The sequence below is a fragment of the Tetrao urogallus genome (genome assembly GCF_951394365.1).
Source record: "Tetrao urogallus genome assembly, chromosome: 1".
Lineage (NCBI taxonomy): Eukaryota > Metazoa > Chordata > Aves > Galliformes > Phasianidae > Tetrao > Tetrao urogallus.
The window spans coordinates 42,111,843-42,256,021 of NC_136813.1; the positions used below are offsets into that span (position 1 = coordinate 42,111,843).

Sequence of the window (144,179 nt, forward strand, 5' to 3'; positions counted from 1 at the left end):
GTCCCAATCTGCTGACTACAGAATGCTGGAGAGAAATTCTCAGTATTTTTCTTGTTTCTGATATATTTTCCCTAAGCAGCTACTCTCAGCCTTTGTTACCGGTCACTGGTTAGATGGACTGCTGCTGCTGTGTTAGTGGCTCTACTTCTATGAAGTTATTTTCACAGACGTTTTTTGGTCTGGAACTGCTCCTCAAAATTTCACTAGGCATGGAGGTTACCATCCGTGCTCTGACCTTATTGTAACACATCCTTTGTGAAGCTCAGACTGGATTACTGCAATTAATTCTTTACTGGCTTGCCTGAAAGGCAGGTCCAGCCTGCAGCTATTACAGAATAAAGCAACAGGCTTATTATCAGAAAAGAGCAGATGGGATCTGCAGGCTTTTCTGCTTCTTTGTTCTCTGCATTGGGAGCCTATCAACAACTATACTGATTCATAAATTTCTACTCCAGTAGGCCATGTAAGTAGCCAAAATCAGCACCTTTTCTGCTACTGCAGTTTCTCAGGTCCAGGAAATAACAGGTTTGATGGGTATTCGAAGATGTAAGACTGGAGGTAAAACACATTTTATCAGTAACTTTAAAAAAAAATAAATGGAATCATAAAGTCTTTATTGGGTTTGTAAAGAGTGTATGTGTTCTCAGCTGGCCAGCCTAATCAGCTAGTATTGGGACACTGAGTAGAGCTTGTTAACAATTTTTTTAGTAACGTTAATATTGGGAGGAAAATAATTTGCTAAGGAAAAGCAAACAGGTCAAATATTTCAATCATGTTCTAACCCTCTTGCCAGAAGACCAGTATGCCAGCACAGACGTTATAGAGGACTTAAAAGCACACGTTTATCCACCAACACCATGTGCAAAGATATTACACATACATTTGACATACAGCAACAAAAGCAATTCAGTGAAATGGATGGTTAACCTCCACTCAGCCAGGAAATACCTGGAAAAAAGACACTGTCTCACACAGCAATTATGAGCATAGTAGCAGAAGCATGAACAAGTTTGAACTCTTGCAGGATAGAGATGAGATTCGAAGCTGTCCTACTCAAAGAAGAGGGGTGAGATGTAGTGATCCTTATTCTGCTTGTAATCAACTTGTTTGAGCTGCCTGAAAAGTTTGGCCCAAGACTAAGGCATTGCACTCAGCACTCAGCTTTTCCTCCTCTGACCACTGCCCCAACAAGTGTCTGTGTGCAGCATTTGTGTTGGCAGCATAAACAGAAGCAGGTAGTCAACAATTTGCTATCCGTAGCAGTGAAAACTGGATTATGCTACCAACATGGATGATACATGGCAGAATTGGGGCCAGCAGTTTTTTACATTCAACATTTTTCCACTTCTCTCTTCCAAGTGGATGGAGGAGACCAAACAAAATTTTTGGATTTAGCACTATCGGGATCAATCTAGGTTATGCTAGAGGCTATGTTTATTCTCTTCGGTGGTAAAATAAAAATCAGTACGTCAGTGCTTTGTTCTCTGCTTTATCTTTACAGCCACTCTTGTAGTACAAGCTGTTATCCTTACACTGTGATAGCGTAAGTGCTTAAAAGATTAACAAGTAATAGTGCTGTGGTCCTGTGCATATGCAGAAGAAAGTTTCCCCTCAAAGACTACGAACAAAAGAGAGAAAACAGAGAACTGGTTGATTTGTTTATGCTTTGAGTAGAGAACCTGTACCTCCTGACATATGAAACCTGTGATGCTGCAGGCGGCAGTGGCTGCTATCGCTACAGCTCTGTCCAGGATTGGTGTACCCAGCAGTTGGGTAGCAGCCAATTGACCCCAACAGCTACCAGCAGTGGCTGACCTGGCAATTCACATACATCAGAGCTGTAGGAAACTTCATGGCAGCAACTTCAGGGCAACCTCTGTCTTCTCCTGATTAAATGAACCCAAGGGGCAGTCCTGGGTGTGAAATGGTTGTGTTGCCCACACAGTGGTTGGGTATGATGCTGAACCTCTTTCCACCTGCTTGCTGAGGAGAAGGGATGCATGAGTAATTTCTTCCACTGGAAGAAATTACTTGTTCCTAGACAAGGAATGATAAGGAAGGGTAGCAAACTGATTTACGTTATCTGGGCTATGTTAAAGGACCTTTCAATGAGGGAAGAGGAAGGGAGGAGCATTTTTCATCTCATGGGTTCTCCTCCACTTAACAATTTTGTTATGTTTTTGTTATGCTTGGTAATTCATGACAGTAAGAGAGGTAACGGCCTCAAGTTGTGCCAGGAGAGCTTCAGGTTGGATATTAGGAAGAATTTCTTCTCAGAAAGAGTGATGAGGCACTGGAACAGCCTGCACAGAGAAGTGGTGGTCTCACCGTCCCTGGAGGTGTTCAAGAAATGTGGAGATGTGGCACTGAAGGACATGGTGTATTGGTCATGGTAGTCGTGGACTAGACAATATTAGTGGTAAAAGTCTTCCAACAATTTTGTGTGGTTTTCTACTGTTTGTGGTTCTGTCTCCCTTCATCACCAACACAACTTAAAAAAATCATAGAACCATAGAATTATTTGTGTTGGAAAAGACTTCTAAGGTTATCAACTCCAGCCATTAACCCAGCACTGCCACATCTGCTGCTCAACCACACCCTTAAGCACCACACCTACATGTCTTTTAAATACTTCCAGGGATGGGGACCCAACTACTTCCCTGGGCAGCCTGTCCCAATGCTTCACAGCCCCTTTTTGTAATATCCAGCCTAGAGCTCACTCTGGAGCAACCTGAGGCCGTTTCTTCTTGTCCCATTGCCTGCAGCTTCGGAGAAGAGACCCCCCACCTCCTCGAGGCAGTTGCAGAGAGAGATGCGGTCTCCCTTGAGCCTCCTTCAATAAGTAAATAGCCCCAGCTCCCTCAGCTCTTGTCACGACACTTGTTCTGAAAACACGCTGCTGTGAATCAGAAGACCCGAAACATCAGCAAGTCTGGTAGCCACAAACGTCTGCCTGCATCCGTTCGTTTCGAGCCCGACGACAGAGCCTCCCGCTGCGCCTCTCGTTTCCAATCACACCGCAATCTGCATAATTACCGCCTCGACACCTACGGGCTCACATCATTCGGCGTCCCGCCGCGGCCCCGAGCCGAGAGGCCAGGCGGCGGCCCCGGCTTTGTTCCCTCCCCGCTTCGGCTGCCGAGTGGGAGGGAACCGGGCCCGCCCGCGCCTTGCCCGCCGCTGTCGGGAGGCGCAGCAGCGGCGGAGCGGAGCGGGCGGCGGAGCGCAGCGCAGGGTCCCGACTCTCGTTCCCGGCGCTCCCTCCCCAGCGCCCGCGGGCCCGGGCGCTGCCCTGCGGCGGCGCGGCGAAGGGCCGGCAGGATGGAGGCCGCCTTGCTGAAACCGGCGATGATGGCGGAGGTGAAGGGGAGCGGCGCCGGCGCGGCCGTGAGCGCCGAGCTGGAGGTGAAGAAGCTGCAGGAGCTGGTGCGCAAGCTGGAGAAGCAAAACGAACAGCTCCGCAGCCGTGCCGCCGCCGCCCGCCCGCCCAGCCCGCACCTGCTGCTGGCCCCGCTGCCGGCCGCCGCCGCGCTGCGCCCCGCCAGCCCCCCTGGGCCGGCTCCGGCTCCGGCTCCGACCCCGGCCGCGCCGTGCGTGCCCGGCCCGCTGCCCGGCGCCGCGCCCGGCCTGCAGGAGCCCCTCGCCTACTTCAAGGCGGCTGGCGGCGGGCAGGAGGCCGGCGGTGCGGGGGTTGCCACGGTGCTGGACGAGGTGGCGGTGCTGGAGCTGGAGGACGGATGCTGCGGCCAGGACGAGGATACATGGTACATGCGGATCGCCCCCGCGGCCGTCCCCGGGCCCCTTACGGGGCTGCCGAGCTTCCCGGCTGCTGGCTCAAGGCGTTATTAGCATTAGCCCCCAAATCCACTTGATCTCGTGCTGCTTAAACTTACATCTGCCTTTTTTATCCTGCGTTTTCTTTTATTTTTCCTTTATTTTAATGTGGCGCGGTGGGGACCCCCAGTGCTTGATCCCTCGGCTCCCCTCCCTGCGTGTGCCCCTTCTGCATTCTCCCTTCCGCGGATGCTTGCCTCCCCCGATTTGAGGTGTCAGCCTAGTTCCAGCCTCCGCTTTACATAAGGAATTAAAAATATTAAGGGATTTGGGAAATCCTTTATCAGGGCAGCGCCGCCTCGCTCGCCATCCTAAAATCTCAGTCCAATTGTAGCAGATCCTAAGGGATTTGGGAGGGCTTTTGTCTTTTAGACATAGACCTAAAGGGTTGTTTGTGTATCTTCATGTAGCATCAGGACGCATGGCGGTGTGCTGGTGCGTCAGGTAAGGCAGCAACAAACAGCAAATTAATAAAGCCTAACAGAAAATTGACCTAGAAGAAGGATTCCTTGAAAACAAAAAGTAGGGGCTTCTTGGAAGGGGTAAATAAATAACGTCTGGTGCTTCCAACTTGCCCCAGCAAAGCATGCAGACATCTCAGGAACTATCCAGACGCTGCAGAAATACTATGGAGATGATGCTGCATAACTGTATTGGGGATAATTGATGCTCAGTTGTGTTCATACACAACACACAGTCTCAGTAGTATGACCTGCATTATCTGTATTCACATATCCGTCTTAAGAATGTGTTGAAACTTCAACATCATTTTTCTAATGATTGCAGTTTTTTAATAGGAAGGTTAGATGAGCTGAGAATACAACGTAGTGCAGCTGAGAAGCACTTAAACACCCTTATTTTGGTAGCAGAAAAAATATTTTAAAATTAATCTGAATAATGTAAATATTTCTTGAATGTTGGTTATATCTAGTTCATGCTACAAGGTTATCCATGCTTCAGTTTTTGATAATTGCTTCTTCCAGCTGAGAATCGTCCAAAAATTGTATGGACATGTTGCTAGTGTGGTTTCACTGTGTGCACTGTTGGTCTGTGCAATGTTCCTCTGGGGCTATAGGTCCTGATTTTACTTCAGTCCTACAACCCAGTGTTCGTGACAGAGGAGCAACAATGATTCAATTTTCCTTTCCACTGAGGATTTGTGTGCTCCAGTCCTCCTCAACAAAACATTATTCCTTTTTGTTTATGTTTCACAAAGCACTGCAAAGTCAGCATTATTTTGCGTGCCTCAACAGAGTGATGATCTTGATCAGCGTCCTTTTTGATGTGCCCCCAGGAAGCATTCCTAAGTGCTTTATTAAGATAAAAACTTGCCTACTTGTCACACAGCCGTGTCTCTACAAGAAGAATTTGGCAACTTGTTTATTCTGCCAGGAGCTGCTTTACCTGTTGCACATTTTTCATTCAAGGTTGAATTTCCATCCTTTTCCATTAATGGTCAGCTGTGTGATGTCAGCTGCCTGGGGCTTTTTGTCATGCAAGTCTTCAAAGCAGTCTGGTATCTAGGAGGCCAAAGACCATTGTGTGCCCTGGTTGTTGGTTACTAATTTTAGACCTTAGCTTTTTATCTTTTTTTTTAAACAAACAGTAAAACAAACAAACAACAACAACAAAAAAAAACAGGATTAGCATCATTGCAGACAAGTCAAATCTTTTTGTCAGCTCTTTAAGTGTGTCATCACTGAGAATTCATCAGTTGGACGTCTAACTTTTGAAACACTTCTGCAAGTTAACAGGAGAGCTCAAAGCCTTTCTGTTTTTTCCTTTTCCCTTTCTTTTTTTTTTCCACAGGATCATTTTTAAAATATGTAGCCAAGCACTGGAGGAAGCAAGGGGAAATTAGTCTTCTCCTTAGAGCAATTCAATAGTTGAACTCCTCTGAGACTGCCAGGAGAGATACCAGTTGAGGTGAGGGTATTGATTCGCTGTGAGCTGGGCAGGGAGCACTGATTTACCTACCTCACAGGAAGAGATACAGGGCAGAGATGGGAGAAGAGTTACACTCTGGCTTGGGTAGCTGGTGAACCAAAACTCTCAACAGTTGAAAAGCTGAAAGCAGTCTACCTGATAAGCTCAATCCTTTTGTTGTTGTTGTCTTGCCTTTTGTACCTCCTATTTGGATACTGAATCCTTTTGCAGTCTGTGGAGCATTTTGCTGATGCAGAATATCTAAGACTGTCTGCATCCCCATTGATCAGAAGTGGTGAGGCTGATAAGCTGAGAGTGATCTTGGGCAGCTAATAATAGTTCATTTCCTGGGAAGATTTGTGTTCACCCAGGTGAGCTGATGCCTGCCCTGGTGAGCTAATCTGCAAGGGCAGCAGCAGCAGCACAAATCCCAGCTTCAAGAATTTACCCATGAAATCCACTCTTGATACCTGGCTTCCTAATGTGCTTGGCCATCTGATTAGTTGCCTTCTGTAGTATGAGAATAGCGCATGAGAGTAATGCATATATGCTAGTTCTTTTTGCTTTTTTTCCTGGTGGAAAACAACATGGAAAACATCTCTATAAATGTTTTCTAATCTTTAGAAGTCTGACTGCTGTACAGCATTTGCTTCATCTAGGAGAAGGCCCTTTGTACAACTTGCATTATCATGAGCGTTCTGACAAGTTGATTAAATTATAGGTCAAAATGCAAAGCATAACAGTGAAATTGTAATTTATACGCAAAATTGAGTATTGAAATTATCTAATCCCCAGTAAAGATAAATAGAAAAGGGAAAACCGGTAGCTTCTTTGTTGTGTGTACATCTTTACAGATGTGTGCAGCAGCTAATGCATTTGAATTTTGAACCTTTCTGAAATTCTGACAATCTTAATAATGAGATGCGGGATTTTAATGAGAGGTCTCATTGAACTTAGATTGGCAGTTCTAGACCTGTAAAGTCTGTAATTTGGCACCTGGCTTGCTGAGGAGGGAAGAAAATTAGTTTAAACTAATTTTCAGAATATCTCTTGTTATTAGAATTATATTGCAGCTTTGCACTGTTAAAAATTACAAAGGGGCAGGAAACTGAGAATAGAAATGTAAAATCTTAAGTATTGCATTTCTTGCTGACATTTGTGTGTATTTTGGTTAAGGTTGTACGTCTTGCCTAACAAGACTGTCACTCTTCAAGAGAAATCACTGAGTCCCCTGCAGTGGTGCAGACGTGTTCTGGATCATCCAAGTCCTGAGATAGAGGCTGCAAAACGTTCCTTATGCTTTAGACTGGAACAAGGTATGTTGTTTGAATTTTTCTACTAGTAAGCTGGCTGTCTTGTCCTAGTGTTTCAATGTCTTTTGCAGTTCAGCAAGCTCCAAAAGTAGCAAACATGCAGTTTTTCTTGCAACTCTTCCTCTACTCCTTGAACACTATTGTTAATATTTATTTTGATGATGATGAATTTTTTGAAGTATTAAAGTATTCTCCTTCTTTGTTATTCTTTTCTTTTGTTTCATAACTCATATTTTCAACATGGTATTTTTCATACATTGCTTAAAACAGGAATTTGCGGACCTCTTTGCAAGAAAACTTTGATGCAAACTTTAGTACTCATCTGGCACTGAGATTTGAAAAGCAGTGCTTCTGGTTATATGCAAAACCAAATTGTCAAGATGCAATGCATTTTTTATTTTTTTGTTAATGAGTTAGGATCGTATTAACACTGTAATAAGCGTTCGAAGAGAGTGAATAAGATAGAAAACTCTATGTTGATGTTTATAAGTCACTAGGTAAGAAAATACAGATGAACAGGAGGTTGACAGGAAAAGGAAATACAGCCATCTGCTCGTACTGCCATTAGCTGTATAACTTAGCTACAATATTTATTAAGAGTGGCTGAACATGTACATACATGCTTTGGTGCATATGTAAAGTTTTGGTTAGTCTTATCCAAAATTAGGCATTTAACTGAATCAGTCTCTGAAGGGATCTTTCTCTTTGCTTTAACTAAAAGATCACACAATAATTACTGTCATAGCAATAAGCAGTCGAGTTCATTTGCCTACAGTTAGGTGAGCCAAACTGGGGTTCATATATTGGTAATAATCCCACCTAGCTGTAGAGTGGAATTTGTCTTGGGATCCTAACTGTGCTCAGGTGTTTGCAGTGTGTGCTGGAAGTCTGTGTTTGGCAATTAGCGGGATTTTCGTCTAGAGTCCTGGGGAGCTACTCAGGGAACGTGGTGTAGGTGTTGTTCTTAGAATTAAATGGAGCTCTGTTGAGTCCACTGACAATAATGGAACTCAACTTGCATCTGGTCACCTGAAGATATGTCACATCTGAAGATATCCTACATCTAGATTGTGTAGGGCATCCCAGTTTGGAACTGAATACTGGTGTAGAGGTTCCACTCAAATTGTCCCATGTAGGCATTTAGTACCATTCGGGATGTCCTGAGTTACCCTATTTGACATCTGGCTTCCACTCAGGAAGGGTGCAAACCTTTCTCAGGTTCTGTGACTCTGCTATTCTTTTGAAGGTATCATGGCCTCCCAAGCACACCTCAGTATACTCTCTATACATATAGGTATGAGCAACTGAATCAAGTCCATAATGTTTATGCAGGAATCAGCCAGAGGAATACATGACCTATTTTTCCCTTCCAAGGTATTAATTTACATTTAATAGGCAATAAAAGCATTAGAAAGGCAAATTTATTTCTTTGGATTTAAATCACTATATGATTATCCATACAGTCTCTCTGCAGAAGTCACAGTGAGTGACATACATTGACTTACATTGATGATGGATCACTTCAGTTGTGATGGCGTCATGAATTTCCCAGGCTTTATGTTGATATGGGAGCCATATGTTCAAGGAAGGAATGGACTCCTGTTACAACTGCAAGAATTTCATGGTAAAATTGTTACAATTAACAATGGCACTCTTCTTTCCTAAATGTTAAATTTTCAGACTTCATACTTAAAAGTTGAAAAGTATTTTCCCCCTTCAGCTGTTGGCTTTGGAATGGTATTTTAGAGTGATTTTGAAATCTAGTAATGATTTTTCTGTAAGGCACAGAATCAACTGTAGCACTATATATGAGAGAAATATTAAACACCTAGTTAAAAAAAAAAGTATTTGTAATGTACCAGTATGCTCTTTCTGAGATGTTTTACAGGTAGAATTAGATTAGTAATTTGTCAATGATGCATCAGCCAAAAATTAATCCAGTTTACATTATCATCCCTCTCTTAGCACTGTGGTACAGACAGAAATGAAAAGCGGTAAAAATAGATTTTTGTCTGCCAGATCAGCACGTATGAATGCACACAGAAAGTAAAATTTTGTGACGCTGTTTTTCTGCATTTAACAAATTTATGTTCTCTTCTAGCAATATTTAAATCCGTGCTCATTTGTTCCTGCTTAAGTTTCCCTTATTTTATTATATTTTGATTTTCATAAAAATGATGAGTTGTTGTGTGAAATTTCCCAGCATTGGAATGGCTCACAACGAGCCTAAATGCCTTTGAGAGACTTAAGCCAAAGCAATCCTAGGCAATGAAATAATAAAATGTCTACTTGATGTTTCAGGTTGGAGAGTCACTTAATGATGCTATTTTTCTTTTCACTTTACTGCGCCTGTTTCCTTTCTAGTGGAAAAAGAAAAAAAAAAACTGTTTTATGTGTTTCAAGGTGGAAGATTTCATCTTGGAATAAATCTTTAGGGGTATAAGCACAGTGGTGGTCTGCAGGTGATTTCGCTGCGAAGTGCTGTGAGAACATAGACAAGCTTCTCTGCATGCCTCTGTTCTACCACTTATTAGTTAACTTGTATGTTTAGTTTGTAATGAACTAGACTTATTACAAGTCCTGTTCCAGTGGATTAAGCATGATAGCTTTAAGAAGGATAAGAGTTATATCAGAGAATCATTTGAGTTGGAAGGGACCTTTAAAGACCATCTAGCCTAACTCCTCTGCTGTGAACAGGGGCACCTACAGCTCCATCAGGTTGCTCAGAGCTCCGTCCCACCTGACCTTGGATGTCTCCAGGCGATGGGGCATCCACCACCTCTCTGAGCAGCCTGTTCCAGTGTCTCACCAGCCTTATCATAAAACATCTTTCTCATTATATCTAGTTTAAATCTCCCCTCTTAGTTTGAAATAATTTCCCTTCATTCTATCACAACAGATGTTTCTATTGAGCCCGTCCCCTTCTTTCTTACAAACCCCCTTTAGATACTGAAAGTCCGCTATCAGGTCTCCCTGGAACCTTCTCTTCTCCAGGCTGAACAGCCCCAGCTCTTTCAGTCTTTTCTCTTATGGGAGATATTCCATCCCTTACATGGAATCTCATATGGTAAGGTCTTTACTTAGAACTTTTCCTGTTTTCCAGGTGCAATTCTAGTGATGAGGTGATCTTTGTTTTTACTTTATGACCTGACCTGAATCAGTTCTTTCTCTTTGTTCTTCTTCTGTTATCTTTTGTTTAAAACCTTTATGGTTTTTGTTGTTTACCACGGTTCTCCATTTACTGTAGAATCAGTTCCTTGTCCATTTGTCACTACTGCTTTCTGTCTTATTTCTTTAGTTTCATTTAAATCACCAGGGTCACTTAATAGTCGTAAAAGTATAGTGGAGCTTCTATAATCCTTGGTAATCCTTGACGATGTGAAATGTCAGCATTAAAACCCACTGGGGGAGAGAGAGATGTAGTATATAAACTTCCTAGATGCTGCAGATTGGTATAACTTGTCTGAAATTATTAAAAGATGTTGATATACATCCTGGATGAAGCTAGACTGAGTAGCTTCACTTCTGTAAAAACTGCTGTGGAGCAGTCAGATGGATATACTGAGGAGTTTAGAGGCTTAGGAAGGAGTCAGGCTATAGGAGTTCAGCTTTTATGCAGGGCTTCAAAGCATATTTCATCCAATTCAGCCTTCCAGAAAGAAAACTACTCTTCCTTGGAGAATATGAAATATTGGTTAGAGACAGAGATCATCGTAGTTGAGTTCTTATTCACAAAAGCTGCTTCAGATGTTTCAAAAGAGTAGGCAACAGAAGTCTAGAAATTTTGCAGTTGGCTGCAGTAATTTATGATGAAGCTATTTTTCATTTCTTAAAGTAAATAATATACTTCAGGATGGATGCTATTATGTTGTATGTTGTGTGAGTATGGTATCTTGTTAAATAGATCACCTGTTGATTTTATGATTTCACAAAACCCAAAAATCTCAGTGAAATTTTAGCGTTTATTGTACGGGATCCCAGATATTAATTTGCAGTACTAAATTATTTTTATCTGTAAAAAATTTTAGCTGGTAGAGTCCTAGACAGAATATTTTATTTAGTTATGAAGCTTCTGTCTTACACAGAACTAGGACAGGTTCTGTCCTGTTCTCCTAATTCTTTCTTATCTTCCAAAAGACTCACTATGAAGTCATTTAGTTTGACATATTTAAGATGTGTTGTATATTTAATCAACAAGTAAAAATTGATGTTATAAAGAACTTTTACACCATGGTCTGTTAACAGCTGAAGCAAACAAGAAATACTGTAAGTTACTGATAGTTTATATTGTGTGTCCTTGAACTGAATCCAGTGCTGTTTTGCGTGGCAGCGTGTTGTTTCTTTCATGTACATTGATTTGTCAGAGATGCATGTTATTTCGATCAGGAGTGGATTAATAAGATCTAACGGAGCTTTCTCATTCTTATTTTTCATATGTAATGGAGATTAAAATTTTACGTGAAATCCTTCTGGAGCTGCAAATGATAATGTCTTGAAGCCTGCAGACAATAGCATTGCTGTTTTCATCACAAATAAAACAATTTCTAAGTCTCTTGAAGGCATGAAAGAAGTGGCAAGCCTGACTCATTTCATAGCATGAGTCATAGAATGGCTTGAGATGGAAGGGACCCAAGAATCATCAAGCTCCAACCCCCCCTGCCACAGGCAGGGCCACCAACCTCCACATTTAATACTAGACCAGGCTGCCCAGGGCCCCATCCAACCTGGCCTTGAATGCCTCCAGGGATGGGGCATCCACAGTCTCTCTGGACAGCCTGTTCCATCGCTCACCACTCTCTCTGTCAAGAACTTCCCCCTGACATCCAAAATTTTCTCTCTCTGTGTGTTTCTGACAACAAAAGTTGCTGGTATCTGTAATACCTTTCTGCATCTGAGCTCCTTTCAGGGAATATGACATCACAGAGGGCAGTATGTATAGCAGTCTTCTACCACAGTGCAAGTTTAGCACTCAGAGCACACAAACATACGTGTGTAGGAATTATTTCCTATTAGATTTCATTTATTTGAAGTAACATGTAACACTGGCATAATTTTAAGAAGTTCTCAGAGGTTTTGCAAATGCTGATATCACTGGATTTTCTAACACAGCTACTGAAGATTATTTGTATGCTTCAGTTGGGAAAAAATAAGTGGTTTTCAATACTCTACTTGGAAGCATGTACTTCCATTTCAAATAAAATATTTTTCTCCGGCATTGGAACATTTCTACTCTGCACATCACGGTAGAAGGTTTGGTTGAAAATTTTTATAACAACAAAATGCACAGAAAATCAGACAGTTCAATCTATTCATTTCTCTGATATCTCTATCCTTTGTAATATGGCTCTTAGGTATAATATGCTTTTTAAGAATTTTTCATTTCTTATTTGGGAGTTGGCTGTTATGCAATTTGTAATTAAATGTTTTCTTAGAACTGATTTCTAGTTGTCATTACAATTATGAGAAGATACAGAATTTGCAGTCTAAGAAGTCGTATTACGTATTATCTCTGTTGAGAAGATATCCACCCCACTTTAGAATGAAAGTGCTCTATTAATGCACACCTACTACTGAGCTAGGATTATCAGTTCATCCTGAAAGGTTTAACAGCCAGGAACACTGTCAAATTTTACATGAGGATTTCAGAAGCCTTATTTAAAACAGGGGTGGTTTATGTTTGCAGTGTAGGCTCACTCTGTAATGCAGCATATGTATGAAAGCAGTAGTAGTAGCTTTGACCCTGACAGTTACGCTAAAAATACAGGCACAGTTACTGTTATCCAGTGGAGCACTAAATAATGTTTTTGTCTGAAAGGTATACTGCTGCTTTCCCAGACAGAAATTAAAGATAGGCTTTATTGATGGACATGGATGAGCTTTGCTCTGAGGATAATTTTGTTGTGGGGAAGAGAATCTTTTCAAAGCGGGCTGTTTTGGAAGATCTCATTTCATTTTGGTCCTGAAAGTCTATTTATCTTTCTCATTGTTAGTCTCCAAATTATTGTTATAACTTTTTTATTTAATTTCCATTTTCTTTCACTGCCCATTTTTGATAGCTACAGAAAAGAACAGGAAATAAAATTTCATGATGTAGATGAGCCTTCCCCATGTATGTAGAGGTATGTAGAGGTAGCATCACTCCCTTATGAAAATATTATTTATTTCTGTGTTTCTGCTGTCAATGAGAACATTGTTTCTTGTCTTCATAGCACTGTGTCTTTTTAAGAAGCTTTTGTTCAGACTTTTCTATGCCATAACTCCTAAATATCTTTTGAGAGGTCTTTACTCCTAGGATATAGTCCGTAGGCTTGTATATATGATGTATAGTGTTTGTCCTTGGTGGTTGACATCACATTTTAATATATTAGAAAAAAAGGACTCACAGGAATCAGTGAGTTCAACTCCGGGATTATCACAACATAGGACCATCCAAAATTTCATCTGTATGTCTGAGAGTGTTGTCCAAATGCTCCAAATGCATTTGAGTTGTGTATCCAAGGCATGTATGAAAATGTTGAGGAGTACTGGCCCTAAAGTCAAGCTCTGTGGATTTACTTTATAGTCTTTGTTTGGAAGACAGAGTAAGTTAGTTTGGATGATGGAGACATATTATTATATTATCACAGGACAGCCTGGGTTAAAAAGGACCACAATGATCATCTGGTTTAAATTCCCCTGCTATGTGCAGGGTCGCCAACCACCAGACCAGGCTGCCCAGAGCCACATCCAGCCTGGCCTTGAATGCCTCCAGGGATGGGGCATCCACAACCTCCTTGGGCAACCTGTCCCAGTGCGTCACCACCCTCTGAGTTAAAAACTTTCTCCTAATATCTAACCTAAATCGCCCCTGTCTTAGTTTAAAACTATTCCCCCTTGTTCTATCACTATCCACCCATGTAAACAGTCATTGCATCAAGAGTTTATGCACTCTTTTCCAAGTATTGGAAGGCCAAAGTGAGGTCTCCCTGGAACCTTCTCTTCTCCAAGCTAAATACAAACGTATAAAAATGAAATTCCTGAGTATTTTATATGATTCTTTCATGCACTTCTCCTGAGATACTGTTTCCATAATATTACTTCTAGAATTGGATATGTTTTTAAAAGTCATAATTACAGAATATATTTTATTTTGGAATATTCACTTTTGGGGGAGGTCACTAAGCCTTTTTTATTCTTTGAACGTGGATTGACCCAACACTGTAATTGCATACTTAATTAAAAGTTTCATGATTCTGAGAAGATCAAGGGAGAAATGCACTGTAAGTCTGCCTGCAAGACAAAAAAGTTGCTTTTCTCAGAAAAAAAGAAAAAGCTGAATCCTGGTTTATTCTTGTTTTAAAAAGCAGTTGTATTAAGTTTTAAGATTATACTTCTATTAATTTAAAAGAATTGTGAAAGAGAAAAAAAAAAAAAAGTACTTCAGCATGCTCTTGATTAATTTATTTTGTGGAATGTTTGACTATGAGATATTGCAGAAATCAGATGTGGGACATTGGTTGTTTTAAAGTAAAGTTGAGCTGATAGCTTAGACACCATTTATTTGTTTTCTTATTTTGTTACCAGAATAAAATAAAATAAATAAAATGCAATACAGTAAAATTCTCCCGTAAATCAAGATATTGGAGGTATTGAATCACATTCTTCACTGGTAAATTTGAACTCTTCATTTTTCACGTTTATACCCTGTCAGGCATATTCCTTTCTTTTGTTTGTTTTTTTTTTCCCCATCATGTCCATGCCAAATAAACAACGTGTGCCTAATTATATTTCACTCACTGGTCCCAGATTTGCTAATTCTGATACCATTGCCTAAATCATCTCTGCTTTACGTGGTGTCACGTATGAGGCTGTCAGGGTACTGCCTGTTCCTTGTAATGTTGGGTAATGTCTCCTATCTGTCTGGTAGCTTCTGTTGATGCATCCATTTACTTTCACCTCCAGCCAGAGACAATCATCTCCTTGCTTAACTCCACACAATCAGTATTTAAATTTCTATTACAGCCAGTAGAAAGACAGGGCTAGATTTAATTATCCATACATATGGCACTGATGCCTTCGAAATGCCCAAAGCAGATGTCTGAATGGCATGAGATGCCACTGATGAATTGTAGACTTTGACTGTAATCAGAGCTTACTTGTGGACATTGTAGATAGTCAGAAGAAAGGTCTATGGTGTAGTGATGAATGCCTGAAACAAATTTAAGAGAGAATGTTGATTTCTTTTTCTTCTTAGGGGTATATATGTTAGCATGTTACATTTTGTAATCAACCATGATTTTATTAGTAATGAATTACACTAACCTCTTCACTGATGTATGTATGAACATCTCAGGTCACTTTTAACATGCAACCTGTTAGTGTAATAAATGTGTTTTAGAAGGAAGATTTTTCAACTTTTTAAAATTCATTCTGGATCTGTGTTTAGGTTACAGCTTTTAAATTATTAGCATGCTGGCATATGGCTCTTGTGATTTTTCATGCTTCATACAGCAGCATGTATTGATTAGTTTTGTTTTCCATTTAGAATTTCTTTTTACATATTAAGAAATTTAGTATAAGTTTTTTATTGATACTATCATGTGACTGATAAGTTATCAGCGCAAAAGAAAATAATTGTGTAGGGTACTTTGAACTTTGTTTAGTGCATAAATAGATTTGATGTAGCATTAGCTGCTTGTCATGTTTTAAAGTCACTTGAAAACCATGTAGAAAGATTTGAAAATGAAAAGAAATGAAAATGGTGTTTAGATTGTTGGCTGTTAAGGATAGGGACTGTCATTTATTGTATGCTTCAGAAGTGCCTCATGCAGTATAATACCAGTTTAATTGGACTCTGAGTACTACCACAGTACCTGACCTTTGAGAAATGAGAAGTGTTGAGTATTGTATCTTAAGGATTTGAATCTGTCTTGTAGCATATATAGCCTATATATATATATAATATATAGCATATATTGTAGCATATAGCCTAGCCAGCATGGGTTGCCTAGCCAGCATGGGTTGCCTAGCCAGCATGGGTTCATGAAGGGCAGGTCCTGTTTGACCAACCTGATCTCCTTCTATGATCTAGTGACCCATCTGGTGGATGAAGGAAAGGCTGTTGATGTGGTCTACCTAGACTTCAGCAAAGCCTTTGACACTGTCTCCCACAGCATTCTCCTGCAGAAGCTGGCAGTCAGAGGCTTGGATGGGTACACTCTTGGCTGGGTAAGGAGCTGGCTGGAGGGCCGGGCGCAGAGAGTGGTGGTGAATGGAGTCAAATCCAGCTGGCGACCGGTCGTGAGTGGTGTTCCGCAGGGGTCGGTGCTGGGGCCTGTCCTCTTCAATATCTTTATAGATGACCTCGATGAGGGCATCGAGTGCACCCTCAGTAAATTCGCAGATGACACCAAATTGGCTGGAAGCATGGATCTGCCTGGGGGTAGCGACGCCCTACAGAGGGATCTGGACAGGCTGGAGAGCTGGGCTGTAGCCAATGGGATGAGTTTCAACAAGGCCAAATGCCGGGTCCTGCACTTCGGCCACAACAACCCCAGGCGACGCTACAGGCTTGGGGCGGTGTGGCTGGAGGACTGCGTAGAGGAAATGGACCTGGGGGTATTGATTGATGCTCGGCTGAACATGAGCCGACAGTGTGCCCAGGTGGCCAAGAAGGCCAATGGCATCCTGGCTTGCATCAGAAACAGTGTTGCCAGCAGGAGCAGAGAGGTGATTGTTCCCCTATATTCAGCACTCGTCAGGCCGCACCTCGAGTACTGTGTCCAGTTTTGGGCCCCTCACTGCAAGAAAGATATTGAGGCCCTGGAATGTGTTCAAAGAAGGGCAACGAAGCTGGTGAGGGGTCTGGAACACAGGCCATATGAGGAGAGGCTGAAGGAGCTGGGAATGTTCAGCCTGGAGAAGAGGAGGCTCAGGGGAGACCTCATTGCTCTCTATAACTTCCTGAAGGGAGGCTGTAGTGAGCTGGGGGTCGGCCTCTTCTCTCGTGTCATTAGTGATAGGACCAGGGGGAATGGTTTCAAGCTACGCCAGGGGAAATTCAGGCTGGACATGAGGAAGTATTACTTTTCAGAAGGGGTGGTCAGGCACTGGAATGGACTGCCCAGGGAGGTGGTGGAATCACCGACCCTGGGGGTGTTCAAGGAAAGACTGGATGTTGCGTTGAGGGACATGGTTTAGTAGGAGCTATTGGGAATAGGTGAACGGTTGGACTGGGTGATCTTTTAGGTCTTTTCCAACCTTAGTGATTCTATGATTCTATGATTCTATGATTCTATATCTCTATGTTTCAAATTTTGGAGGTATTTGAAAATTCATGTATTTGTGATTTTGGCTTCAATCACAAGGTCTGTTAGGGGGGCAGGAAAGGATTTTGTGGCCTGTCGTGTATGAGTGATGTCAACTTAGTCATATATTCTCTTGTTGCCTGCAAATAGAAAGGACTGAGTTCAACATCCTAATGGTTTGAGGTTCTTTCTCCCTAGTATTCATTGAACCACACAGTCTCAGAAGAGCTGAGGTTTGCAGGGACTTCTGGAGGTCACCTGGTCCATCCACCTTAAGCAGTGCCACCCAACACAAATTTCCCAGGCCCATGTCCCGCTGGCTTTTGAGGATCTCCAAAGTGAGAGACTCCACAACTTCTCTGGGCAAACTATGCTGGTGCTCAGTCACTCTCACAGTCAAAAAGTCCTTTCTGATATTCAGAGGGCACCTCCTGTGTTCCGATTTGGGTCCACTGCCTCTTGTCCTGTTACTGGGCACCACCACAACCCTCAGGTAGATCAGTAGAATGCTATCAGACCTTCCTGGTGCTCTGTATTCCTCCATCCTAACCCATAGGAAAAGCAGGGAAGAAAGTGATTTTTATGCAAGCACTAAATACAACAGAATAAACTGATGGAGGAAATCTTTGCCTTCAGCATGTTCCTTTGTGTTGCCTTGAGGTTTGTTTCTGTCATTTTTGCTTCATGTATTGTGAAAGCACATTCAATTTATAAGCAAAAAAAAAAAAAAAAAAGATTTCAGTTTGTAAGAGGCACACGTTTTCTTGTGTTGGATATTGTTATTTTTTGCTTCTGTGGGTGCTGATAAATCTGAGGTAATTACTTTGAAGAAACAAATGGTTTTTAGTGAATAGTTTGAAAAACATTTCAAACTTGCCTAAGACAATTCCAGCTAATTGTGGGCATGACTGGTTCTGGTGGTGAAAATGCTTGAAAAGATACCGTGAAGTACCTTTTATTCCATAAAATAAGACTTGAGCAGAAAGTTACTGCAGCAGCATCATAATTCTGTTGACGGTGATCATGTAACTCATGTGCATGGACTATTGTTTCTGAGTTATTCTCATACTTTCCCTATTGTAATGTACTCTTGTTGATAGCTTTATACTCCTACACATCCCTTTCCATCAAGTTATATGTATGTTACTTGCTTTCAAGAAACACAGATTGCCTCTTCGTTAAATGTTTATACAATTCTTACTACAGTGTAGGTACCTGTGGGATGTACTGATAAGGCAAAGTTTACTTATGGAGTCTCTGTAGAGATGTCTGAAATCACCCCAAAGGAGCTTACGTTTAGGAATATGCTCTGACTTGGTGGCAGGAGGAGACAGTCTTTCTCTGGGGAATCTGAAGAGAATAGTCTCTCTAGGCTAAAAGCTGTCATTACAGAAGCCCTGACCCTAATCACAGTAATAATAATGACAATAGTACCTATATCAAATATCTTTATGTCATTTATCCTGTTTTGCATGATTATCATAGAATCATAGAATGGCCTGGGTTGAAAAGATCCACAATGATCATCTGATTTCAATTCCCCTGCTATGTGCAGGGTCACCAACCACCAGACCAGGCTGCCCAGAGCCACATCCAGCCTGGCCTTGAATGTCTCCAGGGATGGGACATCCACAGCCTCCTTGGGCAACCTGTTCCCATGCGTCACTACCCTCTGGGTGAAAAACTTCCTCCTAATATCTTACCTAACCCTCTCTTGTCTCAGTTTAAGACCATTCCCTCTTGTCCTATCACTATAAACCCTCGTAAACAGTCATTTCGCCTCCTGTTTATATTCTTTTTCTTTGGTATTTTATAAATAGAAAACCATATTTTACAGTATCTTCTATGTTAGGGTTAATGATTGAACTATTTAATTTTTTTTCACATTGTGATGTGATATCTCAATAGATTCACATATTTGGATTCCAGCTGATGTGTAATTAATATCCAGCACTGCTAAGAGAGGGAAGTGAGGTTGTTCTTCTATGGGTTGCTTTCAGAACAGATTCCTTACGTGTTATCCTTACCACAGCTGAAGGCAGAGAGCTCCATTTGAAAGAAAGTGTACAGAAGAAATAAGAATTACGTATACTACTGGAATTTTAAATTTAAGAAATACAATTTAACTATATTTTTCATGCAGCTGCTGTTCTGAGAGAAAAAAAAAATTGCCTTCTCTGAACCATGATGTAATAGCCCTTTTTGTTTTTCCTCTACTCCAATCAATAGGGTAAAGGAGTTTCTGAAATAATACTTTCAGCATGTTCTCTTAAATATTTTGTTTATTCTTTGGATGGACCTGTTTGCCCTAATTATTATGTATTTGTGAAAAGCTTAAGTTTATGTGGTCTTCTTTTTCTTTCTCTTTTTTTACTGGAATGGCTTTTCTAATTCTGACCCCTCCAGCCCTTTATTGAATTGCCGAGACTAGAGCTGCAGAAAAGGAGCCTGCCCACCGATGTGTTTGCAATGACTTAGCTTCTTTATTGAATTGACGGGAAGATAAATACGATGACACTAACAATTGTAGACCTGCCAGTACAAAGATACAGACATTCAAAAGACCACAAAGCAGCTGTTGTACTATATGAGTTGAAAGCAACACTTCCAAAGGAATGCTGTCATTGGATGTTTTAAAGCATGTCAGTACATCCACACACAATAGTGCCATGCTGTGTGGATAATACACATTGGTTAGCTGTTTTTTGGATCCAACTTGTATTCAAATTGTCCCGATACTCCTTGTATTTCAACTTTTAGGTCACATCTCAAGCTACTATATATGTCTGTATTTCTCTGTAATACATTCTGTAAGTGCATTCAAGGTAAGGTTCAACTTTCTTTACTCAAGATTTCTTAAACATCAAGCTTGAAGTGTCAGGAACTGATAGAAAGACAACCCCAGAGTAGCATGATTCATCTCATGCTGTCTTCCTCAAGTGACAGGGAGGGACAAGAGAAACAGCTGATTAGGTAAAACTGGAGATCAAATTTAGACTGGGAGAATTTGCTGGGCTGAATACTGATCACATGATTTGTTAAAAGATGGAGAACATGCTGCATTTTGCAAAACATCTACCAGTTCCCTCCTTTCTGGCTAAACATTAGATTGGCTGCCATACCAGTGCTATTCTAAGAATTTTTAGTCATCAGATGTGTCACTCAATTAATTTAGAGTCATAGAATCATAGAATGGTTTGGGTTAGAAGGGACCTTTAAGATGATGTAGTTCCGGCACCCTTTCTGTAGGCATGGACACCTCTCCCTAGACCAGGTTGCTCAAAGCCACGTCCAGCCTGGCCTTGAATGCCTCTAGGGTGGGTGCATCCACAACCTCTCTGGGCAACCTGTTCTAGTGCTTCATCACCCTCACAGTCCCTTTACTACCTTTACATATGCTGTGGTAAACTAGAATTGTTTCCACTGTAAAATTAACCTGATTCAATAGTAAAGTGATGTTTTTTCAATTTTATGGTAGGAGTGAAGGTAACTATGTAGGTTCTGCTAAAGGCTTAAGTGACTGTTAAAGTATTAGAAAAGTATTACAAATATTCATCCTTCTGTAGAGTTAGGGTACTACACTAACCTAGAGTCACGCAAAGAGCACAAAGCACATAGTTATTTCTAGAAAAACAGGGTAAATCCCACATAGATATTTGATATAGATACCACTGCCATTATTATTACTGTGATTAGGGTCAGGTCTTCTTTAATGACAGTTTTTAGCCTAGAGAGACTACTCTCTTCAGATTCCCCAGAGAAAGCCTCCTGCCACAAAGTCATAGCATGTTCCTGAACATAAGCTCCTTTGGGAAGATTTTAGACATCTCTACAGAGACTCCTTAAGTAAACTTTGCTTTATCAGTACTTCCCATAGGTGCACTTCAGTAAGAATTGTATAAACAGTTAACGAAGAGGCAGTCATTATGCGTGAGCAGTGCTGAAATGGTGTGTGTACCATAACTTTAGACACTGCTCTGCTTAAATCTACTGCTTTTCCATTCTGTAGGCTGCAGTGACAAAGTTTATATGAGGACACCTTTTTCATGGTAGACGAATGAACACGCCACTCATAATTAGTATGCAGTGGGGCTTTCTTCAAGGTTATTTGAACTATATGAGAACAAATTAGTTATGTTGGTCAGTCTAGATGCAAATAACTAATAGTGAAGATGTGCTAATGGTAATTTCTTGTCATGGTCCAACATTTCCTTAGGTAGATTTATCAGCCTCCTCAGAGCTTGTTCTGAGCCCTTGCATAGTCTGCTCTGCTCTGTAGTATAAACAGTCCTGCAAGCCTCTTGTGGATCCACTAAATTTGAAATAAGACAATTTATGTTGCTGTGGTTGTATCTTCTTTTAATTTCTTTACATTTAAATGTAACCCACTTTCTCTTCAGCGAGGATGTCATTCTTGCTCTTTCAGATCTGCTGGCATACACAATGGTGTCCTTGCCCATTGCTTGCAGCATATGCTGATTTAGATTAAACAGAGGCCTGATAATATCTCATTCAGAGATTGGTAGCCAGGAGGAGCTGAGACAGGACATCTATCCAGCTCTGGAAGATATTTCTGAGGCCTTAGATACATGGTTGTAGTAGGAAGGTGATGTATCTATCCTCAAAGTAATTGTGGAATTGTAAGATAGTTATCATTTTCTACTGTTTCTTGATTCTGATTGTTACAGATATGATGAAATTGCCAGTGATTTACTCTGTGCTATATATGTAAGTAAGTAATTGTTGTAAGACATTGAATTCATCTCACCTACCTTTAGACATGTCATAATTTCCTTGAAGGTGTGCCAGACAGGTTGGATGAGGCTCTGGGCAACCAGGTGTAGTGTCAGATCTGGAGATTGGTGGTCCTGTGTGTTGGTGGCAGATGGGTTGGAGCTTGATGATCCTTGAGGTCCCTTCCAACCCAAGCCGTTGTATGATTCTGTGATTCATAGAGGTTGTTCTCTGATAAATATTTTCTTTGCAGGCAACATTGACTTTAGCAGACTCTGCTTCCTGCTCCTGTTTTCTCCTTCTCCATTTCTCTGTTAAATGGCTTGTTATAAATTTCCAGCATTTTCCTGGTAAATGGGAATGAGAAACTCTTTTTAGTATTTAAAAAACAAACAAACAAAAAATCTACAAAAAGTTATTCTTAGTACAGATTACAGAATTCATCAAATTTATCATTAAATCTTTGTAGGAAACTTGTAATTGCAGTGTAACAGTATAGCTGAGAAAATGACATTGGGAGGACTGAGGTAAAGGATCATCCTGTAGGAACAGGTTACCCTTCAAGCTGCCCCTACTACCAAGAAGGATGCACAACAACTTTACTTGGATTGAGAAAGCTGTTTATGTTGGATACTTGCAAGCACTGTTACACTCTAGTGTTTCAGAGAAGTTGTCTTTTTCAGTTGCTTAGAAAAAGGGAAAGCTAAAGCCAGTTTCTGAAGTCTCTTTCTAAGCTCTGTTTATTGTTCCCTGTAATGAATGCTGTCAGAGTGAATTTACTTTGAATATATGCAGACGTGTATCTCAGCCAGTCACCATGATCCCCCTTTGTAGTCAGTGGAGGCAAACAGGCACAGCTCGTGGCCTTTTAAGTGGAGTTGAGGTGAATCATGCCCTGTTCTTTCACTTTTGAGTATATTCTGTACTGTGGTGACTAGATCAGCCATAAATGTCTGTACATCAGAGCAGCTTCATCATGTCTGTGTGACACAGGCTCCTGTGGACAAAAATACCATAAATAGATAACTAGAAAAGAATGAGAACAAGAGGAAGCAGCACTCACCCTTGCTCTGACACTCTCCCAGGTGTATTTTCAGTTTGGAGTGTGACTGAACCAGATATGATACCTGATTTATGTGATTAACCAACCTTTGATGGATTCTTCTTTGAACTTATGTAGTTTCCCCATGTGAACTTTTATTCTTGATAGCATTCTTTGGTAAGAATTCCTTATTTTAAAAAGCTTGTAATTCCTTATTAGAAGGCTCCTAAAAATAAGTGGTGTAAACACCCTCCTTAATGAATGAAAAGATTATAGTTTGGCAGAAGAGTCTGGGCAATCTGTTTTTTGTACCACATTGCCTTATGTAGTAATACTTGTGTCTTCTGCTTAGGAAATTATACCTTGTTTCAAAATAGTTGAAATGTGACAACTTGTATTCTTATGGATCCTGATTAAGAATCCACCAAACAGACAGAAAACACATCAGATTAGCAGTTTGTAGAAATTGCTAAAAGCTGAATACAGGAGCTGGGGAGGGAACAGACATTTGGGCCCCAGGTCATTACTAGGTGTAGTTTTTCAGTGTAATACTTGTCCAGTATCTCAGGAAAGGAAATTTGGAAGCCAGATTTGCCTGTTTGCTATTACTTCTTTGAAAATTTGTTTTTTGGACCTGTGCATGCAGAGGGAGTTTTGCATGCAGTAAGAAAATGAACAGTGAGACAATTATTTATCACAAAGCCTCTGTGCTTGTCTGTGTAACTAGTTAGTGAATAGTTCACCTATAAAGAAGAGGCAAACTTAAACAAAAACCCAGCCATGCAAAAGCAAAAAGCCAAGGCATGATGGACTTTTTTTGTAGGAGTTTTGTATAAGACATGTAATTCATACTGCTCAATTCCATTTTGTTTCTAGTCTTCTGAATGCTTAGAAAAAATCATTTGTGTGGAAAAGTTCTGTTGGGGAATGGTGGTTGGACTCTCTCTGCAATTCAGCGCGCCACTGTTGGAACATAGTGTAGTCATTTTTCCAATCTGTAGTGTGTCCAAAGACAATTTTCAGGTCAGCATATCACTGAATTATGTTGAAACTGAGTGGTTGTGTGTCTTGAAAAATATAGAAATCTTCGCTGCCTGCAATGATACATCACCATTGACACAAGTGAAATTTGTCTGACACAGTGCAGCATTCCTGAATCTTACTTAGATTTACATTTTTTTCAGCAACTGTAGCATGCTCAACACTACTGTTGATTACATTGCTTTGCTGTGCTGGATGAAAGTCCTAGACACTTCTGCAATTTAGATGCTTTCTGACTGTACCTTTGAAAGAGGTCTGTGCTATTTTTGCTGGGGCAGATTTTGAAGTATATGAGTTGCTGCAGTTTGATTTAAACTGTAGTAAACCAATACAAACCAACGGAGCTACTTTCTAATTTTATGCTAATATTGATTCCTTTTTATGTTATTGTTGAAAAAGAACTTACTTTATGTGAATAGTTGGGAAAGAAGCTTTTTTAGGTACTTCCAATTCTCACATACACTTAAAACTAACATTATTTTTCAGTTTTCCTAGGCTTAGAGGAAAGTAGGCAATCCTTATTAATTCTCTCAGCTCTTCCTAATACATGATTATGTCACCTACCTGTAGTGGCAGTTGTTTTCATTAGACTTTTGATACCGCGTTTGAGGTTGAAGTTGATTGTTCTTTATTATTTTAAAGTTAAAATTATTTTAAATGGAAAGGGTGTTTTAATATTTTTTTTAATTTATTTTGTATGGCAGTCCTGTATATTGCATATAAAAGTGCTGTGAAGACTTCCAATTTTGTATTGGAATTACATTCTTTTAGAAGACAATGCAATGAAAATGCATGAAAATGCTATGTTGTTTCTTACAAGCTGACCTGTGTTAAGAATGTGGGAAGTCGTTGGATTTCTACTCTAAATCCTAACAAAACCTAAGGAAAATGTTGCTGTTTACTTATTCAGCCATTGCAGTTTAGTTGTGGAGGTTCAAGGATAAATATATGCAGGAAATTTTATTTTGGAGACCCTTATTTACTGATTTGTGCAGTCGGCACTTACAGATTCATCATTGCATTTGTGGATGAGGAGGCATCTTGCCTCTCCGGAATGAGACATCAAGGTATGAAACAGCGAACTAGCCCCAGGAGCATTCTGTGAGCTGGGTATGACAGTGGAGGGAAACAGCTTTGGACAATGACAGATTCAGTGTGAGTGAAAATGTCCATTAAGCATATGAAATGTGGCTCTGTGCTGATGACAGTTTTGCTGACTGGATGGCTGAGGGAGCTATAGCTGTGGTTATGAAACTGTAAGTGCTTAAAAAAGGTGTTGAGACAACCACAGCTGATGATTGGGAGAGATTGGAACTAAGAGTGAAATGCTTGAAAAGTTGAGATGTTTGCAGTAATATTCAATAAAAGGAGAATATGTGTATTCACCAGAATAACTTCCAGTTTTATAAATATAACTCAATTATCTTGCATACAGTAATAGAGGTGACAACATTGCTGTCTTGGGCCCAGAATTTGTTTTGTTGTTACTAATAAAAATTGTAGTTTTTTGAAGAAGTTTTAGCGCTTGTAATTGCAGAGAAAAGCATGGAAATTGGATTGATGCTGGGAGATGTTTTTTAAATGTTAAATTTTGAATGAAACGTACTGCTCTCAGTCTTCATTTTTACTATTGCTCATTTGCTTCAGTGACCATTTCAAAACGTGTAAAGAGCAGACTGGCACAGCACATTTGCAGATGCACATCACTAAGCTCTTATAGTTTGCTGAAAATCGTGAGGCCACCAAGGAAGTGGTGGTATCCCTGTCCCTGGAGATGTACAAGAAACGTGTAGATGCACTGAAGAAAATGGTTAGTGGGCAAGGTGGGTATGGGCTGATGGTTGGACTTGATGATTTGAGAGTCTTTTCCAACCTTAATGATTCTGTGATTCTACGTTACAACTATTCTCTTTTGAGTACAGAATCTGATTGCCTCACTGTACGAAGCAGATCTAAGGGGTATATGTGCTTCTAAGCTTCCTGTAGTAGAGAGTTACGGAGATACTTGAGATGCTGTCTGCTTAAGCTTTGCTTTGAACATTTTGAGACCTGGAGATCAGTTCCTGCATATTGGCACCACAGCATTGCTTGCAATTGAGTATAGAGTCCCTCCTGTCTTCTTAAGAGTGTTTAAAATCATTATAGGAGTTTTCAAGGATGTGAAAAATCCTTGAAAAAATCCTTGAAAAATCTCTTCAGAGAGCAGTAGGAGCCCATGTTTTTCACTTCTTAAGCAAATACCACAATTGTTGTATTCAGCAAGTAGCAAAAATTTTCAGTTCCTCTTACTGCCTTTTCAAGCATGTTAACTACATACCTGTTCCCAGGCATACAGCTAACTGCAGGAGGAGGGGCCAGACTCTGAATCACAGGGTTCTAAACTATAGTTAAATATCTGCGTTTGGGAAGTTGTTAGGTATACTTCACTCACGTGGTACCTCTTAGCTTGTTTAAACTCTTACCTACATGAAGGAAGAAGTTCTGAATTCCCTTCTAGCACTCTTGAACGTCCCCAGTGCTTAATGCAATACTTGTGTTTCCCAAGCAGGACTGTGTGTTTTACTCGTGGAGAAGACTTTTTTTTTAAAAGCATGGCTGCTGTGCAACTGCCTATATGCATAATGTACTAAGGAAGTGGTTGGCTTTCTTTCTCAAGGAAAGTATGTCAGCAAGAAATTCTGAGGGCCTTGAGTGGAGGCAGGACTCGATCACAGTGCGAGGGCACAGAATGTAGCCCAAGACCTCAGATTAATTACCACCTACAGTATGGGACTTACTGGATTGACTGTATTTTAAATACTTGCTCAATTGTTAGCTTTGAAGAGAGGCTTTATTCAGGCCATGTAATTAGTACCAGAGTCAAGTATCTTCATATATGCAATTCAATTTATTTTTTAGCTTTGAATATAAAAGCTATTTTCATCTCTGGCCTAAAGGCTTATATAAAACTTAAGCTAATTGAGCTAGATAGCAACTTCAGATAAAATTTAGTTGTTAATATAGCAATTTAATGTTTTATTCTGTCTGTATAGCAAAGAAATAGTTATTTGTGTTAGAGTGAAAGTAGGTTGCTATATACAGAATTCTGCCAAACTGTTCACTGAGTTTCATAATGGAATTATAAAAAAGAGAGGTGTTTCAAATGTACATATACTCCCTGTAGTTTCTTGAAAGCCCTGGTATATCCTTATCTAATATACAGAGCTTATCTTATGTACAGCAGCTGTACTTGATCTGTCACTGTTTTGCTTAACTGCACAAAATTAAAACAACATGATGAGAGTCAATGCCAGTTTTACCTTGTGTCCCAGCATATGAATGATGTCATTAATGTTAATAGTCAGTTTTGGCCTCACTTTCAAAACTGGCTTTTGTATATATGCTTAGAGATAGAGTTTGTTCTAGTTATTAATATTATTCCATTCCTTGTCATGCAATTCCATATATGGATATATATGGATATATATGTTTACTTATTTAAGTTTTCATGTGAATTGTTGCGTAGTTGTTAAAGCTGATTATTAACAACAGTCAGTGTGGTACATATTTGTGTTTATGTAGTTGCTTAAAATTACTACACTAGTATCCTGCATCATTTTGATATATCCAGCATATCATTTTTAGCAAAATGTTAGTAAAAATTTTAAAATGTTAGTAAATATTTTAAGGTTACTTATAATAGATGTTATGTAACCCGGTATATTATCAGCAATCTAGTTAGTAAGAATTGATCAAGTCCAAGAAAACAATATTCAGAAAGTTGGGCATTCACAGTGTAGCTGTTAACTTTGAAGATTGAGACAAAGTTATTAAAACTTCAAAGTTTTTATGTATTAGAGATTATTAGCTCCTTTTTTGGTGTCAAAGGTGAACAGCTTCATGCTTCATGAAGTCCAATTGTTAATGTATATGACTCTTTCCCATCAGGAAATCAGAAGGATTTTTTTTGCTTCTTTTCTCTTTATGATTCTTTAGATAAGCCTGTTTTCCTTTCCACAGCTGGTGTTTCTTCCTTCAATATGTCTTCTGGATTATTCATGTTTATATCCAACTGCAAGGGTCAGAAAATTCCTTTATTTTTAAAGGGCAGATGAGTTTTGTAAATCATCTCTGGGAGCCCAAGTTGGAGCTTTAAGAAAAAAAAACTACTAATATATGAAGTGTTGAAGCCAAACAGCTTGGCTTTTAAATTGAAAATAAAGGTCTTCACAATGTTGCCTCATTCTCTGGAAAAATCCTACTGGGAACCATTAACAAAGCACAAATCCTTGCGTATTTTAACAGTGCTTACTGTAATAATCAGAGCAGACTCAGAATCAGTTTGGAGTAAAATAACTATCCTAAAGTGACCATCCATCGCACTATTCTGTGATTTTATAAATTTTACTTTTTTTTGTATATTTGCTTATGTATGTGTAGCCTTCATTCCCTACATACCTTTTCATGTTTTTGGCATAACCCAAGACTTATATAAGTCTAATCTTACTGTTGTTGATACTGTTGAAATACTCAGTATGTACTTCATTTTGATATTTCCATTTCAAACCTAATGAAAATGGTTTTGTATATTCGAACCTAAATTATTGTTTAGGTGTTAATCATATGCATAAAAAATGACAGTCCTCAGCTGAACCTGAAGCATTTGAAACACAGAACCCAGTAGTTTCGGGGGACATTTTAGAATAGTATATTGCTAGAGTTTGTAGGCATCTTTCTCTGCCTTCCCTTCAAAACACACACAAGTTGAAAGAGTAGTTCTGAATCTGTTTTGTTATAAATACTGAATATATTCTTAGTGTGGGTTCTTGCTTACATAGTCACAATGACTGTTGCTTTGTGCTCTGTAGGCCAGCTTACAGTGGTGATTGTACAGAGCAATGAATGCTGTTTATTTGTGCTGCACGGTTCACCACATCTGTGGGTGAGAACATGCTGGAAGCTAATTGGCCTGGCAAATGATCAGACTGTGATGAAACAAGACCTTGTGTTAGGCAGAAAAATAGAATTACAAGGAGCTGTCGTCCTTTGCTCCTCACTGATAGCTACTGATGGAGTGACAGATGTTAGCTGTGGACATGATATTTAGATCTACTCTATCACACACATTTCTTTAAGTTAATGCCTCAAATTAATTTACAGTTTTGACTGCTTGTGGGTTAATCTGATCCGTAGTGACTGTTACATACTGTTTTGTAGAGCTGTGGTTGTTGGAGTTCACTCTTCTTTTTATCTTGTAATACCTGCACACTTGACTTTTGAACTGCAAATTTTCAAAATTTACCTTCAGTAAATGTTAAATAGCTCTATCTAGAGGCAGAGGCCATGTTGCTAGGCACGGTGCAGTTTTCTAGAAGTGGCAATGGTGCTGCTCCTAGATATGATCTCAGGCCTGTAAGGTTTTTAATCTTGAAGGGATTAGAATCATGAAAAATGAGGGAACGGCAATAATTCTGTGGTGAAGTGATGGAAAAGATCACAGTTTGCATTTTTATATCTTACTTTTTTTGTAGTTTAATTCCCTCTTACAGGGGCAAAGTGTTACAGATGAATCATAGAATCACAGAATCATAGAATCTCAAGGTTGGAAAGGACCGACAAGATCATCTAGTCCAACCGTCCTACCACAACCATTGCTACTACAAGCTACTAATCCATATCTCGTAGCTTCTCATCCAGACACCTCTTGAACACTACCAGGGACGGTGAACTCCACCACTTCCCTGGGCAGGTTTTTCCTTATGTCTAATCTAAATCTCCTCTGGTACAACTTGTGGCCATTTCCTCTCGTCGTGTTTATTGCCTGGGAGAAGAGACCAAACCCTTCCTCATCACAACCTTCCTTCAGGAATTACAGAGTGCAATGAGGTCTCCCCTGAGCCTCTTCTTCTCCAGACTAAAATGCTTCCTTTCCACTGCAGACTGCTGTATTCTCCTTGTGGAAATAAGAAATCTCCTTTGCTGTAAGCTTAGTAACACTGACGAGAAGAATATAAGAGTCTGATTAGTCCACACAAAACCAAAAGTAACCTTGAGTGGGAAAAAAATGAAAGGAATGGAGTGAAACAGTACCTTTTGTACTGATGGTGAATTGATTTTCAGGTTGGATATTAAGGGTGGTGATACATTGGAACAGGCTGCCAAGGGAGTTGATGGAGTCACTGTCACTGGAGGTGTACAAGAAATGTGTTGATGTCGCGCTGAGGGACATGGTTTAGTGTGTATGGTGAGATGAATTGATGATTGGAGTAGATGATCTCAGTGACCTTTTCCAACCTTAATAGTACTGTGATCCTATGATCACTCATAAAGGTTGTGGCTGTGAGACTCACAGCCTGCCAACATGATGTACTTACTGTCTTTCCCTTAGCTACTCTGTGTTGGTGTTAGCAAGGAGGCAGAATAAAATCTGTATGTCCTGCTAAATCATTTTGGTGACAGAAAAGTCTTAAAACAGGGTCTGCTTTAATATTTTTAAAAAAATATCTGTGAGTGTGCCAGGCAGCTATGCACAGGGACTTGGAGAGGCTTGAGAGGTGGGCCCGTGCCAACCTCATGAAGTTCAGCAAGGTCAATTGCAAGGTCCTGCATCTGGTCTGGGACAATCTCAAGCACAAATACAGGTTGGGCATAGAATGGCTTGAGAGCAGCCCTGAGGAGAAGGATTTGGGAGTGTCAATTGAAAGATTCAACATAAGCTGGCAAGGTGAGCTTGCGGCCCAGGAGGCCAACTGTATCCTGGGTTGCATCAAGAGAAGCATGACCAGCAGAACAAGGGAGGTGATTCTGTCCCTCTACTCTGCTCTCATGAGACCCCATCAGGACAGCATCCAGTTCTGGAGCCTCCAGCACAAGAAGGACATGGAGGTGTTGGAGCGAATCCAGATGAGAGCCACGAAGATGATCAGAGGGCTGGAGCACCTCCCCTGTGAGAACAGGCTGAGAGAGGTGGGGCTCTTCAGCCTGGAGAAGACTCCAGGGAGACCTTACAGGGACCTTGCAGTACCTGAAGGGCACCTACAGGAAAGCTGGGGAGGGACTTTTTATAAGGGCATGTATTGACAGGACGAGGGGAAATGGCTTTAATCTGGAAAGGGTAGATTTAGACTAGGTATCAGGAAGAAATTATTTACTGTGAGGGTGGTGAAACACTGGAACAGGTTGCCCAGAGAGGCTATGGATGCGCCCCCTCCCTGGAAGCATTCAAGACCAGGTTGGATGGGGCTGTGAGCAACCTGGTCTAGAGGGAGAGGTATCCCTGCCTATAGTGGGAGAGCTGGAACCAGATAATATTAAAGGACCCTTCCAAACCAAACCATTCTATGATTCTATGGATCTATGAAATGGATGAACAAATTCAAATAATATAGTAGATTTGTGATACAAACCATTATGTGTTAGACACTTGGCTTTTGAGAGTTGTGGGTTTTGAAATAGGTTTGCAACATCTGTCACAGAGAAGGACACCTGCTAAGTGCCAAAGTTATCCTATGGATTTCTGAGCTAGATAAAATATATATATATTTTATATATATATAAATTATAAAAATATATATATAAAATATTCTATATATAGGTAAATATATCCATATGCTGTGACTTAACCAAGCAGGCAGCTGAGCACCAACAAACCCATTCAGTTTCTCCCCACAGGAGTGAGGGAGAAAAAAATCAGAGAAAGCTAAAACTTGTGGGTTGATATAAAGACAGTTTAACAGGACAGAAAATGAAAAGATATAATAATAATGGTAAAAGAATATACAAAACAAAGTGATGCACAAAGTAATTGTTCACTACCCACTGACAGAAGCACAGCCAGTCCCCAAGCAGTGGCAGCCCCCACCCAGCTCCTCCCAGTTTTTTGTTCAGCATGACACCATATGGTATGGGATATCCCTTCAGCCAGTTTGAATCAGCTGTCCTGGTTCTGTCCTCCCTCTGCTTCTCACTGGCAGAGCAGGACAAGAAGCTAAAAAGTCTTTGACTATCCTAAAAGTATGTGGATATTGCTTATTTTACCTTTTGAACAGATATTAAAAACAAACAAACCAAACCAAACTACAAATGCATTGCTACGTTACTAGATGAGCTAAGAAAATGTAAGTTAAATAAACATTAGCATTTTTGCCTACTCTGAACTTTCTGTGACATTTCTGAGCAGACTAGATGCTTTTCAACCTTGCTGTAAGCGATCTGTAGAAAGAGGTGCCCTGTTCCATTATTTGGTTGGTCCTTGAAAAAATGTCATGCTTATATAACCACGCTGGAAAAAGAAAAGTAACAATATGGCATGGTAGCTTAAAAGCTTTTGCTGTGGGATTACAGTTGCTTTTAGCACTTGGTGGTTAAGCGTATTTTACCATTGTCTCTGAACTGATAATTCAGTATCTTGTAATTCAGTAAGTGTGATGTTTGATTGCCATGAACAATTCCTTGAAGAGCACTACCAATTTAATCTGTTTCTATATTAACTGTAATGTTTTTTGTTTTCTTTGTTGTTTTGTGCCTTGGCTGACAGCAATATATATGATAAACATATACCAAAATGGTTTATACATAGAAAATAGTAAACAGCACATATTTAGTAGAAAACTTGTTGGAACAAATCTTGAATGTAGAAGGCTCTGCTGATGCTCTGTTTTGCTGCTGAATTCAGACTGTTCCATTTGCCATAAGTAAACCATGTATATAATTAAGAGATTATCATTAGATGATTTTCTCTCTAATAATTTTTAACAATAAATCTTTTTTTCTCCCTCCTCTCTTCCATCACATCCATAACAGCTAGCCGATGGCGGAGCCTCTTCTCTACACCTGTCTCCTTGGCTTTCCCCTATAGTCCTGTTGCAAGACTCACCCCATATACCAATGGCTTTAATAGTCCCAGCTTCTCTAAAACCTCCAGTAAAGCAATACTAACACCTGAACGGACAGGTAATGCTTATCCTTTTGTTCATTTATGGTTCTCTTACAAGATTGCTTAATTCATTCTAAACTTGCTAGCATTTAACAACAATGTACTGTTCAGATGATTTTATAAACTCTCATCTCAGAGGGATTTTTTCATTAAAAAGACCTAAAATTTTGCTACTAATAGCTACTGGTATAAGTTATTTTCTTTGTTACGTAGTGTGTTGTAAGGCAAGCAATGCTCCTAAGCAGCTTGGCTCTCCGTAATGGTTAACCTCACTTCATAATTGCCGCAGTATCAGTTTAAGTCATCTCTAGCTTTGCCCTTTACTACTTATTTCTATCCCACTGTGCCCCTTCTTTATGTGTACAAAAACATTTGTGCAGCTGTGTAATGACTTTGCATGGGCAATTTACCTGTTGTAAAATAGCCCTCAGAAACAAGGCTGTTTTCCATCTGGCGTCATTACTACTATCACCGATTTTCAGAGGACACGGGTATTTTAGGAAAAATATAAAATTTCAGTGGGTTTTTCCTTCTTCAGTATAGGTATCAGGATTCAATCAGTGTCTGCTGTTAAGCTGAAGTGGCAGTGGAGAAAGTAATCCTCTGGGGAAGAAGCATTAATATTTTATTGCTGGCAATAGCAGATGTGATCTGAGGAAGCTAGTAGTGCTGACACAGTGCCACAATGCTCTATACGCAATTTTCTTTACCAGTGCAGAGAGCCCTGTTAAGGAATTTGAGTGCTGTGGGTGAGATAATGCCTTGTGTAGGTGTCTGTGTGTGTAAGCTAGATGTCTGAGCTGCCCTGTTCAGTGGGATGCAGCTTAGTTCCTAACCAGAAGCATCTAGTTCAGTTTCAGGTGCCCTCACATGTCTTATCTAGCTTCCAACTGCTGATCCAAAAGAGCACAGCTGTTACAAAACCTAAAAGACCACTACAACTTGAAAATTTAGAAAGGCAAACACATTTACCACTTATATCCTTCCAAAGCAAAGTAATTCCCTGCACGTGCTTTTCTGTTGGAGTTATTTTTAGAGAACAGCTGAATTGATGGTAAATTTTGGATAGATGCTGTGCTGGAGGATACAAACACATCTGTGATACAAGCACAGCTTAAGAGCCTTCACCACAGTGGTTTCATCCTGTGAGCCTCTGGTGGTTCAAAGGATATTAAGAAGTAATTTGCTTTTTTATTTGAAGAATTTTTCTTTAATTTGGGCAAATGCCAGCTTGTACAAGTGATTGTAGTATAGTTTATACTTTCCCTACTTCACAGAAAAAAATACAATCTAGAGTACTCCCTGAAAGCTCTGTGAAGGACGCATTGTTTGCTCTTTTGTTTCATAATGCCTATTTCAGTCTTAATTGCTATGATCATTTATTTCTCTGACGATTACAAACAATTAAAAAGAATAATAAAATTTAAGTAAATAACTACTGTACAGAGTCTGAGTACTGAGCTTAAACACAAGACATACGCACACTTGCTTTTCAGAAAAGGATAGGGAGAACCACAATATCATAAGAAGGATTCAAATGCAGGTAGATTTAGAGTATTCTAACAAGTCTATGCTATCAGAACTGAACGGATTAAATTATTCATTGTCTGGGCTATGCAAAGCTATTTTGGGAATAAGCAGAGGAATTTATGATCCATTATTACTCCTACTTCTCGTGAGTTTCGGATCCCTTTGCTGATTCTTGCTGCGCTGGGCTATACTTCCAAAAGCTTTTTGTTTGTTACATAAGAATAATTTAAGCTATTGTAACATAAAGAGCAGTAACTCTGAATGAAAAATGACCAAAGATATTCACAGACTAAAGATTATGTTTTTCTGCCTAGGTTACATTTCTAGGAGTTCCCCTTTGAGCCCTCAGTCATCAATAGACAGTGAGCTGAGCACCTCAGAGCTGGAGGATGATTCTATCTCCATGGGATATAAACTGCAGGACCTCACCGATGTTCAGATTATGGCCCGTCTACAGGAAGAGAGTAGGTGGCTTCTTTCTTCTGTTTTTCAGAGGAAGATTTCACGCTGCAGTCAGAGCTGCTCCTGCCTTGTCTCAGTCAATTGGATCTTTCCTGAAAGCTGTCACCTCTTCAACAGCAGATGGAAAAACTCTTTATCTGAGAAAGCGTACATAATATAGGCTTCAGGTTAATGATACTGGATGTTTCAAACTTGATTCTCGTTTATTGCTGAAACACAATTAGGAGCTCCATATCCACTGAATACATTTTTATTTGGCTGTTTTATAGTGTCTAATGGTATTATTTAAATAAAGCACAATAAAGGGCATACAGTATCTTCCATTTGAGGAAAGGCTGAGCGACCTGGGTCTGTTCAGCCTTAAAAAAAGAAGACTCAGAGGGGTTCTGATCGGTGTCTATAAATATCTAAGGTGTGGGAGGCAAAGGGATGAGGACAGACTCTTTTCAGTGATACACGGCAATAGAACAAGGGGAAATGGCCACAGACTGAAGCATAAGAAGTTCAGCAGAAGTGTGCATAAGAACAACACAGTAAGGATGACAGAACACTGAAACAGTCTGACCAGAGAGGTTGTGGAGTCTCCTTTGCTGACATTCAAGACCCACTTGGACACTTACAATGCAGCCTGCTCTAGGGAGCCTGTTTTGGCAGGGGGAGGTGTACTTGATTGGAAGGGACCTTTAAAGACCATCAGTTCTGTGGTTCTGTGGTTATCATTGTACGTATGTGTTGTGAGAAAGGAAAAAACCTAAGCAGTACTCATTTTTTTTGCACCTACTTTGTTTTTCTAAATTTTATAAATGAATTCTCCTTACAATTCTTCAGACACTTAAAGTCAGCATTTTGATGTGAGACCTGTGATTGTGCACAAATCTGACCCAGAAGGCTTGATTGACATATATTATAGAACCATACAATCAAAAGGTTGGAAACGACCCACAAGATCATCTAGTCCAACCATCCTAATATCAATGCTACCATAAGCCTCTAAACCGTATCTCGTAGTTCCTCATTCGTTCGCCTCTTGAACACTGTCAGGGACGGTGACACCACCACCTCCCTGGGCAGGCCATTCCAGTGCCTGACCACTGTGAGAGAAAAAGTTTTTCCTTATGTCTAATGTAAACCTGCTCTTGTACAACTTGTGGCCATTTCCTCTGGTCCTGTTTGTTGCCTGGGAGAAGAGGCCAAACCCCTCCTCATCACAACCTCCCTTCAGGAAGTTGTAGAGTGTGGTCTGTAACAGACCCCCACCAAGATGTTGCCCCTACAGGCCTTCCCCTGGTTCTTACCCACAGACACTCAACTTTATCATTCCCAACCCCAAGCTCTTCAACATCAAAACAGTCTTTAATATAAAGGGCCACTCCACCATCCTTCCTTTCTCATCTATCCCTTCTGAAGAGCTTGTAGCCATCTATCATAGACTCCAGAGGTGGGAGTGATCCCACCAAGTTTTGCTAATGGCAACTACAACATTTTTAGCCTGGCGCACAATTGCTTCTAACTCCTCCTGCTCATTGCCCATGCTGAGTGCATTGGTGTAGACACACATCAGCCGAGTCGTCTGCCTCACGCCCAGCTCAAAATCATTCCCCTGAGCTCATATCTCATATCTCATCATCAAGGATTTGTCCCCTTCCCATGTCGTAGCTAGTTTAAAGCTCTTTCGATAAGCCCCGCTAGCTCCTGTGCTAGGATTCGTTGCCCCCTTTGAGATAGGTGGGTTCCGTTCATGGATAACAGGCCAGGGGCTGAGTAAAGTGCCGCATGATCAAAGAACCCAAAGTCTCTGCTTTGATACCAGACTCTGAGCTATTTATTCATTGCTTGTGCTTTCCAAGCCCGCTCCGTGTCCCTCACTGCCCCTGAAGGTATAGAACAAAAGATCACTTGTGCTCCTGCTCCTCAAACTAGACACCTGAAAGCCCTGAAATGTCTTTTCATAGTTGGCAGGCTTCTCTGAGCAATTTCATCACTGCCCACCTGAACTATGAGCAAGGGAAAATAATCAGTGGACCTAACCAGCTTTGGTGGTTTCCTGGTTACGTCCCTGACCCGGGCCCCAGAAGGCAGCACACTTCCTGGCGGTTTGGGTCCAGTCTGCATATGGGGCCCTCCGTTCCTCCGAGAAGAGAGTCACCCACTACAACCACCCTTCTTTCTTTCCTGATAGAGGCAGTCTCAAGGCATGGAGGTGACCACCTCGCCTTAGGCTCCCTCGTAGGCAGATCCTCCATTGCCTCCCCACTCGCCTCCCCTTCAATTTCTAGCACCTATGGCTTAGAGGGACCTGGGGAAGCGAGGTAGGCAGACAGGGGGGGCTCCGTGACTCCAAGTCGGGACTCTGTTCCAATCCTCATCAGTCAGGTCTGTCCGACTGTGACGGGGCAGGGGCTCCACCTCTTTTCTGGGCGTGTCTCCCTGGCACCCTTCCCTCCAGCGTGCCGGCAAGTCACTTCACCAGTCATCTCCTGCTCACACTCCCTGATGGTCCTTAGTCTCTGGACTTCCTCCTTGAGCTCCACCACCAGGCTGAGCAGCTCATCCACCTGCTCACATCTCATACAGGTGGAATCCATGCCACTCTCCCCAGTCAGCAGCAGGGTCAGGCACTCCCTGCAGCTGGAGACCTGAACATTTCTGGGCAGTCTCTCCTCCGTCTGGGTCACCACAGACTTCTTAGAATAAGCCCGCTGTCTGGTGGAGACTGTGTTTAGGCCTGCAGTCTCAGAGACTGCCAATAGAAATGCCAGTCTCTTGAGCAAGGAGGAACAGTACTTACAGTCCTCTTGACCCACCTCCCACACTCACAGCTGCAGTACCATGTGGGCAGCGTGAGCTGTGCTTACTGAGCCCCCCCTTTCTCAGTGGGCAGCAGCAATGGTTACTGACCAGAGGTGCTCTGTGCTTCTGCTCTTTCCGAAGCTATTTAAAGCTTATTATCAGGTGTGAACGTTAAGGGCAGGTGATGACGCGTTCATAAGGTGTTTAAACTGTGCCGCTAATGTACCAGCTCCCCCCCCTGCTGGTTCAGGAGCCCACCCACAAGCTACCTGCTGCCCCGCATAAGCACAGCACTGTTGCTGGCTTCAAAAAGCCTTAAAAAAAAAAGCTTTTTTGTTGTCTTTTTTATTCCAGATCCCCTGCTCAGTGCGGTCTTACCTGCTCTGAAGCTAGTCTCCATAGCAAATGAAGTATTATATTTTGATGTGATAGTAGTTTATGGAAGATAACTTTATTCAAAAATAAATGCCATTTGGCATAGAACTCACTCAAACAATGCATCTCACTTTCTACGAGTGCCAAATGAGATGTAAAACGGGATATGATGAGATAAAAAACAAGGGAATTTCAGAAATGATGCATGAATTGCAATGCAAAATATTAAGTGACTACTAAGGGAACCAGGCTTGTTTAGCTTGGAGAAGAGAAGGCTTGGGAGAGACCTCATTGTGGCCTTCCAGTACTTGAAGGGAGCATATAAACAGGAGAGGGAACAGCTGTTTACATGGGTGAATAGTGACAGGACAAGGGGTAATGGTTTTAAACTAAGATGGGAGATTTAGGTTAGATATCAGGAGAAAGTTTTTAACTCAGAGGGTGGTGACGCACTGTAACAGGTTGCCCAAGGAGATTGTGGATGCCCCATCCCTGGAGACATTCAAGGCCAGGCTGGATGTGGCTCTGGGCAGCCTGGTCTAGTGGTTGGCGACCCTGCACATAGCAGAGGGCTTAAACCAAATGATCATTGTGATCTTTTTCAACCCAGGCCATTCTGTGATTACATGAAATGAAGAAATTGGAGCAAGAAGTTGGAGATCCAGTCTGGCTTCAGCCACTGGACTTGTTAGCATTTGAGCTTGCTATGTTGTATGTCTGTTAGTACTAGTTACATTCAGCAGAGAAATTTTGCAAGCATATCACTGAATTCTCAACTGGTCAATGTGTGTAATCACAGCTCAGAAAATTTCTGGTATTATTTGCAAGATATAAGAATTAAGAGAAATTAGTTTTGTGACTACCAGAGAGGTGAAAGAACATGTTGTGTAAATGCTGTGCTGTCCTCCTTCAGAGTGGTGTTTAAAAAAACTCTTCAGGTGCTTAGCTCTGATAAATCAGGTCATTCATAAACTGGAAAGAGAAATGCTATTTTTCTTCTAATCTACTTCCTGTGTAATCACTGTATCTCATTCTTCTCCCAGCAATCAGTATGCAGTCTTTGAACACATGACAGTTGTTGTCTACTTAATCCTGCAGAAAGTGGTAGTATTATACGTGCACATAGGCACACACTCTTCACATGCACAAATAATCTCCTACTGCAGAGGGGAAAAAAAAGCAGGTATGTTAAGAAATTTTCTTCATGGTAGCAAAGACACTTGTTGAAGCTGAAAGCTTTGTATAAATTTAAGGAAGCTATTGTTCACAGCCATTTGCAGAATTGCTCAGATGCAGGAAGTGCAAAGCTTCCTGTGTTGGCTGCTCCTGCAGCAGGAAAAGAGGGAAGTGGAAGGACTGTGGATGCTTTCCCTTCACTTCACTTGGAGCAAACCTGTAGAGCTAGTAGTGGGATAGTTCTCAACACCTGTCGTTTTGAGAAGGGGGTGTTAAAATGCGTGTGTATGAAATGTAGCAATGTCACCTTTGAGCCTTTTCTTTGAAATTAGGTTCTAGCAGGATTTCACCGTGGTCGAGGAGGTTAAAGAGCAAGAATATTTACATGGATTATATGTTAAGGAATGTCATCAGTTTTTTTGCAGGAAAATAAAAGTACAGTAATAAGTACAATAATAAAAGTATAGTAATAAGTATAATAAATATAATAATTTGAAAAACAAATAGAGTGAGTGTTGATTCCTCTAATTTAAAAAAGTTGAATACTTAATATTTGTGTCATCTTTTCACTGGCAGAGAAATAGGCAGCTCCTTAGGGTAATTCATATTATTTGAAGAGAAACACGAGACATGTTCACACAGCACAATTTGGAGATGCTTGTATTCTCTTTCTTGTTTCTTTTTTAAAAAATGTTATTAAAAAGAGATCTCATTGGAAGTAATTCAGGCTTAGATACCTGAAAGGTAGACACCAATATTTAGATCTGAATCCTATCTCAGATCTTCAGCTTGCTTAGAGTGTAAATCCAGTTCTTGCTGTCAGATCATGTGTCCATGTACTTGCCAAGTCTGAAAGATTGTGTGTTAAGTGTTGATCACTTAAGCAGAAGCTGAATCATCCTTCTCTTGGAATTTACAGGCCTTAGACAAGATTATGCTTCGACTTCAGCATCAGTGTCAAGACACAGTTCAAGCGTGTCACTACATTTGGGAAAAAAGGGGACGTGCAGCGACCAGGAGTATGATCGCTACAGCCTTGAGGATGAGGAAGAATTTGACCATCTCCCTCCCCCACAGCCACGGCTCACACGCTGCTCCCCATTCCAGAGAGGGATCCCACACTCACAGACTTTCTCCAGTATTCGGGACTGCAGGAGAAGCCCTACTTCCCAGCACTTTCCTTCAAGTACTTACCAGCAGCCCTACTATTCTCCTCAAGTCCAAACTCCAGAACAGCAACCAAATAGGATGAATGGAGGTGGGTTGCATGCTTTTGTTATGCCTCTCCTCTGTTCAAAGTGCCAGTTCTAAAGATCAGGTTGTGTAAACTGACTGAAAAGTGTTTGGTTTATGATCAGTTCTTGAGTTGCAACAATAGATTTAAATCTGTGCTAATGATTGTTTTGTTAGAGGAATGTTGTGATTAGATAATTTGTAATTTGACTCAGTCATGAAAGCTATTAACTTAGTTTTAAAATGTTGCAACTATGAGCACGTGGAGAGAGAAGAAACAGGGAAAAGAGCATCTTTTAGCAGGCCACTGTTTGTCTGGAAAGGCTGATCAGGATTTCGAGCCTGGGCTGTGTATGTCCATCATGGATATGGCAAGGTAGAGAGAAGGATTTTCAGATTTTCATTCCTAATAGCATTCTCTTTCTTATTTCCCAACTTTTCCATGAATGCAGCTTTGTTGTAAGTTCATGATATGTGCTTATGATAAAGGTCAGTGCTCTGCTCTTGTTCCAAGTCTGGTAGGGCAGGCTGCTGAGGTGGTCAGAGATAAGGTTGTACCCAGTCTACCCTGAGCCATTGCTGCTTTATGCGCTGCATTTGAGATATATTTCAGAGTCCGAAATATTTTTCTCTTACTGCTTTTTCAGGAATTAAGTTGTTTTTGCTATTATATTCCTTTTCCTTTCTCGTTATTATCATAATTTTCTTCCTACTGCTGCATCCTACTTTTTGTTCCTTCAGTCCAAGTCCCCAAGATACTTCAGGACAGTAGTTTTCAGTCAAGGTTTTGTTTGTAACGTTACAGGTTACAGCTTACCCTTGGGCAAGAAAATAAATGTGTTGTTCAAGACAGCTCCTATTTATAGTGTGCTACAGGTATGCATGGTCCTGACAAATCAGAGGTGACAGGTTGGTTCCAAGAGCACTTGCATTCAAAGTAAGACACAGCATGAAAGTATAATTGACAGGTAGCAGCCTACAAAGAAGGCTAAGGTTAGCACAGAGCACAGTGATGTGGATGTTTGCTGTTACAGCATATGTACCACATTCATTTCAATATTATTTTTCTCATCTGTGAGGAATGAGAATGGGACAGTGCTGAATAGCTTGTGGAAAATCTGTTTGGGAGATAGAAAAGAAAGTGATGGGACATTTTTGATTCTGAAATGTGAGCAGGATGTTGCATTGCAGTGTTTTCATATGGTTCCTAAAGTCTTTTTCAATTATTTTTCATGTCAGTAGAACTTAGAATCATAGAATCATAGAATCCTCAGAGTTTGAAGGGACCTTTAAAGGTCATCTAGTCCATCTCGCCTGCAGTGAACAGGGACATGAATAGCTCTATCCAGTTGCCCAGGGCCTCATCCAGCCTCACCTTGAAAGTTTCCAGGGACGAGGCATCAACCACATCTCTCAGCAGTTTAATCATTGGATTCCCACATGAAAATCTCAGAAAGTACTTGCAGCATACAAATACTTCATGAACTTCTAATTTATTAACTGGAAAAAAATGTAAAACATTACCAATTTTATCACCTGGTTGCTTTTTTTCTCAAAAAAAACTTAAGTGTTGGATTATGTGTTCGGTATTGTTTGGAAGATTGACACGTTACTGGTGTTACTCCAGTCTCTTGTTTGATGGCATGGCAGACAATTCTATAATAGCCAGTACCATTATCTTTAGAGGCAATTTGTTTATCTCTTTAGCTTTCTCAACTTCACTCTATGACTCATGCAGCAGCGATCAACATAAATGGAAAATGCTGATTGTGAAAAATTTGTGTTTTTGGCCTGACCTACTGGTTGGCAACCTACCTGCAGCAGGGAGTTGGATCTAGGTGATCTTTGAGGTCCCTTTCAACCCAAGCCATTCTATGATTCTATGTTCTGCTGGCAAACAAGGAATAAACTTTTTGCTATGTTTAAGATGTATGAGTAGTGTTAAGACAGTATCTTCTCACCAGCACTTCTCATCATATTGGCAACAATTTCATAGTCTTTCAAGAACTACAAGTTGAAATAGAGTTAGACTGCAAAAGAAGAATTTGTTTGAACCTCAGTGCGATGGACTGCTGCACTTTCCCAAGGCTGATGAAAAACGAGAATGGGATAGATAGAGAGGCTAACCTGTTACGTTACTTGCAGCTTTCAATATACATGAAAAGTATTATTCATAATTAATCAAAATTGCACTTTAAGCATGCTCTGCTGTAGTACTACTGTTACAGTATTCCCAAATCTCTATTCCTCTACTTTCCCCTAAAGAGATTGGTTCTGTTCTTGTATATGGAGTCAATAGACTGGCTGCTGATTCATCTGGCCATTCACAGAGCTCTCTGTAAATGAAAAGAAATCAACAAGTAAACATTGAGTTTTGGCACTCAGTCTTGATGGAAAGACAGTGTTTAGCTTTGACACAGTGTCTTCCCAAAACCTATCTACATGTTTACCTGGACTATATTTTTTTGCTCTTAAGAACAGATAGGATCAGGGGTTCTGGTTCTGTGATACTTGCTTGTAGTTTGTTTGGTGTGGTATGCTAATTGAGATACTTATTCTGAGTTTAGATCTGTACTACCTGCATTGTAAAAAAAATAATAACAGACTGAAGGGGTGATAAACTTAGAAAATGTTAATAGTTTCTAAGAGTATTTTATTTGATGCCTGATGATTAGTTTTGGTATGTTTATTGCTATGAAACTGGGTTGGATTTCAAGAGTCCAGCGTGTCCTGATGGCCAAGAAGGCCAGTGGCATCTTGAGGGGCATTAAAAGGAGCATGGCCAGCAGGTCAAGGGAGGTGATCCTCTCCCTCTACTCTGCCTCACCTGGATTATTGTATCCAGTTTTGAGCTTTCCAGTACAAAAAAAGACAGGGAGCTCCTGGAGAGAGGCCACAAAGATGATAAAGGGCCTGGAGCATCTCCCCTATGAAGAAAAACTGAGCGACCTGGGTCTGTTCAGCTGTGAAAAAGGAAGACTCAAATGTGATCTTAATAATGTTTATAAATATCTTAAGTGTGAATGTCAAAGAGACATGACCAACCTCTTCTCAGTGGTTTCTGGGGACAGGACAAGGGGAAATGGCCATAAACTGGAGCATAGGAAGTTCCGCACCACTATGCGATGGAACTTCTTACTGTCATAAGGGTGACAGAGCACTGGAACAGGCTGCCCAGGGAGGTTGTGGATTCTCTTTCTCTGGAGATACTCAAGACTCGCCTGGACGCCCATTTGTGCAGGCTGTTGTAAATGGCCTGCTTTGTAGGGGGGTTGGACTCAATGATCTCTGGAGGTCCCACCCAGCCCCTACGATTCTGTGATTCTCTGACTCTGTGAAAACAGTTGGAAAAGGTAAAATGTTTACCGAATAGACAAGGAATATCCCAGCAAGCACTCAAACACTGTATCCAGGTTCCCAGTGGCTTGGGAAAGACATCCTCTAGTTACATACCCTGTAACAGAGTTGTTTTGACAAGGCTGAGCAGTGTCTAATACTGGCCTCAAGGAAAGGGCAAGGTAAATGGGCTGTCACCTAACAGAGAGTGGCAGTCACCATGACTGAGGAGATGTAGGCGTGTGGCTTCTGGGGACAGGAGTGACTGCTTCTCTGTGCCATTTCCCTTAACCTTGCTGAAAGGGCTTGCAAAGGTTTGAACAGATAAGACTTCTGGTTCATTGCTGTAAATGCTTCCAGGCTTTTCAGGAGATGAGTCAGGAATGTTGTATTCTTAGGATGCACGTTGTATGCCCTTACACATATATTAGATTGGATCTGCTTTGCTGTCAGCTGCATTTAGGTACTGGGATGTAGGTGTCCAAATGTGAACGCACTGCCCAATTCTTCTGCCTGCATATAAGCAATTATTGTTATATGAGGTGCTCTAGGCCACCCTTCTTGGCTTCACCACAGACATCTGTCAGTGTTGTTCACATGCCCTAAACAACCCAGCATCTCTCAAATGGCACTATGTACCCATATGGAGGCCCACTAGAGCTGATGGTCTGTTTGTTTTCCAGTCGCAGGATGTCATTCTAGGTAGCAGAGAGATTTCCTGTCTTGTGAGCTTAGCCCCTGTAATTTTCTGCATATACTTGGGATAAGAATGTGCTCACAGATGTTTTCCAGCTGTGTTGTGGTGAGCAGGACTAGGAAAGTAATCCTGCCTCAGTACTTGGCATTGGAGAGGCCTCATCTTGAGTACTGTGTTCAGTTTTGGGCACCTCAGTACAGAAGGGACATTGAGGTGTTGGAGCAAGTCCAAAGAAGGGCAACACAGCTTATGAAGGGCTTGGAGAATATGCCCTACAAGGTGAGACTGAAGGAACTGGGGCTGTTTAGTCTGGAGAAGAGGAGGCTGAGGGGAGACTTTATTGCTCTCTTCCAATATCTGAAAGGTGCTTGCAGCGAGTGGGATTGGTCTCTTCTCACTGGTGACAGGTGACAGGACGAGGGAAAATGACCTTAAGTTGCACTAGGGTAAGTTTATGTTGGATATCAGGAAAAGCTTCTTTACAGAAAGAGTTGTTAAGCACTGGAATAGGCTCCCCAGTTAGGTGGTTGAGTCACTGTCCCTGGATATGTTTAAAAACCATTTGGATGTGGTGCTCAGGAGCATGATTTAGCGGAGGGTTGTACTCTGACAGGGTAGTGTGGTTAGGTTGTGGTTGTGCTTGATGATCTTTAAGGTCTTTTCCAACCTGAGTGATTCTATGATTCTACAACTTTGAACTCGCACATTGTTCTTGCCAGTGCACTTAGCAAAGCACTGCCTGTTGGTGTAATTTTGATACTCTACCATGCTTTAAATTTCCATACATCTATTTTAAAATAGCATGCAGTCTTGCTCTTCTTCTCAGGTTCTTGTTCTCCCTTTACCCCACCAGTGAACTCTCTGTGTGAATGGGACCAGTCCTATTTGCTGCAAATCCGCAACGACTGCTGCATTAAAAGGTTCCTGACAAATGCTAACATAAATTGGTAGATGCGTGCAAATGTAAATGTGTTATGTTTAGAGTGTATATATAAGGGCCACCCGTAGCACAGGCTGCAGATGTATCTAATGCCTGTAGTGTGCATATGTTATGCTTATATTCTAATAAGTTTTATTTCCAGTTCTGCCAAGAATTCACTAATAGAAAAACTTTGCTTTCTTTGTTTAAATCAATTGAATGTCTGTAACTAGATCTGAAAAAAAACCATTTCTAATCAGTCATCAGCCATTTCATTTACTGATGCCTTATGACACTATTTACACTAACAATCTTTGCTTTTTCTTTTCTTAAGTTGTTAGTTACGAAATATTTTATTGCTTACACTTTTGGGGAATTACTTTTCTCAGATGAAATTGTAAGAACATCATTGAGTGTTGCAAAATCCTTGCCTCAATTGGAAAGTGCACATCTTCCTTCCTTTCTTCCTTCCTTCCTTCCTTTCAGCCTTGGGAAGAGAAGACTGAGAGGGGACCTGATCCAGGTCTATAAATATCTAAGGTGTGGGGGGCAGAATGGCGAGGCCAGACTGTTTTCAGTGGTGAGTGGAGACAGGACAAGGGGAAACGGCTGGAAACTGCAGCATAGGAAGTTCCGCACAAACATGCGCAAGAACTTCTTTACAGTGAGGGTGACGGAGCACTGGAACAGGCTGCCCAGGGAGGTGGTGGAGTCTCCTTCTCTGTTCAAGACCTGCCTGGATGCCTACCTGTGCGACCTGGTGTAGGGAACCTGCTTTGGCAGGGGGGTTGGACTCGATGATCTCTGGAGGTCCCTTCCAACCCCTACAATTCTGTGATTCTGTGATTCCTTCCCTCCTTCCTTCCTTCCTTCCTTCCTTCCTTCCTTCCTTCCTTCCTTCCTTCCTTCCTTCCTTCCTTCCTTCCTTCCTTCCTTCCTGCCTGCCTTCCTGCCTTCCTGCCTTCCTGCCTTCCTGCCTTCCTGCTTTCCTTTCTTCCTCCCTCCTTCCCTCCCTTCCTCCCTCCCTCCCTTCCTTCCTTCCTTCCTCCCTTCCTCCCTTCCTCCCTTCCTGCCTTCCTGCCTTCCTTCCTTCCTGCCTGCCTTCCTTCCTGCCTTCCTTCCTGCCTCCCTCCTTCCCTCCCTTCCTCCCTACCTCCCTTCCTCCTTTCCTTCCCTTCCCTCTCCTTCCCTCCCCTTACCCTCTCCTTACCCTCATTCCTTCCATTCCTCTTTCCAAGCAAACTTCAATCAGACTCAAGAGAACAGCATTTTAGTAGGCAGTAGGTTTGTGTTTAGATACTAGTTCAGTGTCAAGTGACATTGATTTGTGTGTTTGGAGGGGTGAGAAAAGACCTCCTCTTACTGATTTACTGAGTGCTATTCTTCTCTTACCTTTCTGAAGTTCAGTGAGGAAGAGAAAAATCAGAAGGAAATTTTAGCAGACTCTTTATTAAAGAAAAAGAGAAGAAAATATTTTTCAGTCGCTCTCAAAGCATTACTGAGCATAGTGAGCAGTGAAGGGAAGTCACGGAAAGATAATGGCAAAGTTTCTATGTGTCTTTCAAAGGAGACATGTCAGGGTGAAGTAATAATTTTAAATAAAATGGAGATGTTCAACATAGCAAAATGTAGATACTGACAATAATGAAGAATGCTGTCTCTTGCTTAACTTTTTTTAGTTCTTTATCATGCATTTGTGTACTGATGTCTCTGTTGTATTAACTGATGATTTCACAGATCTCTAACTGGGCCATGATCTATTTAGGATGTCTTACCTCTTGTAAGCGTAACAAATGTAATGCAGATATGAGCTCAGATGTTTGAAGATGAAGAAGATAAATTAATCAATAGTATATATCCCACATGGTGAAGTTGTAATTGAGTACGATTTTGTTAAGGATTTCAGAACAAACTGTGAATAACAAGTTTTTCCCTTAAGTTTTTTCCCGTAACTTCTTTGTGCATACAATACAAATAAGGTGGGATTGAATTTGCAAGTTTTGTGTGAAGGACTTAAGTATGTGAATGAAATTACAAATGTAGTTTGAAAAGTGATATAGGTTTCTATGAGACTCTAATAATTATGATTCATTGTATCGCATTTCTTAACCACAGTGCACTCCTGATCAGATGTGAATCTGCTCAAATGAAATGCTGACAACACTTGAAGAAAATAACAATGAATGAATAAATGTCTTGTAAGACACTTCACTATGTAGCCAACATAAGCTCTGGCTGCACTTAGTCTTGATCCTGTCAACAAGTGTTGGATATCTGACATCAGTTTGGTGTTTTTAAATCTAGGCTTTTAAACCTTATTTTGTATGTAACAAGACCCATCTTTTGTAATGCTTGTACTGATAACCTGCTCATTTTACATAGTGGAAACAGACTAATTAATGTGCAAGCTGCTAGCCAACCAATTGTTATCCTCCAGTACATATTTCTGTAGTTCATTTTAGGTTTTGTTTTCTTTCTGTCTGCTAACACCTTTCTTCAGTTCTAGAAATCGCTGACAGACTTACATATACCATTTTGGGTATTTCAGTCTGACATGGCATATGGAAAAGTTGCATTGGCAACATTTTTACATTCTCTTGTATCCTAGGAAATATCTTTTATAGAAACCATTCCCTCAGATTCTGGGCCACTTCTCTAAGATCTAAGAGAATAATTATTTAGGGACATTTATCCAGGATCACAGGCAGCTTCAGTGGATGAAGCACAGTGGATGAAAGCATTTTTTCAGAGGGAAGTTAATATTTATCAGGAGCCTCTAAGGGAAACCCAAAGATCAGAACTCAGAAGTCTGGCAGCCCAGCAAGGTCATTCCTCTTTTGGTGCATTCTGCATGGATGTTAACCATCAGATGATGCTAGTATTTGGTCAGAAGAAGGACAAAAGCACTGGACAGTGATAGCTACCAACAGAGCTGGAATCAGAAGACAGCCGTCAGGTGCTGCTGTCTGTTGTGGAGTCCTGTCAGAAGGAAATTGTCTACTGATTCCTGGCTGACTTCAGAGAAGAAAATGTATTGGGGAACAAACTCTTTGGGAAAATCAGAACTGAAGCAATTGGGTAAGAGGCAAACTGCTGTTCTAACCATAATTTTGTGGAATATTTTACAAAATAAGGAACATTTTGGCTTGTTCTTGACCAGTTTATAGAATCATAGAATCGCAAGATTGGAAGCGACCTGCAGGATCATCTAGTCCAGCCATCCTTCCGCTAGCATTGCTACCACAAGCTACTAAACCGTATCTCGTAGCTCCTCATCCAGACATCTCTTGAACACTGCCAGGGATGGTGACTCCACCACCTCCCTGGGCAGGCCATTCCAGTGCCTGACATGTCTCTGAGAGAAAAAGTTCTTCCTTACGTCTAACCTAAACGTTCTCTGATACAACCTGCAGCCATTTTCTCGGGTCCTGTTTGTTGTCTGGGAGAAGAAGCCAAACCCATCCTCATCACAGCCTCCCTTCAGGAAATTGTGGAATGCAGTGAGGTCTCCTCTGAGCCTCCTCTTCTCCAGATTAAACAATCCCAGCTCCCTCAGCTGCTCCTTGCCGCGGAAACGGCAGGGCTGGTCCTGGGATTTAGTCAGTTCGCTAGTCCACATGCGCAGGGAGTGATGACAGAAACTCAATATGAGTGCATCAGAAAACTCCGACTTTATTGTAAACACAAGCCTATATTTATAACCACTTTAGCAAACTTGGCACAAACTGATTGGTTAACAACCCCATAACAACCGCTAACCCACAAAGATGATTGATTACACATGCTTTCATGCCTTAGTAACTATCTCTGCGGCTCCCCCCACAGATACTTCTTTACCTCTGACCCAAGTTCCTCCTTGATTGTTTACTTCTGGCCTCAAGGACATGGTGTCCTTGCAGAGAACATACTAGTATTTTTCCATCTGCATGTCTTTACAGCCTCCCACCTTGTCCTGCTCGTATAGCTGCTCAAGGGGCCCATTGTCCCCTTGGCTAGCAAGCCACTCGTCAGCAGCTCCTTATAAGGCTTGTGCTCCAGACCCCTCACCAGTTTCGCTGCCCTTCTCTGGACACGTTCCAGGGCCTCACTGTCTTTCTTGTAGTGAGGGGCCCAAAACTGAACACAGTACTTGAGGTGTGGCCTCACCAGTGCTGAGTAGAGGGGGATGATCACCTCCCTGCTCCTGCTGGCCACACTATTTCTAATGCAGGCCAGGATGCTGTTGGCCCTCTTGGCCACCTGGGCACGCTGTCAGCTCATGTTCAGCTGAGCATCAACCAGCACCCCCAGGTCCATTTTCTCTTCACATCATCCAGCCACTCAGCCCCAAGCCTATAGCGCTGCATGGGGTTGTTTTGGCCAAAGTGCAGGACCCGGCACTTGGCCTTGTTGAACCTCATCCCATTCACCTCAGCCCAGCAATCCAGCTTATCCAAATCCCTCTGAAGGGCCTCCCTGCCCTCAGGCAGATCAACACCACCTCTCAGCTTGGTGTCATATACAAACTTACTGAGGGTGCACTGAATTCCCCCATCTAGGTCATCAATAAAGATATTAAACAAAATGGGCCCCAGTACCAACCCCTGGAGGACACCACTTGTAACAGGTCCCAGCTGGACTTGACTCCATTAACCACTACCCACTGGGCACAGCCCTCTAGCCAGTTCCTGACCTGAAGAAGGGTATACCTGTCCAGGCCACAGGCAGCCAGGTTCCCCAGAAGAAGCCTGTGAGAGACCATGTCAAAGGCTTTGCTGAAGTCTAGGTAAACTACATCAACAGCCTTTCCCTCATCTACCAGTCTGGTCACCCAGTTGTAGAAGGAGATGAGGTTGCTCAAGCACAACCTGCCTTTCATGAACCTGTGCTGGCTGGGCCTGATCCCCTGGACACCACGCACGTGCCATGTGATCTCACCCAAGATGATTTGCTCCATAACTTTCCCTTGTACCAAGGTCAGGCTGTAGTTCCCCAGATCCTCCTTACGGCCCTTCTTGTAGATGGGAGTCACATCGGCAAGCCTCCAGTCCTCTGGGACTTCTCCAGATAACCAGAAGCACTGGTAGATGGCAGAGAACAGCTCAGTAGTCACACCCGCCAGCTCCCTCAGCACCCGAGGGTGGAGCCCATCCGTTCCCATGGCCTTGCGACAGTCCAGATGGAGGAGAAATTCTCTGTCTCCACCTGAATCACCAGCAGTGCATTTGGCATAGCATTCCAGGCTTCCAGATCAGGGCGTAAAGTGCCCTGAGGATACCTGATCTGCCTATTAAAGGCAGATGTAAGGAAAATGTTCAGGACCTCAGCCTTCTCTTTATCCTCAGTGGTCACATTGCCCAAGTAAAGGATTGAAATTCTCCCCGGTTCTTTTATTATCATTGATGTATTTATAGAAGGATTTCTTATTCTCTTTTACTGCTGTTGCCAGTCTGAGTTCAAGTTGGGCTTTTGCCTTCCTAACTTCTTCCCTGCATACCTTAGCAACTTCCTTGTAATCTCCCCAAGTAGCCTGTCCCTTCTTCCAGAGGACATAGACTCTTTTTCTTCTGGAGTCCCAGCAATAGTTCTCAGCTAATCCACACTGGTCTTCCCCTGCAACTTGCCTTACGGCATTCTTGCACAGCCTGTTCTTGCACCTTTAAGATTTCCATCTTGAGGAGCATCCAGACTTCCTGGACCCCTTTACCTGTAAGGAGCGACTCCCAAGGGACCTATGCTACAAGTGTCCTGAACAGGTGGAAGTCCGCCCTCTGGAAGTTCAAGATAGCAGTTTTGCTAATCACTCTTCTGACATCTGCAAGAATAGAGAATTCTACAGTGTCACAGTTGCTCTGCAGAAGACAGTGCACAATCTTCACATCTCCCACCAGTCCTTCTCTATTAGTGAAGAGCAGGTCTAGCAGGGCACCACCCCTGGTAGGCTCTTGTACCAGCTGTGTTTCCCCAGAAGAATATTGTGAGAGACCATGTCAAAGGCTTTGCTGAAGTCTAGGTAGACTACATCAACAGCCTTTCCCGCTATCTTCCACACACTCTAGAAAGCTCTTGGATTGCTTCCTCTGCGCTGTGTTATATTTCCAACGTATATCAGGGAAGTTGAAGTCTCCCATGAGAGTAAGTACTGGCGATCCTACAACTCTGCAAGCTGCTCATAGAACACTTCATCCATCACTTCATAACATTAGACAGTCTGTAACAGATCCCCACCAAGATGTTGCCCCTACAGGCCTTCCCCTGGTTCTTACCCACAGACACTCAACTTTGTCATTCCCAACCCCAAGCTCTTCAACATCAAAACAGTCTTTAATATAAAGGGCCACTCCACCACACTTCCTTTCTTGTCTGTCCCTTCTGAAGAGCTTGTAGTCATCTATCAAAGCACTCCAGTGATCCCACCAAGTTTTGCTAATGGCAATTAGAACATTTTTAGCCTGGCGCACAATTGCTTCTAACTCCTCCTGCTCATTGCCCATGCTGAGTGCATTGGTGTAGACACACATCAGCCGAGTCGTCTGTCTCACGCCCAGCTCAAAATCATTCCCCTGAGCTCATATCTCATATCTCATCATCAAGGTTTTGTCCCCTTCCCGTGTCGTAGCTAGTTTAAAGCTCTTTCGATAAGCCCCGCTAGCTCCTGTGCTAGGATTCGTTGCCCCCTTTGAGATAGGTGGGTTCCGTTCATGGATAACAGGCCAGGGGCTGAGTAAAGTGCCGCATGATCAAAGAAACCAAAGTCTCTGCTTTGACACCAGACTCTGAGCCATTTATTCATTGCTTGTGCTTTCCAAGCCCGCTCCGTGTCCCTCACTGCCCCTGAAGGTATAGAACAAAAGATCACTTGTGCTCCTGCTCCTCAAACTAGACACCTGAAAGCCCTGAAATGTCTTTTCATAGTTGGCAGGCTTCTCTGAGCAATTTCATCACTGCCCACCTGAACTATGAGCAAGGGAAAATAATCAGTGGACCTAACCAGCTTTGGTGGTTTCCTGGTTACGTCCCTGACCCGGGCCCCAGAAGGCAGCACACTTCCTGGCGGTTTGGGTCCAGTCTGCATATGGGGCCCTCCGTTCCTCCGAGAAGAGAGTCACCCACTACAACCACCCTTCTTTCTTTCCTGATAGAGGCAGTCTCAAGGCATGGAGGTGACCACCTCGCCTTAGGCTCCCTCGTAGGCAGATCCTCCATTGCCTCCCCACTCACCTCCCCTTCAATTTCTAGCACCTATGGCTTAGAGGGACCTGGGGAAGCGAGGTAGGCAGACAGGGGGGGCTCCGTGACTCCAAGTCGGGACTCTGTTCCAATCCTCATCAGTCAGGTCTGTCCGACTGTGACGGGGCAGGGGCTCCACCTCTTTTCTGGGGGTGTCTCCCTGGCACCCTTCCCTCCAGCATGCTGGCAAGTCACTTCACCAGTCATCTCCTGCTCACACTCCCTGATGGTCCTTAGTCTCTGGACTTCCTCCTTGAGCTCCACCACCAGGCTGAGCAGCTCATCCACCTGCTCACATCTCATACAGGTGGAATCCATGCCACCCTCCCCAGTCAGCAGCAGGGTCAGGCACTCCCTGCAGCCGCAGACCTGAACTGCCACATTTCTGGGCAGTGTCTCCTCGCCACAGTCTTCTTGGAATAAGCCTGCTGTCTGGTGGAGACCATGTTTAGGCCTGCCGTCTCAGAGACTGCCAAGAGGAAAGCTGGTCTCCTGAGCAAGGAGGAATTTTTTTTTTACTCCACATCTCTCCAGATTCCCAGTGTAGTCTTAGCTGCTCTGAAGGTAGTCTCCACAGGAAACTTAATGTAGTGGCGATGGTCTGTGTCTGGGCGATCTTTTCACACTCCTTCAAGTGTGTTTCATAATTCCTAGTTTTCCTGTGCTCTAGGCAATGTGGAGTTCAGTGTGTATAGTACACAGAGGAAGATGTGCAAATATGCTTTAGGCAATTTTTTCTGGATTATTCTGCCGCAGATATGAGAAACAAGGGTGACAGATGCAATCTGAAGAGCAGTCATGAAATAACAAGCATGTGTATATACATGAACTACTGAATATGATAACGACAAGATACTGATTAAGTCTGTTGCATGACCTATCCATGCATTTCGGTCTTAACACTTTTAAAAAGGGAAAGAACTAATATACATCTGTAGCATTTTATGTGACTGCATTCTACTTATAAAATCTTACTAATTTCAATCCAAATTTTAGTTAAGACTAACTTAGTTGATCACAGTAGTCTTTGATGCTGTAGAAGGTCCTGTGTTGTTAATAGCTGCTTGTGTCTAACAGAATAAATTGTAAACAGCCAATGATACTTTAGACTTTCTGTTGAGACAGATCGGTGCCAGAGAGCTAACTGGAATGGTAGCAGACCTTTGCTACGTTCAGCATTCATAATAAACAGGGCCATCTGAGCAAATTATTTTCTTACCTGAGAATCTCAGGTCTTCTGCTTCACTCCTTTCTGTTAATTTTCTTATCACTCTTAGAAAAGCTAAGAGCTCTAGAAAGGGAATGTTTGCTATCAGTGGCTTAGCAAGTTATTTTTGCTTTCTTCTCATAGATTTCCAGCAAGTTTATATCTAGTCAGGTTTCTGTGACCTGAAGTAATATTAAAATCACATAACTCTTGTCTTCTCCTTCTGTGTACCAGGCTTACAGGAGCTGTTTTTTCACTTAAAACACCCATAAGACTCTACAACTGTTCATAGGAGGGAAACAGGTGACAGAATAAACATCAAGAAAGAGATGAAAGAGAATGTATCATCCAAGGAGATGAAAGCTGCAAAGTACTATAAAGATGAGCATTTCTGGGTTTTCCCCAAACACAACAATGACCTGCTGTTTTCATTGCTTTTCGGGGCTATTTATCTCAACAGACAAAGGAATCATCTAAGAAGTAACACAAATGCTTGACAGATGAGAATTTGCAGGTGCAGTAGGTATCTTCTGCTTAAGGACCGAATCAGCAGCAGAGCAGACTGCTGAGAAAAGAAGGGACTGATGAGTGGGAGGCAAAAGAAATGGCCACCCTTACCATGGAGGAAATCCAAGCAACTTCTGTGCTTATTTTCTTGCTACTTTAGTTGCATCTACTGGACAGTTCTAAACACAGATTATTCCTTTTTGTCTACACAGTCCCAGAGTGCAAGAACATGTAGATTCCTAGGAATTCTGCTTGTACTAGGTGATATGTGGATAGTATTCGACAAAAATCTGTTTTATGTAGTGTCATCTTCCCTACCACTATCCTACCACATATTTTTTGCCATTTTGTAGCTACAGACAACTCCTGTTTGTGAGTTCTCTGCAACTCTGGGCCAAAACTGTTACCGTAGGAAGGCAGTTACCTTTCCGATTTGCAAAATCTGAAATTTCTGAATACTCATTTCTGAAATGAGTATTTCAGAAATGGTTTCTATATAGATGCCATTGTTCACATCCTCAGTATGATTTTGGAAACCTTATATTGTGCCATTTTTATACCAATTAAACTATTTTTTACTGCCTGAGTGAATCACAGTGGTAATCTCTTTGTTTGCCAGTGTCAGTGATGAGTCACTGAAGCACACCATCTTTAATTCTTTAATGAAGGGTTACCTTTTAAAATTCTGATTTATCAGAATTTGGCTGTACTCTAGTTTCTGGAAAGTCAAACCTTGTATTCCCTTCTGATGAACACCTCCCTATTTTGCTTTCCATACTTACTGTTTGATTTCAGTAAAATAAGTAGGGCTATGTAAACTATTTCATAGATAGCAATGGTTTTCTATCTCAGACCATCCTATGGTAATTGAAATTCAGCATTAGCTGGGATGAATGTGAAGACCAAAAAGTACAGGTAGGCAGTGGTAACTGGGAGCTGGGACACGAGGGTATTCAAAATGCTGGACCGTTGAAATTCAAGCATGTTTTTCACAATTTGGAGAATGCTGTACTGAACCTTATCATAATGACAATTCATATACAACAGCAACAGTTATAGCCTTGCAATATGACTCAGTTCGCTGGAGGTACATAGGCAACATACGTACTCAAGTTAGTGACTGCTAATACATTTTATAGATAGAACTGTACTGTCAATTCTCATTACTCATTAGTTGTTAGCAGATTTAAGGATTAGAGGAGCTCGTTATAGTGCTAAATAGGTTATGTATTTATGTGAGCTGATTAACAGAGACTCCTAAGAAACAGTTCAGTTTCTGTATGTTGAACTCATCCCCATGTGAATTAGGAGGTCAGCCTGAAACAGCAGTTGGAAGCCATATGTGATGTATTATTCCCATGCATAAATCCAAATTTTAATCTTAAATTGTCCCGCTTGCCATTGAAGAGAGTAGTTGTGGCTGCCTTTTACAAGAAAAGCACATCACTGCAGTGGAAGAACTAGAGGCAGATCTGTACTGTGCTTTGGAACCTACTGCAGATCAGTAGCTGGCAGACTCCATGCTGACTGTGGTACCAGAAGAAACATAACGACAAGCCAGCAGCACAACATTTTTGCTACTGAACCTTGCCAAGAGGCCAGTGCTATTATCAAAGAAGATTTATTGAATGACCTGTTAATTCCATACTTACATTAGCAACTGATCCTGCCCCATACATCTATTTCCAGCTTTCTTTCTGTGCAGGGCCTTGGAAAATGTCCACCGTAAGTATGACAGGAGGCAAACCCACCAGATTTGAAAATCATGATGTCAGCCCAGGTCTCCAAGCAAATGCCAGTATCAAGACTGAACAGGTTTTCAGCACGGCCACCCTGTGGAAATGTGTCTTTAGACATCCATAATATAAATATCCACGTCTGATCGTCACTTCAGCCGTGCTTTTTATTCACTTCAAAGAAACAGGCGCATTCAGGGCATGATTCATCTGACCTATTTTACACATTTACATTGAACTCTTTCTTATTATGACACTTTAGCGTTTAATTCTTCGTAATCCCTGAAATGTACTCCGTGTTGGTGTTTTTAAAATGATTTGTGAATAACTGTGATATTACAGTAATCAGAAGGACTCAGTTAGTGGGCTAATAATAATGTATTCAGATTGTCCCTATTGACCCAAACCTTTCTTTGTGTTGAATCAATTTGGTTTTAATTTTGATTTTTTTACAGAAATGATTCAGAGACTCTTCGCATTTGTTGCTAAATTCTGACATGACTGTGAATATTGTGCTCTTTCACTTCAGATAAACTCCGAAGAAGCATGCCTAATCTAGCTCGGATGCCAAGTACCCCCACCATTAACAATACTGCTGGCTTTGCTAGTTCTCCAGTCACAGTGAGGAACAGTCAGAGCTTTGATTCCAATCTACATGGAGCAAGTAATGGGATTTCAAGGATGCAGTCATGTAGTAAGTACCTGTGTTCTTTGGCTTTGTGTAAGGTGTTGACAGAATGGTAAAGTATATATTCCAGCCATTAGAAAGCTTCCATAAATTTTTCAATTTATGAAAAATTAAAGGCAGACTGCATTCCCTTTATAGTGATTTTAATATAGCTCCAGATTTTAAAGCTGCTATTTTGGAAAGCATCTTCCATCTGATCTTCTTATGCAGTGCTGAGGGTTTCATCACAACCTTTATTTTCTTTGCCCACTCATTTTTTACTACTTTAAAATTAAAATTACAGTAATACAGTGGTAGTATTATAGAAGCACCAATAAAGGAGCTAATTCATATAGGCTTAGATTTTTAGCTTTGATACTAACATTTAAAACACTGCTTTTCTCAGTAATTTGCACAATGCTGTATTTGCATTACACTACATTGTCTTAAAACACATGACCTCTCTCCTGTTGAACTGGAGCCACTTTGTGGCAAATGGAGGGGTATATCCTGAAGTATATATTACATGTTGAGTGAATGACTTAAAATGACTCTGTAATTGGTTTAATTTAGTTGACTTCTAGATGGCAGGGTGACAGTATTGATCTGTCATTTGTTGAATTATTCATGTAGAATGTCAACAAGATAGATCAAGAACCAAGGCAGTCTTTTCTAGCACAATAATTGAGGTATTCTTAAGGGCAGTGGAAAAAGTGAATGTTGTTTGACACAGACAGAAGGAACTGAATTCTGCCTCCCATTGCCTGTGAAGTTTTTGAGGGAGAAATTGGCACAGAAGTGCTGTGGGTATTTTCCTTCAAATTACAACTGAATTTTCAAAAGTCTTCAGAACGATTAAATTGATATTTCTTATGCTGGATTTATTTTGTTTTCTTTTCATCCATGTCTTGTAGGAGAATGGAAAGATGTTCATGGTCCTTGAAACACTTGAAACACTTCCTAGTGTGTTGAGAATTTTTTTATTTACTACTTTAAAATATATGTTTATCTGTGTGTTTCTGTATGTATGTATACATATGTGTGTAACAGGTAACTCTTCTGAAATACATTATTTACCAGGTGGCTTTGTTGGGGTCTTTAAGGAGCTGTGTTATGAGAGAGGTTCCATAGCAATACGCTGCTAGTCTTGTTTAACTGAATCACACATCTTTATTTTCTTCCATGTCTTTAAATGGTTTTAAGATGCCCTTTTTCAAAGAGTTGAAAAAAGATTTGCCTGTGTGCTGTAGTTAGTTTAAGTGCTTCAGGCTTTTGATGGTTTGCTTTAGATACATGAATTCTGAAACAGATGTTTGTCTGATGTACACCAGAGGGCAGGATTGTGTAGATAAAGATTCTGGAATGGGTAGCATTGATTTAAAATGATAGTTTACATAACATTGGCCATGGAATATGTTGTTATATTTCAGACCTTTTTATGGCTTTTTGATTGTTTTTATTATGGACAACCTTGTAAACGTCTGAATAATGTAACAGTAATTAATATACTTTCAGTGGTTTCAAAGCTGCAATTGCATAAGTGGAATTAGTTTGCTTTTAATGACTAATGAAACCTCTTTGAGAGAGAGAAAGAAGGGTGAATGAGGGATCAAGTTTTAGTTTGGTGTGGGGATGGAATGGGATATTTTAGATCAATGCAGTGTCACCAGATGCAGTATTGGATCCAAGGGGTTATTCAGCAGTTCATAATTAGCAAGTTAATTGCATAATGATGTGTTTATCTGCATTTAAATCTGTCTTGAGATGAGCATTATTACCTTGCCTCGTTTGCTGCATATTGACCATGATACTTCCTTTTCTACTTCTCTTTTAACAGTTCCATCTCCTGGACAGCTTCAACACAGAGTTCACAGTGTGGGACATTTTCCAGTGTCTGTTAGGCAGCCTCTCAAAGCTACTGCCTATGTAAGCCCAACTGTACAAGGTAGTAGTAGTATTCCAGGATCCAACAATCTACAGTTACATTCTAATACTGGTATCCCAATGCCAAACAAGATTGCCAGTCAAGGGATTTTGGGGCGCAGTGCTCTTCCAAGACCCTCGTTGGCCATCAATGGGAGTGGCATACCCAGAAGTAAAATTGCACAGCCAGTTAGAAGGTAAGAATTAAACAGGCTACCTTTCTTCTGTAGCTAGATTTGATTTAGATAGTTGTTTAGTTAGTTGTGTTGGTTTTTTTTCCCATGGAGTATGAAGCTGGGCTATAAAGGAGAGACATTTCTAGCTTCCAGTGCTGAGTCAGTGAACGGGTGAAGATTTATCTCCACAAATAGTGATGGACAGTGTCTACTGGTAGTAAACTGTGATACTTGCTAGAATGTAATTATGTAAGAATGGATTGCTACTCATCAGTAAGAAATCAAAACATCTCATATAATTAGTGTATCTGACTCACCATCTTCCAGACTTGTGCCAATTGCTGATCCAAGCTCATAGGATAAGCTTGCAAATAGGTATGCATGCCTATTGTTAAAAGCAGTGGACTTCAAAAATGCAACCTGTGATGTTACAGCATTGGAACATGAGGAAGGAGATATCTTGCATGGCTTGGTCTTGTGTCAAACCAGCATCCTTTCAGTTACAGCTGGGAAACAATAGGCAAACCTGGAATCCTGAAGTACTGTGTACTTGCAATGAGCTATATTGCTAAATAAATTGATTTTGCATTTTGCTAGAGATTGTTTCCAAGTAATTTTTTAGGATAAGCAGTAAAATAAGCCTAAAAAAAGAAACTATGTTTTCATCACCTTATCGCAGATGGGAGTTAAACTTCTAGCTGTATATTCTGTGATTAATAAGTTGAAGTTTGTCAAAGAGAAACTTTTATCAACTAGTGTCAAGTCTTTATGCTATTTTTCCCATTGCCTGCATCCCCCCTGTTGCGAAAGCCTGCTGTATCACTGCCTACTTCTCTGTTGGATGAACTATCTCTGTTTACCTCTCACTATTCCTGTGTTTTTCAATAGATACTGGCAATTTCAATTGCTCATATTCTCTGTTTGCTTGAGTTACGCAGGGATTACACCAAAGTGACTGACAACAGATTTTGACCAACTGTGGTGAAACTTTGATAAAGAGCTGTCAGATTTCTTCTTTGATGAAGACTCTATCATGAGATTTCTGTTATAACCTTCTCTCCTCTCTGCTGGAATTCTCTCTGTTAGAGTTCTTTATAGTAAAGGTTTTTCTTTTTGGTTTTTTTTTTCTTTTCCTCAACTTCATGTTCTGCAGAGCTCTTAAATTTTTCATAGCAACATGTGAGACAGAGACTTTCTGGGCAACAAGGCCCTGTCTGTTGCTATTTTGTAACTTCATACAACAGACAGTGTTAAAGAAAAACAAAATTAAGAGATTTCAGTAAGAGGGCAAAACACCCTACTCTCAACACCATTTTTATTAGAAGCTGGTTCAGATTGGTAACAGTTCTGTTTTTAGTCCAGGAAGTCTGGAATTATATCTTCCCATCTGCAAGTAAATTGCAGTGTCATACATTGCCAACAATGCTGGAAGATATATAGTGTTATCACTGTGTAAATGACAAGTTTATGGGTCTCAAAAAGCACAGGTTGGAGCTCAGCCAACAACTTTAAGATCCTACTTTCATTTTATTTATTCATTTGAAAAATAAGTGTGGCTTCAGTGCATCTGAAACTTTCTTGGACGGAAGTCAACCATAAGAGGAAGATTTTCTCAGTGTTGACTTTGTCACTATGGTCATTTCTGAGGAACAGTATTTTTTATTATCTTTTGAAGAGTCTAGCTTCTATTAGTATGTAATAAAATAAAACTGTTTTTAATCATAACTTCATTGAAAGTAGAAAAGATCTTTTTTTGTTTTTCTTTAGTAAATCACATGTTCAGGAAGAATTGTTCTTTCAAAATAAAGCTGTTTATTTTTTATCTATAGCCAGACTTCTATGTAGCCAAGTTATTGGTATTCTGCATAAAATAAATTGGCACTTTATGTAGGCCCCGTGTTAGGAAACTTCAGTATTTCACTTCAGAACCAAACACAAGGGACAATTTATAGCCAAGATAATCAACGTGGCTAAATGTTACTTGCCTTTCTCCTACTATCAGAGATTAAAGCATCCAAAAGTGGTGTAAATAACTTGTGATTAGTACATTCCACCTGCATTCAATCTTTTAAGCAAGGCAGCATTTTTTCCCTGTTAAATGGATGCCCCAGTCCCCAGCTTTCTTCAAGTTCACACTCTGGCACTAGGTTTACGGATCCACCTTCCCAACTTCTTTCCCCTACTTGTTGGTCCTCCATGTTCCATCTTCACTCAGGAGCATGATGGCATGAGCAGAGTGAGCTGGAAGCCATCTGCAACAGCCCTGTTATCCCACAGCGCTCAAACAAGAGCAGAGCAGCACTGGAGCACTGTCAGCCAATGGTCCCAGTTTGCAGACAGTTCTCGAGTGACTAGGCAAGTCTCAGCTAACACAGAATGTCTCTTTTGTGCAAGGGCATTTGGAAAGGAGAGAAGACATCAGTAAGTTATGGAAGTTACTGCTAAAGGAAATGCAAAGAAGGAAGAAAAGAAGGCTCAGGACTTGGTTTTTTAAGAAGCAGTTTTACAGAATTGGGACACTTTGTTTTCAGCAATTTGTGATGTAACTAAAATAAGGTTGCCTATCACTAGTGGATTGGTAGTAAGGTCAGTTAGATAGTAGTTTGTGTGTTTGTTTTTTAATAGTCCTTGAAACAGTCACCTTGCTAATAAAAACCTGGAAGGTTTGGAAGTTGGCCAGTAATGGTTTCTTAAGCAGTCCTTGTTAGTGAGAGTTAGAGCCCAAGTGTGAGAGTGTGTGGCTGAAGGATTGCTAGCTCTCTGCACTGGCAGTGGTGTAGGAAGTGGCAGCTCTCTGAATTTGGCTGAGTGATGGAGATCTTATTTCTTGAATAGGAAGTTCTGGAACAGGGCTTGATACAGTTCTTCTTTTGATAAGATGCTTTAATTTGTTAGTGCCTGCATAGTGTGTTTGGGTTTTTTGGAAGTACAATGAGCAGTAGTGCTTTTTGGAGAATATTTCCCATTACATCTCTGTTATCTGTCACTATTGGAAGATGTCCATAGTGATAAAAATAAGTTTACATTTGTGTTTATATTCTTCAGCATACTTAGCTCTGAAGAATCAAGTTTTCCTACTTAGGGGGATCTCATGCTTCATGTGAGAATTATTCAGTAAATTCCTTTCTGCAAACCTGTTATCCAGTAACAGAATGGGATTTCATTGGAGGTCTTAATTTCACCATAGATCTTGATAGTTGCCTTTGCATGGAGCCAGGATTATACCATAGTGATGTCTCCGAGCAAGCCACAAAGCGTGTCATTACTGAAGTACATCATATTTTTGTACCTCAATCTTTCATGTGAAATATGACTTTGTCTTTTTCTGTCATTTGTTCCATAGTTTTCTTCAGCCTCCAAAGCCACTTTCATCACTTACCACGATGCGGGATGGGAACTGGAGAGATGGCTGCTATTGATGAACAATGCCCATGAACAGTGGAAAATAAGTAATGCAGATTTCATACCCAGCTGGCTGGGTAACAATGTTTTGGGAAAGGAGCATCACGCAATATTATGTCCCCTGGGATTTTAATGTGTAAATATCCATAATGCAATGCTGTTTTTTAAAAAGGAACATCTTATAAAATACTAAATATTGCACTTAATAAGTTTCCCGAACAGCTGCGTCAGACTAACAATGGCAGAATTGTTGTGTAGAACTGAAGAAAGTACTACATATGTGCAAAGTACCAGAATGTTTCCTTAGAAAGAACTTGGAGTTAAGGATTCTGGGGCAGTTTTGCTATACTGAAATACTAAGATAATTTATTCAGTATAAAGGCATTGTGTATTTTATTTTGAATTTTGGAGGGACTTACGTATGTGCTTGGATTTTTTTTTAGTGTTTCCAGTATATTTTATTTTGTATACTTGAGTTCATTTAAACTTGCCTGAATTGAACAACAGAGAGATGATTTAATTTTTCTGTGCCATAAATAATATTTTTGGGGTAATGTACTTTTTTAGCACTAGGAACGTATCTTACAAAATTGTACCACTGGCAATACAAAGCAGTGTATTTATGTTGCGAAAGCACAAAAAAAGTAGCACTCACTGGAGACTGCCATCCAGCAGGGTCAGCATGGTTTTGTTGGTCTTTCACCATTTGTTCAATTGTTAATTTATTGTCATTGTGTTTTGTATTTAAAATGGCATCGTAAGTCACACTGCACTTACAAAGATACGGTGATCTCTATGACTATGTTTGGTTTCCAGTACTTTATTACAAAGAATAAAACTGTAATGTTTTATTAACAGTTGCTTATGTAAAATGAGTTTTAATGTGAATAAATCTTTTTTGATAGATCTTTTACAAAATCCAATTGCACTAATCAATGCTTTCTTATAATGGTATATGACTTAATATTTGATTACAACTGTGTATACTGCTGTTTTGGAATGTTTCAGAAATAAAGAATCTATTTCAGCAATAATACTGTTCTTGAGCATGCAGTGTAAGCTTTGTCAGAATTTAGCATTTGTCATCTACTAAACTTCTGGAGTTCCTATTACGTAGCATTGATATTATGCTGCATTTTTGCAACTAGTAACTAAGTTCATCTGAATTTTTTTTAAAAAACATGCCATAATATGCCCAGAACACAGGTGAGCATTATTTTTCAAACAAACTTACTGTGATGTTAAGATTATTTTTTTTCAATTTAATGTTCAAATTCTGCAAGTGCAAATGTGACACAGTAGGAAAAAGAGAATATGTATGAAGCTACCAGGCCATTCTTTTGCCATGGATTTAGCTCTGAATTTTCTTGAGGATCTGTTTTTATTAAAAGGGCAAACTAAAAAAAATAAAGAAGAAGAATTTAGTAGTAGTGAGTAAATTCTTTATTAGGGTGAGATGTGATTGTACAGGAATGCAGTAGTATCTTTGCAGTTCTAGTAAAAAAAAAAAAAAAGAATCTTGATAAGGGTCAAGAAATATTCCAGCATGGAAATTGTCTCAGCACAAGTAAGTATTTCAGCATGTGTGTGCATGGAACTCATCTTGTTCATAAGAAACTAATTAGAAAAAATAACTACTGACTAAAGGAATCAATCATTTCTTGGACAATCTTACTTAGTTTGAATTGTTTATTTTGCTTGCAGACTGATTGTGACAGGGATGCAGAGCCAGATCTGTTGGTGCTTCATTATTTGCCCATGACAAGGAGTTTTACAGAACCTGCATCCAGGCCTGGGGCCCACAGCACAGGAAAGACATGCTGCTGCTGGAGTGGTTCCAGAGGAGGGCCACAAAGCTCATAGGGCTGGAGCATGTTTTCTCTGAAGAACGGCTGGGAGAGATGGGCTTGTTTAGCTTGGAGAAGAGAGGACTCCAGGAAGACCTTGTTTCCTTCCAGTACTTAAAGGGAGGCATACAGAAATGCTGGGGAGGGACTCTTTGTGAGGGAGTGTAGTGTTCAAGGGGTATGTTTTTAAGCTGGAGAGAGAAGACATATTTGATATTAGGTAGAAATTCTTTTCTATGAAGGTGCTGAGGCACTGGTACAGGCAGCGTGTTCCACCACACCAGAGAAGATGTGGATGCATCCCTGAAAGTGCTCAAGCCCAGGTTGGGTAGAGCTTTGGATAAGTTAGTTGAGTGGAAGGTGTCGCGCCCTTGGAAGGGAGGTTGTAGATAGATTATCTTTACCATCTAACCCAAACTGTTATGTAATTCTGTAATTCTAACCTACAGCTGAAGCAGGCAAAGGCTTTCGGTTCACCACCTCTGTCTGGCATGAGCAGTGCTAAGGCAGAGCTAACCTTTGGGAGCTAACCCCCCCGTTTATATCCTTGCTTCTCCATTATCTGTGTTATAACAGCCACAAATTGCTGTTTTGAAGTTTTAAGATGAATTGCAAGCTGCTTATTGGAAGCAGTGCTGAGTTGCACGCAAGAGGGCAGCATGTACTTGGAAAATGTTTTATTTGCAGTAATAAAGCTGTACCACTTTCCAGGCTCTTCATTGAATTCTTTTCCAGTGTTGTTTGTATATTAGGACATTCAAAAGAAAGTGGTGAAATGCTTGTGATTTGCACTTTTATATTGAACACCACGAAATGTGTCATGAACTGGAGAATTAAGCATTTTTGATGCATTGAACTGTTTAAGAAAATGCAGTGTTTTTCCCTTTTTAATTGTTCTAATCTCCTATAATGTGTTATTTCATTACATCAGGATTTCGTAAATGTGTTAAGTATCTGTCACACTGGACGCCATCAATCTTTAGGAGGAAACCCAAGCTGTGAGTGGCTTGATGTCTTTTTCTATGCTCAAAGAATCAACAGACTCAACTCATTTCAACCACAGACTGTGGTAGTGATTCTGTTTCCTTGTAGCTGAGGGAATTTGATGTATGATTCTATGCTCAAGAGAGACCTTATTGCTCTCTACAACTACCTGAAGGGAGGCTATGGTGAGATGGAGGTAGGCCTCTTTTCCCATGTCACTTAACGGTAGGACTAGAGGGAATGGCTTAAGTCGTGCCAGGGGAAATTCAGATTGGATGTTAGGAAAATCTTCTTTTATGAAAGAATGGTGAGATGTGGAATGGGCTGCCTAAGAAGGTGGTGAAGTCACTGTCTGTGGATATGTTCAGGAAATTTTTAAAAGTCGTACTAAGGGACATGGTTTAGTGGAAAACGTTTGTGATGGGTGGACGGTTGGACTGGATGATCTTTGAGGTCTTTTCCAACCTTGGTGATTCTATGATTGTATGAATTTGCTGTCTCCATTGCAATTAGCTAACCAAATACTACTAAATAGCGCCCAATGTCACATACTTTATCACTGCATTACTGGGACAAAACTGTATGGACTATGCAACAGAACAAAACCACTTCTGCCATTATCAATTCTGTGTGGGGCAAATCTTCTCCAGGGCAATATGAAACACAGCAAGGCCACACAGATAGCTTTAAAATAGTCAAACCACTGTTTTTCATGAGGAACCAAAGATATTTTCATTTCTGAATATATGGAAGTATTTGAGGATTCTCTGTAACCAACTTTGGTTCTCCCTCTTTTGATGCATGAAAGCAATCTACTCTTGCCTCCCTGTTGCTGAGCCCCAGAAATGACTCTTCAATGCAAACCTACCTCCTTTTATCTAAACTAATCTTGGTCTCAGTTCTCAGGCTGGTGTCCGAAAAGTAGCTCTAAACCTTTTTCTTAAAGATATTTTCATTCCCTTTTCAGTTATAAAATAAAACCCTCTCACTTTCCAGTCATTCAACTCCATAACCCAATCAGTCTTCAACTTTTGTTACAACCTAACGTTCTGATCTAAGTCTAAATTTTGCAAGATAAATTGAAGATACAAATTTCCTTTTCCATCCTTGGAGATAGTGCATTCATCTGTGATCTCCTCTCATGAAGTCACTTTTTTATTTGGCCCTAACTGGTAGTCTTCAACATACAAGATCCACCCAAATGAAAACTGCAAGATCATTTCCCATCTTCCTGCTTTGATAATGTTACTTCTACTCTTTGTGTATTGCTTCTGATTTCTCTCTTGCTGTGGAAATCACTGTAGTTAAATGCAAGCTGTACTCAGTTTTCAAAGCAATGTGTCATCCCACTAACAGTTTTGCATTCATTGTTGAAGTAGATTACCATATCTAAGCCCATGATGTCATCCTGTGTTGTTTCTTTTCTAAACAAAGCATCTCCTAGCTTCACAGAATCACAGAATTGTTGAGGTTGAAAGAGACTTCTGGACATCAACTATTCCAATCTCCTTCCTCAAGGAGAGTCTTAGAGTCTTAGAGCACATTACCCAGGATTTTTGAGTCTCCATGGAAGAATCACAGAATCACAGAATAGCCAGGTTGGAAGGGACCTCAAGAAGACTCCACAACCTCCCTGGGCAACCTGTGTCAGTGCTCCTTCACCTCCACAGTAACAAGTTTTTTTCCTCTTATTTATTCAGAATTTCCTGTGTTTCATTTTGTGCCCATTGCCTCTCTTCCTATTACTGGACCCCATCCTCTTGACACCTGCCCTTCAGTTACTTATACACACTGATCAAAATCCCCTGGGACATCTCTTTTCCAGGCCTGTACTCATGCATAAGGTTATTCCTCCCCAAGTGTTAGACTTCGTAAGTCTTTGTTGAATTTCAAGGTGTTCTTTTCTGTTGAGAAGAATATTCTCTGTGCCACTGATCACAACCCTCAGAGATTTGCCATTCACCCAGTTCCCAATCCATTTCACCATCCACCCACCCACCCTTCACTTCCAGAGCTTGCCTATGGGAGACAGCATCAAAAGCCTTGAGGCAGTATCAAAAGCCTTCCTTCTATGTTGTCCATCACTGAAGGGGAAATTCCCCATAAATAGAAGGGACATCATTTTTATCCACCTTCAAATCCTTCCTTAAAGGCTTTTATTTTCTACAGTACCACTGAAAACAGGACAACAGTTAAACTATGTCTTCTGACTGCTCTTGAGCCCATTAATCAATGCTATCCCATCATATTTCCTTTTCCGGATGTGTTTTTTCCTATACCCAGACTGCAAGTTGTTGCAAGCTGAAGACATTTCCCATTGTGCTTGTACGAAGCCCAATAAGTTCTTAGGCTCAACACTAAAATGCCTGTATGCTAACACAAATTCCAAAAATGAACATTTTTCATATGGAAAACACCACTTAAACATTCACTATGAACAATTTGTAAGATTTCATTAAGAATTAGGGAATAAAGCACACTATCTCTTAAAAACACATTCGCTGTGTTTAATTCTCAGGCACGATTTATCAATTAGGAAATTCTGGATTAAAAAAGGAAACGAATAAGATTGAATTACTTCTCCTGTCACCATTCTGGTACACTGTCAGTAGGCATATTTGTGACTTCACTGCTGAATGCTTGGCAATACCAAGAAGTTCACATACTGGCGCCACGCTCAATGCAGTATAGATGTCTTAAGCATCCTGAGCAGAGGAAAATCTTGAAGTCTTGGTGTGAAACCTATTCTAGCTGACACTTTATGAACAGCAGATCTGTATGTGATTGAAATGTCATTATGATACATTTTTGCAGATAGCAGCCATCTTTTGATTAGAACTAGCTCACGTGGTTTCCCAATACATCTGAGATCATAAATGCCAATTTCTCTGCACATTCTATATTCAACATAACAAGTTTTTGTAATAGTCTGAGCATATCAAGAGGTAAGAAAATGTACTCTAAGAATAGCATTAGCTGAAAACTATTATATAGTTTCTGGGTCAGATTTAATGCTTGCTTTACGGGAGAAAGTCTGTCATTAACCACTTACATACATGTGCTTGCATTGATCTCATCTTGTGCTGTAAGCACTACAGTGCCAAATTTGTCTTTTTGAATTAGTCCCTGACTTTTGTGGATTTATTTTTCAGCAGAAGAACCTGGACTAATGTTTATGAATACAAATAAGTCAAATAGTTGAGAAAAGAATTTGATAATTTTTCTGATCTCTGTAAATACATTGACAAAGAATATATGAACCCAGATCTGGAGGAAAGAATAGTGAATTCTTTGTTTTTTGAAGTAGGGCTAAACATATCACATAGTTCATGGATTACCTTGAGCAGAATATGTAATGATGGCATGCATAAATACATACATATGGAAACAACTGTCTTATCCTTCACTGGTTCAGATTAAAAAAATGGATAGAAGTATAAATTGGGCTCTCTGAACCATGTCAAGAATTTTGGACTGTATCAAGTGAATGCTTGAACTTCAAACTTTCTGTAGAGATACAAAGCCATTTTTTACCTATGGAACATATGTAATTTTAATCTTTTGTACTGATCATTCATCATGATTTTTAGAGATGGAAACACAGTCGAAAGAAACACACACAGTTCACAGGTGTAGCTATCAAAATTGAAACAGGCAGACAATAGATAATATGCACACACCATAAAGTTACTCTTGCCTGAAGAGAAATGTGACAAAAAATGGAAACAAAATGGAAGCAGCGCTGTCCTTGCCACTACTCTCCTAGCTATCTGGAGCTGCATGGCTCTTTACACAGAGGGGCTGGACATTTGAGACCAATTGAGACACATACATTGCTCTTCTGGCTGTGCAGAAAAAAACTCGTGTCTCCTATGTAGAAAGTAGATTTGGCCAACACAACAGTGCCATTTCTTCCCAGAAATGCAGTGCCTGCTGCAGACATGTTACCCAGATGCACAGCTCTCATGGTCCACTAAGTTGTGTGCAGGTACCAGAGAGCTGCTTGGTGAGGTGAACTGCTTGAAAGAAGGATTACATATTAGAATCTATTCAAATGATGATACTCAAACATGCTGTTTTTGTTCTGTGAGCATAGCTAACGGATAATGTTTAGCCATGTCAGACATCACCTTTCTGCTACGTAGAGCTCTTTCCTTATGCTTGCACATTTTCTTTAATTTTTTTGTCATTATTATTTTTAAGTTAAAAGAATAAAAATAATATTTTTTTCTTTGTTAAAAAATGAAAATAATATTCCTCCTGCGATTCTGTTCACTTCACTCCTTGTACCTCAGGTTTATGTTGTTTCCCTGGAAAAACAAAATATTACTTCTTTGTCCATTTGGCCAGACCTGTAGCATGAATAAGCCTGCAGCAGTATTCCCAAACTGAACTCCAGCAATCCGTCCAACCTTTGTGCTTTGCAGACTGCATGCAGATGTTTCTGAGCAAGCCTGTATCCAAGACTGAGCTTTTCAACTACAGAAGCAGCAGCAAACGTAATCTGAGCGTCAGCCACAATACACATAAACTGGAATATTTTGAACCATTTTTTTTGCAATAGCAGAAAATACAACAGTATGTTTTTGAAAAGTACCAATGTGCTTTTCAACCTTCCCTACAGGAGGTTGTATCTTCATTTCTGGATACCCCTATAGAATCATAGAACTGTAGAATCACCAAGGTTGGAAAAGACCTCCAAGATTATCCAGTCCAGCCATCCACCTATCACCAATAGTTCCCACTAAACCATGTCCCTCAACAAAACATCTAAACTTTCCTTCCTTTTCCTAAACACCTCCAGGGTGTGTGACTCCACCGCCTCCCTTCCCAGCCCATTCCAGCATCTGAATAAGTGTTCTTTTCTTTCCAAATGTGAATTTCACTAAGTCAATAAAAATATGTTGAATTTATATTTAGAAAAATGCTTAGTGACTATTGACCTTTCTAGAAGACTTTCTTAAACTGCTTCTAAAGCAGATATTCCAATTCCAACATCAATGTACAATTTTCTTTTCCATAATGCTGCTAATATTCTGTTCAGCTCCTTTAAAATGTAAAGCAGTAATTGAAGTGAAAGTTCAAGAACTCAGGAAGAAAATTAATTTAGAAAAGGCATGATTTTTAAGCCAAAGAAATCATAAAAATGTGTTTTGATTTAATCCCTGTTTTTCTACGCAGTCATTGACTGGAATGAGCTATGCAACTCTGATTATGTATACATATACAACAGGAAGGATTTTTGTATACATAAGAGAAGGGAAAAAACATCAGAAGAAATGATGTTGCTGCAAAGCTGGCTGGATCAGAAATCACAGTACACAAACCTGCTTCCATCTCTATAAAAGGAATGCAATAGCAGTGATGGTCCCCACCCCACTTGATTTACAGCTGCAGCTACTTGGGTGGGTGCAGATGGGCTTGAGCCCTTTCAGGTATGCTCTGATCTGGTTGCTGTAAGTGAAGTCTGATCCAGAAGCTATGCCAAGTGTTAGCAGAGCTTATCTTGCTTCTCAGGACACCTTATTATTTTGGATATGATCTCATGCAGACAGAGATCTGAGGTTGGGTAGGAGGTCATGCATCTGCCATACCTAGCTCTGTACAATCAGCCTGGCAGCTGAGAGCTGATAGCAAATCTGTGGCTCTGTTATCAGCCATGTGGTTTGTAAGCAAACTGAGTGATGCCCTTTGATGAAGAGCCAAATGTAATTATTCACAGACTAACAATATGGGCATGTTTTTCTCATGTACTGAGTACTCGCAAATCCCATTGCTTCTGCCTCAAACTGTAAGACTGTTAACAGCTCAGAAATTAGTTGCCGGACAAATTGTATCTCCTGATACAATCTCTGTTCTTATTAAGTCCCGTTCAAATTGAGGTTTCATTATTCTGTTTTCATGGAGCACTATTTTACAGTCTATTACAGAAAGCAGTTTATACGATGGCACTGACAGAAAATAGTTTGAAATAGAATTAATTATCTGGACAGGAATATTGTGTATTTTTGTGGCTCATTCCAGACTCATGCACAGGACATTCTGTTAAAAATAATGCTTTGTTGAGGGCATATTTTCCAAAGTAAATAGGAACAAAAATGCCATCTATTAGACAAGGTATTCCAGACAACTGGAGTGATAGGTTTCCCTGGCATTCAATTGCTTTATATAGAATTGAGTGTATATTTTAATAGAAAGTGTATAATGAGTATGTATTTTAATAAAAAGACATAGGCATTCATAAAAGTCCAAGTTAAGTATACAGTACGCTATGAAATTACACCCAAGGAGCATTGATATGATGGAGGACTCCACCACAGTGAGCCTCATCAGTATCCCAAAGAGCAGGCTTACAGCTTTCTTGAAGACTAAAGCAGTGGTTTGCTCGACTTCATGTCTTGCTTCAAAATATAAATCACAGGTGCTTGTCATGTTTATATAAGCACAAGCAAATTTCCAAGAAAGAAATGGAGAAGTGGAAAACTTGAAACGTTTCAACAGCGTTTAAGAGCATAAACTGCTGAAAAAAGCTGTGTTTCCTTCTGCATCGTTTTGCAGCCTCACTCAATATCCTGTCTACTTTATATCCTCACTGTGAACAATATATGATAAGATGAAAGGCAGTTTACGTAAAAGCAGACCATCTCCTTGAGAAAAAAACTTATAAAGCACATCTCCTGTATATCCCTTTAATCCTTTGTGAATCAGTGAACTGCCACTTTGTCCTCCGTTCTGAAACCCTTCCTTAGTTCCACAAAGCAGATAAGTTTGTTGTGAAATGCTTTTTATTTTTTTTTTCCTCTGAGAGAAAAAGAAAAAGAGACATGAAAAGCTGTTTTGTGGCATGTGGTAGCCTGCTGACAAAATCACAGAGCAGTGGAAATGAACAGTGTTCATAAAAACCTCAGTACCACTGGAAAACCCGTGGTACATGCCCATGCTTGTGCAGCGGGATTAGGCGTCTGTATTATGGCAGTGTCTGGAAGCAAGTTGGATTTCATACAATAGCAACAAAAAGCCTCGTCTGAAGCAGCTGGCAGTCTCAGTGAGTGCACTGCCTGAACTCTGTTTGTGCACCTTGTCGTATGAACAAAGTTGTTCCAGCTGGAGGAACATGGCAGGACTGTTGCTGAGACATGAGTAAACAGTCAGTAGAGTAAATTGGGGATCAGAAAACCTGTGTTCTTTTCCCCGCTTAACCAAACATCTTTGCTTAACCAAACAACCTTTGCTTAAATGAACTTAACTATGTTCTCATACAGCACAATGGAATTACTGCTTAAGTCTTGCAGGAACTACAGTGAAGCAGATAGTAATTTTTGATGCTAATGAATACAGATAACCATTTAGCAATGAAAAGAAGCAGAGGAATAATACCCTTCTAATTCAAATTTGAAGGCACTTTTCCATATGATCTACTCATGTCTACTACAGAGATGGGGTTATCTTGTACTAGCAATGAAATTATGTAATGAACAAAGGGTCTGTAACAAGTTCAAGTATCGAGAAGGAAATAACTGTGCTGCTTCTAAAGTGTTGTTCTTTGTTTTGCACAGGGAGAAGAATAAAAACATTTCCTGTGTGGTGAGAATTGGTATGGACAAGACAGGAATTTGATGTCTTTTTACTTCAAAAACCAATCTTACAGTTGTTTGATTTTTTTATTTTGTTACTGTTACCTGATGAGCCAAATGATCTGGGCTAAGACACATACTGCTTTGAAAGTATATATTGCTAATGTATGTGTGCATTTCCCTTTTCATCAGAAACCAAGCACTTCAGTATTTTTGTATGTTGTCCTCCTGTTACAGTAAATAAAATTCTTTTCTGAAATTTTGTGTTATTACTAAAGAATCATGCCTGTTGCTATGCACATGCAGTTAGTAAGGAGATAAAATTAGATATATCAAGAATAAGTCCCTACATTGAAGGGGATTAGGGTCTGAAAAACAAGGAAAAAATAACATAAAACTGTGTGTACTTCTGTAGAGCAGCTTTTTCAGATTGTATGTACTTGAAAGGGTAACACCTCTGGCAGTTATCTTTGGCATCCTCTTTTTTGGATTTACCATAGAAGCTGACCTTGAAGCATTAGCTCTGAGAGCAAGGACTGTGAAAGTCAGCTACCACACAACTGTGGTCAGCCCTGAGTTGGCATGGATGCCTTAAAAGGTGAAAGAAATAGCAGGATTGATGGCATCTACTATGACTTAAAAAATAGCAAAGGAATAGGATTATCATGATATTATTTGATGTTTTAAAATCTTGGGACATTATTTTTCCTACTGTGTGCTAAGCTTCTGTTCTTCCTCATCTCTTAACCACTTCTAAGTAGTTCCAACCAGGAAGCTTCTGGTTTTCATCTAAATTTGCATCATCAGAGACTGGATAAACAGAGATTCTAGTTCTAGGCTTAGTGAAAAAAAAAAAAAATACAAACAGAAAAGAAAACCTATCTATGGCGTGCAGAACCACATCCAGTAGGGTACCTACACAGTAGTAAATGCCATGCCTACTTTTGACGTTCCTGTCTGCCTAGGAGGTAATCCAAAATATATATTGGAGGAGTGTTTCCATTAGGACTAGCTAATTAAATCCTTCCCTTTTCTAGACTGTAGGTGCCTGCATTAGGGCTATAAAAGAGATGACTGCTCACTCAGGAGTCAGAACCACAATTCCCCTAATCAGGTCTGACACTTACATGTTCTTTGAAGCAATGTTTATGCTGCTAATTAAAAAGAGATTGTGACCCAGTCCCTGACCTCAAAGCCAAATGACATGAACTATTTCTTGGCTACACAGCTGAGAGGTAGCTCCCTCTGGAACAAAATGTGTCTCGAAGCAAGTTACCTAAGCCAGTCCAAACAGCAGCCAAGGTGAATGAATTAACATTTAAATACTGTGGATGACTTGTGGGCCTGTTGCTTAATTTAAATTCCAGTTTCTCTTCTAGCAGAAAAGAAGTACCCTCTTGATGGTTTTAATGCTTACCAAAGAAGTTCTACACCTGGCTTGTAGGATCTCACAGCTTGTATCCCAAAGGAGACCACTGCTATTAGGATCCCTCAACTTCTCCTCTTAAATTGCAAGACAATGAGGTGATATGAAACAATCAACATGACTTTAGCAAGGCAGGTCATGTCTGACCAATCAGGTAGCCTTCTACAATGGAGTGATGGCATGGCTGGACAGAATAAGAGCAACTGATAGCTCTGATGGACTAGCTGGGCATGTGCAAAGCATTTAATATGGTCGCAAACCACACTTTTGTCTTTAAATCTGAGAGGTTTGCAGAGTTGACTATTCAGTGGATAAAGAATTGGTTAGATGGTTACAGCCAGAGGATTGTTGTCAGTGGTTCTATGTCTAGGTGGAGGCCACCCCAAGTGGTGTCCCTCAGGAGTCTGTCTTGGGACTGGTATTCTTCAACATCTTTATCAGCGACAAAGACAATAGGACTGAGTGAACCCTCACCAAATATGTAGATGACACTAAGCTGAGTGGTACAATTGATGTGACAGTAGGAAGGGAAGGCACACAGAGAGATGTGAACAAGCTTGAAGAGTGAACCTACATGAACCTAATGAATTTCAACATGGTTAAGTGCAGAGCAGGAGAGGAATTCACTGAGAGCAGCCCTACTGTGAAAGACTTGAGGGTTCTGGTGGATGAAAAGCTGGACATGAGCCAGCAGTGTCTGCTTGCAGCCCAGAAGGCCAACTGTATCCTGGGCTGCATCAAAAGAGGGATGGCCAGCAGGGCAAGGGAGGAGATTATCCCTCTTTACTCTGCTTTTGTTAGGCCCCATCCAGGCTTGGGACGCCCAGCACAAGAAATCATGGAACTGTTGGAGCTGTTGGAGAGGGTCCAGAAAAGGGCCACAAAGATGATCAGAGGGCTGGAACACCTCTCCTATGAAAACAGGCTAAGGGAGTTGGGCTTGTTCAACCTGGAGAAGAAAAAGCTCAAGGGAGAACTCATTGTGGCCTTCCACTATTTTAGGAGAGCTCATAAGGTCTGACAGTGACAGGATAAGACAGAATGGTTTTATGCTACAAGAGTGGAGATTTAGATTAGATATGAGAAAGAAATTTTTTACACAGAGGGTGGTGAGGTATAGGAACAGATTGCCCAGAGAAGATGTGGAAGATGTGGAAGGTGTGGATGTCCCAACCCTGAAGGCATTCTAGGCCAGGTTGGATGGGGCCCTGGGCAGCCTGATCTGATAGGTGGCAACTCTTCCCATGTTGGAATTACATGATCTTTAAAGTCTCTTCCAACCCAAATTTTCTATGATTCTATGATTCTGTGATTCTACCCTACAGCTGATACAATATGCATCAACCCAATTCATTCTGTGATTCTATGATAAACTGAGCAGACGCGACTACTGAAAACTTTAGGAAAAAGAAAGAGCATAAGTTACATAACTTGCAACAGTTTGCAGCAATTAAGGGAAAGGAACCACAGTGTTGGTGGTCTGTTTATTCTTGTTTTGGTTTTGGTTTCTGGTTTGTTTTGGTTTTCTCCTGGGACTTCTTCTATGTTTTACATTAAGCAGTTACTGCATACAGAGATTACCGTGCACTTTAAATGCCTACAGTTCTTTTTAATGATTCTAGATGTAAAAAACAAGCTTGGAAAAATTACTTCACTAAACATGCTGCTGTAAAGCAGTCATGACAAATGTAGGTACAAGATGCGTATAAAATATAAATGCAGACTGTTTATATTATCACAGAGGGAATCATGTTTTGCAGGAGTATCTGAAAAGCATCTTTTGTAATAGTCGTTTTGATCACTACTTTCCTGGATATGTCTGCAACTTTTAGATTAAATCAGTATAGCAAACCATTATGCAGACATTAATAACTTACATCAGCAGACAGAACCAGTCTTCTGTTCTAGAAATAGCTTACAGGAGACATTATTCTTTCAAAATATGACCAGGAGAAGGAAGTGAAAATAAGCAATCTGAAACCCTAGCATTAAATGTTTCGGTGTTTTGTTGCTATACTTAAAGCTGTAAGACAGATGAAGATGTTGCTTCCTATTGCTCTTCCAATGAAAACTGGAATTTAGTAGCCCAGGGCAAATATATTCACCTATAAATATTTTGGAAATAATTTTACAGAACAAGGCTTTAAAAAGGATGTGCTTAGTTTTCATAGGCATTTGTTTGCACTGGTTTTTGAGTGTTTCTAGGTAAAAAAATATTAATAACTGTGGTTTCTTCATCCTGAAAGAAAACAGAGAGCATTCTACTGCATGGTGACATGATGCAAAGTTACCTCTGGATGCATGGAATCATAGAATCGTAGAATTGCTCAGGTTGGAAAAGACCTTAAAGATCATCAAGTACAATCACAACCTAACCATACTACTCTAACTAACAACTCTCCGCTATATCATGTCCCTGAGCACCACATCCAAAAGGTTTTTAAACACATCCAGGGATGATGACTCAACCACCTAATTGGGGAGCCTATTCCAGTGCTTAACAACCCTTCCTGTAAAGAATTTTTTCCTGATATCCAACATAAACTTACTCTAGAGCAACTTAAGGCCATTTCCCCTCGTTCTGTCACCTGTCACCAGTGAGAAAAAAACAATCCTGCTCTCACTGTAAGCATCCAAATCAGCCTAAAGTATTAGACTCATTGCTGACTGCTGTGTTGCCATATAACATGATCCCAGTCCTCTTTTCTCGACAGAGCTGAATGTCAGACAAAATGGCAGTTAAATGTTTCAACAGCTGAAAGAACTGGAAATGTTTTCTTTTAGTTCTCTGTGGTCTTGGCCTTACCAGCACCAGGCACAGTTAGGAACACGTCAAGAAACTTTCAGTTTCTGAAAAGCAGAACTTTCACAAGTAGAAGTAGAAAGTGTCCTTGTGGAAGAACATCTCTGAAAACGGAGTCCTCTTGCTCATCAGATAACACTTGGTATGGATTTGGATTTATTTGAAGCACGAATACTACTCCGATTTTGTTCATTCCGCTTGGTTTGATTGGCTTTGATTTTCTTAGCTTTCGTAACTCCATGCTGATTAAAATCTTTTTTATAAATCATTTTCTACAAGCTTACTCACCATTCACCCCTATATTTATCTGAGTCTCTAGGAATTCACCTAATCTTGGTTTGAAGGGAAGGAGAAAGAAAGGTATGAAAAAACACTTCCCTGATTAAATCTTCATTTGCTAATAATCCCTCCCACCTGTAGAAACATAAGTGCTTCTCACTTGAGTAGCTTGGAAGTCATTCCATACAAATTCGATCATTTAGGAAAAATAGTTCAGGGAGTTTTGTATCTCATACTAGTAATAAAGAAAAGTTAATAAAAATGCTCAGGCTTACAAAGAACGTTAAGAGGCAAAATTATGGAAATTATCTGCAACTACTAGGTACCTGAAAGATGAACAAAGTAGATGCCCTGCTCAATACATTTGGCTGGATTTTTTCAGTGACAGGAAATGATAAGCTAGGAGCATAGGGAATTGCTCAGAGTATGTCATATGCCATGTCCTAAGCATCATCAAACACTCTTTGCAATATTAAACTTTCATAGTTCAAACCATTTTATCAGACACACACAAAGTCGGTTTGCCAGTAACACAGGAAACTACCCTAAGGACATGTTTTTGAACATTTATTCAAGATGTATTTTGAATGCACTTTCAGCTCTCATTCTTAGATATTGGCAGAAACAGTATTGCTTTTGCTGCAGATGAGCAAGGCTATTTAATCTCTCCAGATGCCAAGGAAATGAACACTGTGAAAATACAGTTGCAAAAATAGTTTGGAGAGCTTGTAGTCTGTGAAATGAATGTTGAACAGATATTGGTTCGCTGCACACAGGGGACATGAAATCCTGATTCGAAACTTCAGAAACAGTCCTGTCTATCTGATACTTCTAATAACAGTTGTGGTGGAATCTGGCAGAGAACCCTTAAACAACAGTGGTGTCACTCCTATTTAAGAAAGCATGGGAATACATGCCTAACATTAAGTACAAGCTGTATTTAATTAAGAAGCACTTAATAGCATTCCCTGCACAAGCTGTTCTAGTTTGGATACTATGAAAAAATTCTTCTTAGAAGGAGCGGTGAGGTACTGGAACAGACTGCCCAGCGAGGTGGTGAACTCACTGTCCCTGAAGGTGTTCAAGAAACATGGAGATGTGGCACTAAGGGACATGGTTAGTTGACATGGTGGTGAAGGGCTGAAAGTTGGACTAGATTTTAGTGGTCTTTTCCAACCTTAATGATTCCATGATTTTAAGTCTTAACCAAACCAAAGAGCTCACATATTATTATTATTTTTTTAATGCTACTTCTTAAGAACTAAGGGCTCTACCTTTCACTGAGATAGATCCATTTGTTTCAGCAGATGTCACTGAAGTTGCTGTTTTGTGGATCTGGTTCCAAGTTTTTTGTGTTCCTAAAATAAAATGTCATTTTCTAAGATGGAATCAGGAATTGAGATTTCTTGTTTTGCATGTTGTTCTGTCCCAGAGTACCAAATGTCCATGCTGTGAGAGATCCTCAGCATGCTTTATTAACAGTGATTAGTTAAACTTTTTAGCAGTCATTGGAGAGCAAACAGTGGCAGTCTTTGCTATTTCACAAAAGAAGTCAGAGGTTCAGATGGCTTTGTCCAAGTCTCATGCAGGCCTCATGACTTCCAGGCTTGTGCCAAGTACTCTGCCTTCTGGAAAAGCTGCATTCACAGCAGAAGCTGCCATCACACAGTGTCTACCTGTGGGCCTCTTTGTGAATACAAATCCAGTTATCTAGAAATGTTCAACCATATGAGCTTTAGTAGCACATGGCTTTTCCAGCACTGAAAATAACAGTAGAACAATTTTCTCACAGATCTAAAAATTTGCTTTTGCAAATATCAGTTGGCGTCATCACATATTGGCTGCATTTTGAGCCATGAAAATAAATTCTGGAATAGAAGTGCAACAGCAGTGTGTAATTTCATTACTATAATGGAGAAAATATGCCACGGGCAGCTCCCATAATTTCTGTGTCTATGAATGCATATGGCTCTAAATCTCCATTCTACTTTTGGGTGGCAAGACTGCAGAGTTATACAGTCTTAATCCTTGTAATCAAGTGAAGATGAGAGGGAATGTAGCACCTTTTTTTTTTTTTTTTCGCAATGGCACTGCTTTGTGCAATCTATGTTGCTAGTCACATGATGGGGAGAAAATGTGTCATTTTGTGTATGGAGACCCCATCATGTCTGGGTCTATTTTGCTCTCATTTACTTTTACTGAACACTGTGAAGCTAAAAGAAGACATTTGCATAGCTATCTAAAACGCTGGAATATCTTCCTGATTCCATGAAAGAAATATATAAATATTTTTAAAAAGATCATTTCTAAAACAACTTTAAAACTTGGAACTTTTTTACTTGAATGCTAACAGGTTTGAACTTGTCCTTTTTATGCTTTTGTGAACCATAGAATCTAGCTTTTAAAATCATTATGGAAAATTTACCACAAAACAAGAGTTACATACTCTGAATGCATGCACGTCACCTACAGTCTTATTGCTTTTTTTTTGGAAGCTGTTCCTAAGGAAAAAAAAAATGGGACAAAAAGCAGATAAGCAGATTATTGTTTTTTTGAAAGTAAAAAAAAAAAACAAAAAAACACCACCATAACCATATTTTATCAGCATAAATAATTTCACTTAAGTACCAGAACTTGAGTATTCAGTAAATCACCATCCCCAATTTTAAGTGCTTTTTGAAAGAAAGAACAAGAGTTTGCAAGTTATCTTTTCACAGCTCCAGGGGAAAGCTCCCTCCCTTCCTTTCACACCAGCTATTCTTGACCGCTAAATTGTCTTCCTGCTTCCTCCCTCTTAGATTTCATGTTTAAAGCTCCAGAAAGTTAAGATAAACAGGTCTTGTCACACTAATGCATGACTCAGTAATATTGCAAAGCTTTGTGGTTTTTTTTATTAGTAAGAATTGCGAAGGATAATCTTTGCATTCTCAAAAATTCAAGCAGTTATCCATCTGGATAATTGAATTGGAATTGATTTGCTCATTAGACATCTTCAGTGCCTTCAAATAGATGGCTGTCATTGTTTACAGTCATAAAAGCTATGCATGATTTTAAACCTCATTTTTTTCACCATAACCTACATTTATGTAGCGTCTTTCAAACATCTCAAGGCTGACATAAACACCGCTTCTATACTACAACAGAAGAGTGAGCAGTCTGTTACTGGCAAAGTATAAAAGAAAAATAAGGCCTAGTTCTATGATTCTGAATCCTGGGATCTGAAATGTCTACTCACAATAAACAGGAACTTTTAAAGCTTTGTGTATGACACACACTCCCCAGGACATTGGTAAACCACACTGCATTTTGTTTCCCCAGAGATGGGAGGGAGAGTAAACACTGACAAGTCTGAAAGTTTTCATTCTGAGATAATAGGATATTTTGCCACCTAATGCTTACAATCCTATCTCCTTCCTCTTTGGATGAGTAAACCAGTGCGGGGAAATTGAAAGCCGTAGGGTTTCAAAGAGTGTGGTATTCCACCAATCCTCATAGTTCTGCTCATGGTAACATTTGCCTTAATGTATGTCTGCAAACATTTCATAGTCACTAAAAAATTTCACGTTTCCTTTAGAAAAGGGTGTAGCTTCTCAAACATCAGAGTGGTATGAGCTGTATTGTTCTGAAAGTAATATATACACAACTCTATTGGCTATAATGGAGCAGATTCAGTCAGCAGTAGTGGCCAAAATAAACGCATCTTACAAACGTTTCTCTATACTGAACACCAGTAAGGGTAATGCAGAAGTAGAAACACTGCAGAGTGTGATTCCTTATTTCCATTTTAAGAAACTACAGGAAAGGTGACTTGTTCAGCTTTGCTTTTAATCTTTATAAAAGCTTGTCTGACCTCCTGTCAACTCATTGTTTGTGGAGAGTGTTTACTACACTATGTTAAAAAGAACTCATTTTTTAATTCCAGCTGTATCTTTGTCATTTATTGCCTGTCATAAACAATTTTTCAGTGACTGTAGGATTGTTTGCATATGAGTTCTCTTGCTTTCTCACATTTTTGTTTTACTGAAAAGCACTCTGCTAGTGCATTCAACATACTGTATTCCTTTCCACTGAGAAAGAGATTTACTTAGAAAAGTGAAGAGCCTCATGCAGTCCTCTCTTCTTCTTCATCCCACTTCTCTTTCCTTCTGTGTTGTGCAGGTCACTTAGATTTGGTGCGAATTTTTCTTTGAAATCCTTAGCCCATTCAGTTTTCCAGAACAGGTATGAATCACTGACTCAATAAGTTGATTTTCCAAGGCAGTCATCTTGCAGGTAGAAGTGCCAAGGAGTTTTAGCAGTGACATCTGAACAGCACTTTGGCACGAACTCACAATGAGAAGATGTTGCCATCAGCTTATCTTACTGCATTAAAATGAAATTTACTTGTTGATCTCCAAGGAGCAGTGCAGTTGATACACTGGACGGAAGGGAAGCCTTTCAGAGGAATCTGGACAGGCTGGAGAAGTGGGCCCATGAAAACCGAATGATGTTCAATAAGGCCAACTGCAGGGTGCACTTGGGTTGGGGCAATCCCAGGTATTTATACAAACTGGGGGAAGATCTCCTTGAGAACAGCCCTGCAGAGAAGGACTTGGGGATTCTGGTGGATGAGAAGCTGGACTTGAGCCAGCAGTGTGCGCTTGCAGCCCAGAAAGCCAACTGTGTTCTGGACTGCGTTAAAAAAAGGGTGGCCAGCAGGGAGAGGGAGGTGATTGTCCCCCTCTACTCAGCTCTTGTGAGGCCCCATCTGAATTACTGTGTCCAGGCCTGGAGTTGTGGATGCTCCATCTCTGAAGGCATTCAAGGTCAGGCTGGATGTGGCTCTGGGCAGCCTGGTCTAGTGGTTGATGACCCTGCAAATAGCAGGGGGGTTGAAACTAGGTGATCATTGTGGTCCTTTTCAACCCAGGCCATTCTATGATTCTATTATATGATGATTTTGTTTGATTTGAAATGTTTGCCTACTGTATGTACCTGCACTTACACTGCTTGTAATGTATTTGCTGTTCAGTCCTAGTAAAAGTCTAATACATTGCAAATGATAGCAAAACAGGAAAGATGGTTTGGCTGTTTGGTCACATGATCTTACAAGGGAGAAACCTGTCGAGTGAAGCAACGAGTAGGGAACAACCATGTCATACATACAGTGTATTCTTTCTAGGGTCCACTGCCTTCCCCCTGCCTTTAGTGTCATTAAAAATGGGCCAGTGTCTCTGTGTCACTGTTCTTCTGGAACATAAATGTTATTTCTTCCCAAAATATAATCTCTGAAGGTAAGACTTTTTAATCTAACTTTTGCCAACAGAAGTTAGGTGTCTCCTCTAAGTTAGTCACATGTTTTTTCTCCATATTCTATGAGGAAAAATAAGTTTCTCTTTTAGACCTTTTGTCTCTTACTGAGATCTTTACTCAAGTCAGCTTCCATTTTTTATCTCAAGAGTTCTACTTTTTTTTTTTTTCTTTTTCCCTGTTCACTCACCCATCCCACTGGAAGGGAGTGAGGGAGGGTGGAAACAACTGTGTGGTGCTGAGCTGCCTGCCGAGTTGAACCACAGCATCCTGACAGTGTAAAATTGGCTTTCATATTAATGGCATTAAAATACAATTTTGTGGTTGAAATGTTCGTTTCATCTAGATGTTGCCTGTGTTCCTGGTGACAACTATGGAAAATAACTTTATACATTTAACACAAGCGATGTCTCTTGTAACCATGGGCAGTTTTGGTCACAGAGACTGGAAGTGAGACTGGGAGATAAACTTGCTCTGTTTTTGTACATGTACTCACCTTGTAATACTTATATTGTCTGTATAGTAAACATTTATGTCTGAGACACTGTGATTGCTAAGTTACTCTAGACAGATGAAAGCAAATGCAACAGACTGTAGCTAATCAAGAAGCCATGGGAATCTGTGCAGAAATAAAGTGATGATAGGCAACAGAGAAGGAATCCATCATTCTAATTAAGTAACTCTGAGACATTTATCCTCAGTTTTTTAATTCCGTCGTGTTCTCCATTTCAGTGCTGTGCCAAATTATGATTTGTGCTGTTACCTGTCAATATGTCATCACTTATTGCTGATCCTCACCAATACATGAATACATTCTTCTATGGCTTCTGCTAGGAAATTGTTTACTTCTAACTCCTGGAGGTATGTGTACTGCTTGTACTCACATTCAAAGTGACTACATTTATAAACACATATAAATGAATTGCATGTTGTTTATGAGTTTAGAGGCTTTACAAGTTGCAGCTCAGTACAGATGCAGATCTCTATTAACAGACAGAAGAGACGAAATCCAGATTTTCTGATTTCTGGCTTTATTACCAAAAAAAAAAAAAAAAAAAAAAAGTTTTCTGGGAGTTGAGTTCCTATTTTTACCAGAATTTGGAATATAAAAAGCACAAATTATCTATTCCAGGATTTGTAAGAGAGAGAACCAGACAAAAAAAGTATCCATATTTTGTACTGAAGTTATTAATGTTCTTAGGAAATGATGCATGATTTAATTTTATTTTTTAATATATGCCATTTTTTTTCAAATATATTAAGATCTTACCTTGCAATTCAAGGCTTGACATTAATCACACTAGCTACCCATGCTTCACTGAAGTACAGCTGCTTTGTTTACACTATAGTATATGCTAAACAAATAGAGGCACATCCAGCAGAAGTCCCTGGCTTTGAAGTGACCATTTGACTTCATAATATTCTTTTTTTTCTTCCTGGATGCGTTCCAATGGAAGTCAGGCTTCTAACTCCAGCATCTAAAATACGAATTATATCTCTTTATGTAGGCAATGGAAGGAAGTGTGTATCAAGAAAGTAACTCAGCCTTCTGAGATGATTTCTTCTCTCTGTTGACCACAAAGAATCAAATGTTCACATTCCTACTTCAATTTCCTTATTCTAGGTATTAAAATGAGGAGGTGTGTGTTTTGATCCTATTACTTTACTTTTAGGTTTTACAGTGACACATTCTGACAAAGTGCTGGATATAATGCAGACTGAGCATGACCAGATGAGAAAATTGAAAGCTTTTACAGCAGCTTTTATAAGCTATAAAAATTTGGAGAAGTCAAAGCAACCAGTTGAAGGTAAGACTTGGAAAAAAAGAGAGCTGTAGAAATATTTTACATTATCCATAATGTTGCTACAGGTGAAAGTGCTACTGATTAAAAGATTGACGAAACAGAATCATGTTTAGGAAGCTGAGAAACAAAAAGAAGACAAACTCTCCCTTGTAGAAGAGCTGCAGAGTGGGGGATGGCCTCTGAGATTTGACATGAGGTAATGAAAAGCAAAAGATTTTCCTGCATGGTAAAAGACAATTGGGGCTCAGCAATTTTTAAGGAATATTATCTCTTCCATAAAAACTCAGTACAGAAAATGAAAACTCTTGCCACTTAAGCTATGTCAAAATTCTGATCTGAAAGAGATGTCAAGATATAATAGAAGAATCTAACACCAACCTTCCTGGGAATTAACATAAGGTACTAATTATCAGATGAAAGAGAGATATTTACCACTTTATTTTTTACAATGCTTTTTGCTGTGGAACCAGTATTTTTCCAGTTCTCTTTCTCTAGTTTTCATGGGACATTTCTATGAAGATGCAGAAGCTCTTAGCTATTTTTAGTACCTCAAGCATACGTGTTTACTCACTCTTATTAACTTTCCTTTCCAAAATACACCGTAAAACCCATCTTGTTAACAGTGGGACCCTTACATGGCTGCAGAGATTCCTTCATTTCTGTTCTGAAATTTCCTATGACTGATGTTGTTTCTTGGTGATCATTGATTTTGGAATTTTTATTTTAGGCATGTTTTAATGTTCATTCCCAAGAGCTCTTCTGGAACAAATGTTTTTTGCTGTTAGACTTCATCTTTGAAAACTGTACTCTGCCATGTGTTAAGACTGGAGATCCTTAGGGTCAGATTGTATATGGAGAGGACCAACAGCAGGGATCCTATAATGACAGGGAAAACGTGAAGGGCAAGCAGCAATACAAGGGCTTTTGTATTAGTACATAACCCATGGCCACTGACACATGGAAGCACTGAAACATACTTGGAAACTCTAAGTTCAGTGTCAAAAACATCTCTATCAAAGATGGGAGTCACATAAAGGAAGTGACATTGGGGCTTCGATTTCCTTTCATGGAGATTTACTCAGTGTACCTTTCAGATAAGATATCTCTGCCAGGATCCACACAAACATTGAAGTGAACTGTACTTACATACCTCCACTTTAGGATTTTTCAGACTTACCGACAGCAGGACTCTTCTGCTTCACTGTGGTGCTTGGGGTCACCGGCAACATTATATACGCTCAGTGGATAGAAGCGGAAACTTCGATGTTATGGTTCATTTCATCTCAGCAGGACCAATCCTGCTGTCTAAACATAGTCGCCTGTTGCCATAGGGTTTTCCACATAAAACTAATGGATATGGTACAGGACTTTTGGTGAACCTGTGCTTTTCCCTGATGGAAGGCAGGACAACAAGCATGACACCCTGCAGCATCCAAGTGGCACTGAGACCTGTATTCAAGCAACTGAATGGAGTCCCAAATGCTTACATTTTCATCACTTAAGCCACCTTGGAGTGCGATTCAATACCAGACTGTAGATGTCTAAATGCACTGTCTGCAAACAAATTCCATGGCTAAGCTCACATTATAATCAAAGCACATTTAATTAGTGTTGCTGGTAGTATCTAGAGAGCAAGGAGACAATTTCACAAAGCTGTTCCAGAAACAAGATGGATGGTTGTATTAGCTTCTTACCTGACTTGTGGAAGCCAAATTCTTCTTTTATCAGGCATATGTAGTGGCGTTTTAGTGATAAGGCTAATTTGAGAGTGGTTAAACTATTTGCTAAAAAAATTTTTCCAACCTGTGTACAGATGTCAGACCTAAGGATCACATTAAAGCAATTGATCTAACATCACTTAAATGAAGTTGAATATTTTAATCCTAAACAACAGTGACTTTGGGTTTACTTATCTCATAAAGCCTTTTTTTCATCCTCACTTTGTTACCATTTGTTTGAATTTTAAGTGGTAGGTTTAATCAGAACATGTTTATATATTTTAGGATGTTTATATTAAACCATGCAGTGCTTCAAGCAACTCTGCAGGACAGAGGTACTAAATACAACAGTTTATTTTTACTGTTGGTCAGATGGTATTGTGTGTCATGACAGTACACCTCATACTTGACAAAACATTGTAGAAAGGTAATGCCTGAAGGCACGATAAAAATGTTTAGAAGATCATATTTATAAGAGATTTTTGCATGAAGAAAAATATTTTCCTGTCACAGACAGTAATTAATAACATCTGTAAGAAGTATGACCGACACAGTAGAGGATGTTGTTACTGTTTTGTTTTGTTGTTACTGTTTTGTTTTCTTTAAAAGGCTGTATTCTCGTGTCCATAAGAGAATGTCACAAGATAGAAACTTACAGCTGATCTCTCATGTAATGTAATCCCTCCTGCAGTCCAGAAATGTTCTCTGTCACAGGCAAAAGTCTTTGCATGCTCTGTAGTGGTTGGAGCATTTTGAAATCTGCACTCGAGAAAAAATGCAAGTATAGCATAGGTTCTGAGATGACAACTCAGATGCTTCCTTGTTTTTACCAAACGGTCTTTCTAAAAGAAAGAGTGGGTAAACAAACCATCCATCAAAAGGTGACCTGGACAAATGAATGCAGTGGAATAATTTCAAGCCAGCTCTGGGCAGGATAACTGACAATCATGAGATCCCTAATGATAAGACCCCTCCAAAGACCTATCAGCACCATCCCTACTAATGGGATGGGCTCAGGAACTCCTGTGTTGGCATCAGATTCTGTAGAACTACTTGTGGACACTCTTTGTGACTTTGCTGTGTGTCCTGTGGAAAGAGCAGCACATTGCATACAGAAGTATAACCTAGGGTTTAAAGCTGTAGTCTGACAGTCTTATTTAAAAGCTATGGACTAGGATCTCTATACAGTCGCTAGTTTGGAATAAGCAAAGTTTTTTGAGCAGCAGCACAAAATGAAAGCATATGACTCAAACCTTGATCCATTCCTCTGAAAGGTGGAGAGTCCTTGTGGACCAAGCTGTTCCCGAGTCTTCTTCTAAAGGATACAGGTAATAATGTTTTGTATATTGGTGCCATCTCACTTCCACAAGATGTGTTCAAAGGTCAGGATAGAGCTCAGTCATCCTTGCTATACTGGAGTTCAGACGCTACACCCAGTGTGATCTACCTTGCTTGATTGGTATCTCATTCCCTGGCTTTGTTTTAGTCTGCTCCAGCTAGCCATCTCCAAGGCATATCTCCAGGAGATTAGTCCTAACTAAGTTTGAGGTAAGCAGCTGGTCCCACCTGGCCTTCAAGCCAGGTGACATGCTTTGTTGTGCTTTGTAGACATAGCCTCAGGGTCTGTAGTAAAGGAAAGAGACCTTTTTGATCAGTGGCATTTCCCAAAATGAACCACTTAAAATAAGCATTCATACATTACAGCTGCTTTTCTCAGATAAAACCTAACAACTATAATCTTTTTGCCAGGCTTTGTTGGCAGCAACAAAGGCTTCTAAAAGACTCTATACTAAAACAGACTTGAATATATACCTAGAAATCTGGGAAAATAAGCCTAGTTTGTCTGAACAAATGCTTTTGCAGCTGCATGTGATGAGCCAAGCAAATGAATATATTAATTAAACAGTTCTGAAAGGTGAGAAGGAGGAAGGGAAGAAAGGAAGCAGAAACAATACAACTCCCTCTGTGAGGTGCATAGCTACTAGTTAAAGTCCTTCTCTTTTTATGAGAAGATACTGTTCCAAATTTTGGCTACTTGCCTCTTCTGGATATATATCAGTCATTATTGGGCCATCCAAGCAACAAATCTGAGACTGTAATATACTTCCCTGTTTAGGATGGATTAGGGTTAAGGGATTAGTAGGCCTTTTACTGGGTTGCAGTTACATAGTTATTTCTGTTTGTATGAATTTTAAAATAAATATACAACATGAAATGTATATAAAATACATTTAAATACATCCATTGGCTCACTTCTCCAGCTTCCTTTTTTTCACTCTAGGCCAGCAAGGAGGCATACATATGAGGGCTTCCACGCATGCTAAGCTCTCTCATAGAATCACAGAATCATAGACTGGCCTGGGTTGAAAAGAACCTCAAAGATCATCTAGTTTCAACCCCCTACTATATGCAGGGTTGCCAACCACCAGACCAGACTGCCCAGAACCACATCCAGCCTGACCTTGAATGGCTCCAGGGATGGGGCATCCACAACCTCCTTGGGCAACCTGTTCCAGTGCGTCACCACCCTCTGTGTGAAAACTAATCTCATCTAAATCTCCCCTGTCTCAGTTTAAAACTATTCCCCTTTTTTCTATCACTATCAAAGAACCTGCTTTGGGTTTGGAAGAGAATCATCTACAGAGGCCATCCGTTACATGAAGGAAGTTTAAAAACAGGAGGAAGGCCAACTATTTACTTCTGGTTTATTTGCACTCCAAGAGTTGGAGCAAAAATATCTAACAAAGATCAGTAGACCCTGGCAAGTGCAGACCTCTCATGGAGCTCTCATCTCAGGTGCTGAGATCAGACAAGGCTGATTTGACTGGGATATTACCCTTTTTCTTTCTTTGTCAGGGATGCAGCCACAGTACTTGTTGCTGAGTGACAGTTTTGGGTAAGGAGACAGACATGTTTTAGTCCTGAAATGCAAGTGCATCCACAACTTTATTTTATTTATGAGAACATTTGTAATCATTTTGGAGGAGCTCATTCCTACCCTGCAGCACCAACATGCCATTTTTATTGCCTTCTTCACATGGACACAAAAGTGAATCTGAGGAGCTGTTCACCCTGAGCCAGTTTAGACAGAGAAATTTTGCTGCCAGGAAACTCAAAGGAAAGCTATACAAGACTGTTCTGTACATTGTCCAAGTCTACGCATTACTGTGCTTTTGACCCCTCTGAACTAGTAAGTATATCTTTCCCCTGTGCATCTGAAACACTAAAATGAAACATTCTCTCAGATTTCCCAGGACCAACAACTTTGTGAACTGCTAGAGGCATAGCTTCTTGATCCAGCAGAGCCTTGCTGCTTAGCATAGATGTTCATGAATGCTCTGTCCACGTGGCTGTCCACTTCTTCCTGGCTCCTCCACTGCTGTGGTTGTCTTTATTGGAGGCTACTACTGTGAGATGTTGCACAGCTAGGTTCTGGGTTGGCTGGTGATTCTGAGTCACAGACTGGTCTCTTGCATGCTGGCACTTCTGTGTAGAACTTAGCCTGAGCATGGAGAATCAAGGGCAGATTGAATGGTTAGTTCTCCATTCAACTTGTTGTGCATTTTCTGGAAACACCAAAACTTCCCTCAAATTCCGGATTCTTTCTTTGGCCTCAGATCATTTTTTTTTTTTTTTTTCAAACTGGTGAAACCATAAATGTTGATCTCTTTTTGACCCCAGCTGACACTTCTTTCAATGCTGCTTAGCATCATTCTCATTCAGCTGCAGCCCAGAAGGCCAACTGCCACACAATCTAACTCAGGAATGTTTTGTAGCTTGTTGCCAAAGCTAAGGCATGTCATTTTTGTCTGTAGCATGAGAATGAGAAAGGGCACATAAGGCCATGTTGCTTGGAGGCTGAAGAAGTCAGATGTGCCAGCATTTATTTTTATATTGCAGAAATAGTAATGAAACCTTGGCAGGCAACGTTTTCCAGTTCATGCCTGCAGTTTTTTTTTTGCCAAGGGAGTCGTTCAGGCTCACTACCTCCACCAACACTACCATTCACCACACCACAATGGGAACTTGGATGATAAATAATGTGTATGTAGCTAAGAAGACCAAAGGAATGAGACCGTAGTGTGAAATATGTAACAAAGAACATGACAATAAAGATATGGCACTGTCTGGAATTCTGCAATACCCAGGACTCCTCTGTGCCCAGTGCTTTTCTCAAACACATAGGAAAAATATATCCCTCTTCAAAATGGTCTAAATGCTGAGATAGGGATATGAAAAGATGTTGAAATAGAACACAGTGTTATCCAGCATAACAAGTATGGATGCTGTCTATTTCCCTTGCCATGTAAAAGGTTGAAGAAATTTTCCTATTAACAGATTTGCAGACAAATATATAAAGTGCATCCTGTGCAAGACTGTCATGCAATTGTAAGTGATCATTTCAAGCTACAATCAGTGCAGAAGCACAGGATAATAAATTAAAAACGTGAACTACTCTCCCATGAGGACAGCATCTGTCCTGGCAGAGGAAGAGCACTTCAAATGAAAATGTAGTAGTTGCGACACACAGCACTGATAAATACAAAACAGAGGAAATAGAGAAGGACAGAGTTGAAAAGGGCATGGAAAATAAAAGTTTGTCCTTATGCCACGAGAAGGAAAAAAAAAAAAAAAAAAGATTTATTTAATGGGTCTTGGAGAATGCAGAAAACCTTTTTCCTGATTACAAGCAATTAACTTCAACCTTGAGTGTGAATATTAGTCCAGGACATCCCACCTCCTTTTCTGAAAGTCATCAGTACAATGAATTACTGTCAAAATCTGGCATCAAATACCAAATGGGTTAACTTATCTGCTTAAACCAACAAATAAATCATCCTACAAGAAGCTCTTTCAACTACTGTTTTTTTGGAATTACTCCCAATAATATTAATGACATGGGTTCTTTCAACTTGCATCTTTTGGAATGGCTCCCAATAAAGTTAATGACATTAAGCTCTTTCAACTAGTGTCTTTGGAATGTCTCTGTAATATTCCCTCAACTCATTCACCACTCTAACCTCTTAGTAATTGCACATTCATTTTCCTATATATTGAACACTTTTCCTTGTAATAAAGTAACATTTTAGGTAACTAAATGGCATTTTGATCTAAAATATATCCAATATTAATATATGTACTGTTTACAGACAGATAAAAAAATTAGTAAAACAAAAAATTCACTAAACTGGAAATACTGTGATTTGCAAATGCAGTATATGCTTTGGTTAATATCTTAATAGGATAATTTCAGGCATGCATGAAGTAATTTGAAGACCTGTTTTATTATTTTCTCAGTACAGTTGTCAAGCTAATTGACAAAAGAAAAAGATTTGACTTCTTTGTATGTCTACATGGAAAGAGACAATGTATTTTCAACATTTTAAAGTGCCTATGTCTGAAATACCACCCTTCCCTTCCCTTCCCTTCCCTTCCCTTCCCTTCCCTTCCCTTCCCTTCCCTTCCCTTCCCTTCCCTTCCCTTCCCTTCCCTTCCCTTCCCTTCCCTTCCCTTCCCTTCCCTTCCCTTCCCTTCCCTTCCCTTCCCTTCCCTTCCCTTCCCTTCCCTTCCCTTCCCTTCCCTTCCCTTCCCTTCCCTTCCCTTCCCTTCCCTTCCCTTCCCTTCCCTTCCCCTCCCCTTCCCTCTTCCCTCTTCCCTCTTCCCTCTTCCCTCTTCCCTCTTCCCTCTTCCCTCTTCCCTCTTCCCTCTTCCCTCTTCCCTCTTCCCTCTTCCCTCTTCCCTCTTCCCTTCCCCCTTTCCTCTTTCCCCTTTCCCCATTTCCCTTTTTCTTTATTCCTCTCCTCTATTTTCTTTTTCTTTTTTTCTTGTAGAAATGCTAGATGCTCAGAAATTTAAACAAATGCAGAGGAAGATGTGGATGGCAAATATACACTCAGATTGTGTGCCATACATTTTTTTGTGCTCTCATCTGTTTTATCCTTCATTCTCACACAATTGCTGACTTCTAGAAAAAAAAAAAAAAAGAAATGTATGGAATTAAATATTTGTTTTGTATCCTGCTCAGAAATATTAATAACAGCCTCAGGTGACTCGTAAAAAAAAAAAAACTTCTGAGCTGTCAGAGACTTCTTTTATGCAGAGACAGGAATACCAGCTTTGTGGTGATAAATTATCTGAATACAAACCTTCCTAGAAACAAGTGCTATCAACAGTATTTATTTTCCTTGCCATGACACAATTCCAGGTCTTTCTTTACAGCTTTTCTATGATCTTCTTTCCAGAAAGAGTGAAATTAAGCTACGTTCACTTACGTGTTTCCAGTCTAAGTGGAGAGCTGAAGGTAAAAAGCAACAAAATATTGTTCAGATCAGGTTAATTCTCACTCCTCTGCTGGCTTGTGTAAATGCCAACATGGATATCATGAATGAGATTGCAAACTGCATCTATTCCTTCCTGAGACCATAGTGGGCACATGGAGGTGCTGTCACCTCCTCTTTTTTCTTTCAGAATCTCAGCTGAAGAGATCTCCTTCTGTTCTGTGACAGGCAACATAGTCTTGACTGAGAATTTCACTTAATTTTGTTTATTGCCAATTAACATAAAATTTTAATCACCAATTTGGGTACTGAGAAACAAAGAAAGTAAACATTTAAACAATCATTTATGGAAAATTTTCCACCTTCTTTCCCCCTGTGCAGCATCAATCAAAAAGAGAAATCTCAGTCTCTTCTGAGAGACAACAGATAGTGCAGGAGGTTGGGACAAGTGTGAGTGTGTGTTCTACCACAGACAACAGCCTTTTTCAGGGGTGTTCCTGCTCCAGTGTGTGTGTATCCTTGGGCTGCATTCCTTTAGAGGTGTATCATTTCTGTATAGGAGTGCTTCCTTTAAGATTGCATATCCCTTCATGATCACATCTCCCTCATGATCATGTCTCCTGCATATCTCCTCTTTCATTTTTAGTGTACCCTTACATATTCCCTCCTGTGTGTCCTTTTGTGTCTCTTTACACATCTTCAAACAGTAGCAACTCCCAGCCCTTCTTACGTATCTCTTTTTACATTGTGTGCTCTTCTAACTACCTGAAGTTTTGGCACAATTGCCACCTGGCCAAAACCAACTGTGATCAGCACAGGTTGGTTTGTGGCCTCCTTCTACACAGGTCACTGCTGCATCCACCTGCTGGGATTGCTGCAGAGAAAAATTGAACTCAAGCACTTGATGGGTTTGTGTGTACAAGGAGAAGAAACCTGATCAACAAACAATTTGTGGTATATTTCTCTTATTGATAAATAGATAATCCAGTTCATATGCTTCATATGTCAGAAAACCTTCATTGGTAAATATAAAGAAAAAAAAGGTGTATACAACCAGAAAGCATACTCCATCAAAATAAGATAGTACTGTAGGAAAACACACCTATGAAATAGACTGGCAGTGATGAAACTTTCAATGTTTCTTTTGTAAAAATAAGATCTAAGAGGTCCTAGTTCCTTTCAGAGTACATACTATGGAACATTTCCCAAATGTGTACCTAATAAGTGATCCATTCTTAAAACATGCAAAACCTTAAGCACCAAATGCTAGACCTGTATCTGCTTTTAAGAGACACTCTTTCCCTATGTTATAGAAAGTATTTTGTAGCACTGAGAATCAGCTTCTTTTTCTTCATATTGTCTGATGCAATACAAGTGTCAGATGATTATCTAGACTTAGTTGTATTTAGAAGTTATATGTAACTCAATAGTATGGAGTCCTGAATAAGATATTTTATGAGAAGGAAGGGTTGGTTTGTTTAAGAACATGGAAAAGACATGTAGGGCTTCTAACCTTGAGGTCATTGGTTTGTAATTGGTCCAGCCTGATAAGAAACCAAAAACATTGTCTGTATGTTCTCATGCAACTCTTCCAAACAAGTATTTCCTAAAGTATTAAAGGGAGGTCAATGCTGTTGTTTTTCCTTCTTTTTCCTGCTTTCCTTTCTGAGTTGAACATTATGCTTGGTATGTTGATCTGCTTCTGCTTTTATAAGGAATGCAGCAGGGTTCTGTAATGAGATTTTCGTCCATATAAAGAATGCTTCTGCTTCCCACATATATATTGTATGAATAATACTTTATGTATACATACATATATATATATATGTATGAATAATATTTTATGCCATGATTACTCCACTGAATTCACTCCTATTGTAAATGGAGTCTTGACTAGACAATATGTTCAATATGAACAGCTTTTGTTCAGGCTATGTGATTTGGATTTATTTCACATAGGTTCAAGACAAATCACATAATTTAATGGAGAGTTTATCTAAAACGTATACTCCTAGAAGAGAGAAAAGCATTAGCAGCGCATGCTTGAGATTCTTATATATATCATCTTATCTATAATAACAATGCATTTGCGCAGTTTTGCTTGATGATTTTGCATAATTTGAGATTAAGCCCAGCTGCTAAAAGGCACTCATTGTCCAATTAGAACAGTCACACGGGGACTTGGAATGTATTTATTTAGATTTAGGTTGAGTTTCAAGGCTCAAAAGAGAAATTAAGAATGTTTACAATGTGTATCTGACAGCCTTTGGAAACATCCATGATGTTCATTTTTCAGTATTTGAGGAAGAGATTGTCAAGAGTATCTAGGTCTTCAGTTCCAATTGATTTCATGACTGGGAACAGTGCTGATGTGAGCTAGCTGATGCTGATCTCTCTCAGTCCGATCTGTATCTTCATGCCACTCAATTGCTCCGAAGCAGTTGAGTATATCTGAGCTACTGTTTTCCTGAGACTGTCTGAAAGCATTAGCTTTATACTCAATAAAATTGCCTGCAGCATTCAGCTGGCCTCCTTTTGTCATTTTGGCAGCTGAGCAGAGGGAAAGCAGAATGAGTAAGAGAATACGTCCCTTAGTGTTCAAGCAGTCAAATGAATGGAGTGTGTGTTACTTGCAACTGTTAACAACAATAGGGTACTGTTGAACTACTGGAGTCTCTGATATTTTCAGAGAGTTCTGAAAATGACATTGTATTTTCAGCAGCAGAAATACATCATTTGAATTGCTTGTATTTTCCCACACAGTAAATATTGCTAATATAAAGCAGAAATAATCAGCTTCTTATGGGATTACAACCATTGACAGCTAAGCGTTCAAATAAAAATTTTTGTGAGCTTTCTAACATTCATGGTGTACTGCTGGCATTGTCTACCACTATGGGAAAGCTGCAGTGGGTTTGAACAGGGTATGGGAGAATGGTATTGAAAGCCCTGCCTATGTAGCTTCTTTATGATATTTAACAACCCAGTTAGATAACTGCTTTGTACAATTATAATCCGTGTCTGTACTTGTCATTGTTTGGCCACAGCCAGCAGAGATGCATCTGAGACATTTTAACACTGATCACAATACTATGCAGTTACTGCATTATACTGCATTATTCCCATATGCATAAGCATTCAACTGTATTGGTGGGAGAGCAAATTATTCAGACTGATTGCTATTTATCCCCATGGTGATCCCATGTGTACAGAGTTTCAAATCTTTTTGTAATCAGGTCTTCATCCTTTCTATCCACACAGAGAATTGTGCATACAACGGGTAAACCTTTGCCAATGTACACTTTTCAGCTGGAACTGGTTGCCAACACTCATTTGTTAGATTAGTTAGCACTAGCTCACAGCCATAAAATAATCTCTACATACACAAAAGAACATAGAAATGATTCAGACAAAAAACATGTTTAGCCACCAGTCTAATATGTGTCCATATGTGAATATGGAGGGAAGGGAAAAACTGGGCTAGTAACTGATAGTTCCTAATGGCCTTTCAATGATGAAGGTATCAAAGCTATACACGCTATTCAAGCTATGGGCAATCATGCATTTAAATCATAGAATCATAGAATCACAAGGATGGAAAGGACCTACAAGACCATATAGTTCAACCACCTTCCCACTACCATTGCTACCACAAGCTACTAAATCAGGGCAGGCCATTCCAGTGCCCAGCACTCTCTGAGAGAAAAAACTTTTCCTTATGTCTAATCTAAACCTCCTCTGGTACAACTTGCAGCCGTTTCCTCGGGTCCTGTTTGTGGCCTGGGAGAAGAGGCCAAACCCCTCCTTATCACAACCTCCCTTCAGGAAGTTGTAGAGTGCAATGAGGTCTCCCCTGAGCCTCCTCCTCTCCAGACTGAACAATCCCACCTCCCTCAGCTGCTCCTCATAAGACTTGTGATCCAGACCCCTCAACAGTTTCACTGCCCTTCTCTGGACACGTTCCAGGGCCTCAATGTCTTTTTTGTAGTGAGGGGCCCAAAACTGAACACAGTACTCAAGGTGCGGCCTCACCAGTGCTGAGTACAGGGAGATGATCACCTCCCTGCTCCTCCTGGCCACACTATTTCTAATGCAGGCCAGGATGCTGTTGGCCCTCTTGGCCACCTGAGCACACTGTCAGCTCATGTTCAGCCGAGCATCAACCAACACCCACAGGTCCCTTTCCTCTTTACAGTCATCCAGCCACTCATCCCCAAGCCTATAATGCTGCATGAGGTTGTTGTGACCAAAGTGCAGGACGTGGCACTTGGCCTTGTTGAACCTCATCCCATTCACCTCAGCCCAGAGATCCAGCTTATCCAGATCCCTCTGAAGGGCCTCCCTGCCCTACATTCAAGCCCCTCATCCATGTCATCAATAAATATATTAAACAAGATGGGCCCTAGCACCAACCCCTGGGGGACACCACTTGTAACAGGTTGCCAGCTGGACTTGACTCCATTAACCACTACACACTGGGCACGGCCCTCCAGCCAGTTCCTTACCATAGGAAGGTATACCTGTCCAGGCCACAGGCAGCCAGTTTCCCCAGAAGAAGCCTGTGAGAGACCGTGTCAAAGGCTTTGCTGAAGTCTAGGTAGACTACATCAACAGCCTTTCCCTCGTCTACAAGTCTGTCACCCAGTCATAGAAGGAGGTGAGGTTGCTCAAGCACGACCTGCCTTTCACGAACCTGTGCTGGCTGGGCCTGATCCCCTGGGCACCACGCATGTGCCATGTGATCTCATTCAAGATGATTTGCTCCATAACTTTCCCTGGTACCAAGGTCAGGCTGACTAGCCTGCATCGGCAAACCTCCAATGCTCTGGGACCTCTCCAGACAACCAGGAGTGCAGGTAGATGGCAGAGAGCGGCTTGGCAATCACCCCCACCAGCTCCCTCAGCACCTGAGGGTGCAGCCCATCCAGTGCCATTGACTTGTGACAGTCCAGATGGAAGAGGAGCTCTCTAACTGTCTCCACCTGAATCACTGGGGGTATATTCTGCGTATCGTCCCAGACTTCCAGATCAGGGCATAAATTGCATTGAATAATGACATATAGATATCTTCTATTCTGTATTCCTTTCCTAGCTTTTCCTAATATTCTGTCAGTTTTCTAAGCACTGGGATGATGCTATTTAGTCAAAGTCCTTTCCCAGGATATAAAATCTCGCTCATTTCATATGACATTTTAAAATATGATGCTAGGTCCATTTTTCCATGTGGTTTCTCTCTTCACTGCACATTTATCTACATTAAAATCCACCTGCTGTTTTATGGCTCAATTGTTTAAGGTGCTTTTGTGATTCTGTGCACTTTACTTTCATTTACCTAAATGGTTATGTATCATCCACAGCTTTCATTCACTGCACTGTTGGCTCTCTTTTCCAGGCTGTATATAAACATCCTGAACTGAACACACGACTAAACTCACACTAGCTCTATGAGTGTTATACAGCTTGAATTGAGGAGTCCACTCAAATTGGCCAGATATCTGGGTATACCTTATCTGTAAGTTCAGAGCATCCCCTCTGGTATCTGTTTCCTGCGAACTAGATCAGTAGACCTTCCCTACACCGTTCTTAGTATAGAAAGCGTAAATATTTTCCCTCTTCTGTTTTGGTTTATTCTTGTCGATATATTTTGTTTTGCTTTGTTGTGTTTTGGATTAGATACGCATTGCAGATTTCTTTTTTTCTTTTTGAAATTGTCTTGCAAAAGTCCACCTGTACCTACTTACTTTTCTGCTTCAACTTTTTCCAAAGCTGCATATGGTGAAGTCGGGAGGGTGACATTGTTTTTTTCTTCAATCTTGATCACTCTGGAGACCTTCCACATCTTTGTGAAGTTCTAAGAGCATAGTTTAGGATGAAAAACTGCAACAGAGAAGGGGAACAGGCAACAGAACTAGATAAAGCTGTTCAGGAATTAATTTTCTCGCCATTTAAAATGGAAACTGTAAATGGCACTCTAAGAAAAAGATCCCATTTGCTAAATAAGCTGCATTTAACCAATGTTAACTCTTAGTATTAGCATTCTGATACTACAGAATACCTTAGGCTGAAAGATCTTGGCCATCAAGAGATTTTTGCACTTCAGCAGGAAGTGCAGCATTGGATTCCACTTTGCTAACTCCCTTTTTATGTATGTGTCTCTTTGGCTTTGGACAGAATGGAATATAATAGAGCTATTGGAAGGGATATCCAAAGATCATCTAGTACAAGTGCTGATGTTTTTCACCATCCCTTTATAACATCTTGAACCAAAACAAATTTTCACAGAAAGCTAAATGATTCACTGGACCAGAACAGAAAAATCTACAACTTTCGGTCCTGAGTAGCGGTACTGGGTGGTTGCCCATGATTCATACTGGACCTTATCCCAAATTTATCAAAAGATTTGCTATGGATGTAAAAAGTTGCAAGTCACAGTGAATGTGTGGATACTGCCAAAGGCGGAAATGAGGAAGCTGAGGCTCAGCAAGTGTGACTCAGCCTCATTTGTCTGTTATCAGCAGAGCAATTCTGTTTAACTGGCAGATCACAGAGATCAATTTGCAATAGGATTAGAAGCCATCACTTTAAGTTACTGCTTTGTACGGCACGACTGATGAACATAGGTAGGAGGGGAAGAACTAGCAGAGACGAATGTAAAAGCGTGAACTAGAGATTATCAAGATATTTTATCTTCATATTAGTGAAATTTATTTTCATTAATTTAACAGCACTTTGGCTTATTAAATTGTTTTCTTGGTATGCAGGAGTATTTACTGTCTAGTAGGCTTAGTTGGTTCTTTGCAGAGAGAGATTACACTGTCTGACTTTCTAAAATTCATTTTCGGTTTAGTATGGAAACAGCCACCCTGGATCTGGGTTAATCCGTCTTCTGGTTGGACATGATGGAGATCCGAATGAACTGAAAAAGACAAATTGCAGCGGGCATGTAACAAGCCCCTCTTCTTTCTGTTAAATTTCTGTTAATAACGTGTGAAAGAGTCACAACAAAGAGCTTCTGTTCTCTTTATAAAAGAACCTTAAGGGCAGAGGCAGGCTGTAAGAAACTATTCTTTTGCTAATGCTATCTGAGTTACTGAGAAAGCTCAGTGTTAAAAATCCGCTACAAGCATCTTGTACATGGAAAGGAAGTATTTCCTTGGATGACTTTCTAATGACTGTCAAACATTTGCAGCCATCAAACAAAAGGAAGCATTGTAATGACAAGACACAAAAGACTTAGTCCTAGAGCTGCGGTTACAACTGCCAGCAGGATAATTGTGAGCTGCAAGCACTTGAGAGGTCCTACAAACAAATTAGAAATTGAGTCTTGATGCTGAATCCTTTTCTTTCTCTTTTGCTCTTTCTCCTTCTCTCTTCCTTTCTCTCTGTCTCTTTCTTTCTTTCCTTCTTTCTTTCCTTCTTTCCCTCCTTCTGATATTACTACAGAAGTTTTAGAGCTTTTCAGCTATACTACTCCCTCTTTTTTTTTTTTTTTTGCTGAGTTCTATAAATGTCTTTTTCATATCAGTAAATCCATTCAATTTTTTCAAGATCCTTAGGTTTCCATATAGTCATAGTTCTTTTCTTAGCTCAAACCATACTCATTATTTGCATGTCATCTGTGAAACAGTGGCTTTAATAACATTCCTGTTCAAATGCAACTATGTATTTTCAATATGACTTAAAAGATTTAGCGATTTATATCATTTCCTGTGTTTCAACAGATATATTCCAGTGTACAGACTATAACCATTTAGTACTAGGCATACATTTTTTCAAAAAAGAAAAGAAAAGAAAAGAAAAGAAAAGAAAAGAAAAGAAAAGAAAAGAAAAGAAAAGAAAAGAAAAGAAAAGAAAAGAAAAGAAAAGAAAAGAAAAGAAAAGAAAAGAAAAGAAAAGAAAAGAAAAGAAAAGAAAAGAAAAGAAAAGAAAAGAAAAGAAAAGAAAAGAAAAGAAAAGAAAGGAAAGGAAAGGAAAGGAAAGGAAAAGAAAAGAAAAGAAAAGAAAAGAAAAGAAAAGAAAAGAAAAGAAAAGAAAAGAAAAGAAAAGAAAAGAAAAGAAAAGAAAAGAAAAGAAAAGAAAAGAAAAGAAAAGAAAAGAAAAGAAAAGAAAAGAAAAGAAAGTGGCCTTCCTCTATGGAATTGGCATTTTAATATTTTGTTTTTCTTAAATATGAGACAAAAAAAAACAGCCAAACAAAAAAACCAGAACTCATGATTTGATGATCATATCTCAAATAACAAATCAACCTAATCACATTGTCCACAATGGAAGTTTAATAGTAATTATTATAATGCAGTCATATTTTGAGAGCAACACAGAAAATCAACAGTTAGATAGTGAGGAAGAAAGATCATGTTGCAACTTAGACTCTAACAGGTGGTATATACTGTTTTTCATCACTGTGATAGCAGTAATGGGACATATTATTTTGGAGAGTGTCATTATATTAGCAGAAAACTTAACAAGGAAGCAGCAGAAAAGTGTAATGTTATACTTGTTACATATAACTTCAGGAGTGAAACTGAATATCAGCACAATATAAGATGTTATCTACTTTTCAGTCTTAAGGAATTCCTCTAATCATTTAAGAAATTAATTGAAGCCTGCCTTTTAAATGGCTGAAAATTAGATATCTAAGTTATGCATTCAAGCTTACCAGCATGATCAATATCAAAAAATAAGAATCAGAAGAAGGCTGTTCATCTCAACTGAAGACATATAACTAAGATAGATCAGATGAACTGCTCTCTGGAGGTAACTCTTTGGGTGGAGTATAGGGATGCTGATAGAGTGTAGTGATGGGATCAGGAAGAGCAAGGCCCCACTGGAACTGGATTTGGCAAGGGATGCAAAGAAGAATACCAAAGGCTTCTACAGGTACATCAACCAGAAAGGGAAAGTCCAAGAAGTCAGATTCTCCCTAGTGAGTAATGCAGACAGGCTGGTAACAAAGAGAAGGATGACATACTCAACAGTTTTTTTACCTCAGTCTTTGATGACAACTGCTCTTCCCTCAGTACTCAAATGAATAGGTTGGAAGGTGGAGACTGAGGGAGCAGTCTCCTCCCCATTGTAAATGGAGATCATGTTCACAACCACCCAAGGAACCTAAACACCTGTGAGTCTATGGATCCTGAAAAGATGCACCCTAGAGTCCTGAGAGAATTGGCTGACATAGTCACCAAGGCATTCTCAATGATATTTGAAAAGCCATGGAAGTCAGGTTGAGTCCCCAGTGACTAGAAAAAAAGCAATGTCACACCTGTTTTTTAGAAGGGTGAAAAAGATGTACAGGGAACTACCGACCTGTCAGTCTCACCTCTGTGCTGGGGAAGATCATGACCCTTGCTATCAGTACAAGCAGGGGGATGAAACAATTGAGTACAGCCTTGCTGAAAAGCACTTGGGTGTACTGGTGGATGGGAAGCTGGACATGAGCCAGCAATGGACCCATACATACTAGAAAGCCAACTGTATCCTGGGCTGCATCAAAAGAAGTGTGGTCAACAGGTCAAGGGAGGTGATCCTGCCTCTCTACTCTGTGCTGGCGAAATTTCACCTGGAATACTGCATCCAGATGTGGAATTCTCAGTACAGAAGAGACATGGATGTGTTGGAGCACTTACAGAGAAGAGCTACAAAAATGATCCAAAGGATGGAACACCTCCCTTATGAGAGGACAGACAGATAGCTGGGCTATTCAGTCTGGAGAAGAGAAGGCTCCAGGGGGACCTGATAGTGGCCTTTCGGTATCTAAAGGGCACTATAAGAAGGAACAGGACAGACTCTATAGAAGAGTCTTCTGTGTGATAGGACAGAGGGTAATGGTTTCAAACTAAAAGAGGGGAGATTTAGACTAGATATAAGGAAAAAGCTGTTCTTTGTAATAAGTGAAGCCCTGGAACTGTTGCTCCAGATGCGGTTGCCACATCCCTGGAGTCATTCAAGGTCAAACTGTATGGGACTCTGAGCAACCTAATCTCACTGTATTACATCCCCATTTACTGCAGCAAAGTTGGACTAGATGATAATTAAGGGTCTATTCCAACTCAAATGACTCTAACTCTTCTTTAGCAGCAAAAGAAACCTGAAGAATTAGCATTCAATTTTTAGGCAAGTTCATTAGGGCAGATGAATGACTTCTTCAAAATTTTTCATCTTAAATATTAATTTTGCCTTTAATTTTCTTACAGGATAAAAGATCTTATGCTTTCATCAGAAACAAAGGTATACAAAAATATATTTTTCTCATAGCAACTTGTACTTGTTGCTACCATGCAATTTCCAGTGCAGTGGTATGTAACTACCTCTCAAAATCACATTCAGTATTTTCTCTCTCCTCGACATAGACACTGAGGATTAAAGGCTTGATTTAAATCCCATTAAAATAGGAGAGACTTGCAATGACTTTAATGGGATTTAGATTGAGTGCAGAGGAGTCTGAATGCTGAGCTGCTGTCGGGAATGAAGTACAGAGGGTATTAAAGGCCAAACTAATAATGCCTCTGTTAAATGTTAAGTACTCATTTTTCAGAGAGAAGACTTGCCAGACTGGTCATTCAGTCTTGTTCAGGATGACTGAAGTAATACAGTGAGCAATAAACAGTATTATTAAGATAATTGCTAGTTTTCTTAATGTCTTCTAATCTTTGTTACATTACAGTCAGGTAAGATATAGTGTTTAAGACATGATTTGTTAACTAGATACAATTAACAATTTATTAGACCAGGTACTTTTTTGCATCTGATACTGTTAAGGAATGTCCCTTTTCTATTGATGCATCTTTTGATCAGTTTACAATTCAAAGAAAATACATAGGGGTATATTCAGCCTGCCAGTCTGCCTGCAGTACCTAAGTGAATCATTTTTGGAAATAGACTGAGTATAACAGATACCTATACTGAATTGTGGTTCAAACAAAATATTGTATAGTGTTGGCTCCTATATTAAATACAGGAATTTCTGCCGGCATCAACAAAGTCTGCCAGATCCTGGTTGCTTGTAGACTCACTTTATAGCAATTCTCTTTGGATCTGCAAAGCTTACAAAGCTGCCCAAAACAGAGAGTGTCCTAGCTGGAGTTAATAGCTCCACAATGCACATGTGCAACATGGAATTCAGTTCATTACGTGGCCAGAGACAGAGCATAGTTTTCATGAAATAGTTAGGAAGTGGGAGCTTTGGTTTGGTAAATGTAGGCACATAAATTAAATATGACTGTTAACATTTGCTAGCACGGAATGGCCTGCACTCACATCGCTGATTTCCCTCAGCTCTCAACTAGCGTGGCTACATTATACCAATGTGGAGGAGCCCCTGGCCCTACTAACTGTTTGCAAAAAGATCCTGATATACATGAACCAAAACTTACCTATCGTAGCTCAGAGTTCTGATTTATGCAATATATATGAAAATATGGACCTAGATTTGGCTCTTAGCCTTTGGTCTTGTGAGGTATTTTCACGGCTTTTAAAATGAATTGTTCAAAGAACTCTGATTTTAATCCATTTATTCCCATGTTTAAAATGAATAATGTTTTCAAGGCTTCCTAGAACAAAACATAGGCCTAGTCAGACTTGTTCTTCCTCTTTCAATTTTTCTTTTAAGTATCCTAGATGGTGGTTGACACTAGAACCAGGAATCCAGACACATTGACATCAAAAGCAATTGTAATATGTATGTGGCAACAAGGGTGGGGGGGGCAGCGGAAGGAAGAGGAGCACTTTGAAGATGTCATGATAACTTGGCATGTTTAGATTTGGTAAATAGGTGTGCCTTTTTCTGTATCCTGCTCATCTGCAGACTAGGATGTTTGAAGAGAGGGAAAAACGAATTGTTATTTCCAGTAAAGGGGAGGAGAGTAACGGTGGTAAATTCATTACAATAAAACAAACACTGGAAGGAACATTAGAAGTTTTAGCCAGTAAATGATTGAAGAAAGCATATGTGTTTGAAATAAAGAGGTAAACTGCTGTATTTAACTGTTTTCCAAAGCACTGATGTTTATAATTTATTCGTAGCTGAGTTATATAAACACTGTTACAATAAATATAAGGCTGGAAACAAATAATATTTTCCCTATTAGCTTACTTAATTGCCAGAAATGTGGTTTAAATTAACTGAAAATGTAATTTATATTTGCAAATATAAAATTTGGTTGGTTGATAACAGATTAATTAAGACCCTGGCCATCTCATGTGAAATTTTCACTGTTTCTCTTCTGTGTCACAGAACCAAGCCTAGGAGAACCAGTGAATAAATCTCCCTCAGCCTTTGCCTTTGCCTACTATGATAACCATCTCAGTTCTAATAAACTGAAAATCAGACAATTCCTGGAGGATGTGCACCAATAAGACATTTGTAAAGATCCAATGTCAAGTTCAGTAAAGGTATGGGGAGAAGCCTTTTCTCAAATCTCAACAAAATATCAACAAATCTCAACAAAAATATGGCACCAGTGGTCAATAAGACACACCACTTAGAGACACATTTTTAGCTATTGCATAATGGTAGTTTAGAGAAAAGACAGGAGCTGTGATTTTGTGTGAGGCTCATCTGCAACTGTGAGGATTTCTACTTTTCTTCAAGACATCTAAGCCTACTGTTAGGATAAGGGCAACCAGAGCTCACCATAATAGTTGCTGGAGCAGCTATGGACTTAGCGCCAGTGGCAGGGGTATCTGGCAGGACCACAAGAAAGCCCAGGTAGTAACCAGAAGAACTGTACTGACAGGTAGCTTTTTTTGTGTGATTATTTATTTATTTGTTTTTAAGTCTACAGATTTTTTCAGGGCTTTACCCATGCCATGGGAAAGGAGGAAGTGATTCTAGTTTTTCTTCTGGAAGTTAAAGACTTATCCCATAATCCAGATAATGAAGATGTAGCTTCAATACATAGGTACACATATATATATATACACTGACCTATATCTAGCCAGTAAAGTTATTTGTGAGTACTCCCTAACTAATTTAAGGAAGAATTACTTGGATTGATTACTTCAGCTAAGCAGTTTACCTGACTTGCTTTGAGTTAAGTGGATTAGGAAACATTAATATAAACTCTTCTTCTAAAAGAACAGTAGAAATACTATGATCTTCATCTCTGTCTTGCATGAGAAGCCCTTGTTTAAAGGGCAGGGCACAACAGATATCTCTGGGGACATCTGCTCAAAGTGCAAGCTGTGCAGGCAGGAAACAGCAGGTGTGGCAGGAGGCCAGCTTGGCTGAACAGGGAACTCTTGACTGAGCACAAACACAAAATGGAAATACACTGAAATTGGAAGCAGGGAGAGGCTAAGGAGGACTAGGAACGTATCATTCAAGTACACAGGAATGAAGTTAGGGAAGCCAAAGTCTGGACGGAATTTAAATTGATGAGGAAGGTGACAAGAACTGCTATAAACAGTTGGTAGCAAAAGGAAGACCCACTCTTGAATGGGATGGATGACTTGGTGATGAAGGAGAAGACAGATTGATTCTGTATCCTTTTGCCTTTGCTCTTACTTGCAAGGTAAGCACTCAGGCTACCTGAATGCCTTTGGCAGTCTCAAGCAGAGAAGTGTTACCCATGGGAGAGGATGCTGGGAGAGGATGTAATTAGAGACTATTTAAGAAAACTGAACCAATACAAGACCATGGAACTGAACAGGATACACTAAGGATTGTTGGAGGAACTGGCTTATGTCACTGTGATGCAATTCTCCATCACCAATATGTCACTGTGGTATTTCTCAGCATTATCTTTGAAATGTGGTGGAGACTGGCTTTCTGCATAAAACAATAGCAAGTAGATCCTTTGAGTTTCTTGTTCCCATTAAATGTGCAGTAGTCCATTACCGGATGCCTGCAGTTGCTGGATGACTGATTCATTCATGACAATCTCTATCATATGGTCCAAATCCCTTACTTGTTCACAGCTACTGTATCTTATTATAGAAGATGGTGCACACTTGCAGTTAGAAGAAACAATATGAAAAGATGCATGAATTATAACTAGGATTTGTTTAAACATATTTTACTAGTTGTTGAAAACACTACAGAGCTCCGAGGATAGAGTTCTATATCTAAAAAAAGAAGCAGTCTGGATGAAAATAAACTATGGCAGAATAAATGATAAAAAGAAAGAATTTTTTTTTATGAGTAATATCAGTGCACAACTTGAAAGCCAGAGCATTAAGAAAATGGATGAAAGAAGATTAAAGAATTGAAGCCTATAATTTTCTCCATTAAATATAGTTTCGGAGTAGATCCATATAAAATACTGACAATATTAAAAACTAGATGACCCTGACAGAGCTACAATGACTGTTCTAGAAAATATAAAATAATTCAATAAATGTTTCAGTTCTCTATTATAAATTGGGGTGAAAAGTGAATGATGTCTTCCCATTGGCTAATAGTGATTTCATATCCAGTGGTACATAGGACAGCTACCCGTGCTATAAGTTGCATGTCTTTAAGTTGTAAGATCAAGTAATCTTGCAGTCAAACCTTTGCCAAAGTTCATATGAATATTCTTTGGTGATGATTTTCAAAAAGTCTTAGAATTTCCAGAGAATTCAAAAGAAGCTAAAATCATGACATATTTTAAAACAAAGAATTAATAGAAAATAATTGAAGACTTTGCATGTAGTGACCAAATAATATTAAGAAAAGCTAATAACATTTATTTTAAACAACAGATTTGAGGTAAATATTTTTTTACTAAATTGCTGAATAATTTAATTCAACATTTGTTCACAGACTGAGAAACTTTTGAAAAACCTTTGACAAGACATTGCATGACATCTTCATTAACACACATAAGCACATTAGCAGGTCAACATAGCACAAATTACACTGATGATAAACGGCTTATTTCCATGGTAACTGTAAATATGAGAGTATCTGTCTTGTTTGATTAACTGCTTTCCATGAGATTCCAGAGAGAATATTTTGGCTCTATGCTATTGATCAATTATACCACTTCTACTGGGTAGACAAAACATATTGTATGACAAAATTTGGTGACGACACAAATAAAACAGAAAAATTAAGAAGAGAGAGATCAGTGAAAAGAGATCTGGAGACACTGGTTAAGCAGACAGAAAAAAATTATATCTGTAGAGCTTAATAGAAGGTCTCACATTTAGGAAAAAAAATGTAAGCCACTAAAATGGGAGATAAGACTTTTCTGTGAAGTTATGATCCTGAAGAGGACATAATATAATTCTCCATTGGACAAAAAAGACAAATGCTATCATTAGGTGTTTCCACTGGACAGGAGGGGAAGGTTAAGTCATTGCTGCTTTTGGCAGAAAAGCAATTGCTACTGGAATAGTGTCCAGTTCTAGTGTTCAGAGTTTGTGATGGATGTGAATAATTTGAAGAAGGGGTCAAAGCAAAGCCATGGGAATATTAAAGACCTGGAAAGTCTCCAGGAGTTCAATCTGTTTATCAACATGATGACTCAAAGATAACTCCTCATGGTACGCAAAAGCAGGACAAATAGTGAAGTGCTCTTCAGTCCAGCAGTCAAAGGTCTGACAAGTTCCTCTGAAGCCAAAAATTCAAACAAAAAAGAACATTTCTTTCATTAACAATCTGTGAAATTAGTGGCAAAATTCACTTATCAGAGAAGCATGGCATTTCTAACATTTAAATCTGGATTAGGTGTCTCTCTGAAGACAAGCTTTGATTTACAACAGGTCTGCTTGTCCTGAAATAACTGCAGAACTCTGTGATCTCTGTCACAGATGAGATTACAGTGGTCAAGCATTATTTGAGCCCTTCTGCCCTTTTTGTACAACACTATGGGTGTGCCCATTCTTCACTGTGATCTAGTCTGAATCTGTATAGACTGATGTAGGAACAAGTCTACCTTAAGCAATACAAAGTGCTCTGGTGGTGGCTCAGGCTAATTAACAGTGATTGGCTCCAGGACCAATCAGTCTATTGTAATTTGACTGAGGTGAAGCACTTTGCAGAGCTGGCTCTGCACAACCAGGGCTGTGCAGTTGTTTGCTATTTGCACAATTCAACAGTGACCCTAAGCATATTGGTATGTACTAAAAAAAATGGCTACAATAGAGTGCTTCTCTGTTTAGTGAAGATAACGTCACTACTGTAATACCACACTGTATTGTGGTACTTTAAGCTGTTCTACATATCTGAATATCAGTGGTAGCTGAGGTAGTTCAGGGTGCCTGGTTCCCTTAATAATCTAGCCACACTATGACACACTATTTCCGGTTTTTGGCTCTAATGTGTTTGATGCTCCTACTTGTATTATAAGGAGAAACACTGAACAGAGGGTTTACTGTGACATTTATACTGAGAAGAGGAAATTGATGACATGAAAATGGATAACTTCTCTGAAAAACTGCGTGAAATAACAAAAATTAATGGAAACCATTTCACAGTTGTTTGTACTTGTTTATTTCAGTCAGTCAGGCACTGATTGCACCACAACAAATCTCCTTCCTTATTTACTCCAAATAAATATTTGCAACATGGAAGTAATTATTTGTATTATTGGATCTCATTCTTGGAATTTCACAGATATATTCTCTGATTTCAAGATACCTCTGAGCTAAGGGAGGATGTGTGGTTGTTTCTACCTCAAACAAGAGTTTCCAGATATGATAGTCACTTGGAATCTTACAGCATATAAAAAGCCTTCCCCAGTAAACAACCCCAATAAATAAATATGCAGTGAAACCTCAGAATTAAAATTACAGCTCTCTCACTGAATGCAAGCCTAGAAACACATAATCTCAAAAAATTAAAGAAATTATAGAAGAATTAGAGAGGAGAGAAAGAATATAGACTTAAGTGGGTTAAATAAAGATGCGTTAATTGAGAAATCAGTAACAAAATTTAGGTACCTTATGAATCTTGGTCTCTGTCTACAGATGCTTGGCTCAGAGCAGTCAGGTGGGTTTTGAAGGACAAGACTTGATTTTCTTCACTTGTTGGAATATGTTTTGGGCGTCAGTAATTTTAGTGGTTTCCAACTAGATTATTTTTTGAATAAACTGAACTGGAATTTTCATTTTAAGTGTCCTCCCTGCTTAACACTGATGTTAAGGTGTGAACCTCTGAGTAGTGCTCACCATCACATGATGCCCAATGCGTATCTGATGGATGTGGCAGTATACATCCTGTGGCAATCTGAAATGGTTCTTGTGCTATGTTAAGGGCTGTAGACCTTGACAACAAGTGTTTCTGGGTGTTTTAAAGCCTGAGGACCAAGAGTCAAGGAAATAGTACATATCAAGTAGCTGCCTCAGAAAACATTCTGTCTTCTTTATTTAACAGAGCTTTTCTGTTGTAGTTGTAGCAACCAAATGAACTGCTCATGGCAGCCCTGAAAACAGATTTCCAGGGCTTTTGTTCCAAAATCCCATTTTGTGGATTGTTCCTTTCCTTGAACACAGCACCTTCAAATACTGATCAGGCCAATACTATCGATCCTGTCCACAAACAAACCATGTCCTTCAGGTTCAGAACATCCAATTGACTGTACTCAAAGCAGCAGCAATCACAAGCTGCTTGTTTTCTGTTTGAGAGAAAAGAGGATCCCAGAGGACAGCTCTGTCAAAGTAATGCCCTCTGGAGATAGCCATGGTGGTCATAGGATTAATTTTCTTTTCCTCTCCTATTGTGTCTCACAGTCCATGTTATTCAAACTCAGATTGGGAAGGCAGTTTGGGCAGGAGATACCACAGCACCAAAGAACTTGCATTGGCAATAGTGGGAGGGAGGGAGGGGGAAATTACATATCTGATTTATATGGGATAAATAAGGGCTGACTAGCCTTATGAGTACACTTTGACTTTGTCAAGACTTTCGACCTTGTCAAGATTTTTGACTTTGTCACACATGACAGCCTTATGAACTCCCTGAAAATTTATCTAAAATAATTCATACAATTATTCTAAACTCACATGATTTTAAAATCACCCTAAAGTAGGCATTCTTGCAAAGATCAGCTGTGGACATGTGTCTCTTCAGTACTTTTACAAATGGCTTGAATTGATTACAGGTAGTGTATCCAATGAATGGTAAATAGCACAGAACATGCATGCTCACTTTTGTATTAGGACTCGAGACTGTCTTGATGAATGAGAGACCTGGAGAACAGTCTGTAAGCAACAGTGTAAAACTACATGGCAACAAATCAGGAAAGATCAAGGGTGGTAAAAGATCAATGTGTAAAGATTATTCAACATGATAACACTGTAAAAAAGAGAGAAGTCTAATTGTGGGAAATATTGAAAGGAGAGTCATATTTATGACAAATATGTTGTGGAGTTCCAATCTGAGATAACCTTTTTATCTTTCAAGTATTGTACGCTACATAGTTTGTCAGTGTCTACTGTGCTTGTTATAGCAAAATAAGGCATGAACTCTAAGTACTTGTGCTGGTGCAGCTGCAGAACTATAATCCTGTGTTACAGAGAAGTCTGCTATTGTTTTTAATGTGTTGGATATTTTGAGAAATAATTTTTAAAAACTATCGGTGTAGATGATGAGAAGGAACTGATGTTTGTTGTCATGTAGAGACTCTTGAAGAGAAAATGCTTAATTGGACAATATATTCTTTCCTCTTGTTTAAATTACTATTAAGGAATGCATCTGCTTATCTTCATTAAGTGTACTCTATATGTGCGTATATGCAATGTGTGTTTCACAACTTCCTGCCTGCTTGTCAAGAAACTCAGCAAAATCCAAGCTTTTTGAACAACAGAATTATTTCAGTCTCCTCAAATGCATTCAACTGTTAATGAGACAAAATGAACAAAACTGTACATTATTAGTCACTTGTGCCATCTCACAAATATTATTTTGCTTCTTGTGTGCTCCTCCAAAAAAAAGAAAGTCCTGGGAGATGATGGCTTCATATTTACTATGCAATGAGTTAATTAATGCAATGCATTATCAGTATGCATATAACCCCTACAGACACAATCATAACTTAATCCACTTTGATGCCCATAAAAGTGGAGATAAAACCTACCAGTTCTTTTGCAGTTCAATACACCTTTGCCTTGCAAACTTCCATTGTCTTCAGCAGCCCAGTTGAACAACAATGAAGTCCATTTTGGTAGGCTGTTAGACAAGCTTTGCAAAATGTCTGTGATCTCTTGTTGCCATACGTACATCTCTTCATTAATTATCAAATCATTTGTTTTATATCTATGGATCTCCCTGTGTCTTTTTAGTTATATAAAAAAAAAGTGACCAGGATTGAAATAGACACAGGTTAAGTAAAAAAAAAAAAAAGGGAATTTTTGCATTATTTTAATGCAGTAACTTATCTCTCTGATCATATGCCTATTCTCTGACAGTGGAAGCTCCTATAGTTTCAGAAAGTACATAGAATGGATTTAAATCATAGAGCTGCTGAAATCTGCTTAGTTTTTTGAAGATTTCAGATTTTCACTACTGCAATTTTTTCTCTTAACTAGACGCGCTCCTTATCCCCGGCGATTCTCAAGACCAGGTTGGATGGTACCCTGGGCAACTTGGTCTAGTACCAGATATGGAGGTTGGTGGCCCTGCCTGTGGCAGGGGGGGTTGAAACTTGATCATCCTTGGGGTCCCCAAGCCATTCTATGATTTTATGATTCTATGATTTTATGATTCCATCCTCTTTGTATCTTCCCTTCATTATTTATTTACATATATTTATACACATAGATGAGACCCTCCCTGAGCTTTCTCATCTCTAGGCTCAGCAGTTCCAGCTCTCTCAACCTCTCCTTGCATGTCAGATGACCCAATGTATGTCCAAGGAATGAAACATCTTAAAATAAGTGTTGCCTGTTCTACACCGATTCTCTTACACAAACACAGTCAAATCAAGTTCATTTCCAACCCATCTTTTATTTTACAAACATCACTGACTGGAAAATACTTTTTTTTCCGCTAGGATTTTTGAAATTTCTGAATGTAAACAAACAAAATATCAATAAAAAATCAGTAATTTTAGAATTGCTCAAAGCATGACAATTGTTTGGGGTTTTCCTTGCTTCCTTGTTAGTTTGTTTTTATAAATTCATTAACTTGAAGGTGACGATCTTTTCATATACTCTAATGGTTCAGACATTTATCTGAGTAAGTAGCCATGCATCACTTAGGATCTACCCACAAGCATGGAAGCAAACTGACACTAGTTCACTCTACTGAAGATATGAGCTGAATATAAGTTAGCCTGTTCTGCACTGGAAGCCGTACAACTACCTTAACCTCAGCTTGGTGCCCACTGAGTTCTAACACTCCTGACTTTCTACATTCAACCTTGTGGATATGCTTAATACCTATTTAAAGTACTTCAGTACTATTTCATGGAATGTAGATAATAATAAATCTTTCTAACTATATAAATAAAAGATACACTAAAATTTTAAAGCCTTTTAGAGTGCATGTTTATAAAACTACTTAACAGAATAGGGAAAGGAGTGATTTAGATACATTTCACATTGAGTTGACACATACTGAAAGAAACCTGCAATGTTAAGATACAGATTTTATGTTTAAATTCTGCTTTTCATTCTGAAACACCCTCAAGTACTTTACAAACAGACACATTTGGAATGCTCCCACTTTCTAGCACTGAAATAGTTACCTACGTCCTGAGTGAGACATAGCAGATGTCTCTGTGCAGAGTGCTACAGAACAAAGCGGTATGCTCTTCACCACCACACTACAGCTGATAGGAAAGAATAAGCAGATTGTAATTATTTCAATTGAAATTTGGCAAAGAGCCCAGCATCAGCAATTCTGCTCCTCTGTAAGACTGCTGTGAAACACGATTGTACTCCAGGTTTTACCACTCATTGGAAAAGCTGGAATAATCATGTTGGCTGGAAAAATGGTTATTTGAATCAAAGCTGTAAGCTCAAGCAGACGTCTCAGTAAATCTACACTAGAATTTCTATGCAAGAAATCGTTGGTATTTTAACTCCTAACTATAGCTTCTCTGATCTTTTCTGCTTCTTTCACTGTAATGATTTGTTAGTGTAATTATAAGTAAAATAAATAAATAGAGATAAGTGTAATTACACCTGTACTTATGTAATATATACAATATATGTATGTATGCATAGACAGATAAAAACAAATATATGCATCAGTGTTTTTAAATATAAATTATATATTGAATGTGTTTGTATATTATAATACTGTTTTAGTCTTTTAGTCAACTAAAGAAGATTTTATGTTAAATTCTCTTGCATAAGCTACATACATATGTAAACAAATCTCAGATGACCTCGACTATATGTGAGACATCATTTTCCTTATGTAGGCTTTTGTGAGTTTTACATTAATGATTATGAAAATAACATTAAAAAAATAAAATAGGCTGATCCAGTATTTTATGTTTGTGTATAGGAATAGAGGTGTATATACATAAATATGTATCAAATTTATGTACATATGTGCGATTACTGTAGGTGTCAGTTACTGAAATATAGCAGATTTGCACGTGTATATTGAGAACTCCTCAGCCTTACCGAGCAGACCACAAGAACAGCAGCCTAAAGGAAGGGACAGTGCAAACTGAACCACTTCATGGACCAGTCAGCCATCAACACCACAGCATCAAATATACCCCCTCAGTGGCTAGTATGAGTCAGTATTTGAGGAACGTAAACTGGATGTATATCCTTGTTGCTATGTAAATTCTAGTATGTTTAGAAAACCAACAACAAGCTGCACAGTTAATCCCTAAATGAAACAGTCAAGACTGCAGCAGATAAAACTGGAGACAAGAGCAAGAAAAGCAAATTGTGGCAAGGGAGCAGGAGCTGGGCTGTGAATGCTATGCTCTAAGTACATAAATCGGTAGGATTTTAAAAGAAATATGCAAATCTATAACCTTACTGAGGACCAGAGATGAAGGGAAAATAAATGAAGAGATCAGGAGAGGTATTAAATAAAACATTTACTTACAAGAGATTTCTTCTCTACAGGTGCTTCTGTTCCAGGCTCAAGGAACTTGAAACTACGTGATAAAAGTCCTGGGACCACAAGGAAAGGCAAATCTATAACAAGTGCAGCAGGTCACCAACTGAACAGGAGGAAACTTAAGTGCCTGCGACCAAATGCCAATAGCAGGAAATGTATTTTGCAATATAGAGATACTGCAAGCATAAAAACTTATATATTTGAACAACAGAATATTTAGATTGATATAATTTTCTACAGCTTTACTGAAGGTAGATTGAAATATGCATGAAATTATAGTCATCATACAAACATGATGGTTTTCACAAGGTTTATTCCAGTATAGAATGCACACAGATCTAAAGTTTCATGCCTTTTTTCTGTTATGCCCCTAATACAGCAGGATTTCTGACTATATATGGGTATGTAGAGAGATTGCAACTGGCATTTTGAGCAAAAACAAGCACAGCAAAGATAGGCATGACTGATTGTTTTAACAAACAATTTTGCAACGCGTATGCAAGTCTGAACTCTTTCCAATTTTCAACTAGCAGCATGAAGTTATCTTGACCAAAGGCTTTTATTTTCAGTTCTGAAATACTCACTTTTTACCTGCTACTGGTAAATAATTGAGACCCCAGAGAAGAAATAACATCAGAAACATCTTTTAATGAATTGAAATTTTGAATATTTTATTGATAATTTCATTAGTTTACAGTGCCTATACCACAAGAGTTCCTATTTCCAGAGACCACAGAAAATGAAATACAGAATTATTTTACACTGCTATACAAAACAATTTTTAAAAAGTCCTTTTAACATTATTTCAATACAAACAACATTTTCTTCCTAAGCCTACTGCATCTTAATCGATTAAGAGGCATTTGGGACACTGAAATACCACAGCTCACAGTAGATGCTCCATAACCACTGCCTTTTCCATTAGTTTCTCTGAGGTGTAGTACCAGTGCATCAGTTCAGTCCACCCAGTCCGGAATTTCCTCTCCTAACTCAGCTGTATGCAGGCAGAATCCAGAGCGGCGGCAAACATCTAACTGCCATCTGAAGGCCAAAGCACAGAGCTGTGCTGTAGCTTCTTCCAAGTTCATCTGTTTTCATCGTGTGTCAGCTCTTCAGTCCACTGTGACCAATGACTCTTCCTCAGTCACGCTACACTGAACTTCTCTCTGCAGTTGTTCTGTTACCTGCAACCCCCCGTTTGAGGCTGAAATGAGTCTTACATGGGATGCTTTATCCCAACAACTGATTTTACCCTCTTTCTCTTTTTAGCTTTTCAATTCTCTTGTCCAGAAAAGAGAGTATTTAGCATCTTTCTTTTTCTTTTTTTTTTTTTCTTTTTTTTTTTTTTTTCTTTTAATTCAAGGCAGCAAATTTCAGGCATGTGTTTTTTCTTTAAAGTTCTGCCTTAATGCAGCTCCAACTGAACTGAATGTTTAACATTCGCTGATTTCAGAGGTTCTATGAACAGATCTCTACTTAGAACTTTACAGAATGTCAGTATTCACTATAAGAGTAATAGTTTATGTAGAACACAGACGCATTTGATCTCTTCTGTATATTCTTTTAAGTACATGAGAGCAACATTCTTGATTTTTTTTTTACAGAAAATGAGACCTTTAGCAAAAATACTGCTTTGAAAAATACTGGGAAAAAAAAAAAAAAAAAAAAAAAAAGAAGAAGACAAAAAGTGTACAAATATGTACATATTACTTTGAAAAGTGGGCAATATATGTGATCTTTATTTGCACTCACATAGCAAGACTTGTCTTAAAGAGTTAATCTAGGAAAAATGAAAAATGTTACACAATGCAACAGCTACATTTTAAATAAAAACAACGATGATATACATGTACAATATTGTAATGATATAAAACTTGATGAAAATAGTACTGACCAGTATCGAATTTAGGATTTAACTGATTATCCATTCTTAGCAGAAGAAACATGCTTCACAGAAAAAAAGCTGCTTCCCACGGCAGTTTTCATGAAAGTGAAGCCAAAAATGTTTCATAAATATGAATGTATTAAAAGTTCTGTTCTTCAGAATTTCAGTATTATAGCAGTTGGGTGTTTGTGCTGCAGAGAAAGCTGGTAACAGCAACCTAATGGTAGAAAACAAATGTATATACACACACACACATGCACACACACACAAACATGCTCAAATGCATGTGCTTAGTTCCTTTGTTTATACAGACATAATTAATTCTTGATGGGGCAACACCAGGGATGGAATTCACCTCTATTTTCAGTTGTCTTTAAAGTATCAACTACCTCAACTCCAGTGAGATGAACCTCATCCAAAGAAATATCAGCTGAACATTTTATGAAAACTGTTTTCATCTTGATCATATTTAAGGCACTTGATAAAAAAAAAAAAATCTAAAGTGAGTTAAGGCTGAACAAAAAAGGGAAAAGTCCTTATATGTAAAATTTGGAAATTAAAAAAAAATCCTGAGTTTTGATAAATAATTTTATTATAATAAAATACCATGTCTACTGAAAAAAATGTCTTTTATAAAAACATGTTATATGATATTTTTTCCTTGAAAGATTCATGCCTTAGTGCACAAAATATGTTAATAAGTCTTTGGGGACATCTTTAATAAAAAATTCATAGGACACGAAAAGCCAAAGAATGACCTGTTATGTATGTACAAAATGTGTATTGCTCCTGGCAACACACACCATGTTTACTACAGGCATCTTTATCTTTCTGCTTTTTACAGGGTCCTGCCCATATTTTAATGCTTTATAATTAATTAAGCTTCACTAAACTATTTACAGAAGCAGAAACTAATCACACATCTTCTTAAGCCTATAAATGTGGCACTACTGAAATAGAACATTTTAAAACAACATTGAGTGTGCTACATAATACTGCTCTTTCAAAGCACAGTTTGTGAATTATTTTTCTTTGTGAAGACTTAAATCCATATGAAAACAAATGTTCAAATTCTCCCGCTGTTTTTTTTCTAACATTTTTTCCACCTGCTGTTTCTGAAGGACAGTATGCCAACTGCAGCTTTGACTGCCTCAAAAGTATCTTGAGAAAGCTGTTAGGACTCTTGAATGCCCACTCATTACAAAGGGATACAAACAATTTGTTTTCAGTTAAAAGTTGGTAGTTTCTAATACTAGCCATTGTTTGTATGGATCTACTACTCTATGCTATTGCTTTTTGTGTGTTTTTCTCTCTTCTCTTGCCATTCAACACAAATAACATGGAAACAGTTAAATGGATCATACTCCAGTACTGCTAAATGCACTGAATAAGCAAAGAGGCTACAGAACAGTATTTATGTAGGCCTTGGAGGTTCCTTCTACAACAATGGGTAAAACAATCATCTGAGCAAAATGCACTTTCAATTTGACCGCATCCTTTAACAATTAATTAACTACATCTATAAAAGCCAGATAAAAACTTCTACTTTTTTACATTTAAACTTGTATTACAACATATTTCAGGTTTTATTTAAAAATAAAAATAAAAAACCAAGAACAAAACAACACTGATGGTGGTTAATCTGCTTTATAAAAGATAATACAATATATTGAGTTATACATAATACTGGCATTGACCCAATTAAAGTTATATTATACTGCTTAGTAATTACTGTGACTCCAGTTCCTACAACTGTTATGGTGAATACAAATGGTGATTTAATATACAGGAAGCAGGGATCGTTCGGAAGTGCTGATTCAGAAGGATTCAAGTGCTAACAACGACTTTTTATGCTTTTCTTCATATTTTGTAAGTGACAACATTATAAGCGTCCATGATTTTGAGAGCTACACAGATTTGGGGCAATTCTTTTTATCAAGTCTTCTTTGTGCGAAAACAAAACTAAAGTTTTCTGAATGCTACCACCTCATTAAAAGTAATTGCCACTTTCTCTTCAAAAGGCACCAGTGTTAATACATGAGAATATACCTTTTATGCCTGTTTTATGAGGAGCTGTACTTGTTACTGGAACGGAAGTTATCATATCCGTGATCATTAGCTTTGAACTTTAAACATGACTGTCTTTCCTCCAGGGACAACAGATCTTTGGATTGGCACCAGCAACACAAACATGACTGTAAAAATGAAAGGAATGAACAATGAACATCCAGCATCATTTTGTTTTGCGCATGTTGCAGGACGCATGGAAACACTGCCCTTCTTCAGTGGTACTTTACAAAAGAGACAATGTGTAAGCTTCCATTTTGTCAAGGCAATGTAAGCCAAAAATAACAAGGCTATGTTCTGCACTGCTTAGATCACAACTAGCCGCAGCAAGCTGAGCGCTGGATGGCATGGAGGGCAGTATTCCAGCCACATACATACTAGCTGAGTCTGGTCTGCAATTCTACATGCATCTGAAAATAAAATCACTTCTTTTCTCTCACAATCTTTCCTGTAAAAAAATTATGGAGTAATTTGTACTTCCTAAACGAAGCACTGTTTAGTTCATTTTTAGAGGGGAAAAAAGATTAAATAGGAGAATGTTGAAAAACTACACAAATTGTAGCAGATGTACTTCAGCCCTCTTGCTGGTGTTAAAAACTGACTGGCTTTTGAATGTCCTCCTGTGGTCCTGACAGGAGGGGGTATTGCATGGTTTCTGTCTCAGGCTTTTTCTCTCTGCACAATCAGGACTTTGATTATTGTGTGTTCTTAACCCTGGTTATTCCTTCAGAGTGCCAGCAATGTAGACAGGGAAAACGAGGCCAACACTTAAAGCTTTTGCAACATGTTGTAAGTATGAGGGAGACATCACAGCACTTCTGGACTACTAGATGTAGAGCTGACTGGTATCTGACTGAAAATTACAGCCATTGAAGATTTTACACAACTAGGCAATAGGCCTAGCAGTGATCAACTGTTAAATGCCTTGCAAAGAAGAAAAACATAAGAATTTCTGCACAGCAGTGTAAGAATCTTGATCATTGTCTGAAGACACGGAGTGGCCTCAAAAAAGCTCAAAAAACACCGGTGCTGTTTGGTGCTGCTGGATGTCAGACCTAGACATTTTATGAGCGGATGTGGTAGATCTGGCCGGCTGTAAAGCTGTAGGACTGACGGGAGAAGGGCTGCAAACCAGAACCTGAAGTCCAATGTGGAGAATGAGTACCTAGGCTATTGACACAAACCAAGACAAAACTACGAGCGGATCAGACCTTTCCATTGGTGTTTGAAAGTGACAAGGGAATACTCATACACTCTTTGTTATCTATGCACATACTGAACCAAGTGCTCAGTAAGTTTCTGGGGAACACGGGGTCAGTGTGTCCCCTCTGTTGGGTTGCAGAGGATATGACTACACGAATCTCCAGAGAGCAGCCTGAGACTGTTTTGTCAGGGCTCTCAAAGTGGCCACGTGCCAGGACCAGTCAGGAAATGATGTAGCCTGATGAGCATGGTGCTAGGAGGGTTTATTACACGTTATGCTATTTTGTTTTCTTTTTTTAACTCTAGGAATCCTCAGTACCTTTCTACATAGCTTCAGAGGGAGAAGGTGAGAATACTTACCATAATGCAACTGAAATTTAAAGTAAACTTCAATGAAGGTTTGTAACACTTTGTGTGTGTGCTATAGAATGAATTTTACAGCTGACACCATCTCTTACAGAGGTGCAACTCCCAACAGTCTCTTACCTTAAAGCAGTTTTGGAATCTCTTGCTCACCAAATACAGAGCAATTGGATTGATGCAGGAATTCAATGAGGCCATGTTAATGCCAATGTAGTCCATCACAAGAAAAAAGCTGTGTGAAAATTAAAGTAGACTACTCATTTTCTTGTAAAATGTTTACAGTTACAAAGATTGGATTCCGCTATGGTCAACAAAGAAGAAATATTAAATGTGACTGTAAAGGGACCTCTGTCAATAGGACTAACTCATGCAGGTAATGATTGTGCTTAATGACAAAGTTTGAATCAGTAGACCATTCTCATGAAAGTAATTTCAAAAGATCCAGTTGCCTTAACTTCTGGGAGGAAATATTCCCAACGTTTTCTTCACAGGTTTAATCTTATCTATTCAGTCGAAATGGAAAATGGGGACAGAATGTCCCCCACATCCACATAATGTCACAAGACAGAATGAGTGTCCCAAAAGGGATCAGGAAAAGACAGGGCAAAGAGGATAGAAGCCCTCTGTTTGTGGTCTTCCTCATAATTTCCCAACTGTTAATGGAGTGAAACACAAATGTTCTAGATAAGGAAGAAAACTTCAGATATACAGAACAAGTTAATTCACTGGGAAATCCAAACATTCTTAAGGAGAATTCAGCAGCCCATATGTACTTTATTTGTGTAATCTCACCTTAAAAGTTCACATCTATTGGGGTCCTTTTGATCATAAATAGTGAGTTTCAATATTCTGCTTAAATGAAGTGGAAGCCAACACAAGGCAAAAACAAGTACCAGGCAGAACACAGTCTTGGCCACCTCGCGTCTCTGAAAATGAAAATTGGAAAGAACATTGTTATAGTTTCTGTGTCTCTCTTGATGGTTGTTTGCTTCCAATATCCAAATGTTTAATAAAATAAAATAAAATCCCTATAAAAATAGGAGTTACGAGAACATCAGAGTACTTTACTTTCTTGGAATATGTACTTAATGTTCTTTGTTGTTTTAGATGTCTTGCACCAATTCTCTCTATCTCTAATTTACTGAAGTATGAGTAATGACATGAAAAATCACAGACATAAACAGTCTTTTAAATCAAAATGAGGAAGATAGTCATCAGCTCAATCACTTTCAAAGGCCAGCTAGTTTTCAAATGCATTTTCTTGCACTTTGATCTCAGTCCTTCCATTCATGGTTCTAAGAGATTGAAATTATAGCATTATCAAGGTAAGAAGATCATGCTTATTTACATCACCATTGCATATTAGCATGCAAAATAAAAGTCTATTAGAAAACCATGGATCACAAACATATTTTACAGTACAAATGTAAATTAATTCTCTGTTTTCAGAATTCCATTCATGACACATGATGTTTCCCTCTGATACAGTACTAACTTGGAATGTATTCTGCAATGTGTTTTGTTCTGATACACTGATAACCTTACTACAGTTTGGCATGAAATCAATTCAAAAATATTTAACAATTCTACAGCACCAGCTTCTATATCATGGGATGATCTTAGTTTCAATCACAAAATAGCCAGCTCTCATTATTACAAAGAAATGAGCCTATAAAATCTAGAGTACTGACGGCAGATAAGAACAAGTGTCTTGCGATCATCACTGAACTTCTTAGGTTTCTAACAGCTTTGATACATACATGAGTTTATTAGCACCACTGCCATGAAGTACTCCTTAGTAGTAATCTTGAAGTTGTCATAAAAGTGTAAGACAATGATGTGGCATAAAGTCAACGAAGTTGTCAGGGATAAATTTTTACCTGTTTTAAGTGATCATTTAAAGCAATCTGCATCCCGCTTTTCTTTCGTAACATCTCACAGGTCATGAGAGTATAGAAAAGTGCTGTGATAGCCAGTGGCAAACAGAAATAAAAGCTGAACAGCCACCAGTCTTTAGCTTGCTTGTAAAACTAGAAAAGGGAAGAAGAAAAAAAAAGCATTAAGAGTTAAATGTTTACAATTTTGAAAAGTATATTATAAAAAATTGGTCAGTCTGTCCTGAAAAAATATCTATATAAGGTGTTATGTTACAGCTGAGAAAACAGGGCAAGAAAGCAATATGTCCTCAACTCACAAAAAGACAGTCTTCTGAAGGTGCTTATTTAGCCAACATAGTTCAGAAATTTGCCAGTATTTCATCTGAACATGTTCAGATGCATTTCTCATACACTCGTGAACATTGTAATCCACAGAACACTGCGAAGGCTGAAGCAGCTGTTCTAGAGAGCTGTGATACCACCTTTGGTGTCTTACCATCATAAAGGATGTTTTCTGTATGGGGTGAAGCAGGCAGATTCTGAGATCCTTTCCCCTGTACTCCATTGTTATCATGTCAAATGCAATAGCTTCAGGAACAGCCAATACCACCGATATAACCCAGATGAGTACAATTTCAACAGCAGTCCACTTTGGCACTCCGATTCCTTTAATTCGACTCCAAGAAGCAACTGCTCGGTACCTGGAGTAACAGCATATGTTTGCAGATTAAAAGCACAAAGGAAAAAAAGAAGCTGTCTGGTTTAACTGGCTTTTAAACTCAGCATCTTAGTTGAATGGAAAAGAGAATTTGGGGCAGTGCCCTTATTTAAGAGAGTACAGAGTTTGATGGAAAAATGGGTCTCACCTGTCTATACTGAGGGCACACAAACTCAACACTGTGATGCCCACTGATGCTTTTTGAATGAAGGGCACTAATTTACACATTTCGACACCAAAGGGCCAGTCCTTTGCAAGTAGCTGTAAAAGGAAAACAGCCATTAGAAATGAACAATTTTTTAAAAATAATTCCCTTAGATGTAACATACTATCTTTCTCTATTTTTTTTCCAGCTTGTAAAACTTCATTAGAACCATTTCAAAAAAAAGACCCTAAAGTGCATGTCCTAAAAACTGAACAGTAGCAACACAGCCACAGGCATAATCCTGACTTTTCAAGCCCTGCAAATTCAATTCATTTTGCTTCCAACTTCACCACTTCAGTGTTCATGGTGAAAAAGTGAGGATTTCACACTTCCTCGTATTGGTTTTATCTGACAGGCTTTTCCTGAAAGTAATTCTCCATTTATTAGAAACAGAGAAAACAACTCAAGACTGATCAGAACAGAAACACAACAAACAGCTGCACACCTTGGGTGGGGGTTATTTGAAAACTGAGTGTCGAGGCTTCCTCAGCTGAGAAGACGGGTTAGACTGGAGGGCAGTGTGTCCCACAATTTTTTGCTGACCATGAGGGGCCTCCCTTCCATTCAAGGAATACAACTAGCTTGTTTGATGTAAAGATTTCACAGATGAGATGAATGCTGTACTGGAGATCTTTATTGATCAGTTTTGCGATTGACCAATAATTTGCAATACTACACCTTGTATCTACGTTTATCACAATCCCTGTTTCTTATACTTGCATAGACATCTTCTGACAAATCCCCACTGCTGCGCTCTAGCTGATTTAGAGAACAAGTCTTACTGGACACAGAAAGCACTTTCCTCACAGATGAAGCTATGAATTGTTTGCCTGCAGCTTCAGTTTAGAAATATTTAATCTCTGTACTCCACTGCAAGCTGCTTTAATGGTTCAAACACATCACAGCCGCGGCCAAATCTTCCAATTCCTCATAAAAACATGGCTCTCCAGAACAGGGGTTACGCCAAGAAATAGTCGCAATTGCTTTATACAAAAGTAAACCTTCTGAGTTTCTGTAATTAGTTACATTATCTAAGCTCATCTCTACAGATCTGTTTTTCATAAATTTCTTCAAATCAGGCCTTTTGGATCTATTGCTGAGAGAGGACTTCAACATGTAAAAACAGAGAGAAGAAGCACGAGATTACAAAATCCTTCCCTCAGCTCAGATCCCCTCAGACATCTTTTTTCAGGGGAATGTAAGAAAATAAACAGATCACTATGTAGCATGGATTCTGCTGAGGATCAGAATTACTGAAAATAACCACAGCGTTGCCCACTGATGCTAGTTTTGTTTAGGGAAGTCTTCAAGCACACCTACATATGCATTAAAGGATAACCAGTTACATGGGCTAGAAAGCTTTTCAAGAGCACTGGTATAATTTAAATATAATTTTATTTCCACATGAAGGAAGTTAAGTACATTTCATGACCATGTGCTTTTGGAAATCCCTATGAAGTGACCAGAAAACCGTCAAAACCCTGCTTTAGTCATATGCTGAAAGGGGATCTTTGAAAGAACAGCAGAAAGAAAACTGTAATACAACCCTGCTTTGATCTACTTTTTCCACGATATCCTTAAGTCGGATGAGGAGTGTAACGCTTCTGCAGAAACAAAGCAGAAAAATAAATTCTAAGGATTTATGTTTCTTGAGTTTCATGGAAAGCAATAAAGCAGAGGAAGTAGGGAGAAAGCTGTAAGGACTGTACAGTACGTTTTGCTTCTGTGATGTGGGAAAATAACTCAGATTGTAATTGAAGTATTTTCAGCAAAGCCTCTCCCTGAGACTTCTTTTTAATTGCCAAAGGGGGATGAGAGTAACAAACTCTTATTAAAATTGCAATGTGAATAATTACAGGTTTTCTAAATGTACACTCTAAAGAATCAAATGACATCTGGACTAATTTATACATATCAATTAGCCAGAGAATCTCCACTCTACCACACACCAAGTTGCTAGAGAAATCAAAGACTTAAAAGAAAGTCATTGTACACTTCCTTATAGTATCTACTGTATATTGTACATTTGTATAGATTAAGTCAGAACCAATTCATAAAAAAGCATGTTAAAATGGAAATATTTTGCTCTTCACCAAACAGAAATTCAGAGCATTGATCAAATTTCCATTGAGAGATCCTACCGAAGAATTTTAGCTACAGCTAGCTGGTGTCTGTACAAGACATTCCCTCTCTCTCTCTTCCTAAAATCACAACCGTTCAGCCACGCATGAAACTTCCCAGAACTAATGCTTATCTCTCAGGTGCAGACAGTCACACCTGTGCTCCGAGCTGCCTGGATCAAAGCCAGCTCCAGTTTGGAAGCCATATGGCTGGATTATAATTGCACCGCACATGAGTGAATGTGTGCTTCTGAGAGAAAGGGGGAATTAGTTTGGGTTTAGCATCACATCAAAATATTACTTGCATTCAGCCAGCTTTTAAATCAGAGGCAGAATGGATGCACAGCTGTCTGCCTTGGATTGGAAAAGCACGTCCTTTATCTCTTGCAGCTGATGTATTATGAAATTTGAGCATTTTAATGCATGAGTCATCCACTTCCTTACCATGGTATTGCAAGTAGCTAATGATATACTTTGCAGCAAAAGCTTGAAAATACAGATAGTAAAAGGAAGAAGGATTTTAATTACTGAATTACATATGCTTTCTTGTTGTTTGTTTGTCCTTTGTATTTCCATCTCTTCAAAACGCTGCCTTAAAGTAGAGTGAAAAAAACTTCTGTTAAAGTATTCAGTAAGAAATAGTTATAGAGCGTTTGCAGACAAGAACAACTGATTAGTCTTAGTTTTGTATTGAAACAGTCTAATACAATTTCATATGGGTATAACAGTTTTTTTATGATTCGTGGCAGGGTATCCGTAACAACAAGAGTCCCATTTTACAAGTGACAAATGACTCTGAGTCATGAGATAATGTCAAATGGCAGGAAAGGGAAAAATAATATTGCATTTTCAGAAGTAAAATGTCAAAAGAACTCTACCACTGGTTGTATTCAGAGTGGGGTTTCCCAATGTTTTATTGTCATTTGTTTTGCATGGGCAGTTCCAGCTGCTAAGACTGAAATGCTGAAAATCATTGCAGGAGAGTTGGACTACGTGATCTATAATGGTTTCTTCCAACTCAGATGATTCTATGAGATAGAACACTGCAGAATGATGAGAAATTAAACTGAAATGAACTCTTCTATAGCAATCCCTGTTTCTACATCTGATGCACTCCTAGCAAATACTTTCTCAAGCCAGGCCTCAGCTGATGTGAAAGTTGTTCAGCAATGAAAGTAGCCCCAAGAGATATTGTGACTCAGAGACACACCTGCAAGTTACAGTTCCTGCCCTGCTCCCTCTTGATTGCGTAGGAAAAGAGGGATGTTAGTAATCTGCTATGGAATATCCCAGCATGTGAGAGCAATGCACCACTCCTGTTGGCCCAGCGGCTGCAGCCAGCAGCCTGAGGGCTGATGCCACAGCTCCAGCCCACCACTGTTGGCTTTCCACAGTCAGACAAGAAGTAGCAGCAAGGTGTGCACTCATTTACATCTCTGTCCTAATCCGAAGTAATGAATGCACGTGGAAATGCTAAGCAGAACTTACTTCCTCCTGGCTGAGCATTTGCACTACGTCTCGTTCACAGTGGGGTAGGACTTGATATTCGTATTTATGAATTGCAGAGCTATATGTGAAATCAGGCACGCAGGTGTACAACTAATTCACAAACAACACTTTTTGTTACATCTGTGAAACAACTGGCAGATTTTCACTTTTTAGACAGGGAGGTCAGGCGGATAAAGATTTTTCAGTATTTCACGGGAGCAAGCATTCTCCACAACATGGGTTTGCTCAGGAAATTAAGCTTATGGTCACAGACTCAAACAATATTATAAAATATACTACTATTTAACAATAATTAGGGTTTATTCATATGTCAGAATGGGATCTTTTCTTCAGACAAGAAAATTAATTTCTTTTTCCACAGTTAATCTAAGAATGTCTTACTGATCCATCCAATTAACAGTCTAAATCTCAATGTACGACACATGATTAATTCCCTTTTCATTTGCCTTTATTCATCAATTTTGCTTACTAACTATATTTTTTGGAAAAAATAAACCAAAAAACTGAATTAAGATGAAACAGTATAACGCACACACATGTTGAAAATGACAGAAGTCTTGTAACATCTTGTCAAACTCAAAAGTTTCTGCAATCTCACAAACCCAGTGTAAGGACTGCATCAAAAGTAACCATAAAGAAAGCTCTTCCACTGTCAGACTGGGGAGCATAAATGCAGAACAAAGCTATAAAAAAAATACAGAAAAAAAAAAAAACAACACCAAGTGAGAATATGAAAACTTGTTTTGAAATTTGTCACATGCATTTTAAGTAAATGTATGCATAACAAATATATGCACAGTAAAAAAATTACTCTAAATTTAGAAATCTATGCTGATGTTTAATGTACTCTGGTTTGGAGACCCATAGTGAAGACTGTTTGCATGCACTTTCACCATATAGGCGTTACTGCTACTCCATATACTGGTCTCAGGGTAAACTCTTCCCCTCTGACTACATAACAAAGTTATCCCCATCGTCTGTGGAGTCCAGGTAGGTTATTTTGCTGGACCATTCAAAATGGTTTCAAACTTAAAGAGGGTAGCTTTAGGTTGAATTTGAGGAAGAAGTATTTTGCAGTAAGGATGGTGAGATGATGGAACAGGTTGCCCGAAGATGTGGTTGATGCCCCATCTCTGGAGATACCCAAGGTGAGGCTGGACAGGGCTCTGAACAACCTGATGGAGCTGTAGGTGTCCCTGTTCAATGCAAGGGAGTTAGATCAGATGACCTTTGAAGGTGCCTTCCAACTCTAAGGATTCCATGATTTGCCAAGTGCCTACAACAACCATTCGTTGACAATGAAGAAATCCTAAACCAATTAAACACCCCACAAAGCTGAATTTGGCCTTAGATCATTTTCTTAGATAAACACCAATTTTTGCTCCTTCTCTGAAATTCCTTTCCTCTACTCTTAAATTACACTCTGTGATAAAGGAATCCATCACAGCATTTCCAGGTAGACATTCTTCCTCATGTATTTATGCTACAGCAGATTGATAACCAGAGTTCAGAAAGTCACACAAGAGTGTGTAAAGGCTATGATCTTTCCCCTGTTAAATATCCATTGGAACATGACCATAAATTTAGTTTAATATAAGAGAATGAATATTAAAAACAAGAGAGGTTGGCATAAGAAGAGAAAGGAGGGTGTTACACAGTTTGGTTAGTTTATAAAGCTACACATTCTGATATCACTACAGATATACATATAAGAAGCAGAGCTACTGCTGTGGAAAGGCATTAAGTTTGTCCTGATGTTGTTCTGGCATCTGACACGAGACATCACCTTTGTCAATTTGGGAAGCTAAGTGTCAGCCTCCCAGATCTGTACCGTCAGAAGAACAAACTGTCACTGCTTTCCATTATCCATAGATTCAGCGAAGAGAAAGTCTAATAAATTAGAGAGAAAATCTAACAATGAACAAAGACATGGTGGTGGAGCCGATGTAGGCATAGAGCATATTTACAACCACTACAACTGGCAGAAATTTGGCAAAGCACCTTGCTGCAGAATGAGAGTCTCAGTCTTTTCTTTACTTCACTTCTGCAGTTTTGGGGATACAGCCAAAGCCAGCTTGTTTCCCAGGACCCTGAAAGATGAAATGCCTTCCAGGTTCTGCTTCCCAAAACACAGTGCTCCTCTTTCCCTAATCTTGTATCTGTTCTGCTGATGGTGTGAATGATTCCAGTGCTTCCCATCTTCTACTGAACGCATTCATCACATTTATCAGCTGCAATGGACTAATTAGTGTATTACACATTGGACCGTATTTATCTCACAGTATACAGAAAATGTGGTTTTCTTCAGATACCCTCAAATGAGTGATGTAAACATTCATTTGTGCTCCTTGGACACCACTCACTTAAATACTCACAGGGGACATCTTTTGCATTTATCACATTCAATAGCTAATAAAATGATGCTCCTAGTGTGAATTCTGAGTTCTCTCTTACAGATCTGTCTGGAAAGTGTTCAAGGACACTTCCATGTTCTTTACTCCAAGAGCAGTTAAGGAAGCTGATGGCATTCAACAGAAGAAATCCTTTCATGTTCTTGTTCATGTTGCTGGCTAACTGAGGATCTGGTAGCAATTCTGAACATCTGTTTCATTCAGTTGGAAATTGTTTCAACTTGCGAATTACAACAGTGAAGCACACTTGTTTTACAAACTGCGTCCTTGCTAGCCTTTGTTTTCCCACATTGCTGGGTGATTACGTCGCTGTACTGTGGGCGCTTTGTGGGTGGAATTAAATGGATGCAGAATTGATAAGAAAAAGAGTTATCACCTTAAATTGAACACGTGCTCATACATAAGGTCTGCCTTGTTATTTACTCCCATTTATTTAAAAGTCTTGTTTTAAAACAGCCAGTATTCAACTCACTGTTCTAATGGATAACACAGTTCTCTTACGGGCTGCTCACCACAATGAGCGGCCATGCAGCAGATTCAGCACCTGCGGGCTACTGCTCAGCTCCCAGCCTTATCCTCCCAGCACAACAAAACCCTGGGCTTGCAGCTGGTGTAATGTTTACTAGTTTGCCTCTGACCCTTTATTCCTCCCACTTCAACCTACCCACGCTGATATACTTGGTGGCATTCAATCAAGATAAGGACAGCAGCATATTATTGCACTTTATCATTGATTTAATTTTGCAGTACTGTCACTGAAATTGCAAAGTCTCGTGCTCAGCAACTGTTACCCCCATACTCTTTTGAAAACAGAAGAGAAACAAAGTGGTTCATCTGTTCTACAGAAATACAGTTTTTCACAAGTTTGTTTTGTTTTGTGAATTCCAGACTTACACAGCTCTCACAAGAACTATGATAAACACACCGTACGGGAAATATACTACAAACTGAGGAACTCTCACGTAACCCAGATTACCCAGCTCAGGAATTTAATGCAACCAGGATGAGCTCTAAGCTCCCTGTTTGGTAACACAGTACTTCAGAAGAATAAAATATCCTTCTATTCTATATTCTACTCTATATTCTAGTGGTTGGTGACCCTGCACATAGCAGGGCGGTTGAAACTAGATGATCATTACGGTCCTTTTCAACCCAAGCCATTCTATGATTTTGATTCTAAGATCCAGCATTCTCCCACTTCAACAGCTTCTGCAACTCATCACTGCAGACACAAAAGACTAAACTCAAAACCTGTCCCTCCAACAGGTTTTTTTCCAAAGATAAAAGTAATGCAGCCCAGAACTTTAAACCACACATATGAGGAGAAGCAAGAGATGAAGTCTCTGCTCACTTTACGCAGCAGCTGATCAAAGGATGAGACTTGAACTGGATGGGGCTTTTTAAAAGGTCATCTGGTCCATCTACCCAGTGGCTGCTGAGGGATATGCACACTGTCCAGGCAGAAGGTGTTCTGTTTTACCAGCATCCCCTTCCAGAGCACTCATCCCACCGGAGTCTGGATTCACACGCATAATGAATCCATAAGGATATACATGCTGTTCAAGCTGGTAGATGGGACAGACTGTGCTCCTGTGCCAAGCCACATCACATTAAAGAGCAGAAAGCAGCAGGTGTGGCTAAGTCCTGCAGCTCAGGCTGCAGCACTGGGAAATAGCTCACAGCTCCAGACAGGACAGCACCACACCCACCATCACTGCATGTATGGAACAAACATTTCAAAGGCCCTATATGCTGACTGTGTGGGTCCCTGTGAAGGACACTACCAGCCCTGTCCCACTGGAACAGATGGATCTGAGCAGTACCCACATCTATGCCTTCCTTATGTTCCTCAGGGCAAAGAGAGGTGTGTCCTCCAGTACTTAAAAGGAGCTTATAATCAGGAAGGAGACCAACTCGTAACAAGGGCAGATAGTGATAGGACAAGGGGGAATGTCTTCTTTTTGAAAGAGGGGAGATTTATGTTAGATGTTAGGGGGAAATTTTTTACTCAGAGGATGGTGAGGTGCTGGCATAGCTGCCCACAGAAACTGAGAATGCTCCGTCCCTGGAGGCATTCAAGGCCAGGTTCGACGGGGCCTTGGGCAGCCTAACCTAGTTAGTGAGGGGCAGCTCTGCCCACGGCAGGGGTTTGGAACCAGATGGGCATTAAGGTCTCATCCAACTTAAGCCATTCCATGATTCTACAACTCTATAAAACAGAGCATTCACCTGCTGCCCAACCATCCTTCATCCCTAGGTCAGCACTAGCTTCCAGGTGACTCTGTTGCCCACCCACCTCCAGGCACAAATCTCTGCCTTATTTCCAGCCGGGACAGGGCCCGTCTGGCTGTGAAGGGACCACATCCACACCGCAGCCGGTGGGTTCTGCCCCCAGCATGTACCCCCGTCTCACCTTGTAGACGCTGATGGGGATGTCGATGATGATGTGCAGCAAGTCACCCAGCGCCAGGCTGGCGATGAGGATGTTGGGGCCGTTCCTCATGCACTTGTTCTTATAGATGATCCGCAACAACGTGGAGTTGCCGATGATGCCCAGGACGAAAACCAGGCATGACACCACCGTGTTGATATACTTGAAGGTCTCCTTGATCTCCGTCTGCCCGGTGCACATCGGCGGCGAACCCGAACGCGGTCGCCCTCCGCCCGCTCCCCCGCCGCCCTGGGGCAGCGCGGCCGCCCGGGAGGCGTTGGGCTCGGCGCCGCGCGGCGCTGGAGGCGCGGCCGTCGGAGGGGTTCCGTCGGCCGCCGCCGGACTCAGCCGCCCGTGAGGCGGCGGGCGCAGGGCTCCGTCGCCCTCGGCGGCGGCGGGGCGGCGGCCGGGCAAGAGCAGCAAGAGGGCGAGCAGCAGCCAGAGGCGGGCGGCGGGCATGGCCCCTAGCCGCGCAGTGAGCGGGGCCGGGAAGCGAGTGCGAGGCCGCAGCGAGTCCCGCCGGGGCGAAGGGAAAAAGCGTGACCGGGAAGACCCACTCTGCTCCCGCTCCTCCCGCTCCTCTCCCCCTTGCCGGGCCGGGTCGGGTCGGGCCGGGTCTCCCCGCCCGCCGCCTACGGGGCTGCGGCTGCCGAGCGAGGGAAACGCGCTCCGCAGGTCGATCCCCGCCCCGTCCGGCTGCCGCCACTCGCCCCGCGCCGCGGCTGGAGGGACGCGGCGGCTGTCAGCGACGCAGCCAAAGCTGGCGGCTAAAACCCAGGCGGCGGGGCAGTTCCCCCCCTTTTCTAAAACATAGGGCCGCATCTGACCCGTCCGTCACGGCCAGACCCAACCCGCGCCTCCCGCCCCTCTCGCCGCCCTCCGCCTGCCCCGCTGGGGGCTGCCCTCCCGTCCCGCGCCTCCCTGTTTCCGTCCTCCTCCCGCTGCACCAGGTGCGTCGGCTTCAGCCACAGCAGCGCTGAGGTGTCACAGCAATTTTCAAAGCGACGCAGCTTTTGGCGTTGTCACAGGTCGCTTATGGGAAGGAGGAGGGTTTTTCCCTGCCGGTCTCCCCGGGACCACTCCCCAGTATCTAGGGAGAGGCGTTTCCGTCCGCGTTTTATCCCCCTTGCAGTAGCGTCGTGACCGCTACGAACCCGTGTGATGTAGCGCGGTTATCTCACCGCTGCGGCAGCCTCAGCGATGCCTCTGATCTTAGCTCCTTCCTGTTACGGGGCCCTTCCTTGAGCGAAGCATAAGGGAAGATCTCTGTTCGGGGTCTTCTGTAAGCGAGAGCTGCCCCTGAAGGTTGGAAACAACTGCACGTCCAGCTGAAATGGATGTGAGGCTGTTTCCAACAGACCCATGTGCATCTTCCCAATCTCAATTATGCTGGAAGCTGAAAGTCATACGCGGAGTGGATGAGTAAACACTGCGTTTATGACCAACTTGCCTACATCACTGATATACACCCAGAGGGGAAAACAACAAAAAAGAAACGTTTCTTTTAAGCTCACTTCAGTTGCTGGTCTGATCTCTCATCTTTCCAGCATCTCCTGCTAACATTTCCTGAAGCCACAGTAGCAGACAGCCTTTTCAGTTCCTCATTTAACTGCACTTTCGTGTGTTCATCTTTGTTGAAGTTGGCCATATCCAGCATCTTTCCCATTTAATCACTCTCGATCCATTTCCTAATGTAGTGGCATTTTCATTTTTCTCCTCTTTTGCATTTGTGAAATGAAGGCACCGTGCTCACTTCTCAGCTGCAGGAGTGTAGCAGGAGGTTAATTGCACTCCAGCTGGAAAAGCGATCTTTCCAAGTTCAGCCTTTTTCCAATTACATTTTGCAGTGGGATACATTTTGCAGAGCTAATTCAGCTCTGTGACACAAAATGTGTTAAATTGAAAGAACCCCAAGATATGTGCACCTCAGGTCCTTCAGTTTGCATTTCTGCATTTCCAGTTCTGCAGTTGGTGTTTGCAGCACTGATTTTTATTACAACCTCTTGCCAATTAGTATAGCATTAACTTTTAGTTGGAAGTAAGTGCTGAAGACCTGAGAGCAGACTTTCAGTATCTAAAGGGGAGCTGTAAGAAAGAAGGGGACAGACCTTTAGCAGGATCTGGTATGACAGGACAAGGGGAAATGGCTTTAAACTGGAAGAGGGGAGATATAGATTGGATGTGAGGATGATGTTTTTTATAGTGAAGTGGTGAGGCACTGGAAGAGGTTGCCCATAGAGGTGGTGGATGCCTCATCCTTGGAGACATCCAAGGTCAGACTGTATGGGGCTCTGAGCAACCTGATGGAGCTGTAGGTGTCCCTGTTCATTGCAGGGGAGTTGGACCAGATGGCCTTCACGGGGCCCTTCCAAATCAAACTATTCTATGATTCTATGAAATGCTTCTGACTAGCAAGATTGTTTTCTATATCTAGAGTGTTTCTACGCTGATCCTGACCATCAAGAAATAGACGTAGAGTGGTTACACAGAGATATGTTTGCCAACAACATTTTTGTTAGCTCAGTTACACTGGATATGTTTCTTACTGTTGGAAGTGTTTATTTCAGATTCAGAATTATTAGTAATTGCAATTTAGCTTCAGAAAATTTTAGTAAAATCATTAGTGCAGGCAGAACTCCAGACAGCTGCTGATACTTGAGGTAGAATTCCTTTGTAGCATTGCACAAAAAAAGCACCTGGTGTTTTTCTGGATGCCAGCAGTCTTCCTGCACCAGCTTTTTTCATAATTATAGTTAGTTATGGTGAATAATCAGTAATGACAAAATTCACTGGTCTTAGAAATGAAGGGATAGACAAGGAAATACAAAGTCACTCTGAAAGTAATGCCTCCTATTTATTTCCATGGAAACTACAGCAGATACATAGAGCAAAATAACATTATTTGATAGAGCAAATGCTCAGCTATGAAAAAGAAAAAAAAAGAAAAAAAGAAAAAAAAAGATTTTTCAACAGCATTACCGCCATTAGGAAATTAGGAATACATTTTCACCAAAGGTGAACAAGAGTCTGCATGCCATACTCATACAGAGTTGTACTGTCTCTGTCACTACTGCTGAAACACACCACCCACACCCTCACAGTGCTCACATCCACTCTTTGGTCTCCATAAACGTTTAGCACATGATGATGAATGTCAGTGGGAATCATTTTTGCTGCATGGAGGTATTCAGTGATGCACTTTTGCTCCATATGCACTTCCATGTCAGATACCATTTTGTCAGACTGCTCCTCTGCTGCCATCTGTCACACAGCAACAAAATGCAATGGAATACCAGTGGGGAGGTTCAACCTCTGCTGCTATATCACTAACATCTGCCTCTGATATCATGGACCAACATAATAAAATAGGAGGCATTACTTTTAGAGAGCCAAAAAGCTGCTATGTTTGCCTCTTTTTTTTTTTTCTTCATTCTCTGACTTTATAGAGTTTGGATTACTTGACAAATTTTAAAAAGAGAGTATGCTACGATACAAGTCTCCTTTAAATAGTGAAAAAGGGAAGCTCAGTTCCACATAATATATAGACTGGCAAATCAATTGTAGCATAAATGAAGAAGCAGCTAAGGTCATTCATCTAAATTGTAACAGGAGAAAAACATCTGTAAATAAATAGACTGTTTATCCTAAGTGGTCCAAATTACTAATCAAATAATTTATTAACTGCTGATAAAGGTTGCTAATTATGAAATAAATTCTATGCTGAACTGTATGAAATTCATTGCAGATGATGATGTTCTGCTCATGTACCTGACTCACTTTTCTTTTTTTTTTTTCCCCAGAAAGCAGAAATATCCTGACCGACCTAAAGTTCATTTTTCTACAAAGTGAGGGAAGTTCAATCACCATCTAATATATCCTCCAGGCTCCCTGACACTTGTTTAAATATTTTCTGTACTTCCGCTTCATTTTCTACCAACAGTTTATTAACTATAGCTAGTGACTCTCTTAATTGTAAGTCAGATGTAACATAGTTATCAGTGGCTGATCACCAAATCACAGAATCGCAGGGGTTGGAAGGGACCTCGTGAGATCATCAAGTCCAACCTTTTGCTAAAGCATGCGTCCTACAATATAATGGCTGATAATGCTCTGAAATTAGTTTTGGAACCTCATACACAAACTAGATAGACTGGATAACTTGTAGCCACCACCAGGACGATTTTCAACAAAAGAAAGGTTTTTAGAATTATGCCATTATGTGTAGAATAAATCATGCAGAGTGATCAAGATTGTGGCATCAGAATTGCATTTATGAAGATGACGAGACGCACCTCAGGAATGAGTATTTTAATGCATGCTGTATTCACTGAACAAAAGCATGAGCTTGCTGGTACTTTTGCAAATCTCATTCATTTTCTGTTTATATTGATCAGCAACCAAGTAGCTTTGGAAATCTGCCGCATCAGGTCTGCTTTTGTTTTTATTGAGCCCAGTGGAAATTTGCCTACTAACTGTGCAAGTTCCGGAAGAACAGAAAGAATAGACACTGCTGTGTGAGCTGCTCATTGGGTGCGTGTGCGTTAGGAATAGTGTGGCCAACAGGAACAGGGGGGTGATCATCCCCCTGTACTCAGCACTGGTGAGGCCGCACCTTGAGTACTGTGTTCAGTTTTGGGCCCCTCACTACAAGAAAGACATTGAGGCCCTGGAACGTGTCCAGAGAAGGGCAGTGAAACTGTTGAGGGGTCTGCATCACAAGTCTTATGAGGAGCAGCTGAGGGAGCTGGGATTGTTCAGTCTGGAGAAGAGGAGGCTCAGGGGAGACCTCATTGCACTCTACAACTTCCTGAAGGGAGGCTGTGATAAGGAGGGGTTTGGCCTCTTCTCCCAGGCCACAAACAGGACCTGAGGAAATGGCCACAAATTGTACCAGAGGAGGTTTAGGTTAGATATGAGGAAGAACTTTTTCTCTCAGAGGGTGGTCGGGCACTGGAATGGCCTGCTTGGGGAGGTGGTGGTGTCACCATCCCTGGCAGTGTTTAAGAGGCATCTGTATGAGGAGCTACGAGATATGGCTTATTAGCTTGTAATAGTAATTGTGATGGGAGGACGGTTGGACTAGATAATCTTGTAGGTCCTTTCCAACCTTGTGATTCTATGATTCTATGATTAGGGTGGCCAATTAAAGTCAGGAAAGTAGTTTTCTATGTTTTCAAAATAGCCAAAGAAACATTACCAATGACAGTTTTAAAGGAATAAATACAATTTACTTTGAGAAGTTCAGAAACAAGGATGCAGCAGTTTTGTAACCGCACATGGTTAGGACAAATAGCACAAAAGAATGACAATAACTCCCTCATTCTTTTTCCCTTACTCTAAATTTATGACAAAATGTGAAATTCTTTTTTTTATTTTTTATTTTTTAATTTTAAGTGATGTATGGCTGTTGCTTTGCCTCTTCTTTTTAGAAGTGAAGCAACTTGTGTAAATTGTTGTCTGTCAGCTGTAGTGTACTGATGTTACATCTAATTCTTGAAACAGTGGAGCTTTATTTATTTTATCATTAAAAGTTATAATAAAACACTATCAGAAGATATCACAAATGAAACCTGAAATCTGAGTTCAGACACCTATTTTGACCTATTTTTTTATTTTGGTGAAAGACAGTCATGTCAAACAGGTATTAGGAGGAAGTTTTTCACTCAGAGGGTGGTGACACAGTGGAACAGGTTGCCCAAGGAGGTTGTGGATGCCCCATCCCTGGAGCCATTCAAGGCCAGGCTGGATGTGGCTCTGGGCAGCCTGGTCTGGTGGTTGGTGACCCTGCACATAGCAGGGGGGTTGAAACCAGATGATCATTGTGGTCCTTTTCAACCCAGGCTGTTCTATGATTCTATGATTCTATGCTTCTATGATCTGTACTAGGCAGAAAATAATTGTCTGTCTCTTGCTGTCATTATTGTTATGAGTTCAAGAATTTTTCAAATACAGTTTGAGCCTTTAAGTCAAGCTGAAATAGATATTTCCCCTCTAAATCAAAGATAAAAAATATGGTGGGACTTAGTAAAACTTATCCACCTCATCCTTCCTATTGAGCATCTGCAGAGAAAATCACAAGCTAAATTTAAAGCTAAATTTAAAATTGACATTTCTCATAAATAGCATGTAATTGGTATGTGATCAAATACACTGAATCAATGTCTTCTAAGGAAAAAGCTACAAAAGGGGGGTTGACAATGTAGCTGTTGGTTCCTGTGGATTTGTATGAGCTGTAGTTTTGAATTTTACTGAAATGATTAAATATATTTTTCATAATATTTCAAGATGGAAAGTGACCATGCTTACATGTAAATTCCAGTTCTAGTAGGAGACTGAAACAGATTCTCCCAGGAAACTTATATAAGATAGATAAGATCTAGCCAGCAAAAAAAAAGAAAAAGAAAAAAAAAACTATTTTTTTTAGTGTTGCTGAGCGATGTATGAGTTTGTACTCATAGGTGGTGATAACTTGTACTCAAAGGAGGTGATAACTGACCACATATTGTTTACGATGTTGCACAGAAGTTACTCCAGACAAACTTTTCAAGTATGGATTAAATTAATATCCAGACAAAATGTCTGAGCTCAACCAGAGGTGCAATGATTTACTCATCCATACTTTTCTGCAAGTGTCATCATGTCGTACAAACACAACATTCATCTTGACAGAATGAATCCACCAGCATGTACTAAATTTAAATTGCATAGACACCATTGTGCAGCAGTAAACTCATAGAATCGTAGAGTGATTTGAGTGGGAAGGGACCCTTAAAGACCATCTAGTCCAACTGCCCTGCAGTGAACAGGGACACCTACAGCTGCATCAGGTTGCTCAGAGCACCATCCAGCCTGGAATGTCTCCAGGGATGGGGCATTCACCATCCCTCTGAGCAACCCTTATTACAAGTGCCCTTATTGTAAAAAACTTTATCCTATATCTACTCTAAATCTCCTCTCTTTTATTTATTTATTTATTTATTTATTTATTGCTAAAAATTGCTAGAATGAAGAAAACCAAGTTGTGAAATAAAAGAGGGCCAGACTCTATTTTTCTTCATGCATCCCCTGTTTTGGATTGTTCCAGTCAGCTCCATACCAAATCTGTTTCTGTGGGGGCAGCCCTATACAGGGCTGAGGAGAATCAGTTCTTGACACCAGAGCATCTTCTGCACAGTATTATGGCAGCCCATCCTAACAGCTGACGTAATACTTGGGAACTTCTGCATGTCTTCAAGAGTCACCTCCATTTCTAAGACATTTTTTTCCTTCAAGGGGACTTCTATCAAACCCTATCAATATACACATAAGAAGTGCAGAAATCTTACATGTCTAAATAGGTCTCCACTGTTCAGACATTTGGAGAAGCTCCTCACTTTTATTTCAACAAGCATTGAACTGTAGATAAAAAATGTTTAGTCATTTTCTCAGTCTTGGATGTTGTCAATGTATTTCCATGGGAAAAGCTGGGTAGCTCACTAGCTCTCAATGCAGACAAAGGTAGGGCAGTCTCTTCTGTCCCAGTGGTGAAGATTGAAGCTGCATGATACTTTTTAGGAATCTCTCAATACTGCCTGCCATACTGATCATGCTTTTTGTAAGAGTTATCTGGGAGACCTAGATCATCATCTCATGAATTGAAACCACCTTTTATTACATCTGTACAGATATTTGCTGAGATTGGTACTTCAGTTATACTTTTCAAGATACTGGTGGAGGCTTTGTATTCAACATACACATTCTGTAGTTAGTACAGATGCATTACTTCTTAGGGACTAATCAAATCCAGTCCTTACAATATTGAATACAGATATATGTTTTTGTTATTTTGTGTGTTTTGCAGCAATATGTAGTCTTCACCAGTTAAAAAAATGTGGTCGTAAAGTAAGACCTACTTTGCCCTTCACATGATACTCAAACTGAATGTTCATTTACAGACATTTGTGGTTAGTGCTAGGAGATCCTATGCTAAAAGAAAAACTAGAATTCGGTTAGCTAAAAGAAAACTAGAATTCGGTTTTCAGATGTTGCTGGTGTGGGTTTTTGGTTTTTTGTTTTGTTTTGTTTTGCTTTGCTTTTTTTCTGTTTGTTTTTGTTTTGTTTTATAGAAGATGGCCTCTGTGAGAAGTCTCAAACCATAACTTTATTATTGATATTACCAATATGATTCTAGCTTCAAATCTTCTAGTTCACTCTATACATATTTCTTATTATTTCAGCACACTGGGAGCTTAAAGACCAAAGTGGATTCTTTTGCTTGGGTGCACTGCCACTATTAAAATAATCCTTTAATATAACCGGTATAGGCATTGATTCACAACAAGTCTTCTATTAAAAAAGATCATCCTGTTGCTACACAAAAGACATTTATTTAGTTAGTTTACTGTCCCTTCTTCCCCCAGCTGTACTGGAACCACCTCTCTCTTCTCTTTCTCTTTCTCTTTCTCTCTTTCTCTTTCTCTTTTCTCTTTTCTCTTTCTCTTTCTCTTTCTCTTTCTCTTTCTCTTTCTCTTTCTCTTTCTCTTTCTCTTTCTCTTTCTCTTTCTCTTTCTCTTTCTCTTTCTCTTTCTCTTTCTCTTTCTCTTTCTCTCTCTTTCTCTCTCTTTCTCTTTCTCTTTTTCTTTCTCTTTCTTTCTCTTTCCTCTTTCTCTTTCTCTTTCTCTTTCTCTTTCTCTTTCTCTTTCTCTTTCTCTTTCTCTTTCTCTTTCTCTTTCTCTTTCTCTTTCTCTTTCTCTTTCTCTTTCTCTTTTCTCTTTCTCTTCCCCTTCCCTTCCCCTTCCCCTTCCCCTTCCCCTTCCCCTTCCCCTTCCCCTTCCCCTTTCCCTTTCCCTTTCCCTTTCCCTTTCCCTTTCCCTTTCCCTTCCCCTTCCCCTTCCCCTTCCCCTTTCCCTTTCCCTTTCCCTTTCCCTTTCCCTTTCCCTTTCTCCTTTCTCCTTTCTCCTTTCCCTTTTCCTTTCCTTTTCCTTTCTCCCTTTCCCCTTTCGCCTTTCCCCTTTCCCCTTTCCCTTTTCTCCCTTTCTCTATTTTTTTTTTTTTTTTCTAGAATCCATTTTGGATTCTAAATGTGTGACATCTCCTGGAGTCTCCAGTCCTTCAGATGAACAGCTTGGTAGCCATTGATACCATCATGACAGCACTTCACAGAAGTACAGAATTGCTGAGGTTGGAAGGGACTCCTGCTTCCAGCTTGTCTAACCCCCTCTCAAGTAGGGACACCCATAGCAGGGTGCCCAGGCCCATGTCCAGGTGGCTTTTAAATATTTCCAAGGTGGGAGACTCCGTATCTCTGAGCAACTTGTGCCAGTGCTCAGATATCCTCACAATAAAATTTTTCATGGTGTTCAGAGGAAACAACCTGTTTGTTCCCATTGCCTCTTGTCCTGGCACTGGGTACCAATTAAAAGGGCCTGGTGTCTTCTCTGCAGATATTTATACATGTTGCCAAGATTCCCCTCTGAGCATCCTCTTCCCCAGCTGAACAGTCCCAGCTCTCTCAGTCTCTCCTCATATGAAAGATTTTCTAACCCTTTAATTATCTAAACTGAACTCTATCTAGTAGCTCCATATCTCTCTTGTATGGGGGTACTCAAGAACTCTCCATCTGGCTTGCATACGCTTGTGCTCCATTATACCCATTCCACTTATAATCATTAACAGAACATTCCCTTGCTTGTTTTCAAGTCTGCAGACTTAACAGTAAATCTCTGTAGATTCATTTGGTTATGTGTCCGTTCTCAGATCAAGCCACTGTTCTCTGAAGTGGACCGCTTTGCTTCTAATGGCAATCTTTTTTTTTTATTATTCTCCAGTAAGTAGAGTATTCTTACTTCAGGAGGAACTTTCTAAAGTTACTTCTCACTCAAAAAGACATTTTGATTTCTTCAAGGAAAAGTTCCCCCAACTTATTTTTAGTTCTCTCCCCATCCTTGACCTTTACATATCATCTTTTAGTGACTTTCCCTTTATGACCCTTATTTTCTTCTCTTCTTTGCTAAAGAAGTGTACCCATTCCTCTTTCTTCTTAAGTTTCCAGGCCAGCATAATCATATTTTCTGCAGCATCAATTAGAAATGAACTCCTTACCACTCCTCTCACAGTTTTTTGAGCTGGAGACACTCTACAGCTGGCGTTCATCTTTCCAAATAAGCTTCTCTAATATTGCACTCTCTCCATTCTAACTTAATTTTTCCACTGTTTGCGTTGGGTACAAATATAGTATTCAAGGTTCAGCGCTATCTCTTCTCTTTTGTTAACTATACTCTGAAGCTAATTTTTTTTTCACTTTTCCTGATCATTTTTGGCTTTTTCATCCAGTCATTGAAACTGCGCTTCTGGCATTTCTCTTCCTGTGATATCTCATGTACTTAATGTAGCCTTGACCTCATCTACTGAAATTTTTCCATAGAAGAATTTGAACTTTCCTGGAAGCCAAAGACACAGAATACTGTTTCTTCTCAAAGCAATCCTCTGGTTTCATCTCTAGTTCTCCTTCCTCAAAGCTTCTGAGTATGACATGAATCTATTATAAGACCCAGAGAAACCTCCACATTCACATACGTGCAGGCTAACAGCATGATCCAGGTACCTCCATGTTCTGGAAGAAAAATGGTATTCAAATTTACTGCTTTACTCCTAGTCGTTCTTCATAAATTAGACTTGTTTATCTTTCTTCAACTATGTCAGTTTTTACCTTTGGAATCTCGATTTTGCTCATTTTCTATTTTCAGAGGCTTGAAACTCCTCTAAGTCCTTCACAAAGCCAGTGTCTTCTTATAGACATATTTATTGTCTTCACTATAACTGAATAAGGGTTGTAATTCTACCATAAGCAGGCAGAATAAAGTTCTTCTAATTCTCTTCTGAAATTTCAGCTTCAGGTTCCAGGAGGACTCTATATCTATGTGACAAAGCCTTGGAGAGGTAGTTCCAAGCTTAACTTCAATCCAAATGAGTGTATCTTGATACCCTCTGTTCTCAAGGAATAAATTCTTCATGTAAATAGCCTACATCTTCAAAAATGATGAGTAGTTGTGGTTTGATTCTTCTGCCTCATATAATTCTCACCATTCCAAGTCTTGACCACCACTCATTTCTCATTTTCCATGATGCCAGTGGCTTACAAAGCCAATTCTAGCTAACCTTTGTCTCTCTGTGCTCATTAATGTGCACAGTAGAGCAAATAGTTAATAAAGTTATCTCTTTGCCTAGTATGCCTCTTCTTTGGTGTGTCTGACACTTATAGATGACTGACTTTTAGAATGAGACCACATAAAATGTACTTAGAAACTGAACAAAAATTCACATCATTGCATCATTATATTACCTGCAGTATGCATTCAGTTTGATTAAGCAAATTCAGCTGAGTTCTTTTTGGAAACAGCTTTAATTCACAGAAAACTCAGTACGTGGTCACTTCTACAATTTTGGTTTCTAGTCAGGACAGTAATTTTGCAATAGATATATTTCAGTTGTTTCCTTGTCCCTTCTGTGGTTGTTGTTTTTCGGTTTTTGTTTGTTTGTTTGTTTTTCTAGGATTTAGAGGCACAAACTTAAGTGATAATAAAGAAAAGCAAGTGTAAATATTGCAGATTACAAAGGGTCATTCTAATTTGGGAGAAATGACAGAGAAGGTTTTCTTATATCTGAGCCACTTCCCCTATTTCTGCTCATTGTCAGCAGAAAGAGCTTGCTCCTATTATGTTAAAAATAAAGTGCCAAAGTTGTATTTTTAGTCAAATGTAAGAGAATGATAACCCTTTAGCCCATGTCCTCACTACAGATGCATTGCCTCCTTATTCTGATGACGTGAATGAGGATCACTGCTTCCTCTATTTTAGACACAGAATGCCCTTGCAAACAAGACACTTTATTTTAGTGGGAATTTCCTGAATAAATACAAGTTGCATCCCTCAGACATGATTCCTGTGCATTATAATTGATGCAACCCTTCCTTTGAATTACTTAACTGAAATGCACATTTATTTCGTAGTTGTGTTATGCCAGAAGCCCAGATGCAAAGGCCAAAAAGCCATGAGAATTAGGGCAAGGAAGATAAAATACTATAATATCTAAGAATGCAATTGCAATTTTCTCTGTTGTATGATTCCTTTATAGCAACATCCAATTTGCCAAAAGTTACTTGTCAGTGCCAATGTATCCAGCTTAATTCCTAATAAATTTATATCTCTTTTAGGAATTGAGAAGCGCAGCAGTGCAGATTTACTGCTGCTTGTTGTTGGTTAGGGCTAGTTAGTACTGATATACATCAGACCAGCAATGTGTCTGCCAGAGTATCTCTGTTCTTGCCCTTACTGATAAGAAAAGAGGCAGTTTGCTGACTTTCTCATCACTCTTTCTTTTGGCTGCTATTTTAAGGAACACTTTTACCCCTTTTAATATTTGAACTCCAATAAGCTCAACAGGCCAAAGAGAAAACTGATATGTATGTTTCTTGGGTCAGGAACAAAAAAGTAGATAATAGAGAAATTTGTTCCTTCCCTAACTTTTTGATGGTGGCTGCAAACATGTGCATCTGTGGTTCCTACATATCAATGGCTGACTGATGAAAATGGTCTTGAGAATGTTAGTCAAAAGACATCTATGAGAGTTTCACATCCCTCTTATTGCCTCTCCCTTGGCAGGTGATTTGCTTCAAGAGCACATTAGCCTGCTAAGTACCATGAACAGTTACATATCTAAACACTGTAGTACAAGAGCAAGATTTGGCAAACAAGGAGTAATTCCACATTTTTCTTATGAATTAATGTATGGATAAAGCTACTTAGCAAACACCTGCACCACAAGGTTGTTATGTCTGTGCTAACTATTGCTGTGCTAAATAATTCCTGGGTGCTTTATGGGGATAATGTGTGATACAGACTATTACAGTAAGAAATCTGGACACAACCACCTTGGTTTGTGTGTGAAAAAGAGCACTTAGATGCCTCTAAGTAAGCTAGGTCATGCCAGGTTTCCAGGATAATTGCATTTATTGATGCAG

General features: G+C 39.9%; 2 protein-coding genes across 3 annotated transcripts; one reads left to right on the forward strand and one right to left on the reverse strand.

The window, feature by feature from the left end:
* Positions 1 to 3,321: 3,321 nt before the first annotated feature.
* SLAIN1 (SLAIN motif family member 1) lies at positions 3,322 to 62,452 on the forward strand (the record flags this gene model as incomplete). Of its 2 annotated transcripts, XM_079540530.1 has the most annotated exons (8): positions 3,322 to 3,764; positions 6,937 to 7,076; positions 32,958 to 33,107; positions 34,935 to 35,084; positions 40,343 to 40,681; positions 56,797 to 56,961; positions 58,772 to 59,054; positions 62,377 to 62,452. In XM_079540530.1, the coding sequence occupies 8 exons, from the start codon at positions 3,322 to 3,324 to the stop codon at positions 62,450 to 62,452; spliced, it is 1,746 nt and encodes a 581-aa protein (XP_079396656.1). The 2 variants fall into 2 exon arrangements, with proteins under 2 accessions (XP_079396656.1, XP_079396657.1); XM_079540531.1 differs by lacking the exons at positions 3,322 to 3,764; positions 6,937 to 7,076; positions 32,958 to 33,107; positions 40,343 to 40,681 and having other exon boundaries at positions 35,024 to 35,084.
* A 55,889-nt stretch (positions 62,453 to 118,341) lies between these two features.
* On the reverse strand, positions 118,342 to 131,641 carry EDNRB (endothelin receptor type B; the record flags this gene model as incomplete). The annotated part of the gene is made up of 7 exons (XM_079543990.1): positions 118,342 to 118,473; positions 120,035 to 120,143; positions 120,704 to 120,837; positions 121,792 to 121,941; positions 122,285 to 122,489; positions 122,655 to 122,767; positions 131,165 to 131,641. 7 exons carry the CDS (start codon positions 131,639 to 131,641, stop codon positions 118,342 to 118,344), a joined length of 1,320 nt encoding a protein of 439 aa, XP_079400116.1.
* Between the last annotated feature and the right edge of the window lie 12,538 nt (positions 131,642 to 144,179).